The 141,912-nt window shown below is 45.8% G+C and overlaps 3 protein-coding genes across 21 annotated transcripts in view; 2 read left to right on the top strand and 1 right to left on the bottom strand.

Moving 5' to 3' along the window:
• The window catches only part of NRAP (nebulin related anchoring protein), a 71,765-nt gene extending 18,174 nt beyond the window's left edge, over nt 1–53,591 (bottom strand). The window contains exons 1-32 of one of the 13 annotated variants that reach the window (XM_066355224.1): nt 53,323–53,590; nt 52,910–53,004; nt 52,433–52,520; nt 48,792–48,896; nt 45,517–45,621; nt 44,299–44,406; nt 43,016–43,120; nt 42,130–42,237; nt 41,736–41,840; nt 38,603–38,707; nt 37,528–37,644; nt 34,411–34,515; nt 32,532–32,639; nt 31,395–31,499; nt 26,007–26,105; nt 24,224–24,328; nt 22,914–23,021; nt 22,545–22,646; nt 20,645–20,842; nt 19,980–20,084; nt 16,767–16,865; nt 15,503–15,607; nt 14,265–14,372; nt 12,249–12,560; nt 10,988–11,092; nt 8,107–8,205; nt 6,379–6,483; nt 5,557–5,664; nt 4,923–5,036; nt 3,055–3,252; nt 1,597–1,701; nt 210–308 (exon numbers count right to left, since the gene is read on the bottom strand). In XM_066355224.1, the coding sequence (XP_066211321.1) occupies nt 210–308; nt 1,597–1,701; nt 3,055–3,252; nt 4,923–5,036; nt 5,557–5,664; nt 6,379–6,483; nt 8,107–8,205; nt 10,988–11,092; nt 12,249–12,560; nt 14,265–14,372; nt 15,503–15,607; nt 16,767–16,865; nt 19,980–20,084; nt 20,645–20,842; nt 22,545–22,646; nt 22,914–23,021; nt 24,224–24,328; nt 26,007–26,105; nt 31,395–31,499; nt 32,532–32,639; nt 34,411–34,515; nt 37,528–37,644; nt 38,603–38,707; nt 41,736–41,840; nt 42,130–42,237; nt 43,016–43,120; nt 44,299–44,406; nt 45,517–45,621; nt 48,792–48,896; nt 52,433–52,520; nt 52,910–53,004; nt 53,323–53,394 (3,705 nt within the window). In that variant the 5' untranslated portion in view covers nt 53,395–53,590. Of the gene's footprint in view, nt 1–209; nt 309–1,596; nt 1,702–3,054; nt 3,253–4,922; nt 5,037–5,556; nt 5,665–6,378; nt 6,484–8,106; nt 8,206–10,987; nt 11,093–12,248; nt 12,561–14,264; nt 14,373–15,502; nt 15,608–16,766; nt 16,866–19,979; nt 20,085–20,644; nt 20,843–22,544; nt 22,647–22,913; nt 23,022–24,223; nt 24,329–26,006; nt 26,106–31,394; nt 31,500–32,531; nt 32,640–34,410; nt 34,516–37,527; nt 37,645–38,602; nt 38,711–41,735; nt 41,841–42,129; nt 42,238–43,015; nt 43,121–44,298; nt 44,407–45,516; nt 45,622–48,791; nt 48,897–52,432; nt 52,521–52,909; nt 53,005–53,322 lie in introns of all 13 variants that reach the window. The other 12 variants (XM_066355221.1, XM_066355222.1, XM_066355225.1 and 9 more) reach the window with 12 other exon arrangements.
• Nucleotides 53,592–62,747: 9,156 nt separating this feature from the next.
• CASP7 (caspase 7) lies at nt 62,748–99,961 on the top strand. 3 transcript variants are annotated; one of them, XM_066355241.1, is made up of 8 exons: nt 62,748–62,863; nt 68,185–68,291; nt 69,006–69,012; nt 92,566–92,704; nt 93,049–93,177; nt 93,995–94,170; nt 94,903–95,032; nt 98,351–99,961. In XM_066355241.1, the coding sequence occupies exons 2-8, from the start codon at nt 68,185–68,187 to the stop codon at nt 98,596–98,598; spliced, it is 936 nt and encodes a 311-aa protein (XP_066211338.1). In that variant the 5' UTR covers nt 62,748–62,863; the 3' UTR covers nt 98,599–99,961. The 3 variants fall into 3 exon arrangements, 2 of the variants coding, with proteins under 2 accessions (XP_066211338.1, XP_066211337.1); XR_010747648.1 differs by lacking the exons at nt 62,748–62,863; nt 68,185–68,291; nt 69,006–69,012 and having other exon boundaries at nt 92,555–92,704; nt 98,351–99,232; nt 99,270–99,961; XM_066355240.1 differs by lacking the exons at nt 62,748–62,863; nt 68,185–68,291; nt 69,006–69,012 and having other exon boundaries at nt 92,555–92,704.
• Nucleotides 99,962–113,406: 13,445 nt separating this feature from the next.
• On the top strand, nt 113,407–139,191 carry PLEKHS1 (pleckstrin homology domain containing S1). Of its 5 annotated transcripts, none has more exons than XM_066355344.1 (14): nt 113,407–113,695; nt 114,900–114,967; nt 115,164–115,210; nt 123,060–123,148; nt 123,261–123,367; nt 123,853–123,987; nt 126,632–126,707; nt 127,576–127,698; nt 129,480–129,602; nt 132,321–132,433; nt 132,875–133,081; nt 134,402–134,503; nt 135,717–135,852; nt 137,859–139,191. In XM_066355344.1, the coding sequence occupies exons 3-14, from the start codon at nt 115,183–115,185 to the stop codon at nt 138,036–138,038; spliced, it is 1,419 nt and encodes a 472-aa protein (XP_066211441.1). In that variant the 5' UTR covers nt 113,407–113,695; nt 114,900–114,967; nt 115,164–115,182; the 3' UTR covers nt 138,039–139,191. The 5 variants fall into 5 exon arrangements, with proteins under 5 accessions (XP_066211441.1, XP_066211442.1, XP_066211440.1 ...); XM_066355345.1 differs by having other exon boundaries at nt 114,880–114,967; nt 127,579–127,698; XM_066355343.1 differs by having other exon boundaries at nt 114,880–114,967.
• Nucleotides 139,192–141,912: the final 2,721 nt, after the last annotated feature.

Raw genomic sequence — 141,912 nt, 5'->3', positions numbered from 1 at the left:
TCCACCGGGGCCTTCTTTCCTTCTGGAAAATATTTAAGTTTTGTCTAATGACGTTCTTTTCTCCTAAATCTCCAAGCAAATACCCATGAGTCCACCACCTCCCCAAGTCCACATATATTCACACATCATTTTAACAATCAAGCAGGTTTTTTTGTTTGTTTGTTTGTTTGTTTGTTTAAACCATCCCAAAGCTGGCAGGAAGAGTTTACCTCGTTCGTAATCTGGTTGCTGAGTTTTGCGTGCAGGAGGCTGGGCGTATCTGGTACAGCTGTGTACTTGAGCGACTGGGGGTGCTGGCGGTATTTACTCTGAGTTCACACGCAAGAAGGAAGAAGAAGATTCGGTGAGGCATCAGACCAGAAGAAGAACCCACTCTTGAAATACTAGTTATAAAACCTCTTTGTGCAAAGGCTGTTTGTCTGTCACCTGGAATCTAGTCTGTCCCCTGCCCTTATAGCCTCAGAACTCAGTGGGAAGAAGAAGCAGGACAGAGCAGAGGGCTGACTCAGAGGCTGCACAGTGGGAAAGAAAAAGCTAGTTCCTTGCTGTGAATGTGAACATGACTATCGAAATTCAAGTTTTTTGACCCCAACCTTTGCTCGCTACAGATCTGGGGCTCCTCTGCTTTGGAGTGTACCGGAAACATATTTGTGTACATATTTGTGCAGCTCAAATATGTATTCATATGCCGCACCCACCCCGGGAGAGCCGGATTTAGTATCTCATCAGTGAACTCAAGGCTCTGGGTTTTTCTTAAGTTTCCCAGAGGATTCGGATGCACCCCAAGGTTTAGAAATCACCCACTTGATTTAGAGGTTTCACTGGAAAGGCAAACTACAAATTAAAATCCAAACCTTGGCTGATTTCGTTTGCCCGGGGCCCCTAATCAATGTGTAAGAAGCCGTAAGCCCATCTGAGGCACCCAGGCCGGCCCCTGACCACCTTTCACTTCTGGTGCCTTCCATCATGCCTTCCTGTCCTTGATCAACCAGGAATGGAAGTCCCAGGGCCCCTCTCAAGGGTAAGCAAGAGCCCGCAGGGTTCAAAGAGCTTAGATTCTAGACTTCCACATTTTTATCAGGAAAATATTGTATTACAAAGCTTAGAGTGACCATTTCCTATACGGCCACCAGAGAAGCACGGTGTTTAGAGTACTAATTCTCACAAACACAAGAAAACTAAATGAAAGAGTTATGAGTATTGCCATATGACTGATTAAATAGCTGAGGTTCAGAGAGGTTAGGTGACTGGCATGAAGTCACACAGCAAATGAGCACTGGCCTGGAGTTTCAGCCTTCATCTGTTGGTCTCCAAGGCCTACCCTCTTTACACTGAACCACAGGGCCAGTCTCCAAAAGGACACAAGGGAAGTACATCTTATGAGTCAGTGAATATTTATACATATGTTAATAGAGGAAGTGGTGATATCTACAAAGCTGTCTTAGGTGGCATTCGGTCTGAATGGAGAATCCAGTGAGGAGAGAGACCAGGGTTAATCGTGTAACGTGTAACTCACTTTCACAGGGAAAACACAGTTGTGCAGCCACCTCTGCTGCAGAAACACACCGGACACCCGACCCCTCCGGTCCCGGGTACCTCACTGATGAGTTCCGATGCTCTTTTTCTCCCTTCAATCTCCAGCGTGCCTGGGATGACACAGGCAACGCCTCGCATGAAGTTCAGGTCCGACCGGTACGCATTCTGCAAGGAACACCACGAGGAATCAGAAAAGCCAAACTCGCAGAACGAGGACGCAAAGGGACGCCAGAGGACCCACGCGGGCCAGCGTCGCGAGCAGGCGAGGCCAAGCCGATCTGTCCGGACGTCTCGGACTCGGCAAATGGGCTTGGAGAATGCGCATTCGGGAAACAGAAGTGCTCGGTCAGTAGGAAATCCTGCTGTCATGTGTTTCCAGCTGCGAGAGGGACACCAGGCGGACTTTTATTTGAATGTGGGCTATCAAAACAACGGACGCCGGAGCGGATTGTGTTTAGAAGGTCCGTTGTCTCAGGGCAAACATGTAACCGGCCTTCTAAGGCAAAACTCAGCGCAGAGGGTGGCCCTAGTGAATCGCGGGCAAAGAGGGGACCAGTGAATCCAGGGCGTTCTGGCAAAAGCCTGTCGGAGTCTGCACGGGTGGGGGCGTGAGTGGGGACCCGGGTGATGTGGGCTGTCCCCAAGTTCACTCCCCTTCCGCCACCTGGGCGCACTGCCTTCACCTCCCTCCCTCTAACAGAGATGGGGCGAGCGAGCGCTGTGCTCAGATGATGAAGGCCCCCCAAGCTGAGCCTGGCAGCCCGCCCCCAGCTGCTCTCAGGTTCCTGATCCTCTGTGTCATTCAGTAAACGCTGCACATGGGCACAAAATCGGAGCAGACGCCAGATAGCCAAGCCCGAGTGCCGCTCGCCTCGCGGGCACTGCCACACCAGGAGGGAGGGAGGGGTGGCGCCCATTTCCTTTTCTGATGCAGGGCTGTCACCTGCAAATCTCATAGCACGAAAACCTTGCAGGCGAGCGTGTCCGGTGAGTGCCCAACGGCTGCTGCTGCCTGTTGGGATGGGGCATCCTGTATCTCTTTGGGATTGAGGACATCCTCAATGGCCCCGACCCTCCTGGGCTTGCCAGCTTCTAAAAACAGAGATGTAAACTTGGACTGCACCCCCAGAATCAGTACCCCCTTCTCATGTCCAGTGGTGTGATCCTGGACAAGCTTTTTAACCTCTTTGAGCCTCGCCATCATTTCTCTATACAACGAGGACAAGGATTATTGGTAGAGGGTAACATTGAAGTTTCAATGAGATAATGCGTGAAATTCCAATGCTTAGAATTCGGCAGAAATTCCTCAGCAAGTGGTTGCTGGTATTAGACCTGTGCAGTTGAGCTTATGAAAAGGTAGCGGTGCTGTTTCAAAAGAAACTTCAGGTTTAAGATTCCTCTAATCTGGAGTCGTTTCCCCCACACACACACACACTGAGCCAACAGGAGCTAGTGGTCACTGCCTCGTGATGGAACTGGACAAGAAAGGGCCCTGAGAGACAGGCTGGGTCTCCTCACCTCGCTCTGCAACTTGTGAGCTTTCTTGGCACAGCGGAGCCTCAGGTCTTCGGCCAAGGAGGTGTACTGGGGGAGTGGGTGTCTGTAGTCCTGGTCGCTGGCCAGGCTCTGAGCCTTCTTGGCATGTACCAGGGTTACCATGTCCAACGGCAGATGGAACTGCGCCTTTGAGTGTTCAAAGCCTTTCTTGTAATTCACCTAGAGGGACAGACAGATCAACAGTGGCTATTTCAAAGTCACTATTCGCCTCAGGAGCATCAGAGACAGCCATTGCCATGCCACTGTCTCAGGTAAGCTTGGGGACATTCTTGGCAGGGCCAGGGTTCCCTTCTTTGGGGACTGGCTTAATAAGCAGGACTCGTCTCTAGGTCCTAATGCTCACCACCCCTAGCTCCTGGGGGTCACTCATTTGGGAGACACAGATGCATGGTTCCCCTGGTTGGGGAAGATACAGAAGTTGAAGGGACAAGAGAAAATGTCAATGTTTTTCTTGCTCAAGACTGGCTCTACCCTTTTCCCAGAGGCAAGAGGTTTGCATGCATAACCTGAGCCTTCCTACCATGGTTTCTTCCCTTCACCTTCTCAAGTTCACGTTCTGGACACCAGGGAGTTTCCTCTCAAACTAGTTTATGAAGAGCTTCTTCAAAACATCATATGCCCTGCTAGGAAACCCGGGAGCCAGGCGCAGTGGGTAGATGCTTGGAGAGCCAGTTCTGACAGGCGGGTTATTCCCTAAAGTCCAACATTATCCCGAGGCCGAAAGGGAGGGGCTCGTCTGCAGACCTCAAGCTCCACCAGGGTCCTAGGAGGAGCTAGCTGCGGGTCTGAGCTGCTCACTCCAGGCTTCTTGGGAGTCAGACACATAATCGCCACCTCTTCCTCTTCCATCCTTTCTGCGGACTTCCCGAAGCCCCAGCCACTTCTGCCCAACTCCCCAGTCCCACCTCCACTACTCTTCCCCTCACCCCTACCCTAGAGCCAAGGGCAGTTCATGTCCAACCCCACTCTCTTAGGTCATCACCCCAGGATGGAAAGGGGAAAAACCACGTTAGTAATGAGGACACTGAGGCAGAGAACATGTGAAGTTGTGGAAAGAGCGTGAGATGTGGAGCTAACTTCCTGTCCTGGCTCCACCCCTTTCTAGCTGATCTCTAGTCAGGATGAATAAACAGATGACGTTCCTAGAGAAACTGCCTGATGGTTCGACAAGACATCACATGTACAAATGTTTGGTCCTATGTAACCTGTTTTCACATATTAGATTTCACTGCTGCCATTAGCCAATTCACATACACATGTGCAAGGGGACACACGCACACGTCAGCACCCAGAGGGTTGAAATCAAGGGTTGCAATCTGAGATGCCTCCAGGAGCCAGACAGGTAGCAAAAGCGAGTGAAGGAGGAAGTGGGGGAGGAGGGGCCGCATAACTAGGAGGTACGGGCCCCTTCCAAGTGGAGCTCTCCGTAATCAACATCAACTGTCACTTTGAGGACTCCAGGTCCAGCTTCTGGCCAGAAGCCTAAAACTACTTTTATGTAAAATGTCCTGTTTTTAAAGGCTTGCGATTAATGCACTCTGTAGACCAAACAGAACCCTCTGCAGTCCAGATCCAGACTCCAGGCCCCTTTTAGTCGCCAATGGTCAAAATCATAGACTGCCCAGCCTGGAAGAGAATACGGGGTCAGCTAGCCCAAACCTCTCACTCGGCGGAGGAAGAAGCTGAGACCCAGAGGGGTCAACGGATCTGACTTGCCACAGAGACAGTTAGGGACAGAGCCGGGACCCTCAACCACAGGCGACATGAGTGGGCTGTGTGCATGGGGGGGGGGGGCGGGGGGCGGCTCTGTTGCGTTTTCTCCCACTTACTTCACTCTGCAGAGAGCTGGCATGCACTGAATGCGCGAGGCTGATGTCATCTTCCAAGCTCCGGGAGCCGAGCATCTGTCCTTTCATTTTCTCAAATGCCTCTTTGTATTTGTACTAAAGGGAAAGAGAACAGGAGAGAGTAACAGCTCAGGGACAAGGGACACGGAATGGAAGAGGTGGGTATTGGGCGAAAATGTTTTGTTCTTCTGACAGTAACTGGGGGAGTTAAAAGAACCGCGTGGGAGTCGTCAGAAGGCCTCTTCTTTCATATGCAAGACTCCCAATGACTAAAGGGCTGGGATATGAAATGGCAGGACGAGCTAGTGCTTGGGCGGCCCGTGCTGGAAGAAGGTGGGTGCATTGTTAGCCATCTCTTCACGTGGACTCGCTGTAGGGAAACGCATGGCGGAGGGTGCATTTCATCTGCACAGGGTCCTGGCTCTGCCCCGGCAAGGGCATTTTTTGTTGGAAGGGATGCTCTTTCTCACTGGTCACTATCTGATTGCCCTAACACAGTCGATTGGGAAAGAAGGGGATATTATCCACAGGTAAAAGAAGTCAGGGGTTAGGGGCAGAAGGCATAGAAAATTGGTGAGTATGAAACATTGTCACGGTAACGGAGACGGATGCTCACGTCGCTGATGATTTCGCCAGATGCCTTCGCTGTCTGGAATGGGATGGCATCCAACCTCAGTTTATACCCCCCGTCTCGAAGTTTGCTCCAGGATTCCTTATACCGTGTCTGTCGGGAAGATGTGCATGCGTCAAGACCGTCGTGTGACCTGGTGGTTTCCCAAACTCCCACTGCCAAAATGGGAATCTGGTTTGTTGTGGGGTTTTCTCCCAGTTGGGAGTCGGAGATCATTGGGGCTTAGAAAAATCACCAAAGAGCTGGGTCCTGTCTCCTGTCCACCCTTGGAGGGGAGAGACATGGGTGGGGGGTTAAAAAGCAAGAGGTTTGGAGTCAGGCAGCCCCAGACTTCTCTCAGCAGCAGGCTGATTGAAAGGAGGCATGAGGCTATAGGAGCATGGCTTTTTATATAAGATAAAGAGAACTCAGCTGTCTCTATCAAAGACCAGGATGGGGTGGGGGGCTAACAGAGGCTACGGAGGGTGAGGCCCCCATGTCTCTCCTTGCACAGCCACTGGACATAGCCACCTATTCTCATGCCCACATACCAGCCCCACAGTACAAATGCCCTTTGCACTGGGGCATTTTTCCTCGTCTCCTCCTTGTAAGTGACCTTGACTCTTCTGCAGGACCAGCTACATCGTTGGCAGGGCCCAGTGCAAAGAAAAATGCAGGGCCCCCTAGTTCAAAAACGTCACACACTTCAAGATACTGACTGCAGAGCATCAGACCAAGCGGGGCCCTTCTGAGCCCAGTACGCTGTGCGCCTCCGCAGGGCCCCCTGAGGTCCCGCAATGAAAACCCGTGTCCCCACACCGGCCTCACCTCGCTGATGTTCATGGCGTTCAGCTTGGCCAGCAGGACTTCAGGGAGGTCGGCTGTCTGCGTGTAATGATGCTTCATGTTTTCCCCTTGCTCCTTGTATAACCTCTGTGAACGGAGAGAGGTTTTGCATTAGACCCAGCAGCCTTTTCCCCACGCAACCATCAGCCAAGTTAAAACTTCAAGAGACAGGGGGGCTGCAGCTGCCACCGCCCCATGGAAACAGGCTCACGGGCGCCCTGCCTCCATCAAGATTTCACAAGCTAGCGCAGTGACATGCATTTCATTCTCTCCCAAGGTCTACATCCTCGCTCAGAACAGGACGGGCTGAAGCTTTTCCCCTGGGTTAACGCACCGCTTTTCGCGTGCCGCTGAGATGGACGTCAAATGAGAAATGAGGTATAGTTAACACCAGTAATTTTGTTATTAACTCTAAGCTAGGGAAGAGCATCAAAATTCAGGAGGCCTGAGAGATGACAGCTCGTCCACAGGGGAGGTTTTCTCCCCTGGACTTCCTTCAGTCCTCACCCCCTCTGCTATCTCAAGGATTCTTGGGCCAATAATCACTGTCTCCTGCGTGGGTCTGGGGCACTATTCACCCAGAAGTCTGATCTGGGCGTGTGATATTCTAGCAGTGAGCAGGGATACATGCAGTTGGCATCAGCCATCAGAGAAAGTTGCTAAACTGGGCTTTTTTTCCATCCCAAATCTTATTAGAATGTGTCCAAGTTTCTATGTATCACAGCAGTGCCCCCTAGAGTCGGCTCAAGGTAAGGAAGAAGCAGGCATTGTTTTCCTTCATACAAAAGTTCTTGTTTCTCAAAATTCAGTTTGATCCTGGTGGGCTGATTATCAAGGTCGGATAAATTCCTAAACCCATTAGTTTCTAAATCATCTCAGAATATATTTGGACAGGCGCTCAGGGCATTCAGAATGCCTGGCGAATAAGGTATTACCAGTATAATTTGCTCGATCGGGAAACAAAGGAGAGAATCTGGAAAGCCCCTCCCTCCAAGGTTTGTCTATTTTCCTCGTGGCAAGGTGAGTGGTGTAAAGATATTTAAGAGGCATGTCTGCCTTGCACAGAGATCCAGAGGCCTCTCTGAGAAGAATCAGCCGAACAGGGTGATTCATGTCCTAAAGTATCTTTTTATAGGACATCATCATTCAAATTAGTCTCCAATAAACCCCGTGCTGAGAAGATGAAAGGCCAGATCTTGGTTCATAATAAATTGAGAATATAGAAAATGGCTTGAAAGTTCGTCCAATATACATGCATCAGACCCAAATCATGTTCAAAGTCTGCGAAATTCCAAGAGGAATTCCTGCCCTTGGGTCCCACGGGGCCCTGAGCATGGCTTCGGTGTCCCCATGACCGAGAATTGCACCCACAAGTTCCAGTTCTGAAAACAATGCTTTAGAAACAAAAGGAGCTGGGGGGGGGGGGGAGAAGGCCTCACCACAGACAGACCTTCAACACATGCAAATAGGAAAAGAATTAGAGCGTGGGGCAGTGGGGTGGCAGAGCCTCAGTTGGCATCCTAAGAGCAGGAACACCCCATCTGCATCCTAATGAGGAAGCACCCCGCTAAGGTGAGCTTCAGCAAAGGACAAGAAGTGCCTTCATCCTTAGAACAACAGAAGGAGCAAGCAAGAACCCCTCGGCTTCAATCGCAATGTTGAAAGAAGCGCCTACTCTTAGAGTCATAATGTATATACATTATCGCTTACATCCACGGCTTGGGTATAACTAATTCTGGCCTGGACCATCTCCGGAGTGTCTTTAATACTGGTAAACTTCAAAGCATCTGGATGCTGACGGTACTTCTTCTGTTGAGCAGAAAAAGATCAAAGCTGTGAATTTTGTGCCGCGCTTTCATGCCATTTGAAAGAGAAAAAAAATCATAGGTTGCTCGAGATTAGAGTGAATTTGTGAACATAATTATTATTCGGCTCCCTCCATCTTTCTTCTCCTCGGTGACTTCAGGTTAATATTTGTTTCCATTTAAGAATAACCTCGTGTCAATTAACATTAAAGTATTTCTACCTGGTGCAAAGAAAACATCTCAAAATTAGGTGATGCTGGTAAAATACTGTGGGATACACACTTAGGAAAGGATTTTTTTTTTATAGGCTTCAAATACTGTCTTGCAGTTGTTTATATATGTATCTTAGTTTGGGTCTCCCGAGCAAAAAAGAACATTCAGAGTTACATTTATCAACTGAAGCTTTCTATTTTCTCCCCACCAAAGGAGTAGGCGGAGATGATCACAGTCAAAATGCTTACATTTAACAGTGAGTGATTGTATACTAGCTAATTGCTTTTGAACCCGGTTCAGTTAACATATGCAGTAATTCTTTAAAATGTTGCAGTAACATGAAAAAAGAATGATATTATTGAGAGGAATCATCGTCGTATAGTTTGAAAGACACCGAAACAATTTTTAAAATTATTAAAAATTCAAATGCCGGTAAAGACCTACAAACCCAATTTTGATTCTAAAAGTCACACTTAAGTGAATTCCTATTTGTTTTTCAATCAAAGACCATTGCCAGGAGACTGGAACAGTTATCACCTTCATGGAATTATGAAGTGTATCTTTTCTTAAACCAAACAATTATTTTATTAAACATTTCTTCACTCATCGAATTGGGTTTTTGTAGACTGGGTTGTCTTAAGAAGACACGACTCAGTATCCACCACCTGTTTTTATAAATAAAGTTTTATTGGAACACAGCCATGCCCATTCATTTACATACTGTCTATGGCTGCTTTTATGCTACAATGACAAAATTGAGTCATTGTGACAGAAACTGATAATGTGGCCCATAAAATCAAAATATTTACTATCTAGCCCTTGGCAAAAATGGTTTGCTAACTGCTGCTTTAAATCATAGGCATGTGTGCCTTTTGTGGCTCTTTCGATTGAGTCTCACATTCCGTCGGGAAATTAAGAGGTCAACCCAATGCGATGTGACATAGGAGGCGTGCCAAACTAAAATGAGATGGTTGGGAGAAGTTGCTAAAGCATGTCTTGACTTAGGGAAGTTTGAGGCTTTGAGGGAAGCACGGAAAGTATGCGAATCTGTTGAGTAAGTTTGCAAAAATGAGGTGGAAAATTAAGACCACTGTGGGATAAATAGTTCCAGAAAGGTCCCTTGACTGCCAGACCTAGGTGCATGAAAGCATCATCTTGAAGTGTAAATGATGTGTACAAGGAAGGGTCTTTATTCTTTGTGTCTTCTTATGAGCGGGCCCCCTAATTGAGAGTTCAGGACCATGAATTCTCAAACCTACCAGTTTGTTCCTGGAAGTTTCACACATGCCTACTCCTTAGGATGGCCTTTTCTTAATTAGACTGAACTACTAGAGCGGTGCAGTCTCCAGTGAGCTTCCAGGGTCTTCTGAGCCTCGAACATTGACTAACATTCTTAAAAATTAGGCTAATCAGACTGAGCTCACTTTTGAAATCAGCTCTGTGACATGTCAGATAACTAGAAGGCTCTCCTATTGGAAAATATCAATGCTGGGTGGGTGTGTTTGAAAATCCTAACATAAGTGTCTTTCTGTTTTAAGTATATATTCAGTCTCCTCCTAGGACCCAAACAGGGTCCTAGAAGTCTCACTGCCAAGGTGGAAGTCTTCTGGGGCTATGGCCATTATGGTCCCCACCCAGAAAAGTCCAGAAGGATCAGGCTACTCTGAAGGCAACTAAAAAAATGCTCTCTTGCTTTCTGAGCAAGTCCCTCTCCGACAGACACCAACAGGAGTGGATGTGGGTTGTCTGAGAGTGTGCAGCCTCTCTGTGCACATGAGCCAAGGACAGCTGCCCGGTGTGTCTAGTCTCATGGATCTCCACCTTTCTCCAGTTTCTCTAGTTTTTTAGTTGCCAAAACTGGGCAGAGGGTGCTACTGGCATCTATCTAGTAGGTAGAGGCCAAAGATGCTGCCAAACATCCCACAAGGCCAAAAGAGTCCCTGCAACAAAGATTATCAAAATGTCAATAGTGCAGAGATTGATTAACCCCAATCTGCTCAATGAGGCTGTCCTAAAATGTGAAGAAATGCCCCTTTTTACAAAGCCAGAATGCCTTAGGGTCCAGCCAGGGTGGCTACAAGTCGAGAGGAGTCAGTTTTAAATAGAAATAAGACCCTCACACACAACTAACAAGAGAGAACTATGCCACGGGTTTGACACAGGTGAATATTCAAATATTGTTTACCTTGGGGGGGGGGACAAGGTGGAAATGAGCATGAAGTCACAAAGGGGCTTTCCGGGAGCAATCCTTGTGTCTTTTCATCATCTCTCCCACGTTGCTTCATTAAAAAGGTAAGTTAGTGGGGAGCAATTGAGCTCCCGTTTGATTGTCATTATTATTCATAATGTCATTTGTCACCCACTTTGTTTTTGCCGGGGCTGTATGGGCCCCTACTGGCGCGTGTTTGGTATGTGGTCCCTCTCTAATTACCAGCCCTAGTCTGGCGTTTGAGGTCTTTCATGTAGCTTTGCCTTTTTCTTTGCCTTTTGAGTGGAAATTATTTTAATTTTAGACAGCCATGCCACACGCCTAATGCAGCCAAGCCCTGTTGCACGCTGTCAGGAAATCTCACCTCGCTAATGAGTTCTCCTGCCTTCTTCGCCTGCTCCACATTTAATGACCCGGTGGCGACCCAGCCCGTGCCTTTCATCCACTTCACATCTGCCCTGTATTGGTTCTGACAAAGGAGAAAGGAAAAAGCAAGAAAAAAAATAAAGCAGGCCATTGTTGGTGTGCCGACATTTAAAGGGCTATTAACAGCCCCCGATGTAGCCGTTGTGGCAGCTGAGTCAAACGAGATGCCACTTTTGTCTTAGCCGGTTCTGCACAGTCACAGGTAAGGCTCCAAAAGGTAAATTAATTTCCCCTTTAATTGGAGCCGGCCTGCTGATGGCGACTTGAGGCCCCACCCAGCGCCACTGGGGGTGGAGAGGGAGGGGCCGGATCGACCTCGTCCCTCATTAGGGACTCCTGTCTACCTCGGAGAAAGGAGTGTCCTCATTGTCTGCTTTCCCTGTTTTCTTGTTTAAAATGACATGCAGGGGAGAAGAAAATGAGAATTCACAACAGAACCCAGGTGGGAAGCCATTGGAGGGAGTTTCACAAGACATCCAAGGCTTCCCACGTTGCCAATTCCTTCCTAGGCATCTGCATCTCCCCTCCATGCGGGGAAGGAGAGGGGGGATTTCTCACTGCTTTACTTGCCATTGAAGGAGTAGTTTTCATGGAAAGCCATTACACAGATTCTTTTCTAAAAGTAGCATCGCCCCTCTCTCTCTCCTGAAACAGCTCTACCTCTAAGGGTGTGTCTCCATGGCATCCAGCCCCCCGTGTGTAACCATCTGGCTACCGCTGACCTGCCTTTTCAGTTCACGTTCAGTGCAAGAGTCAACCAAAGACAAAAGAAGATGGAACCAGGCAGGAAACGTCAGGAAAAAGGGGCAAGGGTTGTTGACTAGTGAGCTGGTTATTCTAAAAGTGGGAACGACAAAAGTTGGACTGAACATCAGAGATGCTGTCCCCGGGGAAGCCACAGGTAAGAAAATCACAAATGCATGTCCCCCTGGCAATAAAAAGAAACAATGGAAAATGTATGTGGACCATAATTCCAAGAAGAATAAAAAAAGTCATTTTATAACTTTCTGTTTAGTCATATGGAATTTATAGTGCACATAATTGGAATAAAGGTTAAAGCACCAGGAAGCTAAAATGTTTCCACCTAGGGACCCAGAAATAGGTATCCCCTAAGTATAAACTACTGTCTTGATGGCTCGGAGAAACCCTTGCCTCAACCCTAGCTCCCACACAGACACACACACGCGCGCGGAGCTTACGTCACTCTGTAAACCATAAGCCTTCTTGGCCCACTCCACCTTCATGTCAGTGGGCAAAGCTGTAAAGTGATTTGATGCCGTCCTGTAGCCAATGTCTGTGGCCAAGTGCTGGGCCTTGCGGGCGTGCACAAGGTGGGCCATGTCCAGGGAGACGTGGCACTGGGATTTGGTGTCCTCAAACCCCTTTTTGTACTCCAGTTCACTCTGCAGCTTGGACATTTGCAGCGAGTGGCTCATTAGCGAGTCCCCCTGGGCATCCTTTGCCCCAATGAGCTTCCCTCTGGACCTCTCATAATCCTCCTTGTACTTCACCTGGGTGAGAGGGAAAGAGCAGGGGTAGACCAGAATATCCTAAAGCAGTGGTCCCCAACCTTTTTTGGGCCACGGACCAGTTTAATGTCAGAAAATATTTTCAGGGACCGGCCTTTAGGGTGGGACAGATAATTGTATCACGTGACCGAGACAAGCGTCAAGAGTGAGTCTTAGACGGATATAACAGAGGGAATCTGGTCATTTTTAAAAAATAAAACATCGTTCAGACTTAAATATAAATAAAATGAAAATAATGTAAGTTATTTATTTTTTTTCTCTGCGGACCGGTACCAAATGACCCATGAACCAGTAGCGGTCCACGGCCCGGGGGTTGGGGACCACTGTCCTAAAGGAACTGTAGTATTTCCAACCACAGGCATGAAAGTTAAAACAAAGCCAGACAACAGAATCCTAATAGAATTAGTGTCATAAAAAGTTTGCCTCCTTTGAACAACCTTTCATCAAACAGCAAAATAAAATACTACCGCTCGTTATTCCCTTTTCACCTCAGCTGCCAGGTAGCTCAGAGCCACAGAAGGCTCAGCTATTGAACAGTCTTCTTCCAATTTCCCAGTCAAATCCCAACTTTTGTCTGTTTAGATTGCCATTTCTCTTCCTGGATTTAGTTTTTAGGCGGCTTGTTGCTTCCCTAAAATCCACTTTAAAATCCTTCTTGGTGAGACCCTGGCCGGTTGGCTCAATGGTAGAGCGTCGGCCTGGCATGCAGGAGTCCCGGGTTCGATTCCCGGCCAGGGCACACAGGAGAAGCGCCCATCTGCTTCTCCACCCCTCCCCCTCTCCTTCCTCTCTGTCTCTCTCTTCCCCTCCCGCACCAAGGCTCCATTGGAGCAAAGTTGGCCCAGGCACTGAGGATGGCTTTATGGCCTCTGCCTCAGGTGCTAGAATGGCTCTGGTTGCAACAGAGCAACGCCCCAGATGGGCAGAGCATCGCCCCCTGGTGGCCATGCCGGGTGGATCCCAGTCAGGCGCATGCGGGAGTCTGTCTGACTGCCTCCCCGTTTCCAACTTCAGAAAAATACAAAAAAATTTAAAAAAAAATAAAATAAAATCCTTCTTGGTGATAGTGAGAACATTATAAATACAAAGTAGCCATGACGTGAAAAAGACCCAGAGTATCCAAAATACAATTGCTATTTGAGAAGGGGAGCTCGAGTTAAAAAAACAACTGGGACACATAAACATTAAGGAGTCTGGGAAGCCAAAGGGAGCACATTGATCCGGGGCAGGAGTACAAGGCCAAGAGGAACGAGGCTCAAAAGAAAGAACAAATATGGAAATGCTTTAAAAAATGAAACCGGATACTAGTGTGTGGCATGATTTTCAGCACTGTCATAACTGTGGTCACCAGGAGACCTGGGCTCTCCTGCCAGCAACAACAACAGTGTCGACATCTGTCACCGTTTACTGAGCCCTCATCCTGAGCCAGGTGTGGTATAAACCTGTGTCACTCAAAGCGCAGGCGGAGACCAGGGCTGGCTTGTAAAACGTCACCCACTGGTGAGATAAGGAGCTGGTATCAGAGTGCCAGTCAAATGCATCGCCAAGCCACCATTTAGTTCAGCTGATGTCTATGTATCTATTTATGTATGCAAATACATATACAATATAAATATGTGATACATATGTTACATAACATATACTATACATGTACAGCGGAGTCATGTGCAAGTCAGGCTGACTCACCTCGCTGGCCAGGTCCCTCTTGGCTTTGGCTGCCAGGAAGGCCAAGGAGTCAAGACGCAGCTCAAATCCTTTCGCCTTCTGGTTTTCCCAGCTGCTCTTATACAGAGTCTAAGGGGATACAGGAGAGGAGAGATCATCCTCACATGAAAGGGCTCCTCTAGACCCTGCAACTACCTCTCTGGGAGGCAAACCCTGATTATGTCTTTTCCAGCCAACTCCAGGACCTCAGAAACCCAGTGACCTGAGTACAACCAGCCCTTCTTGTCCCCTGCCTTAAAGCCTCTTCAATCAAAAGAAGCAGAAACTGAACTTCAGAAGCTTTGGAAAATGCAAGGAGTCTTCCTAGGAGCCTCAAAGGCATGCCAGAAGTGGAAGAACATGGCACTGCATGCAACATTTCCGAAATGTGTTCTCCGCTCTGTCCACCCCCACCCAGCCCGGCTGCACGGGCTGCACTTTCTCCTCTTCTCTTCCTGTCCCCCCACCCAGCCACAGCCTCCAGCCCTCCTGGGTCTTCTCCTTACTCCACCCATTTCCTGTCCTGCCTCCACCTCCGGAGTTCAAGTTCTTTCTTCCGGGAGGCTTCCCTGCCTCTCTGTGTGTGAGTCAATTTAGCCTCCACTGCTCCCTCTAATTCTTTCCTCTAACCATCGATCAGCTCAAACCCCCCAAAGACCTGGGAGCTGAGTGGAAGAGCAAGGGCCCCTCCTCAGAAGACAGAGATGGGAAAGTTGGGACTCTGCTTACTGTTGTGTCAAGGAATAAAGCCACCTGGTGCACAGCCCTCCGAGTGCTCTCTGTATATAAGCTCACTGAAGCCCCAGGGCAACGCAGTGAGGGAGGGACTAGTATTACCCTCATTATACCAGCTGGACAATGGAGAGCAAAGAAGTTGCCCAAAGTCACACACCCAGTAAGTGGCAGAGCCAAGGATCAAACCCAGGTAGTTTGGAGCAAATATCTAAGCACTTACTCGCCTACGACACTATTCTTATGCTGTTTCCACTCTGACCCGGGGATAACCACCGCCTCCCACCCCGTCACAGAGTCAGTTGCTCAAGTTCCCACCAGCTCACTCCTCCAAAAGGTTGTCCTCCCCATGAAACACTGGGCAGGAACAAGGTCTGCTAGATGAGCTGTTGACAACACGCAGATGTACGTAACCTGAGTCGCCACACCAACGTGGTTGGTTGGGTGGGCGGTCCAAGTGCTCACACAGGGAAGCCCCCAGGCCGTACCTCGCTAAGGTTGGCGGCATTGGCGCGGGCCTGGACGAAGAGAGGCTCGTCCTTGCTGATGCTGTACTGGTGGAGGGACTGCTCATTCCCTGCCTTGTAGGCCACCTGTTGGGAGAGAGGACCGGGTCAGGAGCAGGTGGCGGCATATGGGTAGCGAGGCATCGCTCATGGGTGTCTATGTCCTCTTGGCTCTTCTGTGACCTGCCTGGGAAGCCCACTACAAAACCACCTGGACCAGACAGCGGCCGGCAGGATACAGGCAGTGAGGCTTCAGGCAACAGAGACGGTGGGAGCAAGAGAAGCAGCAGTGAGGAGTGGAGAGGAGAATGTGGCCAGGGAACCAACACAAAACCCCCTCGGAGGTATTGGTTCTCACGCCTTTCCCTTGAGAAGACATTGACCTCCCCAAGCTAGTCTCACCTGCACTGTCCACAGCCTCAAAAAATAACCCACCAGAGTGTTCAAATGAGCACAGACTCCCCAAACAGGAGAAACAGTAAGCAAGCTCTGCCTCCCGCACCCCCGTGATCAATCCTCATGCATTTGTAGGTTCTGACACCTGGGAAGGGAGCAGCGACCAGAACAACAACATGAGTGACACAAACACCTCCACGGGAAACTTCTCTCTCCTGCTCCTTCCAGTTCCCCTTTTCTCCCAGCCCCCAACTTGAGTTTCCAAACAGTGCCTTTCTGCTGACTCATGCTGATTGCATCCTTTCTGGCAGGTGTATCCGGACCTTTTGGAGGGAAAGCTGGCAGGTCTTGACCAGACTGTAGCAACCATGGTGCCTGCTCCGTGCAGGTGCGCAGGAAGTGTTGAACACTGATATGTACATAACATATGTGGAGTTCCATTGCTCAGCCCGCCACGTGTGAGCTCAAGTGGGCATCAAATGCACAGAACCCACAAGCCAATGTTGTCTCCTAAGACAATGCTCTAACTGATTTTAAAATTGTAGAGTCTCGGATGAGAGAGAAAGAGAAAGAAAGAAGAGAGAAGGAACAAGGCAAAGCTGAAAGGAATAAAATCGGTTGGCGTCTATCCCCACTGTCCGGGGACGGGTGTGGTGGGTGAGGCCGAGGGGCCTGGTGTCCCATTCTCAAGGACAGCTGGGGAGCTGCAGAGAGCCGGGGCCAAGCTATTTACAGAGATGGGTCTTTGTTGGTTCCTGGGTCGTGCCTGGGCAGCACCTGCTGTTGTCCCCAGAGGTCCCCAGGCCTGTGACACAGCAGCCTGGTAGAGAAAGGGCAGTCCGGGACTCACCCCGCTCTGCAGCTCCTGGCTCCTCTTGGCGTGCTCTATCTGGGAGCTGTCGGCCACGCTGGTGAACTTCAGCTCGTCCACCCTCTGCCTGTAGCTTTTCTGTCCGTGGAAAGAGAGCCCGTGGCATTAGGAGCAGGCTGTCCCACCACCACCCACACACGCACAGACACACGTGCACACTTTCTGGGGCCCACGCATTTCCTCGGGGGGACGTCCCAGCTGGTCCTACAGCCTAAACAGGACCATGCAGGCCTGAGACTGCCTGCTTTGGTGAGACTGTTTTAGTTGCTACTACTGAATGGGATATGACTCCTTTCTCCTCAGTAAATCCTGTATTGTACCATGTGCCCTGAGATGTGTCCATTTTATAAATCTAGATCTGACCCGGGAGAGTGAGGGGGAGGGAACTTGGACTTCCCAATCAGGAAGACCGAAGAGGTCTAAATCTCGCCTCCACCACCTTCCAGCTTCAGGACCTTGAGCACATCACTGAGTCATCCGAGCCCCTCATGCTTTGACCGTACAGTGCAGAAACCAATAGAAGCTGCCTCGCTCCGGGGAGGGGGGACAAGCAGATGCTTCAATGCCATGCTTTCCACTAGTACAGTCCATCGACACAGTGACTGCTCGTGACATCAGTCACCACCGTTATTCGTGGTGCCATCAGGATCATGGAGGAAGCACCTGCCCTAAGGAAGGGAGCACACCAGGAGCCGTGGACGGAAGACTGGCAGTCAGATGGATTCCCCCTCTGCCCCGTTTCTTAGTGTTCCGGGTCACTGAGGTCTTGTCCTCACAGTGTCCCCATCTCACAGCCACAGTGTAACTGGCAAAATCTCAAATGTGCCCATTCCGCACAACAGGGATTTCTAGTCCTCCCTAGAGGTTAGTTCACTGGCCTTTCCTGCTGCCATTGCCAAAGTTGGCAGGAAAGGTGGCCGCTGAGGATGGCTCATTGGAGCAAAAGTTTCACATTGGGGGGGAGATCAGAGATGAGCAAAACCCCAAGTGCTGCCAGCAAGGGGGTTAGAGAGGCCAACTGAACCCCAAACAGGGGGTGGACTATTGCAAACTCCAAATCTCCTCCCTTCAAAAAAATAAAATAAAATTCTAGAGCAAATTTTCCCAAGACATATGCAGTTTCCTTTCCAGCCCCAGGGTGTGAAATGGAAAACTCCTTCCCCACATAATTGAAGGAAGTTGCATTGTTCTTGCACGATTGGAAATTCCCACCCATCCCAGACTCGGCATTGATCAAAGTACGTACTGGGGAGCCAAGAATCCCCCATGTACAGGGTGCAGCAGGGACCGTAAAAAGCTGAAGGACATGGTATCTATGTGGCCCTCAAGGAGTTTAACAATGAGGAGGCACAGGAAGTGAGACCGAAACGGATATTGCTCAGGCCGAATTCACTCCTGCAGCTGCTGGGGCCCCTTACCGCACCCCCTGTCCCAGACAAGTGGGGCTTTCGTTGCTCCTCTCCCTGTATTTGAGCTGGTCTCAAAGAAGCTAAGTAATAGGACCCCGAAAGGGTTATTCTCTTCTCTCTACCTTCCTTCCTTATACATTTCAGCTGTAAACGTGCCGGTGTCAGAAAGAAGGAAGAGTACAAGAGGAAAATATTTATATTTATAAGAATGAATTACAAAATGTGCTTTGGGTGTGCAAGAGTGCTTAGTGGTCCAGAGCCGGGGCATTGGATCAAACACCTGATACCAATGCCAGCTCTACCGCTTCCTGGAAGTGTGACTGGGAGTCTCACTTTCCTCGTATATAGAATGGGATGTTAAGAGGGTAATAATAGTGTCCGTCACCTGAGGCTGTTGTGAGCAATGAATGAGCCATCCATATGTAACACACTGTCAGTGGTCACTAAATGAGAGCAATGTGTCCATAATCATCAGTCCACTATTGCAGTGGTCCCCAACCCCCGGGCCGCGGACTGGTACCGGTCTGTGGGCCATTTGGTACCGGTCCGCAGAGAAAGAATAAATAACTTACATTACTTCTGTTTTATTTATATTTAAGTCTGAACGATGTTTTCTTTTTTTAAAATGACCAGATTCTCTCTGTTAGATCCGTCTAAGACTCACTCTTGACCAGGGGTCCCCAAACTACGGCCCGCGGGCCGCATGCGGCCCCCTGAGGCCATTTATGCGGCCCCCGCCGCACTTCCAGAAAGAGCACTTCTTTCATTGGTGGTCAGTGAGAGGAGCATAGTTCCCATTGAAATACTGGTCAGTTTGTTGATTTAAATTTACTTGTTCTTTATTTTAAATATTGTATTTGTTCCCATTTTGTTTTTTTACTTTAAAATAAGATATGTGCAGTGTACATAGGGATTTGTTCCTAGTTTTTTTTATAGTCCGGCCCTCCAACGGTCTGAGGGACAGTGAACTGGCCCCCTGTGTAAAAAGTTTGGGGACCCCTGCTCTTGACGCTTGTCTTGGTCACGTGATTCATTTATCCGTCCCACCCTAAATGCCGGTCTGTGAAAATATTATATTTTCTGACATTAAACCGGTCCGTGGCCCAAAAAGGTTGGGGACCACTGCACTATTGGTAGCTGTGACTCACTGTCATCATTACCACTCACAAGAGAGATGCTGGCTCAACCTTCCTGCCCCGACACAAGAATCCCCTCTGAGGACCCCAGACAGAGGTCCTGCAATAGTCACATCTTCCCAGTGAGAGGCCTGTTAAAAGTCCTCCTCTGCCGGCTGCCAAGGCCGGCTTCACTCGGCGCGGAGGGAAGCGGGCTTGGGGCCGCAGGGGCTCTGGAGGGTAGCCTGTCCAGCCTTCTCGTTTTTGTGAGGAAGAGGATGGGAAGGGTTGAATGACTCGCTCAAAGTCTGCAGTGAATTTAAAGCAAGGGCACACTGAGAGTGCTGGCCTCCAAATGTCATACTCTAATTCAGACGTCTCTCCTACACAACAAACACGCCCTTTCCTCGTGCTAACGGATGGTACATTACAACCCTTCTGAACTGTTCTTTGGACGCATCTCTTATTTAAAGTGAATGATGGGGAGGCTTCTTACTCATACCTTCTCCAGGAAGGTCAAGGATAGGGAAGGTTAGTTCAGGTGTGCTACAGGTGCAAAATGAAGAAGTACTGCTGTGAGTCACACCCCCAGACGACCCGGCAGGTTGCGGAGGGGCCCTCAGAGGCACAGATCACCACTACAAGCCAGAGGCTTCAGCTCAGCTTACCTCGCTGACCAGCTGTCCAGCCTTCTTGGCCTGTTCCAAATTGAGACTGCCCTCGGCCAGCCAGCCCACGCCCTTCATCCACGCCAGGTCGGCTTTGTACTGCAGCTGCAAGGGAAAAGCGGGCTCTCACAGATGCATGCACGCAGCCTGGGCAGAGTTGAGGGGAGAGGTTAGGAAAATCCTCGCTCCCGCATTTACCCTCCTAGAAGAACTGCTCCCAATGTGTTCGTAGTCAGGCAGAACCCTGCCTCAGTAGGGAAGCCACTGGGCCCACTTTGTAACCAGAAGAGAATTTTTCACCTTAGCACTGAAATGTCATAACCTAACCAAAGAGTCGGCTTCTCAGACTCTTTTTTTTTAAATCCTCCAACCTGCTGCATTTCCAAGATTCACTTACCGTTTTCAACATTTGATTCCTCTTTGCTCATTCTGACTTTTACCCTGCACGAGCCCCAGTCCTCCCTCCGCTGGTCGCCATGGTCTCAGCTAAATCTACATCTCTACCTTCCCGTCCACCCTCCCCGAGCCGGGTACACCCCAGCAGGTCCTCCTAGTCCTCTCCGCGATGGAACACACTCATCCACAGGCTCAGAATCCCTCTCAGAGTGTCACTGCGCCCCGCTGCAGGAGATGCATGGGAGCGCTGCACGGGGGGCAGGGCTCACCTCACTCTGGAGCCCGTAGGCTTTCTTGGCCCACTGAGTCTTCATGTCTTCGGGCAGAACGGTGTACTCATGCAACTTCCTCCTGTAGTCCAGGTCGCTGGCCAGAGCTTGGGCCTTCTTGGCGTGCCTGATGTTCACCATATCCATGGGCAGGTGAAAGTGGGTCTTACTCTCTTCAAAGCCTTTCTTGTATTCAACCTTGAATGGACCAACACAAGGCCCATTACTCGAAGCTTGTGTTGGCAGGAGTGATGTGAAAACACAAGAGAGAAGCCTACATTGTCAGGAGACACTGGCAGGCACCCTGGGCCATGGCACCCATCTGTCAGAAAGGTGGGACATGGTTTCTGGCTCTGGCAGGTGGCAGTGTCGGAGAGCTGAGGTTCTATGCTACTACTTTGTCTCAGGAGAAACGCCTCCTTCCAATCCTAAATCGTTTTACCTGGCTACCCCGGGAGCAAACACTCTCTCCCTGGTTTCTGTACGAACTTTAAAAGGCAGAATAGCACAGCTTGGGCTCCAGCGCCAGAGTAACCTGAGTTCACACCTTATCTGCCCTCTGCCAGCTGGATGACCTCTGGAAAGTCACATCACCTCTCGAGGTACTCGCTTTCCTTAGGGAGACTATTGTGATATGGAAACAAAATAGTAGGTGACAGCTGCTTGGTACAGGGACTAGCATGTAGAAAATGACTGATCAATGTTAGCAATGAGGATGGCAAGGACAGCTGTGGTAATGGTGATGTTGATAATGGTGATGGGAATGATAGTGATGGTGATGAATGGTAGTGATGCTGATGATAATGACGGTCATGGAGGGGATGGTGTCATGGTGGAGAAAGGTAGTGTGCTATAGTAAAAAGATCATGGTGCCAGTAAGTAAGAGTTCGAGGGTCTATTCTCTACCTCTCCACAATGACCACTGACTACTATGACCTCAGATAAGATACTTTCTTTTGGGCCCTAGATTCTCCAAATGCAAATATGAAACAACAAATTGTTCTTTATCTAAACCAAAGACAAATTATCAGTGTCTCGATGCTTCATGACTATGCACTTCAAAGGGATTGTTGTATAGGCACATCCAAGATGGCAACTCAGATGCCAACCCTCTTATTCTATTCAAGCCATGGATTCCTAATGACTCAGCAGGTAACTATATCTGACTGCACCCTCGGAGCAATATAAGCTGGCCTCACAGCTTGGAGCAGGCAGTTGTAAAGCAGAAACCCGATACTCATGTGTCCTTTTTAACTGCTCAGTAGTGGCAGAGAGGGCCTGACTAGAAGCCATCTGTTCCTTTTAGCATAACTCACCAATCCTGCACCCCAGAAAATTTCAGTAAGTGACATTTACCACAATTAATCTCTAGCCTTTGATTACAGTTGTTTACGGGGAGTGTCATTTTGATTAGTTGGAGCCTGGATGCCCCAGCTGTTTGCAATTTTGAATATCATGTGTGGTTGTGACCACAGAGTTCACCTAGGACATCTCCACAATAAACAGGTGCTGACTGTTTAACCCTTCCAGTAGAATTAAGCTCTGCTAGGAAGGAACCTATTATGTGGTGTTCATTCTTATAGCACCTGTGTGTCTCACACGGAATCCTGCCCATAGCAGTTGCTTGGTAAACACCTGTAGAGCGAAGAAATGTGGCTGAACACCTTTGTACCTTCACCAGGGGGTGCTGCTCACCCTTATGGGACACACTACTCATCTATCTGAAAAGAAGAGAATACTTTGGCAAAATAAAGAAATGGAACAACCTTCTCATGCAAACCTGGAAAGAAATCATTGGTGAAAGTCAACAAAAACATAACAGTCTCCAGTGAAAGAGGCCCAGGAAAAACTTGAAAGTAACAGAACTCTACGAGAAGGGTGGGGGCAGCAAGGTATTTACCTCGCTGCTCATCTTGGCGACCTGCAGGGAGTGCAGAAGCCTGGAGTCCACAGTCCCCATGACTTTGCCTTTGGTTTTTTCATATTCTTCTTTGTATTTAATCTTGAGAGAAAGAAGAAAGTCTACCGTGAGCAAGGGAGAAACTTGGCCGTCTCAGGGGTTCTGGTTTTAACAAGTGCAAGGGGAACCATTCTGCAAAAATACCTCCCAGCCTTTCGTACCCAGAAGATGAAAGGACTGTGATGTTTACAACGTTAACAGTCATTATTTTGTTTTTTGGGTGTTTTTTTTTTTTTTTTTCTGCAGGACCACGTACATTTGATGGGAACCAGTTCTCATGCATGTCTGAGTTAATGACAGAAAACCTACATTGCTAGCAAGCTCCCCGGAGGCTTTGGCGGCCAGCAGGGACATGGCGTCCAGCTTCATGTCAAATCCTCTCCCTTTGGACTTCTCCCAGGTTTCTTTGTACTTAATCTGACAACAAACAAAGACATGGGCGAGTGAAGAGTTGTTACCCATCTTCCTGTCAAAAGTTGAAGGAAAAAAAATACAGCAAAATTGGTGTCATTTGTCTACAGACCAGAATCCTGGTGTTTTTATCAAAATGACCACAGCAATTATTAAGACAGTTAATTGATTCCTTAGCTGTTGAGCCATGCAAGGCACCAATGGCAGACAGGACGAAGAGGAAAGCCTACGTGTTCATTGTAGGTCTGTTGTCTCCCAGGATTGTGTGATCTTGGATGAATTATTTTACCTCCTTGTGCCTTAGTTTACAATTTGAAAAAAATATATACATCCTATTATCTGTTTCAGGAATGGTGTGAGAATACATTGGATGCGCTCTCAAAACAGATCTTAAGCTGGTAAAGTACCACATAGATACAAGGTTTTTGTTGTTGGTTTTTTTTCATTGATAATGATATTACCATGGTAACAGCACATACTGTTTTCTAGCCCTTCCCTAACTCATCAATTCCAAGTCTTCACATTAGGCCTGTGAGGCTCAGAGACATGAAGACCTCACGTAGGGTCATGGTTTTGGTGGTGCCAGCATCTGACCAAGGCCTAGCTGACACCAAAGCCCATGCCATTCTGTTCCTACAATGAACACCTCCTGGGGGTTATGACAGCTGCATAACTCCATACATAAATTGCTTACCCAGTGCCAAATATAGAACAAGAATTCAACAAATACTGGTTCCTTTTTTTCCCTTCCTTTGCCCTAAAAAGCCCATCTAGAATGAGAAGCCTACTCAGACGAATATGGTGACTAACATCAATCTTAAAACCTAGATTTTTTCCACACAGCAAAGCTCCGGCTAGAACTCAGCAGGATGATAATGATGATGATGTGTGTGTTCATGCACATACTGTACACATGTGCATATAATGAGAAAGAAATTGTTATGATCAATTTATCCTCAGAACTCCCAAGTGCCACAAGACAGAAAAATTCAAAACAGTAACACGGTGCATGTGTGGAATGAAGTCCTCTCAGGAGCAGAACAGCCCGGCTCACTAAGACTGGCGTCATGACTTCCAGCTCCGAGCCTAGCCTCCACCCCGATGAAGTCCTCTCAGGAGCAGAACAGCCCGGCTCACTAAGACTGGCATCATGACGTCCAGCTCCGAGCCTAGCCTCCACCCCGCTCTCGCCCATACTGCCTGCTTACCTCACTGCAGAGCTCGGCGTTAGACTTGGCCTTGACCAGCTGCGGCACATCCTGGGGCAACGTGTAATTCAACTTATTTTTCTCATAGTCAGCACGGTAATTCACCTATTGAATTTAAAATAAACCCACAGGTTTTTATATGGGCAGAAGATTTTTGAAGAGAACACACTCTCGCCCTGGCCGGATAGCTCTGTTGGTTAGAGCAGTGGTCCACAACCCCCGGGCCGCGGACCGGTACCGGTCTGTGGGCCATTTGGTACCAGTCCGCAGAGAAAGAATAAATAACTTACATTATTTCTGTTTTATTTATATTTAAGTCTGAACAATGTTTTATTTTTAAAAAATGACCAGATTCCCTCTGTTACGTCCGTCTAAGACTCACTCTTGACACTTGTCTCGGTCACATGATACATTTATCTGTCCCACCCTAAAGGCCGGTCTGTGAAAATATTTTCTGACATTAAACCGGTCCGTGGCCCAAAAAAGGTTGGGGACCACTGGGTTAGAATACTGTACCAAAACACGAAGGTTATGGGTTCAATCCCCGGTCAGGGCACATACAAGAACAGATCGATGTTTCTGTCTCTCTTTCTCTTTCTAAAATCAAGAAATAAATTTTAAAAAAGAGAGAGAGAGAACACACTCTCTTTTTCACTTTCCCCTTTGACTCATAGCAGAGACAGTTTCTGGAAATGAATTTTTACAAGGAAGCCTACAATTTTATGAATGTTTTAAATGAACAGATTGCAGATGCCAAATACGAAGTAAAACAACTCAGAAGCCCTCAAAGGGACGAGTTTGCAGGACTTCTCTGTGGCCACCTCACCAGCTTTCCTTTGAAGCGCCTGAGGGACTGGAACTTAGTTTTTTCTTGCTGCTGTGCTGAACATCTCGCTATGCTCATGGCGGATACTCAAAGAATAATTATTAAATGTCTGCCCACCTTGAAAAAAAGTTATCTTAAATCACAAAGAGCCAACCAGACACTATATGGTTCCTAGTAGAAGAATACAGCATCACCTGAGAAGCAGGGTTGTCCAAGAATTAAACCTGAGCCTGAGCAAGTCTACAGACCTGACTACTATTTTATAGGATGTTTGGAAGCCAGAGAAACATGTAATGTCTACACTGAGATGTACTCAGCAAAGCTCAAATTCCGGGACATGTTGCAGAAACAATCCAGTTTCTTTGACAAACAACTTGTGAGAAAAGAAATTATTTTAAAAAGCCTTAAAGACAGATCAACCAATCACAAAGTGTAGACCTTATTTGGATTCTAATTCAAACTGTAAAAAAATTAAAACCTTATGAGACCACTGGAATGTTGAAGGCACATTGGTGATACTAAGAATCATTGTTCATTTTTGGCGTGATATATTAAAATTGTATAAATATGTTAAACATTTTTTTTAATACTTTAGAGATTCATACTGAAACATTTGTAGATTAAGTTATATGATACCTGGGATGTTATTCAAAATAACATGGGAGGGGAAGGAAATGATTGGGCATGAATATAAAGCAGGATTGGCCATGAGGTGACAGTCAGTGAATGTGGGTGACGGGCACATGAGGGTTCATTACACTATTCTTTTTACTTATGAATGTAATTGGAATTTTCCAGAATGAAACGTTTAAGTCAAGGGAAGGGGGAATCATTTCTTAGTTGTAATGAGACAGATGTCACTACAATGAAAGTCCAGTCCTTGGGGAGCCAGATATCCAGAAGCCACAAAGCAATCACAAGTCACCTACATCCGGCTGAGCACGTAGGGTCACTTACATGACTCAGTTGCTGGGCGTTGATTTTGGCTTGAATAATCTGAGGGGTATTGGTCACAGAGCTGTACTTCAACTTGTCGATGCTTTGCCTGTAGTTGACCTGGGTCAAAAGAGTCACAGGAAGATGTCACTTGCACTTGTCCCTAAGATTTGGTTAGCCCTTTTCCCCCACCTAAGCCCAAGAGAGTCATGATTCTCAAATTACTAGAAAAAGAACCCAAGATTCTAATTGGAGACCAACAGATACTCCCAGCCTACAGAGAGAAAAGCAGTACTTTTTGAAGAGTGAGTAACTTGAACAGGCAGTCATAAAAGAGATTGACTAAATGGCCAGCAAATGTAGGAAGAAGTGCTCATCCCCATTAATAATCAGAGAAATGCATATTTTAGCCGCAATGAGACACCCATCCACATTTACCTCAAGAATGGAAATTGAAATTAAGGACAATACCAAGTGTTGGCAAGGACGCAGAGCTGTGGGAACTCTCAGAGTGCTGTTGACACGCTCACTTTGGGAAACTGGTGTTTTTGCACATACACATACCCTAAGTCATAGCCTATTCCTATTCCTCGGGGCATTTCCACTGAAAACACACACTCAAGGTCACTTTCTAATAATGCAAGCTGCAGAGCAATACACAGTATGCTTCTTTATGACAATGAAATGACTCCCCACCTTGATTTAAACATTTTAATCTGAAAATTTTCAAAAGTGTTCCAATAGTATAATGAATCTCCATGGACCCATCACCCACCTCATGGCCAGAACTGCTTCATGTATACGCCCATCCGCTCCCTTCCCCTCCTGTGTTAGTGCGAGGCAATGAAGCCATGATGACAACGTGTGAGGACGTTCTGCACATGCCACCACACTGTCCACCCAGCCCCAGTCTGACCCTCACTCCCACCTTGCCAGAGTCTCCAAGAAAACTGCCCTCAGCTTGGCACTCTCATAAAAGATATGGGTTCAGAAGAGAAGGAGGGGGAATCCCCAGGGCAGCCAGGCACATTGACTAGTGGGCTTCCCACTCCTTGAAGATAGGAGGCGCTGGTAAGTTTTCTCTTTTGAAAGTGCATCTTGTCCTTCAGAGAGTTGAGGATTACTAGCCATTTGCACGTGAGCACATAGGCATCCAATCACCTTATTTTTCCTCCACATTTGCCTGAGGTCTGGGCAAGGGGAACGGGAACTTGAGCACAGAGGGAAGGGATACGTTTGAAGCTTAAGGACTGGTATGAGCGAGTGAGAGCCCAGGAACCTGGGCGGGTGAGGTAGGAAACAGACAGGAGAAAAAAAAGAGGGGGAGGTGGTGGATGGCAAATGCCTGTCCCACAGCTGAATCAAGTTTGTTCCAAAGTGTCAGTAAAGGAGAAAAAATTAGCTCATCCCTAATCCTGAACTACTTCCTTTATGCCTGCCTGGTCCCCCTTCATTTGCCCATCTGTTCGTGCGTTTGTTCCTTTAACAAGCAGTCACGTGTTTGCTCTGCAGTGAGCAGACGCAGACGCAGCCACGCCTGCGCAGATACCGCAGCTGGGTCCTGGCTCCATGACCCCCAGGATGACCCAGTCCCTCTGGGTACCTGAGCCTCTCCGTGTGCAGACTCTGCGCTGGCTCTGGCCTTGTTCGCAGCAATCAGATTCGATTCCCATTGCCCGCCCACCCCACTCGTAGTCTTCACGCCTCTGTTTTCCTGCCACACGCCCAGGACCCCACCCCGCACCCCACATACTGCCGCAACTTCTTTAGGCCTAGACTCTGCTGAAGAACTCTGTACCCCTTGACTGCATCCCCACTATCTACCGGCATCTCTGCTCTGACCTTCACCGACAGCCTCTGGTCATACTTCCCCAACAGGTGGCTCTGCCCTTCACAGGGGCCCCTGCTTGGACTTTCCAGCCGTTTCCTGTCTGTCTAGAGTCTGATGTCTTTGCCATTCTATCTGCCTGCTGCTACCTCCTATGGCCACCTCCCTGAGTGACAGCGCAAAGGTCACACAGTCTGTGAGAGCCAGAGGACTAGCTGGATGCAAGTGAAACACTAGTCCGAGCTCAGGGTTTGGCCTCGTCGTTGGGGAAGTCGTAGAAAGAGGTGAGGACTGTGCCACGGGCCACAGCTGCTGCTCGTCCCTGAGACAGCAGTGGTGCATTAACGTGGAGCAGAGTGGCCAGACTTGCCGAGTATTCCAAGGAAACCGGAAACCCACAGTATTGCAGAAAATTTGCAATGTTTAAATTCTGGCAACTAGTTCAATATTTTTTAAATCCCAGTGACCCGAGTGAAATAGATCTACAGAGCCAGCTTGAATTCTCCCTTGAACTCTCTCCATTCTTGCCTGTCCAAATATCAGCCAAGGATAATTATGGCTTTTAAAAAAAGCACTTATTATGAGCCTGGCCTTATTTCAAGTACTTTACACATATTAATGTATTGAAGCTTCCCAGCTACCCTTACCTTTCCATGTTGGGAACGGAGGCACAGAGACCTGAAATCACTTGCTCAGGGTCACCCAGCTCGTGTCAGAGTTAGGAGTCAAATCCCAACATTCTGTGTCTCAAAGAGGCACTCAACCTGTACACCGGCAACCTGCTTTGCCAAAGCTAGTGTGCTTAGACTAGTCCTTGTTCTCTTACAGGTGGAAGACAGGCTCCCCACAGCCAGGGCTGACATCGTTTAGACAGGGAAATGTGCTCTGGCTGCAAACAAATGACTTACAGATTAACTTCCAAAATGGGATCTAGGAAAAACAGTGTCCCCGACACTAGGCCATTGAGTATTTTGTTGGATTTGGTGATAAAATACAGTATCACTTTGAGCTTTTTTAGCTAATGAGCCAAGGAGATAAGTTTTTGCATGTTCTGAGTTCTGGGTATGGGGTATGTAAGGAAAACTAAGAAATATAAAGTCATTTCAATGTCGACCATTAATGAGATTAGAATACAGTGGCTTCCTAATGCATTCATTCAGAGGGGAAAATAATTATGTCATAATAAAGTCTATTAGAATTCAGAATTATGCACGATAAAAGGTCCGAAAATCTATATTTTTAAAATGGCACATTCCTTCCCGATAATTCTGCATTTAATATGCGGCTGGGCACAATTACTTTTCTCTGCAGGACATAATTAACAGTCTCTGTGATTAACCACACCTTTGCGACATCACAGATGCCTGGCCATGGCTTCAATCCACTCTCTGAAAGGTCTCTTTGCTGTGCATAGAGTCTTATGGTCATGCTATTCATGTTTATAAAGTCCATCCGAAGGGAATGCTCTCTAATCAAGGACTGTGCTTGTTTATTTAATTTCATAGCTATTTGACCACCTTGAAGACTGCCAGACAGAGAGACCCCAAATGTTCTTGCAATAGATTCCCCAAACTTCCTGAACACCAAAGCCCCCAGAATAGGGGTGGTAAACGCAGAGTCCCAGGGAGCCAGGAAGGTAAGAAGAATATAATGAGAGAGAGCAGCTGCCACTCAGTCCCAAGCAGTAGCTGCCATGTTGGAGCTAGGACCACAGTTCCCAGAGTTTTCCAATTAAAAAAAAAAAAAAAAGAAAGAAAGTGAAAATATAAATTTTTATGTGAACATTTACAATTTCTATATATTGGTCCAACTTTGTATTTTTAAACACTGTACAGCCAAATACAACACCTCTGCAGTCTAGATCAGCCTCATAGGCTGCCAGTGTAGACCCTACCGCTGCTCATTCCTAATCCCATCTAATGTAATTCCTTCCTCCGACTTCCAGAGGTGTACTTAGGTCAGGTGTATATTTTTAGGTGTATTTTAGGTCAGGGGTCCGGAACCTATGGCTCGCGAGCCAGATGTGGCTCTTTCGATGGCTGCATCTGGCTAACAGACAAATCTTTAATAAAAATAATAATAACGTTAAAAATATAAAACAGTCTCATGTATTACAATCCATTCATTTCCTACCACTCATGTTCATGGTTGCAGGTGGCTGGAGTCAATCACAGCTGTCCTCCAGGACAACACCAAATTTTTATTGAATAATGTGTAACATACACAGGTCATTGTATGGTTTTCATGGAATTACATTTTAAAATATGTGGCGTTCATGGCTCTCTCAGCCAAAAAGATTCCCAACCCCTGTTTTAGGTGCATCATTTGAGCCAGTCTTGTGCAGACAAATGCAATAGCAAGTCGTGTTATAATGGGAGTTCAAAGTGGTAGAAATCTACCTCATTTGGTTTGTGCTATTTGGCATGATTTCTACGCTAGAAATTGCAAGAGCACACGCTAGAATTTTAATGAAATGCTCTAGACCCTCACGTTTCCCAGGTAATGTATGCAGCCAAAAAAATGAAAGGAAGTCACTTTGGTAGTCAAATGTTTTCCTTAAGGTGAAATGAATAAGTCAACCCAACCAAACTTCCCTCAGAACAAAAGAAGCAAAGTTTCGACCGTTTATATTCTTCTCCTTCCCATCTCTTGCTTTATTACACATTTGAAAGTCCCTTTCATCCATTAAACTGTCATGTGCCAATGACCGTCCTCCGTTGTCCTGCAAACTGTGTTAGGAACTGGAGATATCCAACTACAGCCAACACTACTCCTACTCTGAGCGAAGACCTACCTACAATTAACACAACCAAAGTCAACCACTGGAGTTATGCTGATCCCAAAGGAATGTGCTGGAAGATAGCACTGGGCAGTTATTAAACATATGTTGAATTATTTGTTCAGTCACTGATTGATTTACGATAAACTTCACTGACAAATAACTATGCTACCAACTCAGTTCTAAACCACCTTTGTACATTTTAAGATAGGACATGACTTTTTACCTTTTTCTTTGTACTTCTGTGTTGTTTCTAAATTTTCTGTCATAAACACATAAAATTCTTATAATTAGAAAACAATAAAGTAACTATTTATGTGTATTTCATCTGGGATAAACCAAACCATAAATGAATAAAACCACTGATTTAATAATTAAGAGTTTCATACTATTACACACATATTTCCCAAGCACTTGGAAGAAAAAACACTGAATCACCATTACCACTTCCTCTCTACTTCTAACTATTTTATTTTATTTCCTTCAGTCCTTAAACATGTCACACTGCAAAACTTTAATAACAAAAAAGATCATTGTTGCTAAGGAACAATTACTCAAATGTGCTCAGCAGTGAGCACAGTCCACCATAATGAAACCACAGTTGTCCCCGCCTTTTATTGAAAACCCAAACATTTCCAAACATGCATAAATGGTCTTTCTAGTGAAAAAGAGTGCCTCTTTCTCAATCCTTCCTTCCATTTCCTACGTATCTTGTTTCTTTCCACCTTGCTGTCTAAGAGTCACACCACAGGAGAGAAATAATCAGGAAAAAAGCAGAAAGAACTATTGGAAGAGGACTTACGTCTTTCAATGGAGCCAGTTTCACCACGGTTTGATAGGAAGGCGTGAGAGTGGCTGGGTAGTTGTAGTCGACAACATCGTGTTTATAATCGGCTTTGTAGGCGATCTGAAACACCAAGAAAAGCACAAGAGAAAAGAAATTAGCCTTCCCTTTCTTTTGACCTTGTCTGAATGTCATAGGAAGTATTTTAGAAAGTAACCAGAAACAAAATTAATTCAGTGTCATCCCGTCCAAGGAAAATTAAATTATGTTCACACTTTTGCCTTTAATTAATTAGAATTTTTCTTAATTAATCCAAAATTAATTAACTCCCATCCATAGCACATTTATTTTATCTTACTAAATATAGAATCCCTTGCAGTTTTTGTTAAAAAGAAGCATCTGCACACATATATACAAGGGAAGAGCTTCTTGGCCAACACCCAGGAAATAAATGAAAAGTCGAGTCTTCAGAGTATTTTAAACTTTTTTTCTAAAAAGCAGGTTTGACATTCTCAAGCAGAGGAAATTTGACATTTGTGTGTTTTAATAATGAAAAAAATTTTTAATAATGTTCTTTATATCCAAGATTCATAATTTAGCATTTGCAAACTTATAAACTGGATTGGCAAAGCCGAAGGCAGATGAATAGATTACAGCCCATGGTGAAGAGAGACCTGGTCTAGTTTAAAGATCCAGTGCCTTCCATAAACAGGAGGTCTTCAGTGACCACAGTGTGGGACTGAATGAACAAACCAATCAACCACCCACCCAACCGACTAACAAATTCCAACTTAATCACACATGCTTAGGAAATTTGAGGAATTTCAAATACGAATTATACCTATTCATTTCTCTTTCTCTCTCAGAAACTGAACATTTTTCTCGAGCTGGATCAACTATGATGGGTTGGCCACTCTTCAAACCAGAGAGAGCTGATATCATCAATACATTGAAGCTATTGAAAAATTTTTAGGGGTTTTGACCGAGCCTTGGTTGTATCGGTTCACACTGAGAAACTCTGATGGGTCAGCGCTCACATAAAAGAAAACTGACTTTTTTAAAAGGGAGGCTGAAAAGAATTGGCTGAATTCCTGATGCCCCACCTCTACACTCAGATAGATCCCAGCACCACAGACCCTTCCCAAAAGGACTCACATTGCTTGCCAGACTTCCAACTCTCACAGCGTGCAAAGTCCGTCTGTCCATCCCAACTCCCTCATAGTGGCCTCTCATGTGGTTCTGGTAGTTTTCTTTATATTTATTCTACATGGGAACACAAGACTTTCAACAAAAGCATTCTCTTCCCAACGTGTTGAAAATTCACTATTCATCTTCACAAACGAAATTGGAAGTGCGAATGATTAAAAAGAACCTCTGTAGGTAGTCTGTGTATCACTGAGTAAAAAATAAGACAAACTTTAAAAAAAAACACTGAAATTTCAAGCAAGCACAGGAGGTAAGAGTGAGGCAAGCACACAGCTCACAAGAAAACACAGGATCTGATGAGCACAGACAGCACAAAACAGACCTGACTTTTTAAAATATCTTCAGTTGTACATATACCAAATTTTTTTCAATGTGAAAGCCTACCGTGAGAGCACGGAGCTCTCCAATGGACATGCACTGGTTGTACTGGCCACACGTGTAAAGCCCATGCTGGGGACTGGGACAAATCGTTGCATGCTATTGCCTCCATTTCTAGATAAATGAAGAATAAAACCTGGACTCTGCCCAATTCTATGAATTTTACATTACAGACTGGTCTTGACCACCACCACGTAAAATAACTGTGATGTCCCAAATGCAGTTTACCAAATAACAAGAACCCAAACGGATGACAAGAAGTGAAAAATAGGAACCTTTGGATAGCTTCTTCTAATGAAACTACATTAAAATGACCTATGCTGGGAAGCCTTCGAGTTATTAGGCACTGAGAGGATTTAAACAGAATATTACTATATTTATCAAGCACAATTCTACTTATCTCAGTTGACCCTCGCAAGCACTCTGTGAGGACAGGAATTATTATCTTCCCCATTTTATAGATGGGCAAAGTGACCCAGAGAGCTAAACAATTTGCCAAAAGTCATCCACTCAGCAAAAGTCCTCCACTCAGCAGCAAAATGAGGTCTGTCAGCTCCAAAGCTGGTGCTCTTAGCCACTAATTTATGCAAAGAAAATTTCTCTTTGAGCTTTACAAAGTCCCAGGTGATTTTACATTTCATTACAATGTGCCCCTAAGCAGAAGTATCGTATTTCCCCATGTGTAAGATGCTCCCATGTATAAGACGCACCTTAATTTAGGGGCCCAAAATTTGAAACAAAATGTTTTAAATAAAGTTATTGAACTCAAGTTTTATTCATCATAAAATTCATACAACTCTTCATCCGCGTGAAAAAGCGGGAAATGCCAGTAAAAAAAAATCTACAACCACTGTATAAGACGCACCCATTTTTAGATCTTGAATTTCTTGAAAAAGGGTATGTCTTATATAAGGGGAAATACGGTAAATTCACAAAATCCAGGATAGGTCCTTGATGGTGTCCAGGATACACCTCCAGATCTTTTTTGAGAATTTTCCAACTAGCAATGCCACTCTGGCATGTACCCGCTTCTCTATGACATGGGAGATAACACCTGGCCCCTCAGGTGATGGCGCAGGTCAAATGAGAGCAAGTAGCAAGTTCAGAAGCACAGAGGCGCACTGGGAAGAGATGCCATGTGCTCTGCCAGTCTCCCTCACCAGCATTCACCGCTTGGTGCCAGATTCTGCCAGACAGGAAGTATGCAAGAGCACAGGCAGGCGCTGCCCCGAGAACTCAAGGTCAAGTGCGTGTCGGGGCATGCAACAGAACTTAACACTCCACAGACCAGTCCCAGCGACGATCTTAATCAAACCTGCTCGGTATTTGAACCTAAAAAGCCATGCTTCTCCGAGCTACGTAAGGCCATTCACACACACTGTCTCTTCAGAAGCCTAGAAAGGAAGGTCATCAAAAAGCCCAAACAAATGCTTTGCCCTTAAAAACTCACATCACTGGTGAATTTTGAGATCTTGCTCACGCTCCTGAATTGAGGTGTGTCACAGTAGTTGATACTATGACCTTTACTACTTTCCAGATCCTTCTTATACTCCACCTTAGAAACCAAAACACCAGTTGCACAGAAGAACCAAACCCGAGGCCATTCTTGAAAGTGTCACCAGGGCTTTACTAGGATATTTTTAGAAACCATTCAACCCAAGATTTAAAAATACCAGGCCTAGCAAACTATGAGTTAATAGTACATGTTCTCCTCTCAAGTAACAAATAAGTGAATACTTAATTTGGCTCTAAAAATTAAAAATATTCAATATATAAGTCTCTTTCAAGAATAAAAACTGTAAGATTTCATGCAACTCCAAAATGGCAAAACTGGTCCAGGTAGCTCAGTTGGTTAGAGCATCATCCTGATATGCCAAGGTTACAGGTTCAATCCCTAGTCAGGGCACATACAAGAATCAACCAATGAATGCCTAAATAATTGGAACAACAAATTTATCTCTCTCTCTAAAAAAAATAAAATAAAATAATTTTTTTTTTTATTTATTAAAAAAAGGCAAAACTGGTTTTAGGAATCAGGACAGTGGTTACTCTTGGGGACAAGTGGTCGAGGGTATAGATAGAGAAGGGGTGTCTGGACTTCTGTCATGCTTTATTTCTTGATCTGGGACAGATGTGTCCCCTAGTGAAAATTCTTTCTCTGACACTTAATGATATATGCACTTCTCTGTATATGTATAATAAAATTTAACCGAACAAGTTACTTTACAAAGATATAATAAATTATAACATTCAGAGATGCATAGAGTGTCTTCTAATTTTAAAGGGGTTGGCTAGCTGAGCTCCCCTGGGGAGCTGGGTGTAGAATGTGAGGCTATAGTTATTAACAGGCTCCAGGTCATCCCAAGTAATTGGAGAAGGAGCTGAAGTCTGGTTACCATTAATAGAGGCATGGCTGGTTTGTCTCACCGGATAAACGAAGGGCAAAAAGAAACCTACAGTTCCCTTGTGACCCCTTACCAAAGAAAATACAATTTGTTATCCTATCTTATAAAATATAGGGTGGGAATATGCCTTCTCAAGTCTGCAAGATGTCAATACTCACAATATGATATAAAATTTAAAAAAAGAGCACAAAACGGTATACACAGTTGAATTCTAATTCTATAACTATACGTCCTTATATTCGTGTTTTTGTTTATAGTATATGCACACAGAAAAAGGCCAAAATGGTCACAGTGTTATGTCTGGATGGAACTACACTGTCAGTGCGCTGGTTCCAGTTCTGTCTCTAAACGTCATTCTGAGCCCGAACAAGACACTTTACCCTTCCAGGCCTGGGACGAAGAAAGGTCCTATCTGGATCTAATGTTCTGCGAGTCAAGAGCAAGGGTCAGCAAATGTTCTCCATCAGCGACCAGAAGGCGAATGTTTCGGTCTCTACATTAGTCCCTTGCCTCTGCCCTTGGAGATTGGAAGCAGCCACAGACGAGACCTCACACACACGCAGTGGCTGTGTTCCTATCAAACATCGTTTACAAACACTGACTTGGCACTTGGGTTGGAGTTTGCTGACCTCTGCCTAGAGCAACAGAATCATCTGGAACATTTATTTCAAATGCAGATTCCGAGGCCGGCACCTTTCAAATACTACAAAGTATAAGAGGCCCCTCCTGAGATCAGAAAATGTCACTCCTGGTGATTCTAAAAAGCCCAAAGTTAGTTAAATATCAGATTTGGGTAAAGAACTGACCTTTGCACATTAGGGAGGGAAAATTCTTTAGGATATTTGCATATCTGTTCCTGAGTTGCAGATAACTTATGTTACTCATAACTTATTATGAGTAAAGCAACTTTTACTTTATTTTGCTAATTGAATGCATTAGGTGACTAGTTAACAGAACCATACAGGTGTTAGGTGTCCAATTCTACAACACATCTCAGTACACTATATTGTGTATTCCCCCTCCTCCCACCCAAGTCAGGTCTTTGTCCATTACCATTTATTCCCCTTATACACTCCTCCGCCTCTATCCCCCACCCCGCAATCACCACACTGTTGTCCATGTCCCTGAGGTTTTTTTGTTCTTTTTTTCGCTCAATCCCCTAAAGCAGGGGTCGGGAACCTATGGCTCACGAGCCAGATGTGGCTCTTTTGATGGCTGCATCTGGCTCGCAGACAGATCTTTAATAAAAATAATAATAACGTTAAAAATATAAAACATTCTCATGTATTATAATCCATTCATTTCCTACTGTTCATGTTCATGGTTGCGGGTGGCTGGAGCCAATCACAGCTGTCCTCCGGGACAACACCAAATTTTTATTGGATAATGCGTAATGTACACGGGTCGTTGTATGGCTCTTACGGAATTTCATTTTAAAATATGTGGCGTTCATGGCTCTCTCAGCCAAAAAGTTTCCCGACCCCTACTTTTAATAGCTTAAATTCTGCCCCTCTGTGAGACAATGACAACTCAAATGCCTTCAGGGTCCAGATAAGTCATGCAAATGAGGCCGTGGAGCATGAAAATGATATTAGGAACTAGAGGGGTTAGTTCCTTGCCCAAGAATCCTAACCATTCTACTAAAGATCATAACCCGCAGGATAGGACAAACAAAACACACCCTCTGCAGCCAGTTCAGCTGCTAAAGCAGAGGTGACTCCTGTGGTGCTAACAGCGTCTCAAAAATCTGACTACAGTCATGAGAGAACAGGAGAGGTTCAAGTCCGACACCCGTTCTGTTCTTTGATCTCCACTCCTTAATAATGACTTACAGTTATAAAGATTGCCTCATGCCGTTTTCTGGCTACTAGGAATCTATTGCCTGGAACTTTTGAGTCATCTCAGCCCTGCCAGAATTCAGGGAGGAACTTTTGAACCATCAGAGAGACATGTCATTTGGTTCAACATAATTGGTTTGATTCTGGGCTTTCTTGTGAATTGCTTTCACTGCACTGTGGCTCCTTGGGAACTGGAAATGCATGCATCGTTTATGTGGTACTACAAGGGATTTTTTTTCTGGGGTTGTCCCATTTGTTGCCTAGAGGAAATTTAAAAAAAAAAAAAGGTGACAGGAAACAGAAGCGACCATCTGCCATACGTACCTCGCTCACAAGCTTGTTCACGCTCTGAGCTCGCTTCAGAACCAAGTTGTCCTGGGCTGGGAGGGAGTGATAATGGGCAGCACCTTTCATCCTATTGAAGTCCTGCCTATATTTTATCTGAAACACACAGAGAATATGTGGAGTTGTCGTCTTCACGCTTCGTGAGGGAAGTTACTCCAAAATTACCCCACACTGAATGTCTCCATTTACTTCACAGGATTTTCTGAAGGAAAATAATCATATGGGTTTCTTCTCCATAAAACCCACAAACCCACTCAGTCCCTTGCGTGTTAACATTTTATTGCCCCTTTCACACTTTACACTCTAATTCTGCACAAAAGAAGGTCTTACAACAATCATGCAGAAAGGTCTAGTCTCAAACCCTGTCTGCCCCTGGTTTCAACCTCAGTTCTCAGCTCGTCTGCTGAGGAGGAGCAAAGAAAGTGATGTGTCTTTTATTGCCCCTCGGGGTACAAGTGCACCATTCTGGGTAAATGGGTTTAATAACTGAATAGTAACAGAGTACAGGAGTAGGGAAAAGGGGGTGTGAAATGAATACGTAGCTTCTGATTATAGACAAAGTTCAAGTTGGCGCATAAGATCCACAGTGTGCGTGTTGCTTTATCGAGTTTAATTATAGGCTATCTTACAACTGCCAGCTGGCCAACATTCTGCAAGTAAAAAATGATTTTATCACCTGGGTGACGCCCTGCTTGATAATCATATGACTTCTTTTAATCAGCTATTCCCGTAAGTGCTCGATTTCTAGATGGGTTACTCTGCAAAGATTGTCCTAACCCCAGCGGATCTGGCTGGGCCAGCATTTGTACTGGCCTCGGCTGACCTAGAGTGAGTTAGGCTATTTGTCCATCCCAACCTCTTTGGGAGGAACTCAACATGACCAGTCTGGACAAAAGAAGTTCATGCCAGAAATCTAGCTAGAAATGGAGGGCTAACATTCTCCTTCGGTTCGAATCTAATTTATCTGTGTGTAGGTTTCAGTAAGCACAGCCTTCAAAGTCTCATTTCTCCTCTGCTTCTGTGGCTCTGTGGGTTGTCCTGACATGGTACTTACATCACTAGCGAGTTCGTTGGCTTTCTTGGCGTTCTGATAAGCTGGGGTGATCATGGCGGGGAAGCTGCCCTTCCCTCTGCGCTCATCATATTCCTCCAAGTAACCCTGCTGAGTTGATCAAAAATTTCAATCAGTAGTGTTTCCCTCCCTGCACGGGTGGGGAACTCACAATGATCTCTCCTGTTACCCAGACCCCTGTCCACATTGGACATTCCAGCGATCTCCCTAGGAGTGGAACCATATGGCGGTTAAGACAGTAGACTCTAGAGTTAGAGTTATTTACTCGTGCCCAGGACACAGTCAGCACTAAGTAAATGATAACTAGTCTCAGTCACTTCATAATCATTTCTACCAGAGCCCTGGCCGGTTGGCTCAGCGGTAGAGCGTCGGCCTAGCGTGCGGAGGACCCGGGTTCGATTCCCGGCCAGGGCACATAGGAGAAGCGCCCATTTGCTTCTCCACCCCTCCGCCGCGCTTTCCTCTCTGTCTCTCTCTTCCCCTCCCGCAGCCAAGGCTCCATTGGAGCAAAGATGGCCCGGGCGCTGGGCATGGCTCTGTGGCCTCTGCCTCAGGCGCTAGAGTGGCTCTGGTCGCAATATGGCGACGCCCAGGATGGGCAGAGCATCGCCCCCTGGGGGGCAGAGCACCGCCCCTGGTGGGCGTGCCGGGTGGATCCCGGTCGGGCGCATGCGGGAGTCTGTCTGACTGTCACTCCCTGTTTCCAGCTTCAGAAAAATGAAAAAGAAAAGAAAAAAAAAAAATCATTTCTACCAGATATATCAGGACACTCTACCAGTCTCCTAGGCTCATGAATCATGGAGGATTCATTTCTGAGCTGACATCAGGAAAGTCCTCTCTCTCCCGGTAGTCCTGAATGCTACCTTCTCCAGATCTACTACTGGCTGATGCAGAAAGATGCACTGACATTCCAAATACTGTGTCCCTCAGTGATGTATGTCATTTACTAAGAAGGACAACATTATAGAACTATTTGAATGTTTATAATTGCTGGAAAAATTTCAAATGGCCATAAGAGGATCTGAAATGGAACTAAATGCATATGTCAGACTAAGTATTATAATCCGAGTCTTAATTTCTTTCTACCTCCTCCCCATACCTCTCACCACTCCCACGAAAGAAAACCTTCCCTCTCACAGAGCTCTCATTGCGTCACTAGTATAAACCCTCCCTGGCAGTCGGATGGACCTCAGGACCTCATCAGTTGCTACCTTGTCTCCGGGAACTCCTCCCTCACTCTCAGCCCTGGCCAAGGTGAGGTCTGCCCTGCTCCAGCACCAGGTTCGAAGTCTGGTACACCCATTTTCTTAAATGAAACAGTTGTGTCAAATTAGAAAGTCCAGCCTCCCTTTTCATCCTTCAATGACAACTGTTTAGCCTGAGTGCTTCTCACGCCAGAATATTCTGGGCCAAAAGTAACAAGTTAAAAAATAATAATAGTAAGTTAAAAAAAAAAATAATGAAGGCACTCAAACTCTTTGGTAATTCCCTTTGCCCCTTCTGCTCTATGGTTTGGGGTTGGTTTGTAGTGAGTTTTAACTTCCCTGCTTATATGTATCTACGTTGTGTGTGCAAATCTGTGATTCACCTAATTCTATCGGGAAGCTGGCTGGTTACAACTAATAAATTGATCACATAGCACAGTCTATGAACCTAAAAGAATAGTTACCCATTAAAAAGAAGAATGCATTGTTTGGCATTTTAGGCACTACAGATATTTATAGTTTGTCTGACTGTCTGCATGCTTCTTTCTCTCTCCCTCCCACTCCTGCCCTGGTGAGTCTCGCGACATCACACAGCGAAATGCCACACAAGACTGAGATCCTCTCAACAGCTGCTGCCAGTACTATCAGACAACACTCACTTTGATTCTTGCATCTGTTATTATCACAACTAGAAATGTCATCCAAAATGTCCTAATAAACAAGAACCAACTATGCTCCTATGAAATTGCATTTTATCTAGACATGTCTAGACACGTCTAAACACATATGAAATTATATGTGGGCATTACAACTTTTGGCAGAAAATATTGCCCACATTTAGGACAAAATTATTTTTGCCAAATATAGAAACTAAATATTTTTAATAAACTGTTTTCTTAAGTTGTCTTGAGCCTTCTAAACAACATATTTAAAACATGAAACCAATAAAAATATATTTTCACTGAGTTTAAAGCACTTAAAGACCATTTACCTAACTAATTGTGGAATTTCATAAAATGACCTTTTTAATTCAAATCCAAATATTTTTGCTCAGCTAGACATTTGCAGTTAAGTCACAAACTATCTTCACGTGACACATAGGCAACTTGTCTTTTTGAAGAAGAGAAATGTTATTTGTTTTCTTTTATAAATTATGTAGGTTGAATAAGTCACTTGTGTTGTAGTATCTAATTACTGCCAAAAATTCAAACAACTGCACAATTAAGGGGGAAAAAATATCAATTAAGTATGTTTTTCCAGTCTACGCAATTAATCTTCCAATAATCTTTACTTAAAACAGTGAATAAAATATAATGTTCCCTTTCTCCACTACATACCTGTCTAGTGCCAAAAATGTGCATATAAAAATTAGCCAGTAATTATCATCTCAACCTTTTGATGCCCTGTTAAAGTATACTTTATTTAAGAAGTGAAATTGGGGAGGAAGTTTACATTTCCTGGAATATTGCTTTATCTAACAACCTAGATAAGAAACTCTACTTTCTAAGAAAATAATCATTGCTCCTCAGGGAATTGCTCAATATATTTCAAGACATATATTTTGATCCCTTGGGGGGCTAAACAAAGCCAGTCTTAGTCCTTTAGACCACTCTTCAGGGACTAGGTGAGAATGCTGTATTCTTGGCACACCCAGCATCTTAACATAGCTCCTGTACTTCAAAAAAAAGAAAAAAGAAAAAGTGCTTGGAACTTGTTTTCCTAAGCGATTCAAGTTGAGCCCTGTGTAATTGATTGCCTGCCACTTTTTAGCTTAGAAAATCCACCTTTCATAAATAGGGCAAAGATAAGCCACAACCCAACCTCTGATGAAATGATCATAGGCTGTGTCACAGGCTAGAGAACTGACCATCTCAAAAGGCCGCCTCTCAGGAAGCTATTTTATCATATACCTGGCCACACTGATCCACACAGTCCTTCGTCAAGGTGCCCTCGGCTCCAGGGGCTGAACCAGCCATTCCCTTCATTTCTCTTTGATACTGTTGATGGTACCGCACCTGTTTTGAAGGGCAAGGGCAAACCCAGTGAATTTAGCCCCTCATACACAGAGGTCAGAAGTGTAAAACTAAATAAATGGCTGGTGGAATGTTCTTTTTATACTTGGGTCCAGGAAGAGTGTTTTGACATAAAAGGGCCAGATCGTGGTAAAATGGATTGAAAACTATGAAGAAAAACTACTTCCTGGATCCACAGTGCATGCAGAAGGAGACAGGAAGTTGGACTTGTCAGGCACAGGTAACTTCCTGCTTTCTCCTCTCAGAGGACAACATTGCAGGGGACACTTACATCACTTGCCAGCTCATTGGCTCTTTTGGCTATCTGATAAGCAGGTGTGATCATAGCAGGAAAACTGCCTTTCCCTCTCTGCTGTTCAGAGTCCTCTGTGTACGTCACCTGGAAAATGAAAACAAACTTTAAATTCCATGTCACCGTCCCACTAAGTCCCAGGCAATCTGAGTGAGAAGTCTTGCTAGGGACTCCCATAACACCCTGCAATCCCCTGTCACAGCTCTTATGGCAATGTCATGCGCTTAGAGTTGGATGGGTCGGTCCTGTGCAGCCTGTTTACCTTTTTCTTCCCAATACTCAGCACAGTGCACGACACAAGGAGAAACTCAGTGCAGAATTCAGTATGTCCGCGTGCGGCACCTGGTGCGGGCCCACGGAAGGGCCTGGGCCGAGGAACAAGGCCTCTGCCTTGGACGAGCTGCCAATCAAGTCTGGGAGACAAAAGGGGCTTCTCGACCCAAAGCAAATGGAAGCTCCTTGTTCAGCTGAGCCTGAACTTGTGCTTAAACTTCCACTGCGAACAATAATAAGCTCTTGGTCTTACACTATGACTATGAAAAGGCAAGTGCTAGAGATTCTTTCAAAGTTATGTTCTATACTTTGCAGTGACAAGGAGAGAATTAGTCTGGAATGAATTCTTTCACATGAATCGGATACATCTGGTTTGTCACTAATACTCGTCGAAAGTCTGCAGATGAGTTTTCTCAGGGTCTGTGTGAGCTGGCTTATCCAATCTGACCATACCTGACCTCTAAAAGTTCTTCCTGTTCCCTGTGTAGCACTGAGACGCCTCCTGCTTTGCCCCTCCCTCCTTCTCCAAGAGAGGAAAGAATGAGGGATCTTAAATGAGAATCGCCGGGTCTCGGCCTTCACCGTTGCTTACATGGCTTTGAAGCTGTCCCCCAGCCTTGGCCCGCAGCAGCTCAGGAGTGTCCGCCACTGTGGTGAACCTGGAGACACGCTCATCGTGACCCCTCTTGTATTCCACCTGATGAGGAGACGGCACAGTCACAGTCACACTCGCCAGGCTTTGTGAGAACCTCCCCTGGGAGCTCTCCTGGAGCTCCACCCTTGCGCTACCCTCTCGCACACCCGTGGCAAGGCCGTCTGGCTTGCTTTATGGGCTCCACCGCTGAAAGCGTTGATGCTAACATGGAAAGTCCGGGAGAGTGCCAGGCACCGCTACACACTGACAAAAAACAACTCGCTTCATCTCCATAACAATTGCACGAGGCAGGACTGTTTTTTTCACTATTTTACATAAAAGTGGCTGAGGAATGAGGTTAGTAATTTGCTCATCATCACACAGCCAGTAAGAGAGTCCAAAATCTGAGGACTTAACCAACAAGCTGTGCTATTTATTCATCAGGAGAGTCTGCCACCCACTTCATAAGAATCAGAGTCCTCCGTGCTAAAGTGCTCTCTGGCGCTAATTTGATCCAGCCTTTGGGGGGACTATGTGGTCTTCTCTCTGATGGATGGGGTCCAATCAAGGCATAGAAGATAACTGATAGGGGAAATATAAGAATAGTTTTCTCATTTCATTTCATTTTATTTTTGTTTTTATTTTTCTAATGGTAATTGCTGAACCCAATGCTATGACCATAACAAGAAGTAGGTTTTTGAAGCTTATCTGATTATTTCAGATTTTTTATCCACAGTAACTCCATGCTGCCCAGTATTGGTGCATAATGGGCAAAGAAATATTCAGTTGCCTTTTAAACTCTTCTAATATATTAGTGAATATATAGGCGCCCATCTGCTTCTCCACCCCTCCCCTCTCCTTCCTCTCTGTCTCTCTCTTCCCCTTCCGCAGCCAAGGCTCCAATGGAGCAAAGTTGGCCCGGGTGCTGAGGATGGCTCTTTGGCTTCTGCCTCAGGCACTAGAATGGCTCTGTTTGCAACAGAGCAACGCCCCAGATGGGCAGAGCATCACCCCCTGGTGGGCGTGCCAGGTGGATCCCAGTCAGGCACATGCGGGAGTCTGTCTGACTGCCTCCCCGTTTCCAACTTCAGAAAAATACAAAAAAAAAAAAAAAAAAGAACAGTTTTCTCCGTAATACCACACTCAAAAGCACCATGTCATTGGATTTTATCTGAATCCCAGGGGTGCACTAATAAAATAAATTAGCCTAATTAATGGTGAATAAGCACTAAGACACTCACCTGGCTGGCCAGCTGGTTGGCTCTCTTGGCCCTTTGATAAGCAGGCGTGATCATGGCTGGGAAGCTCCCCTTGCCCCTCTGTTGTTCATAGTCTTCCGTGTACTCCTGCTGGTCAGAACCAATGTCAGCATGAGAACCAATATGATTTTGGATGAGAACTAATAATACTGTAATAACAAGCATCATCAGAACCAATGCAACTGGATGTACAAGATACCGGGAAACTAATTCAGTCACCTGTAATGAATCCAAAAATATAAACCACATTTTGGAAAGCTATTGTTCACAAACAAATCATACCTTCAAATATGGTAATACTCCCCAGGTAAAAAAACTTTCCCCTTCAATGTTACAACAAATTATGTGGAACCCCGTACCCCAATGAGTGTTCCTTTGACTCAAAGGCATGTATGATTAATGTAGCAACTAATATGCAGACTTATCTGTAACTCATTCACTAGAGATATAGTTCGGCAGCATTGGGAGTAAAATGTGTGTTACTTTTTCCTCCTTGCTTTTTGAGTCTCTCTAGTGATTAGTGTTCCTAATGAGACATAGAAACGTAGCGTTTGTGTTCATTGTTTTCTTTCCATTTGTTAAAAGAAAAGTCACTGGAGACTAACAATGATTTCCAAAGTGATTTCTTCAAAGGGCAGGTGCCCTGGGTGTAAGAAGAAGACAAGAAGGTATTCTGGGTAAATGGTTAAGGATGTCCACAGTCTGGGCTATAAGTGACCTTTTTATATAAACACCTACTAAAGTAAGGTCTCTCTTACAGTGCTGGTGGTCAGAGATCTCACATGGGCCATCGGGGCTGGATCTTTCTAGAGGCTGTAGGGGAGAACCTGTTCTTTGCCTTTTCTAGCTTCTAGAAGCTACTAGAACTCCTTGGCTTCTGGCTCTATACAGTTTTGACTCCTGCTTCTGTTGTCATATCGCCTCTTCTCTGACTCTGATCCTCCTGCCTCTCTCTTTATTAGAACTCAAGTGATTACACTGCACCCACTCTAATAATCCAGGATAATCTTCCTTCCTATCTTAAAATCCTTAATTTACTCATACTTACAAAATCCCTTTGGACATGTAAGTAACATGTACACAGGTTCCAGGAATTAGGACATGGGACTCTTTGGGGGAAGAGCCAGTATTCTGTCGACTACAATCTTAAAATAAAGGAACATTCAAACTAATGGCTAAAGTAATTTCTAGGGCCCTTACCTCGCCAAGAGACTTACGATCCTCAACCATCCTTACGATTTCGGGGTCTGGCAGAGCTCCTGGGCACCAAGCATTCCCGTCCCCATATCCAGTCCAGTAGGCTCTCTGTAAAGGAAACGCATAAGTGCATACACACATACACCCCACACATCTGGTAGGTGAGATCCCACCCTCCCAGCAAAGCTCATACACATCTCCGTTCTCAGAAAGAAGGTCTCTAAAAACTATAATCTCCTATTGGTATATGGCAGGTCTCAGCTAAAAAAAATAACCTCACTATCTTAAGCAATCCTCAGATTCACTAATATATTAGAAGAGTTTAAAAGGCAACTGAATATTTCTTTGCCCATTATGCACCAATACTGGGCAGCATGGAGTTACTGTGGATAAAAAATCTGAAATAATCAGATAAGCTTCAAAAACCTACTTCTTGTTATGTGCATAGCATTGGGTTCAGCAATTACCATTTGAAAAAGAAAAACAAAAATAAAATGAAATGAAATGAAAGATAAAGTTTCTCTTCTCAGATACTTATCTAGAGAAATAAAACTAACCTATGAAACAATTTGATTAGTGATTAGAAAATGTTTGTATGCTTAAATATAGTGGATGGAAAGTAAAATACAATGAGAGTTTTAAAAAAGCAATGTGTATGGCCCTGGCCGATTGGCTCAGCGATAGAGCGTCGGCCTGGCGTGCAGAAGTCCCAGGTTCGATTCCCGGCCAGAGCACACAGGAGAAGCGCCCATCTGCTTCTCCACCCCTCCCCCTCTCCTTCCTCTCTGTCTCTCTCTTCCCCTCCCGCAGCCGAGGCTCCATTGGAGCAAAGATGGCCCGGGAGCCGGGGATGGCTCCTTGGCCTCTGCCCCAGGCGCTAGAGTGGCTCTGGTCGCGGCAGAGCGATGCCCCGGAGGGGCAGAGCATCGCCCCGTGGTGGGCAGAGCATTGCCCCCTGGTGGGCGTGCCGGGTGGATCCCGGGCGCATGCGGGAGTCTGTCTGACTGTTTCTCCCCGTTTCTAGCTTAGGAAAAATACAAAAAAAAAAAAAGAAAAAAAAAGCAATGTGTATGTGATAGGGCTATTTTTTACTCTGAGCTGGACTGCCAGGGTTGAGATCGACTAACAGATGCAAAAGGAGAAAGAAAGACATCTACTCTAGAACAGTGGTCCCCAACCTTTTTTGGGCCACGGACCAGTTTAATGTCAGAAAATATTTTCACAGACCGGCCTTTAGGGTGGGACGGATAAATGTATCACGTGACCGAGACAAGCGTCAAGAGTGAGTCTTAGACGGATCTAACAGAGAGAATCTGGTCATTTTTTTAAAATAAAACATCGTTCAGACTTAAATATAAATAAAACAGAAATAATGTAAGTTATTTATTCTTTCTTTGCAGACCGGTACCAAATGGCCCACGGACCGGTACCGGTCCACGGCCCGGGGGTTGGGGACCACTGCTCTAGAAGGTCAGTTCCACGAAGGTAAGGGCTTTCATCTGTTTGGTTTATAAATGTATTCCAACAGCCTGGCACAGTGCTGACACATAATAGACTCAATAAATATCTGTTGAATAAAGTCCAGGAGTGGGTACCACCAATAGTACACAAGCTTAAAGGCATTGATGGGCTCTGTGTGAAAGACCAAGAGTAGACGTGTTTGATTGGAATGGGAGGGGACTGAGGGTGGGCACATGGGCTGGAGGTGGGACAAGTTGGAAGGTTGGGTAGAGACAGCCTTTGAAGATCTAGAAAGGCAAATAATTCATATGTGAAAATATGCTCACTCACACTAGCAATCAGGGAAGGTTAAACTAAAACAAGCTAGAGATTGTAAAACTTATCGGTAGTATTAAGTATTGGTGGGAGTAGGAGAAATAGCTCTTCTCATATTCTACTGGTGCAATAGAAAATATACATCCATTTCAGAGAACAACTTGACAATGTCCACTAATATAAAAAAGACACACACTTTTTGACCTAGAAACTTCATTTTTCACTATTCCAGAGAAACGCTCATTTGTGTTCAAAAGAAGTCATGCAAAGGATGTTTATTGCAATTTCATAATAGAAAAGAGAAAATTGGAAATAATTCTGCCCATCAATGAGAGAGCATGCTACATTCATTCTTAACAATTGCACCCATGTTATATTCACCTGTAACAGCTTAAAAGAATGAGGCATAGACATATCTCTAAGATGTTTGTTGAGTGAAAAATACAAGTTGCAAAACAATGCATATGATTTCATGAAAACCAAAATTATACATTTCAATAAAGATATGCATGTATAATTTTCAATGAAAAGTCATAGTTTATATTTATTTTGCCTGCCAATGTTCTAAGAGTTTTACATTTATATACTCTTCACAATAGGTCTATGAGTCAAGAACTGTTTGAGGTTCTCTTTACAGATGAGGAAACCAAAGAAAAGAATGGTTAAATAATTCATTAAAGGTCCCTCAATAAGTGAAAATAGGCATGTCCAAAAGTCCTAAAAAATATAGATGATAGATAGATAGATAGATAGATAGATAGATAGATAGATAGATAATTGGTTTGTAAAGGAATAGAATGGTGGATACACACCAGATTTAAACAATGGAAACCTCTACAGAGAAAACTAGGGTTGGAAATGTTAGACAAGGGGTTAGCTTTGCACTGTTTGGATTTTTTTTACAATAATAAAAATACAAGTACTATGCATATAATTAGAACTAAATTTCTGAGGAATTTTGAAATGATGCTATTCATAGAGAATGACCATTAATTCTCAGACACTGAGAAGCATAAGCCAGGGACATCCAAGAAGCTGCATGTGACCTACATCATATGACAAGTAGAGGGAAGCAAACCCAGTAGAGGGAAGGCCATCTTGGAAAGCCCTCCAAGGTCCATGCGGCAGATAATGTAAATCAGAGCTGGGACAGTGAAATGAAAGGAAAAGGGCGGAACTGAGAAAAGTGTCAAAAAATAGAAAAGAAAAGAAATGGTAGCCTTGGTTTCCAGCCTGGTGCCTGTCCCCAGTGACACATAGTGGTCGGAAGGGAGAAGTCAATGAGCTTGGACTACAGCAGATATGGTTAAGGTGAAGCTAAGACCTGTTGAAGAAGGTCTTCTGTAGACAGTTGGGATCACAAACCAGGTAAAAAAAAATTTACAAATTAGGTATAAAAAAAAAAAGCCTAATTGATTTTGTCTAGAAGTGATGATGAGACTACAATTCATATCCATAGGATACCATTCCTTTCTCTGTTTTCAAACCCACTCGAAACTCACCTCATTCAGCGATGGTTGCCCACTGGGTGCAGTCATCCCATCCTTGGATTCCATGTCCCACTGAAAAACCGATTTAAACCGTTGACCATCCTCTTGCTCATCAATCTACACAATGAAGATGTTGTCAGTAATGTTTCCATCAGAACAGAGGAAGAAAATAATCTATAGCTAAATTGGGAGGATTTCCCCAAGTCTCAACTGCAAAGCATCTTAACTGCACTACAACACACACAGTGAACTCTCCATCTCTCCATGGTTCCAGCTGTTCCAGCAGATGAGCAGCATGTATAAAGCACCTGCTGTGTACAAAGCTCTATTCTGCAGCGCAGTTAAAAAGACCCAGTCTCCATGAGCTTACCACACAACATCAAGAATTCAGGTTAACCTCAGCAAACACTAGATATTACATTAATGATTTTTAACTTTAGTCTGTGTGCAATTACCCAGGGAGCTTATTAAAATGCTGGCTTCCTAAATTCAAAGAAAGGTTCTCTCATGTTTTATTTTACCTTTAACATCTTGATCTGTGGTATACCTTCAGTTAATATTTGTGTGTAAATGGGAGGTAGGAATCAAAGTCCATTTTCTTTCCATGCAAATATTCTATCCTTCCTGCACCATTTATTTAAAGATTGTTCTTGCTCCATTGAATTGCAGTGGTGCCTCTGTTGTCATTCAAGTGGTCACATATGAGCAGCTCTATTCCTGGACTTTGTATTATATTTCACTGGTCTATTTGCCTGTGTTTATGCCAAAACTACACTGTGTTGATTACCACTACTTTTGTAGTAAGTCTTGAAATCTGCTAACCTAAGACCTTCACTTTGCTCTTCGCTATTTCTTGGCCATTCTTGAATTTTTTGTATGTTTATATCAATTTGAATATTAGTTTTTCAATTTCTTTGAAAACCCTAGGATTTTTACTGGGATTGCATTGAATGTGTAGACCAATTTGGGGACATCTGACATCTCAGCAATACCTTTGTGACCCTAAGATAGGTGAAGATTTCTTAAAGAGAACATAAAAAGGACTAGCCCAAAAAGAAAAACCAGAAGGTCTTAGGTCTAAGCCCAGCTGCCGTGATTTATGAGGTCTACAATGGAGCCTCAAAACCTGCAATTTTAACAAGTTGAAATTTAAGTCAAGCATTTTATAGATAAAAAAGGAAGTTCAGGAGTCTGACCAGGCGGTGGCACAATGGATACAGCGTCGGACTGGGACATGGAGGATACAGGTTTGAGACCCCGAGGTCGCCAGCTTGAGCACGGGCTCATCTGGTTTGAGCAAAGTTCACCAGCTTGGACCCAAGGTCGCTGGCTTGAGCACGGGATTACTCGGTCTGCTGAAGGCCCTCAGTCAAGGCACATATGGGAAAGCAATCAATGAACAACTAAGGTGTCGCAACAAAAAACTAATGATTGATGCTTCTCATCTCTCCATTCCTGTCTGTCTGTCCCTATCTATCCCTCTCTCTGACTCTGTCTCTGTCTCTGTTAAAAAAGAATGGAAAAAGGAAGTTCAGGAAAAAGTGAGCTCATTAAGATTTTTCATTGGGTTGTCAGAGCCAGATTCAAAACCCAGGAATTCTATGAGTTTCTGAGCTTGATATTGCAGCTTCAATATGCATATTTTTAAAGTTATAAATTGAAAGAGGTTTGTACACTCTTTCCCTTGGATTTTGAGAAGCTACCACGAACATCATGTAACAGAGGCAGTGTTTCCTGTTGGCAACCCTGCAGACATTGAGACTTTCTTTGTTGTGTGAGGATGTCTTGTACATTGAAAGGGTATTTAGTAGCTAAGCTGGTTTCTATCCACCAGATGCCAATAGTACCTAATACCCCATTCCCAGTTGTGACAATCAAAAAAGACACCATCAAATGTCTCCTGCAAGGTAAAATTGCCTTCCTTGAGAGCCATTGACTTAAGGAATCAGACCCACGTGACCAAAACAGAGTGGAAGCGATGTTTGAGGTCCCCCTCCCGCAGCACAAATCCAACACTGAGGAGTGTCTGTCTCCCCAGAGATCTTTCACGAGATTTGTGATTGTTCTCGTGTAGGAAGAAGGGGAGAAAAAGCCCTCAATGCTACTAGTAGGGTAAGAATCTTTGTATAGAGAGTGTAATATATACAAATGGCAGTCTGATGTATAAGCACATCTCCTGCGTTTCATCGTCAAGCTCTGCCTACCTACACAACTATAGAAACATCTGGATGTTCGTAAACATAAAAAGCACTTTCCTTCTGGGGAGCTTGTCACCCTCTGGATACATGAAAGTAAGCCAGTGGGGCAGGTTAGGATGTGCATTCCACATAGATCTGGATTTGTACCCACTCAACCAGCTGGGGAAAACTGGGCAAGTTGCTTAACCTCTCTGAGCCCCAACCTCCCCAAATTTAATACGATACTCCCACAGAGGGCTCTTGTGAAAAGTAAATGAAATAATGCAGATAAATAACCTAGCAGCATGTTTGGCCCTTGGTTTAAGCCTGAGCTAATCCAGTACTGATTGTCATTTCGTGGAGCTGCCCTCAGTAATCTAAGATTGCTGTGAATTCTCAAGGCTCGTGGATCCTCAGAAATCAACGATATATGAGCAACCATCTGAACGTCCATTTCCTCCAGTAGAGTGGGATACTGATAGCATTCACTTTATCGGACTACAATGTGTATGAAACAAATTAAGCAAAAAAAAATGTGCAGTAAATGTTATCTAAGCTGTTAAAAAGTAATACACCTCAGCTAATAAATGCAAAGTACTTAGCAAAATAAGCAATCTTGACAGCATATGTAGAAAGCCACCTGATAAAGTTAAGCTTGACCTAATAATGCACATTTTCTTGAGGAGAACTATGGCCAACACACGCAGGAGAGGCCGTGTGAAATGAGGTAACATTAGGAAGGCAGGTTACTAGAGAGCCTTCTATTCCACGTACAATTTTCTAATTTTAGAAAGCCAATGACTCCATCCCACAAAACTTCTTGTGGGGCATGGGGGAGAAAAGTTAAATGATTCATCATTTTTATAAACGCAGCACTCAATCGATAGCTAGTTCTCTGACGAAACTCCACTGCTGGTTTTTCAAAAGTGGTTGGTTTATCAACGTGGCTTCCTTTTCTACCCCAATATCACCTCTAAATCAATATATCTTTGACCTACCGCTACCCCAAGGGGAAAGAGAGGCTGTAAATAATCTTAAATGCTACTGAATTTGGAGAGACTTCAAAGTGTTGAAAGAGTGGTTTTCAATTTACTTATACCGAAATAATTATGGAGGAAAGAAAGGAAAGGCTCTTGTGATATTTCCTCGCCATAGAAACTTTGTTTCATGTATCAGGCACCTAGTACGTACAGGGCCCTATTGTATAAACTGTCATCAATGTGTCCAGAGCTAACGAACCCAGAGAGATTACTCTGGATACAAGGACTTCAGATATTCAAGCTAGGTTATCCTGAGTATTGGCCCCTATACTATTATAGGACCAATAGCAGTATTTGTTACTTCAATGCACTTTGATATGCATGTAGAAAAAATGGGCAGGTTTAGATCTAGACACACACTTAAAAACTGAATAGGTGCCTCAGCTAAGAAACTTTATTGAAAAGCTATTTTGAAATTCAAAATTAAGTGACTTACCCCATAGATGTCTCCTGAAGTCTTCCTTGCATTTGGATTTAATGGAGTATGATAGACACTTGTGAAAGTGTTGTTCTTGGGGTTATGGCTACAAAAAATTGATAGAAACCAAAATTAGAAATGTACTTTAGCCAAGGTGATTTAATGACTTATCTTAAAAATACAGTCATTTTTTAAAATTCAGTAATTTATAGTCATTTTTTTAAATTTAGTGATTTATACAATCATTTTTAAAATTTAGTAAGCTGATATGGGGTTATAGTAGATAAATTTGATCTTTTGCTTATTTGAAACTTTCATCTTTTTGTTCATTGCATACAATTCTGCTTCAGGTCTTATTGGTGATTGTAAGTAAAAAACTTTTGAGAAGACATTTCCTGTATTTACCCTAGAGTGTGTGATTTGAATCTCTGGTTGGCTACTTTTAAAAAAATAAACAAAACCCAAGAGGTAGCGGGAGGGTGATCCAACACTTACGCATGACAGTATGGCTTTTTCTGGTGACTCACAAAGTTATTAACCGATAGCATCATCTTGCAAACTTCACAGTGAAAACACGCTTTATGCCATATCTAGAAATCACATAGAAAAGATTTATCAAAATATGCCTTTTTTTCAGACTCAGGATTCTTATATATTGCAGAGTAAAAAAAAAAAATGAGTGTTAGGGAAAAAATGGTGATTTAAAAACAAACAGCTACAATGTTAAATAAATGAGTGACTTTTGAGACACTTCCAAAGACTTAGCTAGAAATGAGTAGAACTGAAAAAGGGTAAGAAATACATCTTTTTTTTTTCTGGTAGTTCAAGGCAACCCACTTTTCCATACAGGAGAAGATCAACTTCCCACGTTTGTTACTATTCTAAAAGGCCAAGATATGTCTACTGACCTGGTCTAGACAGCTGATCTTCTCAGCGGGATACACTCCATACCCACACCTCGAGCAAGCCTGCACGTTCATCCTGACCTCCGATGAGAGAACAAGATAGGTAACAGGCAAGGAATCCAAGGAGAAGCCCCTGCTTAGTTGTTCAAGCCTCCAAAATCCCGACCACTATTAAATTCTGGTCAGGGGCGTGCCTTAATTGCTCAGAATCCAACTTGCACTTTCCTTTGCTGACCTTCTAGTTTGAAGTCAGCAGCTGGATGGTTTTAAAAGCTGCCACTTACTCAAGGGGCTATTTTGGCGACTCGCTCAGCACGCATGCGTCTGGGAAATGAGGTGGAGGTATTTCTAGCTGACATGCTTCTCGAAATAGAAAAGTGAACTCACAACAGCACCGTGTTTATGGGGATGACCAAATCCTGGTGTGTGATCGGGCAGCACGAAGTAGTTTCACACTAAGCTGTGATCATCGCCCAAGAAAAGAACCCCAGGACAACAGCACACCCCCATCCGGCGATCAAATTAGAAAAGCTTGTTCTGTGACAAAGATGACTCAAGCAGAAAGGCCAGCTCCCAAAAATATAGGGAATAAAACAGGACTGATTCACTCTATGGGAAGGGTAAACACCATACTGGAATCTTAGCTTTACGGATGAAAAATATTGCCAACTGAAAACTGACTAAGGTATTGATTTGTGTTTGGCTTCAGCTAGAATACAAAAGTAAGAACAGGTAGGAAGCCTCAGTGTTTTGGCTTCTGCATGTTATTATTCCAAAAGAGCCTGTTATTTCCTCACCTCCCAGACCTGAAGGAGGGCGGCCTGAAGACAGACCTTCTCCTCCTGGCTCTCTGAAGCCAGCCCTCCTTCCCTCAGTGTGCTCCTAAACGTCACCTGAAAACGGACCTCCTAGAGACAGTCTAGGAAAGATGGCTCCTCACCTGTCCCCACACCTCGGCTCCCAACCTGCTATAGCCCTTACCCTGTTTTATGTTCTTCATAGCAGTGACCACCACCTGACTTCTTAAATATTGTGCCTGTACCTTTTAAAATTATCTACCTCCTTAAAAACAGGATTCTTGGTCCTTATTGTCACTTCCTATCCCCAGTGCCTAGAACAAGAACTGACACGAAAATAGTACCCAAGACGTATTCGTGGAATCAAAAAGTAAATTTAATACTCTCACCAAAATGCCTATGGGGCCAGAGGTGAAGTCATAGGTTATAGTAGAGACTTGCCCAAATGGGACGGCACACACCCCAGGCAACTTGTCATGAGTACCCAGCGAGGCCAATATTCTGGTTTTTCCAGAGAAGCCAGATATCTGCATCCATACACGAAATTTCCTGTTCTGTGAAACACTGGGAACAAAACAATAAAGCCAGGCCATGGGCGGTATTTGGTTGGCAGTCTACTAATTAGCAACCTTTGGGCTGAACGCTCTGAGGAGATTGTTATCTTGGGGGTCTTCAGGTGGAGAGAAGTCAGTAGTACGTTTGTGTCATGTTAGGACAGCCAGGTGCTGGGGGAGGAGGCTGCAAAGCAGGTGAAGAGGAGTCATGGTGCCATGCAGTGAGGGGGGTCGCAGTGCCATGCAGTGAGGGGGGTCACTGTGCCACGCAGTGAGGGGGGTCGTGGTGCCATGCAGTGAGGGGGGTCGTGGTGCCATGGAGTGAGGGGGGTCGCTTTGCCATGCAGTGAGGGGGGTTGCGGTGCCATGCAGTGAGGAGGGTCGCGGTGCCATGCAGTGAGGGGGGTCGCGGTACCATGCAGTGAGGGGGGTCGCGGTGCCATGCAGTGAGGGGGGTCGCGGTGCCATGCAGTGAGGGGGGTCGCTGTGCCATGCAGTGAGGGGGGTCGCGGTGCCATGCAGTGAGGAGGGTCGCAGTGCCATGCAGTGAGGGGGGTCGCGGTGCCATGCAGTGAGGGGGGTCGCGGTGCCATGCAGTGAGGGGGGTCGCGGTGCCATGGAGTGAGGGGGGTCGCTTTGCCATGCAGTGAGGGGGGTCGCTGTGCCATGCAGTGAGGAAGGTCACGGTGCCACGCAGTGAGGGGGGGTCGCGGTGCCATGCAGTGAGGGGGGTCGCGGTGCCACGCAGTGAGGGGGGTCGCTGTGCATGCAGTGAGGGGGGTCGCGGTGCCACGCAGTGAGGGGGGTCGCGGTGCCATGCAGTGAGGAGAGGGTGCAGCGGAGGCTCCTCACAGTGGACAGTGGGGCTCAGCACCTGGAAGGAAGGGGACTCTCAGTAGGGACTCCAGGCTCAGGAAGACTCCCACGCTGACATGCAACACATAGGAGACAGCCTGGGTGAAAGGGAACAGCAAAGACAAAGAACAAGTGACCAGAGGGGTCCCAGAACTTTCTGCTACAGGCGGAATTTCTCAGGCCTTCTCCTGAGAAGTGGGCTGGAAGCCCCAACAATCCAAGGAAGAACTCTGTCCCAATCCAGGTGGGGATGAGGCACCACCGTCACCATTCCCTGAAGGAAAAGCTACTTCTCTGTGGGAGATGGCACTCCACAGCTGCTCCAAGGCCTCCGTCACCCTTGTGAAAACGAGACTTGTCAAAAGGAGAGATGTTAAATTTGGCTTATGCCACCTCTTAGGTTTTTACAAGGTACTTATTAGATATCAGACTTTGTGAGCAGCAGTGACCCTTACGAACTGGAAATGGGACAGTTTAAGGAACTTAAGTGAACATTCATCACTGGGGTAAGATACACACACACTGGGGTAAGATAGCCCTCACCTGCTTGACAGACAAGGCTCAGGGTCTCCCCTGGGTTCATCCCACCCCTCATATTCCCACTAGCCCCTCCCCCCATTCCAGTGATTACATCCATCACGGAGCCTTGGCCACAGAGCACAGAGCTCATCTGGCTGTCAGGACTGGTTCAGACACATCTGTCTTAGCCTGGGTTCCCCAGAAAACAGAACTAGAGCCAAAGGCTTATGCACAAGGGCTTTATTCAGAAGTGTCCCAGGGAACAGGAGCAAGGGACAGGTAACGGAGGAGGAAGAGTCACTATGAGGGATCCTTCTCAAAGTAGTCACCACCTGATATGAAGTGCATTGATTGCTTGATCTCCAGCTTCCAAGAGGCCATCTAAACAACCACTACGCAGGAACAGAGGAGGGAAGGCTGTATTGGTCAGCCTCTGTTTCCCGTTAGCGAAAGTTTTGCCCCACTGGGTGTTAGCTGCCCTACACATCCATGCTGTGTATGTGCCCAGAGTCCCAAAGCATCTCACGCCTCAATAGCAACAGGAAGAAAGCAAGGGCAGCAGAGGCCAAGGACACTATTGGCTGTACCAACATCAACATGACCATATGACCAACGTAAACAGAGCCCACGTGGAGCTCGTTGCCACGGCCAAGGCTGGATCACTACAAGCAGGCAAAGGCCCTAAGACAGATCCGAGTGGATCTGAAGTGACTCTGGTGAAGTGTCTGATATGCTGTCCAATCAGCAAAGAGTCCAAGAATCGGGCTCGGTGGCGATGAGCCAGAGCCTGGTCATGTAGAGCCTTGATCCTTGATCTGGAAGCTTCTACCCATACCACAGCCCAATGCTTTGGCTTTTTTTAAGTCTTGACTCATGGGGAGCTTGGGATCAATGAAAAATCTCCACAGCCTTTTGTCTCATGTTAATGACTCTCGTGTTTGGTATGTGGGCAATTGATCTCCTTTCTGAACTTAAATGTAGCCCTGGTTTCTCTCTTTTACATGTCATCCTGTTGGTGGTGGCCCCATTACTTCAGCCGGTCAAGATCAGTTTGTATCTTGGTTCTGTCATCCAGAGGATGAGGTAATTCGACGTAGCTCTGAATCACTTCCAGAGCCCTCCCGTGGGTGTGACATAGTATTGAAGTTACAGAGAGATGACAAGTGTGAAGAGAGGAGAAAGCTACTGACCCTTCACTCTGTCACTGTCCCTCCGGTTAGATGGGGGCTGTTCCTCTCATGCTGGGGTGCGTGTGTGTGTGTGTGTGTGTGTGTGTGTGTATGTGTGTGTGTGCCTACCTTAGTTTAGTTTCTTCCAAAAGCAAAGCTAGAGGCAAGACCTTGGGTACAAGTAGTTTATTTGGGAGGTGGTATCACAAGGCAAGAGGGTGGGTTTTAGGTGAGTGAGCGGAGAAAGGAGAAGAGTTAATAAAGGCATTTTCTGAGCTAATTACCACTATAGACAAGTGGAGCTCAGTATTACTGGGAACACTCTGAAGAATCATGTAAAATGTGCCCAAGAACTGTCCCACTGAAGGACGGGACACTTACCCACCCAACTCACTCTCATCTCCCATTGGTTGCTAGTTACTCTCAGGGACATTAACTCCTGTGCATTTCTAGGGTACAGCTGTCTGCACAAGCAGAACACACTTCTGCAGCCTTGGGAGAAAGCTCAGGGCAGGGAAGCAGAGGGACACAGCTACAAGAACTTAAAGAGGTCCTGGTGACATGCATCAGGGAGCCAAGGGAAGGTGGCATTGGATACCCCAAGAGTCAGTCACCCAAGGAAACTGACTGTAGACAGAGTAAAGTGTTTATTTGAGATGCCATGAGCTCCCACTGCCCTGCTCCTCAGGCTAATGGTATCAGTTCTGTTCTGTCTTTACACTCCAGCGCACTGCGCAATGCTGTCTCCAGACAGTTGGTGTGGAAATTCATGGGGCGGGCCCTGTCTGGAGCTCTAACACTTTCCCAGGTCAGAACTGCCACTCCATCCTCACCCCCATCCTTTGGGGCTTACAAGTGCCTATGGGGAGGTGGTTAGGGGTGTGGGACAGAGTTCCACGCTCAACCACTGATGGGGAATTAATGGCTTCCAGGCCAAGTTTCTACGTGTAGTCATGAGGCCAATGCACTAGATGGCATGACCAAGTTAGGCGAGTACCTCTCCTTGCCCTGGGGAAGCCTGAAGGTTGGTGAGGTTGTCTAATTGGTTAGGCTTTACCCTGCGTTTACTTGTTTCAGCAAGCAATCTGTTTGTGTAAATTAGGTCCACACCAAATCCTGTGGCCAGGTAAGTCAGAAAAATATTTTGCTTCCCCTCAAACCTAAATCTGGTTTGCAATCACTCTCAAGTTGAATTTACCATTTGCGTTGGAGATGGGATTATATCTTTTGGTCCAAGACCGAATCTACAAATTTCTTCTCTAAAGAGTCAGATTATAACTATTTTAAGCTTTGCGGGCCACATCTCTGTTGCATCTCAATTTTCTTCTTTTATTTTTACAACCCTTAAAAATGTAAAAACCATACTTAAGGCCCTGGCTGGTTGGCTCAGTGGTAGAGTGTCGGCCTGGCGTGCGGGGGACCCGGGTTCGATTCCCGGCCAGGGCACATAGGAGAAACGCCCATTTGCTTCTCCACCCCACTCCCTCCTTCCTTCCTCTCTCTCTCTTCCCCTCCCGCAGCCGAGGCTCCATTGGAGCAAAGATGGCCCGGGCGCTGGGGATGGCTCCTTGGCCGCTGCCCCAGGCGCTAGAGCGGCTCTGGTCGCGGCAGAGCGACGCCCTGGAGGGGCAGAGCATCGCCCCCTGGTGGGCAGAGCGTGGCCCCTGGTGGGCGTGCCGGGTGGATCCCGGTCGGGCGCATGCGGGAGTCTGTCTGACTGTCTCTCCCCGTTTCCAGCTTCAGAAAAATACAAAAAAAAAAAAAAAGAAAAAAAAACCATACTTAATTTGTATGCCATATAAAAACATAGCCCACAGGCCGTACTGCACCAAGCCCTGGTCTGAGAGGTTGGTCTAGGACACCAGGAACAAAGAGCCAGTTCTCTTGGGAAGACTGGTTGGGAGCAGGGAGGCAGAGGACAGGATCAGAATCGGCCCAGTCCTGTCTGCAGACTGTCGGTAGACAGTCTTATTCAGGTGTGAATAATACTATCCAACTGCTGTGGGTGTCTTTTCCCGCACCAGGGACTGATGACATACTGTGGGTGGCATGAATCATTTCTATAGAATCGAGAAATGGGCATTCCCCCCGCTGAAAACCACAGAATCAGCAATGAGGCAGCCTTGGAATGGCGATAGACTGGGTCCAGTCGAGAGAGAAAAACCACACAGTGATCTGAACAAGAGATTGGCTAGTAAGAAATAAAGAGAACTCTAAAAAATATAGCAATTGCTGGTATACTTGCAGATAGCAAATGTATTAGTCTGCTAGGGGTGTCACAACAAAGTACCACAGACTAGAATACTAGAAATCACAGTTCTGGATGCGAGAAGTCCAAGATCAAGGTGTCAGCATGGTTGATTTCTTCTAAGGTCTCGTCCATGGCTTGTAGATGGCTATCTTCTTCCTGGGTATTTACATAGTCTTCCCTCTGTACATACTGTGTCCAAATCTCTAATCTCATTTTTACCTCTTTAAAAATTCTGTCTCTAAATATAGTCATAGTATGAGGAACTGGTGGATAGGACTTCAGCATATGAATTTCAGGGGTGGTGCACAATCCAACCCATAATAGCATTACATAACATAACATAACATAACATAACATCATAATATAACATAACATCATAACATAACATAATATAACATAACATTATAACATAACATAATATAAACATAACATAACATAAATAACATAACATAACATAACATAATAACAGGCCACCATTCCTAGAGCTAGTATAGAGGGTCTAGGGAAGAGCCTCCCACCTTCTCCTTATCTCCAGGCTGAGATGCAAACCTTGTTGGAGAGGGTGTAGACTAGACAGCAAAGAAGTCACAGTTGTGCCAACCCGTGGAACTTGCTAGAAATCTATTCTTTAGAACTTTCTGATTTCTTTTCATTGTGGAATATCCTTCAGGGGAGTCCTTTGTACAGTCAAGACCTGGCCTCCCTGTGTTAGAAGAATCAGAGAAACAATCCCTGGTGGACGGCTGAGGTGTGAAGGAAGGTGGGGCTGGGGCTCACCAGGATTAGCAGCAATAGCCTGGTGACCAAAATGAGCTGGCTGGAGGCAAGGTCCCGGGGGATCGGACCAGCAGTACCCATGAGGCCAGCCCTGGGGAAACCATCCAAATAGCGAATTTGGATTTTTTTTTCCGGGGTGAGGAGGAAGACTCACACTCTGATCATGTGTTTATGGAAAGAAAGCATAAAACAATGACATGGGCCAAGACTAGAGAGACATAAGGAAATACTGTTAGAAAAGAATATCATTTAGACCCTAAGTGTCGCTACAGTTATTAGACAGGGAAAAGATCAAGTTGTTTCTTCCCTTCCGTGTACCCACAATTTTATTTGTCAATACTAAATTTATATGTTGATAATCCATCCTTACAATGACACCTGTGGGGTCCCCACACCAGCCCGCAATAAAGGACTAGAAAAAAAGAGTTATCCTTCAAATCATTTTTCTCTGAGCCAGCAATTAATTCATGTATTCAACACATTTTAACATTTGCATGTTATAATTTATGATAAAGTCTTGTGGATGGAAAATTCATTATTTTTCCAGGCAATATGGCTCTGGTTCTGCCACTAGCAAGCTTGTGATGTGGGCAACTTCTCTGGGCCTCGGATGTGCTATATAAAATTAGCAGAGAGGTTCTCTGTTAAGGCCCCTTCCTGATCTATTGACTAGCATTGTTTCATAGAAATAACCTGCAAAGATTAAATGGATAAATTACATATATTAGAGAGGAACTTATTTGCTTTACTATTGGGATATTTCATTCCTCAAAGGAGTCATATTGAATTCCTTAAAAAGCAAATTCAGAAAATCCTGAATTTCTGAGTATTTTTAACAGGCTGTTACACTATTTCCAATATGGCTGTCCTATAGGTCGAATAATTATATCTACCCAATTCATACTTGAAACCTATTACCCAATACGATGGTGTTAGGAGGTGGGGCCTTTGGAAGGTGGTTATATTATGAGGGTTGAGCCCCAGGAAATGGGATTAGCACCCTTACAAAAGAGGCTAGACAGAACTCCCTAGCCCCTCCACCATGTGAGGACACAGCAGTTGTCCTCTGCAGCCTGGAAGAGAGCTTTCACTGGAACTTGACTGTGTTGGCACCCTGATCTTGGACTTCTAGCCTCCAGGGCGATGAGAATTTCTGTTGTTTATAAACTGCCCAGTCTGTGGTCTTTTGTTAAAGCAGCCGAAACAGACTAAGGCTGTAGGACTCTTTAACACCCCTGTTTCTGAAATGTGTGTGTGTGTGTGTGTGTGTGTGTGTGTGTGTGTGTTGGGGTAGGAGGGAAGCGGCATCTGTGCAAGGGCACTATCTCACATTAGACTAACTCACGCTACAAATCCAGTGGCTGACACCTGGGGGCGCTGAATAATATTCCACGATGACTCCGGCTACATCCATGCCCGCTGCGTGTTTGAAGACGGAAATTTCCTCTGAGAAGCTGAGTTAGCGGACCGCCCCCTGCGAAGACCGGCGCTCATAAGACAGGGAGCAAGTCCCTGAGGCTGGCAGAGCACAGCGCATCGCACGGCGGCCTGACGCACTCCGCCTTGGAGAAGGTAATTTCTGCAGATGCCGCGCCGAGCCCCCGCGGGGGCGCACACCGCACTTACGGGGCTCAAGGGGCCGTTTGGGAAGAGCTTTAAGGCTATGGGAGCTGGGTCCTCGAGCTGGTGCGGAGGCCCAAGCCAAGGTGTAGACTAGGGACAGCAGCAGAAGTGAGGTGGGTCTCTGAGGGGCGCCCCATCTTTGAGCGCTGGGGTGTCTGCAGGGCTCGCTGTTCCGTTTGCGGGGCTCGGGACGCCGCGTGCGGCTGGTTGCGGGGCGCGCTCTCGGGGTGACCTTGGGCAAAAGTACCAGTTTTGCAGGCTGTACCTTCCTGGGGGCTGTAAACGCGGCGGCGTGGCCTCATAGATCGCCACAAACTGTACCCCGGGGTAGCTTTGCAGACGGAGCTCTGAGCGGACGATGCGCGCCACGCTCCGCCGGGCCACTTTGCGCGGCAAGTTTGAGTGCGGCCAACTTTGCAAGACCGGCGCCCACGGCCAACTTTGCAAAAACGCTCAGCCATTTCTGCCACGGGCGCCCCGCCCCAAGCCAGTGCGAGTGACTGTGGCGCGGTCAGAGGCGGATTAAGGTCTGTTAGGCCCCAGGCCCAGAAGAAAATATTGGGCCCCTTAAAAAAAAAGAAAGGGAAAATCAAAATACATGTTAACCATATTTTAAAGTAAATAAGAAATGTACTATGTACTATTAATGTTAAAATTGCACATATGTAACCAAACTTGCTGTCATAAAAAAGTGTGAAGTTGGGGTTTTGCGGGCCTTTAGAAGTCGGGGCCCAGGGCGCGTGCCCAGGGCGCGTGCCCGGTGCGCCCGCGGGAAGTCGGCCTCTGCGCACAATTGCAGGGCGCGCTTTCCCGCCGAGCTGCGCCCCGCCCTGGGGGCGGGCATTGGCCGAGCTGGGGCGGTGCAGACAGCCCCGCCTGTCCCCTCCCGGGCGCTCGGTTTTGTACTTCCGTTTTGGTCGTAGTAGTAGTGGCCTCAGACGCCAGCTGCGCAGGGACAGGAGCGGTCGCAAGCTCTAGCCTCCAGGCCACCGAGGAACGGTAACTTCGCCCCCGCCTCCGCCTCCGCCTCCGCTCTCGTCTTTCCCGCCCCTTCGGCGGTCGCGCGCCCTGCCCGCCTCCGGGAGCCCTGTGCCGTGGCACCGGGCGGCCGGCCGCTTGCGCTGAAACTTGGGCGAGAGCGGTCTCCGCGCCCCCAGCATCGTTCGCTTTAATCCGCTTGACCTCCCTTTCCTCCTAGCCAGCGGGCTTGCGTCAGCCGGTACTATTCGAGATTTGGGAAAGGAGAGGAGGCTTTAGAAGGAAAGGGTGGTTCCTTATCTCGCAGGGCTGGCAGCGAGGGCTCCCATGTCAGACAGCCAGAGAGGTTCCAGTCCCCGCGTCCCTGCTGGCTAACTGTGGGGCCTTGGTCCGCTCTGTTATAGGGGAATACGTAGTGGTGGACTCGGGTTAACGGGAACAGCACCGATGGAAGGAGCTGATGGTGATGCATAGCACTTCGCTCAAGGCTTAGTCATCATTGTTGGGATAGCCTGTGCTGGGCCCTTGGAGATCCCTTGGGGAAGTGAAAAAAAGAGAGAAAAGTCAGTGCCGCCAAGTCTGCCAGTTACCTTGTAACCTTTCATCGTTGTAATCAAGTTTACCATTTATGGGGCAGTAAAATTATTTGTAGGTGATTGTGTGTGTTTCGTTCCCAGGCTGACAACTTGTCCCTCACTTTCGTTTACTTAAGGCTGTTTCCTTCTTAGGGGTATATAGCCGGACCTTCATCCTCAATAGGCAGGTACTGCCTAGGTTCACAGTCCACTTCTGCCTCCTGGCTGTGTGGCTTTGGGCAGGTGACTTAACTTCTCTGAATAAACCAAAGTTCCCTCTGCAGTACAGGGTAAAGGCTCCAGTCTCCTGGCAGTGCTGTGAGCATCAGGTGACTTGAGTGCCCAGCAGAGCCCCTGGTTCTCCAAGTGCTAGAGGTAAGAGGTGAAGGTCCTCAGGGCTGCTTCTCCGTCAGCCTTTCAGAAAGATTGTCTTCAGTGGGCCAAGTTGGGGTGCAAGTTGTATTATGTTACTTTTTGGAGGAAGCATCTGCTTCCCCCCCCATTAAAAATATTTTACAGACAGTAGCTGGGAAGTGATTTCCTATCCAATGTGTACCAGTCACTTGTGAAGTGTGCCTAGAAAGAATCAGTAGAGGGTTTTCGTTTTCAGTCTCCATAAAAGCTGCTTAAAATGTGGGTATAATTTAAAAATACTGGTGAAGATTGACAGTTGACTGTTTTCTTAGTCTTGATAATAGGTAACATTTATTGAGCATCTAGAATGTGCTACACTGTGCTTAGATTTTACGTGCCTTGCTCCATGCAGCCTCACAGCCACCTGTGACTGAGGCATTGTCATCTGCCCAATTTACAGATGAGGAAACTGAGGCTGGGAGAAGTTGAGTGCTTTGTTCAAGGCCCTACGGCTAACAAGTAGAGGAGCCAGTTTAACCCTTGATCTGCTGTTCTCCATGACCTGGCTCTCCACGGCCCTCTCTGGGTCCCTTTGGTTCTGTTGTGTGTCCTACCTATATCAACAATTTATTTGGGGCACTTAAGAATTTAAACATTTTATGTACATTTCAGTTATGACATAAAGAAATATTTATTGAATGCCTGCTATATGCGCTTGGCACTTGTCTGTGTCCCTGCCAGGTTGTTAGAAGGGACACTTGCTGCCCCTTCTGGACAGTGTTCAGCATTAACCCAGAAAGATGCTGTAGGTTCCACACAGAAGAAACTTCTGGCCTAGTGTTTGGAGGGAAAGATCTGAAAAGCCTCCTACCGCTGAGCCGTAGAAATCAGCCTGACGTCACCTCTCTGTAGCTAAGCCCGAAGCCCCCACACCCACCCACCCCTGCCTGGCAAGGTGGCTGGGAAGGAGAATGAGCTGCGTAGCTCAGCTCCCTTGATAGAGCATGTCACATGTTTTATGAGTGTGCATTTCCCTCGGCCTGTGGAGCCCCCTCACTCTCTCCCTTCTCAGATGTGATATCAGACATTTCCTCCCCTGGGAAGCTTCCCCAGTGCCTCTGAGGCTGAGACAGGTCCCCTGGTACTCTCACACACCATAACGGCAGCCCCACATTTGTGGCATCCTTTTGTGGGGAACAACGCCTCTTCCCCAACAAGTCAAGACAAGGTCAGTTTGCTCCGAAGTGTATTCCCACACCGTAGCACTAGCCTGCTGCATTAGACATCCAATAAAGAGTCATCGAATGAATCATCATCCCAGCAGTCCCAACAGTATGAAAACAAGGGGTTGCCTTTCTCAGGAGCCATTTTGCTAAGGGTCTTCCTTTTTTTTTTTTTTTTTTTTTTGCATTTTTCTGAAGCTGGAAACAGGGAGAGACAGTCAGACAGACTCCTGCATGCGCCCGACTGGGATCCACCCGGCACACCCACCAGGGGGCGATGCTCTGCCCACCAGTGGGCGATGCTCTGCCCATCCTGGGCGTCGACATGTTGCGACCAGAGCCACTCTAGCGCCTGAGGCAGAGGCCACAGAGCCACCCCCAGCGCCTGGGCCATCTTTGCTCCAATGGAGCCTTGGCTGCAGGAGGGGAAGAGAGAGACAGAGAGGAAGGTGCGGCGGAGGGGTGGAGAAGCAAATGGGCGCTTCTCCTGTGTACCCTGGCCGGGAATCAAACCCGGGTCCTCCGCACGCTAGGCCGACGATCTACCGCTGAGCCAACCAGCCAGGGCGGTCTTCCTTTTTTTATACCTAATGGTCCCATCATTTTATCATCAGCCTAGATTCAGCCTCTAAGATTAGTGACACAAAACAGCTCCAGGCTTACACAGCGCTTGTTGAAGTTAGTGTCTTTTCCTGGTGGATCTTCTATAACTTGAACTTACTGGTTCTGAAAAGATTTCTGTGCTTTGCTAAATACCAATCCACATTGAAAGGTAATTAAGTCTCCATAAAAGAGATGAAATAGAAACTATTGAATATTTCTACACCTCTGGATTTACCCTTATCTCTGATGAGGTTAGTTCTGTTTTTGAGAAACACTTTGAGTCTTAATCTGAAAGATCTAACTGTCTCCAAACTGGAAATATGTTGGTGGCGATAGTGGGGACATTCATGATGCGTTCAGATTAACAGGATGGCCACCTGATTTCTCGCGGTCACTGTAGAGATCTGGTGTGGGACTTGCCCTCCCTCTCAGCTCTCTCCTCACTGCCCTGCTCCGCTCTAAGGTAAGCTGGAAGGTGACATAAGGCCATTTGGAGCTCAAGGCCACTAGGTGGATGCTTTGCCATCTTGGACAGCTCCTGCTGAGCTGGACTCCTTCTCCTCCCCACCTTCCAAGTGTCATTACCTGTGCTCTGGGACACAATATAGTCTGTCCAACCAGTGCCATCTTGTTTTCCAACCAAGTGCGAACAGCCCCGAGGGAGCCCACCAGGACTGCGGGCTGCACCTGCCACCTGTGATGTGCTCTGTGCCGCGGCTCGGAGGCTGAGGCCGGGAGAGAGCAGAGCCTGGAGAGCTGCCCCTCCATTCTGGAGAGCCGATCCCTTCACGGGGAAGGAAACAGGAACTTGATTTAGGGGAAATGACTCTGGCACAGGCTCTGCGTCTGACCAGCTGCACCAGTTGGAGCTAATTCTCTTCCCAGCTGTTCACGCAATTAATATTTGTTTAGTAAGCACCTCTGTGTGCCGGGCACCTGTGCCGTGATGAACTTATATTGCCATGTTTGAGCCGAGCAATAAGCAGAATGCAAATAAGTAAGACAGATACCAGGGCTGTAAAGGGAATGGGAGTGGGGGGAAGGGCGTGTTGCTAGGATAAGAGTAATCAAGGAGGACCTCTCTGCAGAGGTGCCCCTTTACACCAAGTTCCAAAGGTTGAGAATGAGCCAGCTGGGCAAAGATGGCATGACCAGCAAACGTGTAGGTGATAACTTCTAGGAAGAGAGGTGGTAACTTCTAGGAATAGAGGAGTAAGCATGAGCCCAGACAGAACCGGGGAAATGGGAACACTAGGGAGCTGGCAGGTAAAGGGTGTAATGGTGAGGAGCGGCCTCTGGGGTGCTTGTTGCTGGCGTTAGACCTGAGCCTGACTATTGACTGGTTATGTGGCCTGGGACAAGTCGCTCATCTTTCTCAGGGTCCGTCAAAATGCAGTTATCAAGGGGCTGACCTAACAGCATTATTGGGAGTATTAAAAAGGTAACACTGATAAAACAGTAATTAATGTGAGTTTCTATTCTTTTATTGTTATTTTTTACTTCTTGGAGTAGAGGCAGTGGTGAGTGAGTACGGGACCCTGTTGGCTGCTAGTTTTCTTAGCTCAGGGGTCAGTACGCCTATTTTGTAAAAGGCCAGGTAGGTAGTAAATATTTTTTTTAGGCTCTACAGGCCATAGTGTCTTTTGTCACAATTACTCAACTCTGATTGTGGTGGGAAAAGCAGCCACAGACAGTTCATAAATGAATGGATGTGTCTGTGTTCCAATAAAACTTTATTTACAAAAACAGGGCCATAGTTGGAAGGGCCCTAAGAATCCCAAGGAGATGGGGCGCTAGATTTGAACTTTTAGATCATAGGGATCTCTCGAAGACAAGGGAGCATCAAATAGAGTTGAGGAAATCTGTTTTGGTAAAACCCTGAAACATCACGTGATGCAGGAAGAGCGCCTTGTATTGCAGGTCGCTTTTTTTTTTTTTTTTTTTTTGTCTTTTAATAATTTTATTTTTTTAATGGGCTAACATCAAATAAATCAGGATACATATATTCAAAGATAACATGTCCAGGTTATCTTGTTGTTCAATTATGTTGCATACCCATCACCCAAAGTCAGATTGTCCTCTGTCACCTTCTATCTAGTTTTCTTTGTGCCCCTCCCCCTCCCCCTTTCCCTCTCCCTCTCCCCCCTCCCCCCGTAACCACCACACTCTTATCAATGTCTCTTAGTCTCACTTTTATGTCAGGTCGCTTCTTTTTTGAACTGGGTTTGAGTGATGCCTAGCAATGAATGAACACCTCGTGACCTGTTAGGAATGTAGGGAAACCCGATGCACCCTCCACAGCTTCTCATACAGGAGGAACATGTAACAAGATTGTGGATCTTATCTTAGACACTGCCTGAGTGCAAGGGCTGGGTTTCTGTCCCCACCCCACCTGTCTCTGGAACAATGCCAGAGATAGAGTTGGCATTCAGGTATTTGAATGAATTGATGGGGCAGGAGCCCAGCCCTGGGGCCTCAGTGTTCAAGACATCTCTAAGCTTAAGTAAAAACCATGTTACCACCTACTGAGTAGTATTTAAAAGTATCGTGCTGGATACCAATTTTCTGTTTTGCTTTTCTCCTCCAGATGGCAGACGATCAGGGCTCCGTTGGGCAGCAGGAAGCCAGGGACTCAGCAAGCGAAGATGAGGTCGATGCCAGGCCCGACCGGTCCTCGTTTATCTCATTCCTCCAGTAAGGTTCCTTCCTGGCTGGGTTATTCAGGGGCCCTGGGCACTTGGCCCGGCCACAGCTCCACTCCTTCCTGGGGAGGGGGTATCTAGGGAAGGGGTTCTGCTGTGCATGGGAGGTTTGCACAGGATCCTGCTGCTCTGTGTGACAACAATAGGGTCCCCTGTGTGTACGCCTCTGTTTCTGAGACAAGCCCAGGTGTGGCGGAAAACCAAGCCCTGGGTGTCCGCTGCTCAGCGGTTATGTGTCTGAGTGGCAGCTGCCTGGGAGTGAGGGACTGTTCTGGCCAGAGGCGACTTAACAGCCACAGTCCTCCAGAGCAGAGCCCTGCTCACTCCCACCCTGTGCCTTCAGAGGGCGGCCTCCTCTCTCCGTGGAAGCGGGGAGCATCCTGTCAACTGAGTCCCACTTTTTCCTTTACTGAGTTCACTTTCAAATTCTAAATCTTACATTTAATAATAGTCATCATCGCTTTATTTATTAAACTCTTGTCTGCCAGCTCAGTATAGCATGTAGTCCTTGTTAACCCAGGAGATGGTTTCATTGTTGTCACCGTTTACTAGGTAGGGAAACTGAGGTGCTGAGAGGTTTAGTAGCTTGCCTTTCTGGTGACAGTTAATAAATGGTGGAACTGAGATTAGAACCCAGGTGGTGCCAGCTCCGCTCACTGGCTCTGCTGTGCTGTCCATCTAGAAGTGGGGCCGCAGGGACGTGCAGGAGCCTCGTGCCTCCCCTTAACCTCGGTCACAGAGGGGCGAGTGAGTGGGACTTCCAAGAGGCAGGAGCAGTCTGTGCGTGAGAGTCATCAGACTCGCTGGCGTCTGAGCCGAGCCCCAGCTGGGAAGGACAGCCACGGGGATTAAGGTTAAGGTCAGGGGGTGCTCCCAAGCCGTTCTCAGGAGGGGAAGGGCTGGGGATGAGGGGCAGCCTGGCCCCTGGCAGCATCCCAGGGAGGGTCTTGGGTCAAACCGTCCCAGACAAAACTCAGAAAAGTGGGAAGAGCCCAGCATCCTGGACCCAAATTCCATGGGCATAGGCTGCCATTTAGGCTCAAGGATACCCGATGGGATGACCAGAAAAGACAGTTCCAACTCCTGAAAACTCTTCAAAGCCACTAGGTCCGTTGGTCCAGGCTAAACCACACCCCCACTGCAAGCCCTTTAGAGCAGTGGCCTCCAAATAGTTATGCTCACAGATACCCCCCCCCCCATAATGTAAAACTGCACACTCTCCTCATACATTTTTAAGGTTATGCATAAATTTCTTGTCAAAATTGTTGCAAAAAAAAATGTAGTAGTATTTCAGTTTCCCAACTCTTTTGAATATTTGGGTTAAGCAGGTTGCCTTTAAGTGAAAGAGATAGGAATTGTGTTATAATCATTTCATAAGTCTCAGTAGAGTCTTTTGATGTGCTTTCCAGAAAGTATGAAAATGAATGATGTGTTGTAAATACTGATGTTTAAAATCATTCCTTTAAATATATACAATGGAATCTAAATCCATACTATGAATTCCTCCTCTCCTAGATTAAGTTACTGTTTGAGCTATTAATTCACAGTTGATCTAAACAAATAAATGTTGATAAGTCATTAGTATTAAGAAACATCCAAACCTGTAGAGAATTTTTTTTTTATTTCATTTTATGTTTGTATTAAGAAACATCCAAACCTGTAGAGAATTTTTTTTTATTTTATTTCATTTTACGTTTTTATACAAAAGGAAAGAAGGCGGGGGGGGGGGGGGAGGCAGGAAGCATCAACTCGTAGTAATTGCGTCTTGTATGTGCCTTGACTGAGCAAGCCCAGGGTTTCTAACCAGCAACCTCAGTATTCCACAGGCCAGGCGAACTTTTTATAATTTTATTTGAGGCAGACTGAAACCAGCCAAGGAGCAAGATCTCAGATACCCTGAAGAATAACAGTTTCGCAGCTTCTTTTATGCATTTGAAGTTAAAGAAGGAAATACGTGGAGGTGGGCGAAAAGGCAAGGATCAGATTACAGGACAGAGGACAAGATTTCATGCTCTCTTGATGGGGCATTATTTCTGGCATTTCAGAGGTGTGTTAACCTAGATGCACAAGAGCAACACAGGGCTGGCTTAGAACCTTTCACTGAAGAAGTTATAGGCTTGGAGACTTCTGGTCAAGATGGCGAAACAGGTAAACACAGTACTCGGAGACTCCCTTGACCACATCACAATTACAACTGAACTACGGAACGGTCATCATTCAGAACCACCTGAAATCAAGCTGAACAGAAGTCTTATAAACTAAGGATATAAAGAAGAAGCCATGTTGAGACCGGTAGGAGGGGCAGAGACACAGAACGGGCTGATCCCACATCCGCCTGTGGTGGTTGAGTCAGAATGGACATCTTGGCCGCAAGGTCCCCACTGAGGGGAAGGGGTCCCCACCCGACCCAGGGCTCCCCAGCCTGGAACATCAATGCAGGGAGAGGAGTCCCCACACATCTGGTTGTGAAAATCAGCGGGGACTCTATTTGGGTGAGACAGAGAGCTTCTGGAGTCCAGAGTGTCCTTGTAAAGGGCCCACATATAGACTCATTCGCACACAAATACTCACTCTGAGCTCCAGAGTAGGGGCAGAAGCTCGAAAAGCCCCACAGATATATGGGGAGGAAGTGACTTGTCTGGTTTCAGAATGAGGGCTGGAGGGGCAGCGCTCTGGGGGCGCCGGCACCCACATTCCTTTGTTGAGACCTCCCCAACCCAGCCGGCACGTCTGAGTCTCCGTTAAGCAGGCTGACTCTCCGCCTACCCTGGGGATTCCCAGAGACCCCACCCCATCCAGATCACTCACAGGCCAGAACTTCTTTCAGCAGGTTTTCCTCCCAAGCAGCTGGCCTGAGCCTGGGCTGAGGACTTCCTTAAAAGCCTCTGAGAAGGCCCTGGCCGGTTGGCTCAGCAGTAGAGCGTCGGCCTGGCGTGCGGGGGACCCGTGTTCGATTCCCGGCCAGGGCACATAGGAGAAGCGCCCATTTGCTTCTCCATCCCCCCCTTCCTCTCTGTCTCTCTCTTCCCCTCCTGCATCCAAGGCTCCATTGGAGCAAAGATGGCCCGGGCGCTGGGGATGGCTCCTTGGCCTCTGCCCCAGGCGCTAGAGTGGCTCTGGTGGCCGCAGAGCGACGTCCCGGAGGGGCAGAGCATCGCCCCCTGGTGGGCAGAGCGTCGCCCCTGGTGGGCGTGCCGGGTGGATCCCGGTCGGGCGCATGCGGGAGTCTGTCTGACTGTCTCTCCCCGTTTCCAGCTTCAGAAAAATACAAAAAAAAAAAAGCCTCTGAGAAGTCCACCAACCCCAAAGAAGCAGTATCTGGCTTCGGTGTGCCCTGTACCTCTTGCCAAGTGGCCCCAAATTCAGCACGAGTGGCAGCTAGCCTCAGTGAGTAGCAGAGCCTCTCTCAGGTGCCTACAAACCCAGCACAGGCAGCTACCAACCACAGATAACTTTGTAGCTCCTACTAGGTGGCTCCAGGCTGGGCACGGACTTCAGCTGACCTTGGCCTGCACCAGAGCACCTCCAAAAAGGCCCCAGAGCCAGTACACCCAGTAGTTGGCTTCAACCCCACCAAAGCATCACCCAGTTAGCCCCCCATACAGCACACCCAAAGGGTAGACTCAGCAGGCACCAGAGCTTTGCTGGAGCAAATCTGCGCTGTGGTCAGGCCCCCGCACAACAGCTCACCTGCTGTGGCCACAGCCAGTCAGCCTGAGGGGTGGTCCTGTCCACAACAGGAGGACATGCACAACCCACACAAGGGACACCCCTGGAGTAGCTGGCTCAGGTGACCAGGGAGACTCGGATCCTCTGGGCCCCACAGGACACCTACTATGTAAGGTCACTCTAGCAAGACTGAAGGACGTAGCGAACTCTACCTGATGGATAGAAAGAAACACAAAGAAGCAGCAAAAATGTGGAGACACACATCTCAAATGAAACAACAACAAAGGTCCAGAAAAAGCTAAACAAAATAGAGACAAGCAATCAACCCAATGTGGAGTTCAAAACACTGGTTAGCAGGATGCTCAGTGAACTTAGGGAAAGAACTGATGAACTTGGTGAGAAATTTAAGGAAGAGATAGGCAACATAAAAATGGAAATAGAAAACATAAAAAAGGACCAGTCAGAAATGAAGAATACATGAACTGAAATGAAGAATACAGTAACTGAAAGGAAGACTACATTAGAGGGAACCAACAGTAGATCAGATGAAGCAGAGGATTGACTTGGAAGACAAGGTAGCAGAAAACACCCAATCAGAACAGCAAACACACACAAAAGAATCCCAAAAAAATGAGGATCATTTAAGGAGCTTCTGGGACAACATGCAGTGTACCAATATTTGCCTCTTAGGGGTAACAGAAGGAGAAGAGAGAGAGCAAGGAATTGAAAACCTATCTGAAGAAATATGATGTAAAAGTTCCCTAACCTGGCCAAGGAAATAGAAATACAAGTCCAGGAAGCACAGAGAGCCTCAGACAAGATGAACCCAAAGAGGCCCTCACCAAGACACATTATAATTAAAACACCAAAGGTTAAAGACAAAGAGGGAATCTTAAAAGCTGCAAGAGAAAAAGCCAGTTACCCACAACAGAGTACCCATAAGACTGTCAGCTGATATCTCAGCAGAAACCTTGCAGGCCAGATGGGATTAGCACGAAATACAGTGTGTCCGTAAAGTCATGGTACACTTTTGACCGGTCACAGGAAATCAACAAAAGACGATAGAAATGTGAAATCTGCACCAAATAAGAGGAAAACTCTCCCAGTTTCATTCTTATGCAGTGCAGTTCAATGTGGGCTCACACACAGATTTTTTAGGGCTCCTTAGGTAGCTATCCCGTATAGCCTCTACAGACTCCTCACTGACTGATGGCCTACCAGAACGGGGTTTCTCCACCAAACTGCCGGTTTCCTTCAACTGCTTATCCCACCCAGTAATGTTATTCCTATGTGGTGGCACTTCGTTATTAACGCGCCGATATTCACGTTGCACTTTGGTCACAGATTCGAATTTAGCGAGCCACAGAACACACTGAACTTTCCTCTGTACCGTCCACATCTCGACTGGCATGGCTGTGGGCTGCTCCACTGTCTACACGGTGTTATGTCATCATCTGCGCATGCGCACATGCTGCCACATCATCCTACAGAAACTGGGAGGGTTTTCCTTTTATTTGGTGCAGATTTCACATTTTTATCGTCTTTTGTTGCTTTCCTGTGACCAGTCAAAAGTGCACCATGACTTTACTGACACACTGTATTTAAAGAGATGAAAAGCAAGGACCTACAACCAAGATTACTCTACTCAGCACAGCTATCACTTTAGAATCAAAGGACATATAAAAGAGCTTCCCAGACAAGAAAAAGCTAAGAGTTCATCACTACCAAACCAGTATTACAAGAAATATGGAAGGGTCTTTTTTAAGAGGAAGAAAATATGAATAATAAGATGGCAATAGGCCTGACCTGTGGTGGCGCAGTGGATAAAGCATCGACCTGGAAATGCTGAGGTCACCAGTTCGAATCCCTGGGCTTGCCTGGTCAAGGCACATATGGGAGTTGATGCTTCCAACTCCTCCCCCCTTCTCTCTCTCTGTCTCCTCTGTCTCTCTCTTTCTCTGTCTCTCCCTCTCCTCTCTAAAAAAAAAAAAAAGAATAAGTAAAAATATATAAATAAATAAAAAAGATGGCAATAAGTACATACTCATCAATAATTACTTTAAATGTAGATAGATTAGATGCTGCAATCAAAAGATAGTATGGCTGCATGGATAAAGAAGCCCCACCCCTGCGTTGTCTGCAGGAGACTCACTTCATAGTGAAAAGACACACAGATGGAAAGTAAAGTGATGGGCAAAGACATTTCATACAAACGGAAGTGAAAAAAGTTGAGGTCGCAATACTGACACCAGATGAAATAGACTTTAAAACAATGACCCAGCAATTCCACTGCTGGGATACGAAGAAACCCAAAACATTAATTCAAAAAGACATATGCGGGCCCTGGCCGGTTGGCTCAGCGGTAGAGCGTCGGCCTAGCGTGCGGAGGACCCGGGTTCGATTCCTGGCCAGGGCACATAGGAGAAGCGCCCATTTGCTTCTCCACCCCTCTGCCGCGCTTTCCTCTCTGTCTCTCTCTTCCCCTCCCGCAGCCAAGGCTCCATTGGAGCAAAGATGGCCCGAGCGCTGGGGATGGCTCTGTGGCCTCTGCCTCAGGCGCTAGAGTGGCTCTGGTCGCAACATGGCGACGCCCAGGATGGGCAGAGCATCGCCCCCTGGTGGGCAGAGCGTCACCCCATGGTGGGCGTGCCGGGTGGATCCCGGTCGGGCGCATGCGGGAGTCTGTCTGACTGTCTCTCCCCGTTTCCAGCTTCAGAAAAATACAAAAAAAAAAAAAAAAAAGACATATGCATTCCACGTTCATTTGCAGCTTTATTTACAATAGCCAAGATAAGGAAGCAACGCAAGTGTCCGTGGGTAGACAAATGGATGAAGAAGATGTGGTACATAGATACAGTGGAGTCTTTCTTAGCCATAGAAAAGAATGAAAGCTTGCCATCTGCAATAACCTGGATGGACCCAGAGGGTGCTGTGTTGAGTGAAGTAAGTCAGACAAAGACAAATACCATATGATATCACTTACATGTGGAATCTAAAAAAACAAAACAAAAAACCGCTTGAAACAAACTCCACAGGTACGGAGAACATTTTGATGGTTGCCATATGCGAGAGGTGTTGGGGGAATGAGTGAAAAAGGGGAGAGGGGTTAAAATGTGCAAACTGCCAGTTCCAAAAAAGGTCATGGGGGTGGAAGGACAGCGTGCAGTGTTTTTCACCCTCAGGGTCGCGGGCCAGTCCGCAGGAAGTTTTCGTGCTGGTCTGCCAGTTCACCACCCTGACGTTGTATGAAGATTATAGACCCAATGATCTTAGTCAAATTCGCTTATGCTCAGGGTCATTTCTGCCTTGGCAGTCCCCAGAATAATTCTGCTATTTTCACCGGTCCCCAAGTATAAAAAGGGTGAAAATCACTGGTCGACTCTAGGGGATATAGGATATAATCAATATTATTGTAATAACTGTGCATGGTGCCAGGTGGGTTCTAGCCTTATCAGGGTGATCTCTTCATGAGTTATATGAATGTCTAATAACTATGTTATACACTTGAAAGTAAATATAATATGGTATAGCAATTATAATTAAAAAATTAAAAATTATTAAAAACAAAAAAGAAGTTATAGGCCAGGGGCATGACTACCCACCATAACCTGCCGAGTTTGGAATCCATGATCAGGTCACCCTGTGAGGCTACTTTCTGTAGAACCCATATTATTCATCAACATTTTTAAATCAGTAATCAGCGAAGTAATTATTAAATGGAAACTGACTTATCATGGGATGGCTTGGCCTTTAAAATTAGCTAATGAAAAAAAAAGTTAGCTAATGAATAGTGGACAAATAATACATACTTATTGCTAGAAAGAGTTTAGTATCACCTCTTTTTCCTATTTTTTTATTTTATTTTTAGAGATAAAAGCTCTGAGAAACCATGATTAAATACATGGGCTAGCAAGAGTTCTGGTATAATAATATCACTTAATTCTTTGAATTCCTTCCCAGATCAGTGCCTAAAATAGACAACCCAAGAAGTCCTTCTCAATTGTATTGAAAATTAAAAATTGGAAATTACCTGACTTTCAAAGAATTGTTATTCAGTCCTTAGAGACATCTTCATTTCCAGTTTCTGGGACCCACACCATAGAGGCCTTCTCAAACTTCTCCAATAGCAGTTAATGAAACCTGTTCTTTTTTACCGAGAGGCAACTTGTTTAACCCAAATACTCTAACAGAGGTAAGATAATTAAAATAGCATTAACAGACATTTGTTAGTATCCTTTGGGAGGGGGTATGCTTTTAAACTACACTGCTCACAAAAATTAGGGGATATTTTATCGCTTCATCTTCATTTTAAAATATCCCCTAATTCTTGTGAGCATTATGTATGCTTTTAAAAGTATTTTTTGTTAAGACCTTGGTGCTACAAATGTAGCCCATACATGTATGGAAAATGTCTGCTGTGGAATCTAGGTGACAAAGCCAGTTCTCATCAAACCAGCCAGCCATGCCAGACTTGCTTTCAATCAGTAAAGGGCTGATATTTTTTTCCATTCAATAAATGTGTTATTGGGAATCCCTGTGACAACCATCTTGTTTCTGAATTCTAAATCCCGGATCAATGGGTGGGTGGGTGGATGGATGGGTGGATGGAATGAATTCTAATTCTTGGATGGATGGATGGACGGATAGATGGATGTGTGGGTGGGTGAGTGGATGGATGGATGGATGGATGTTGGGGAGGAAAAGTGGGAGGAAAGGGCAGAAAACCCAGTGTGGTGTTTACCTCCTTGAATCAGTGTTTACTCTTGCAGGACTTGAGCTCAACAATGATACTGTCTTTGGGAATAATCAAGGGTTGAAAGAGACAAAGCTATGATACAAGAGTCGTATCACTCCCATTCCATTCTACTGTCTATATATTTTTTAATATATGACTGAATTTGGGTCAGCCCAGTGTGCCCCCAAAGAGCCCATTTCTAATGCCATCCTACACCCTCATCAGACTCCTGTGTAAGTAGGGAGCTCACCACAGTGCCTGATCAAGGAGACGTGCTGATATTTGAATTGTCCCTTTGTTAGATGACGTGGGGATTTTGACATCATCTAAGGTTCAGGGTGGGAGAGAAGGCTGCTGCTTTTTTTTTCTTTTTTTTTTTTCTGAAGCTGGAAACGGGGAGAGACAGTCAGACAGACTCCCGCATGCGCCCGACCAGGATTCACCCGGCACGCCCACCAGGGGCGACGCTCTGCCACGACCAGAGCCACTCTAGCGCCTGGGGCAGAGGCCAAGGAGCCATCCCCAGCGCCCGGGCCATCTTTCTCCAATGGTGCCCTGGCTGCAGGAGGGGAAGAGAGAGACAGAGAGGAAGGAGGGGGGGGGGTGGAGAAGCAAATGGGCGCTTCTCCTATGTGCCCTGGCCGGGAATCGAACCCGGGTCCCCCGCACGCCAGGCCGATGCTTTACCGCTGAGCCAACCGGCCAGGGCCAAGGCTGCTGCTTTTATGCAATAGGGGATGAGAGACTGGGAAGGGGATGGTGGTATCTGACCCAGACAGTTTTAGAAAAAAATACAAACAGAAGTTGAGGTTTTGGTAATTAATTGCCTCAAAACTGTCTGTGTCTGGCCCCTTGGCAAGTCTTCGAGCACCCTGTTTGAAGACCTCTGCCTTAAAAGCCCATCGTTTTGTGAAAATAGATGTGGTCTGTGGTATGGGTGTCTCTCCCTCTTAAGTCCTTTGGAAAGGTAAATAATTCTGGATAAGTTTTATATTCTGGTCCACTATACCTTTTTCATAGCGTGGTTGATGTTGACATCAAACTTTATATTGTCAAAATAAGCAGTAAGCATCCTTGCAAAATACTTAAGTTAAATTCCCTTTTCTGAACTGCTTATTTCATTTGCATGAACTGGTAGGCATGGTTTGAATTATTAAACAATCCTGAGCGACACCCTTCCTGATAGTGAAATGCTATTTTCTCTGCCTTCACCAGGCTGACTCGTTCATTACCCGTGCTACACTGGCTGTCTACAAAGGAGGCAGTCAATTGGAATAAAATGCAATCGGGATTTGTTAAGTACCTTTAATATTTTTAGCTTTTTCCTTCTGTGTTCTACTTCAGTAAGGTGAAAGTTTCTTTCATCTAGGAAAGTATTACTGGCTTTAAAAATTAGCCACATGAGATGCCATTTTTGGTCATAAAGTTATTGTTTCATTCATTCATTAAATATTTAACTCTTTGAGTAGTGAGTTTTTTTCATGCTTGCTGACCTCTGGGAGTGAGTTTTTTGTTTTGTTTTTTCAAAAAATGAAATTAGTTCCAGTTTTATTAACTTAAAATCATGTTTGTTTGATAACCAATTTATGGAAATAAGAACATACATTTGCCTCTTTTTAATGTTGCCTTACACATTTTTAAAATAAAAATTTTTGTTACGATCATACTCTGGATGGTCAGGAGGCACGAGGACGTACATGAACTTTCGTACTACTCAGAGGATTAAAGAGTGACAGTGAGGTTAAGCCCCTTGCCCCCGGTCCCACAGTTGGTTAGTGGCATAGCCAGGATTTGAACCTGCGTACACCTACCTCTCAGATTGAGCTTTCAATCAGCCTTCTCTCCTGCTGCCCTTACATGCCAGGCTCTGTGTTGGGCTCTGGGCTACAGCTGTGAATAAGGTCCACAGGCCCCCTGCCTTCGGATGCTCGCGTTCTTGTAGGGAAGGCAGACATAGAGCAGGTGGTTGAGCTGTGAGGGTCTAGGAAGAGGCCGGGCAGGGTGCTGGAGAAGTCCAGTTCAGACAGGTACCCGGCCTGGGCTTGCGGGTCACAGAAGGCCCCCTGGACGTGTGGTCTGTGTGCTGAGACTTGATGGGGAGGGGCTGGTGGGTGGAGGGGAAGGGGTCCTGAGATCTGGGACCGTTCTAGCTGGCAGGAATGTGGGTGTGGAGGAAGGCAGAGCGGAGATGGGGAAATGGGCAGAGGCCACATTTCGGAAGGGCTTGTCTGCAGGTCCCGTTGAGGACTTGGGATCAATCCTAAAGTTGGAGAAGTCACTGAGGGGTCTTAGTGACTCGGTCCATTACACACGTGCGCACACACAGACGGGAACATGCACGCTGTAACGGGGAGAATGCAGAGCTTGTCACAGTTCTGCAGATGGGAGCGGGTCCCGGCAGGTGGATGGGGACAGGCAGACTTGGGAGGTGCCCGGGGGCAGAGACCACAGGGTGTTAACCAAGTAGGAGAAGCTGAAGGGGGGTCGATGAGGAAAGGGGCATGGGACCACAGGGGTGGTTGAAGTCATCTAGGAACTGCTAAGCTCTCTTGCTAGAAAATAGGGGTGCAAAGATGTGCCCACATTGGCCACCTTCCCTTCTCTGCGTTGCTGACAGAGACCTCGTGAGAGACGCGGGTGGTGTCAGAGACGTCATCTGTAAAGGGGTGAGACCGTGGGTCAGAACGGTGTGATTCGCCGCAGAGAGCGCATGTCCATTCTCACACCTGTCCCATCGACACCGCACTGGAACCCTTGTGCCTTAAGGCCTCTAACCGGGACTGTTTATCCTCTTGAATTGAACTCATTGAGGTGACCTGAATATGGTGTCAGAGTGGGTTGTTTCCTGCAAATCTGGAAGGTGCGGCAGCCCCTCCCGTTGTCCTGTGTGCTGCGTGCGGGGCACTTTGTATCGCGCGTGGCACACGTGGATGCAGCTCGTGGCAGCATCGCTGGTTACTCCCCGCGCTCTCTGCAGCTGGTGGCACGCCCCACCCCCAGCCCATCCCAGGATCCTCCTTTCTCAAGAATTCCCTACAGGACTTACTGTAAGGCAGTGGAGGGGACAGTAACACCCCACTTAACTCTAATTGAGGACAGACTGCCCACCCACCCTGCCCCGCAAACCTCAAGGATTCTGGGAAACAGAAAGAAGCCGCCTTTTCTCCCCAAAGCCTGACGGGTGTTGCACTCGCTGGCCCTACTCCCAAGCCCTCACTCCTGTCGGCGTTTTTCGTCTCGCCGCCACTAGATGGCACCACAGCACCGTTTCATTCCATTCCTTGTGGGGTAATCCACCCTGACTGTTCTTTACTTCCATTTAAAAACAAAAATTTATTAACCTTGTTTTCTAATTTTCTGATTATGGAGGAAATTTGGAAAACTCATAAAACCACAGAGGAAAGCGATCCAAGGTATTAATTTAAAATTAGTCAAGTGTTGGACTTTTATTTTTAATGACTTAGAAGAAATACATTCTGTGCACAGTCTACCTTCATTATGAGCCCTGGTTTGTGGAACAAAGCCTACGTCATCTGTGAACTTGAGGAGGGCTCCCTCTGATGTAAAGGTGACCCGAGCACCCAGCACAGGTTACCTGCCACCCAAATTGACGATATGGCCCCTGCCTCTGATATAAACTCAAGGTCTCATTGAGTGTCTAAGAGTTAATCCCCCAAAATAGCTAATTGCTGGATTGTAGGGTACAGAGTGGGGGGCTCGGGACAGGAAGGAGCAGTGTGACTTGAGTTGTCAGGGAGAAGCAGTGGGTTATCAGGGCGCCAGCAGGGCCTGCTGGAGCTGGGAGCACATGGCATAGGTTCTGGGAAAGTGGCGGAGGCCCCTGGGATGGGGTGAGTTTGGTCCTACCGCCAGCAGTGGGAGCCTTTGCAGGCAAAAACGCAGGCCCTGGCTGTGCTGCCCCGCATGCTGGAAGATGGCCTCGCTCAGGAACCTGTCGGCTGTGAAATCAGATTCCCCTCTGAGCTCTGCTCAAGGTCAGTATTAAAGGGAACTTAAAAGAAGAAAAAAAAAGTAGCAAACATTTCAGTCTCCTGTTTCCCCAGGGGTGTGGCTCTGCCCCGGGGTTTGTTTATGCTGCTGGCTCCTGAGTGAAGACGGCAGGAGGAAAGGCTCGTTCTCAGGACTTGAGAAACTCCCCGTTTTGTCTGTTTTCCAAGCCCTGGCTCAGATCACGTGAGCTTTCCCCTGCATGTCATCCTGGAAGTCTGACCTCTGTTCTCCCGGAGTGTGTTTAATAAATGCCTCTAGGTCTTAACTCTTCTCTCTTGGGATGGCAACTTGGGTCTCTCCCCCAGTGAGTGTTACAATGTAAACAGATCCCTATTAAGAAAATTTATTTATTTATTTGTAATTATTAGAAAGACTCAGGTGGCCTGGTTTTTCATTTTGCAGAGGGAAGAATAAAGTGTTTTAGAAGAAGCAGTGCTTTGGAATTGGAGGGGGAAGAGAAAAAAACAAAACAAAGAAAGCAGACCTTTGCTTGTTCCAAAAAATGTGTTCCAAGTTAAGTGAAAACCATTCAATCACACGCGTTGATTGAAAAAGGCCAGGTCTGGACCCCTAAGGGGAAAAGAACGTTAGAACAAAGCCAGGGGATTACTTTCTAGTAAAGGAAGCCTTCATATCCGGCTCCAGAGTACTGGGTGCCTGTCTCCCAAATTTGTATGTACTGGGTGATAAAGCTTTTAGTGCTGTGTTTGCAGCAGTGACGAAGCCACTTCCATGACGGCAGTGGTGGCGTGGAGCTGGGCATGCAGGTTCGGATCCTGCCCTGCCTCCCACGCACCTGCTGAGGGGCGATAGCAAGTCCTTCGACCTTTCTGAGCGTTGTTTCCTTATCTGCGGAGTAGGGGTGGGAACACCCAGCCACTGGATTGTGGTATCTGCCTGCTGAACTACCCGCTAAGGAAGACATCCTAGCATCCTAAATGTTAAAATCGGAAAACTCCTTAAAAGGTGATTTACTCTCTTTCCTTCTGCAACGATGAAGGAAAGTTAAGACCAGAGAGGTGGAGCACGCTACCCAGAGTCACCCAGCAGGACTAGGACAGGGACCCAGGCCTACCTACCTTAGAGTCCAGTGTCCCCACCACCACCCACAACTTCAGGGGCATCGAACTGTTCCACCAGCAGAGCGGTTTTTTCTTCTACCCGAGTGGGTCAGCGCATTTAATTCTTCACTGAAACTGCTCCCTTTCTGCTTCACACCAGTGGAGGGAGGGTTTACGGACAGCGGTCCCCACAGAGCCCGTAGCAGTGGGCTTTCTCATAAAGAAGGCCGAGGGCACGTTTCCGGACCAGCCCGCCACGCCTCTGAAACAGTCACCGACCAGGTCGAGAACTGAGGCTGGATAAATGTACAAAATGTATAGCATACCACCAGCTATTTTAGGTCCTGGCTCTTCTAGAGCAGGAAAAACTAAGCTCTAAGGTTAAAAGACAAAGGGAGGAAGGGGGTAAATGAGAAGGTTTTTGTAGTAATAGAAATTGTAAAGCACTCAGGATAGAATTAAATCTAGGAATAGAAAAAGCACCTCGAAAGTGAGGCTTGTTGCTTCTCAAGGGAACACGTGGTCACAGTGTGCACAGTGGCCCTTGCACGTTCAGGAGCTTGTTGCTGGACCTTGACGGCCCTCTGCCCGGCAGGCCTCTGCTACGGTGGGTGTGCACACTGCTCAGATGGCAGACAAGGATGGGGAGGTGTTTGTGTAAGAAGGACGGCTGTGTGCTGTTCTGCGTTCTGGGGCCTGGGCAGTCATACAGACCTCACTGCGTCTTCCACTCTGTTTTAGGCTATTTAAAGAGAATGGAGTCTTTTAGTTCCCCTGGATGATTTATTTTAAGTCCTTTGTCGATTTTTATTGTCTGGGGTCTCTGTTCCTTTTTGGGGGTTGAGGAGGGAAATGTGGAAGGGTAAGTTTAGGGGAGAGACTCTGTTTTCCCCCCTAGTCTATTTTATTCTATTTCTTATTTACTAATTTTAGAGAAAGAAGAAAAGAAAGAGAAAGATAAGAACATTGGTCTGTTCCTGTAGGTGCCCTGACCGGGGATCGAACCGGCAACCTGTGTGCTTCAGGGCGACACTGAAGCCAATCGAGCCATCCGCCCAGGGCCCCCCAGCCTGTTTTAAACTGACTGTTTCCCAGAGTATTTAGGCCAGTGGAGTTTCAGAGAGGAAAGTGCAGAGCCAGTTCTCTGCCTTAGCCGCAGACCCGAGGCTGGAAAGGATGAGGAGGTTGGCCCGGGGCAGCAGGTGCTATAAATCTACTTCATCCGCTTCACACCTTTCTCTGCCTGTGTCCCCAGCACCAGGAAATTGAGCAAAGCTTTGCTGAGTCGTGTGCTTACTGAGTGTGTGGTGTTTGTGCGTTCACGTTTTCCGCTGTGCATGGGGAGGGGTGAGATGGGAAACTGTAGGAACTCCCGGGGCCTCTACTCTATTCAGGACCATTGAACAGCATTGATGTGTCTCATTTGGAAACTGAAAGTATACCTCTCCAGTCTTTTGTTTGTAGGACCACCTTGAGTACCTTCAGAAAGAAAAAAATTACCGAGTGGGTCTCAACTGGTTCACCACAAACGCACTTCCTGTTTCTGTTCATTTGCTTACATATCATTTCACGGATTTTGTGATATTCCGGCCTGGGCTGCTTTGCCCCCTTTTGTGGATGGGGCCCTTCGATGGGCGGCCAGCGTGGTCATCACTTTCAGTGGCTGTGCAGAATTTCATTCTCCTAATTCTCGGCCCCTGGCCCAGCCGTTCCCCTTACTGCTTCCAGCTTTTTCTCTAAGTCTAACAGATGGTGCTGCTGGCTGCGTCTTGGTGGCAACGTGGGTCTTTTTTCCTCTGGACTTCATGCACTCAGGAAGTCTCTTTGTCGCTGGGTGGGAGGATGCCGCCCTGTGGAGCTGGGCATTTCTGCCGGTCAGCAGAGCAGCGGGAGGCCAGTGTGACCTGCCCAGCCCCGCTGTGAATGGTCCTGTGGAAAGCTCCAGCGAGCGGCTCAGTGCTGATTCAGTCCCAGGCCTTTAGGGCCCGCGCCGCGCCAGCCTTCTGTCTCCTGCTGCGCTCCAAGCATGCTGAGCTTTTATTATTACAGAGAAGAGGGCAACTCGCTGCCTGTCATCGCCGGGCAACACCTCGTTCTGATGCCAAGCGGGGTGCCTTCGGACGGAGACACGAGGTACGGCCTTACCCCCTTCCCTTCCTCCCGGCCTTGCTCTGTGCGAGGTATGTCAGGACGGTTGGGGATGCCCTCTGTTGAAGTGCTGAAACCATGAATGAATCATCCCAGAAATATTTAGACAAAGCAGCTACGAAAACCAGAACCCCGTTCCGAATGAAACGGCCCGGAGGGGTAGTGTGTGCCGGCGGGTGTGTTTACTTTCATGCTGATGAATGTCTGTGCTCAGCTACAGCCTCTGGGAACCCTGTTCGGGGAGAAAACAAATCAGCAGCCGCTCTGCATGCTTACAGTTAGTCCCTTCCAAATATAGAAAGGTATAATTCACGGTTCCAGCCCGCCGGGGATGTGAAGAGGATAAAATCTGTGCTTATCCACTCCGGCGGTGGGGAAAATTGCACTGGGTCCCAGAGTGACTCACGAAAGTTCATCGTGTACTTTCTGTGATTTTTCGCTCTCTGTAACATAACGCCGACTGTTTATATCCGCTCATGTTTTCTGGTAGGAGGTCTTTTTTATATAAATAACCATCTGAGTTTGGGTTGTAATTATTTGCCTCTTGACTCTGTCAAAATGACCTCACACTATGTAATTTGAGGCTTGAAAAAAGAAAAAAAAATGGCTGTCTACTAAGAAGTTAAAATAATCCCGTTCTTTCCTGATCATCGATGTAGGCATTATCTGTGCTTCTAGCAGAGATTTGAACCTATTTGAACGCATCTGGGAAATGAAGGTTATGGTCCTCGCCCACTTGGGTGAGGAAATACAACACCAAGAGCCAGAGAGGGGCTTTAGGAAGCATCGTGGTGAACCAGCGGCGCTTCTGCGCACGACCTGGCCATTGCGTGTTCGCACGCCCTGAACGGAATGCACTCCACCATTCTACCAGGCTCTCGGAGCTGTTGCAGGCTTGCTGACCTGGCCCTAAACACAGTGGTTTCCTGGCCAGGTTTACTTCTTAAAATCTGTAGCCAATTGTGGAACACGGGAGCCTTTAAGAGGATTTGGAACTTTTAATTCACGGGTCTGGTTTATTGTCAGTGTTGCGCTTAACAGCAGGTTTCAGAACAAGGGCCCCGTGTTTCTTCTCCACGTGATAATCTTCAGGGTCTTCACGATGTTAAAAAAAGACAAGGTCAAGAGCAGGTTTATCAGCAGAGAATTAGCAAAAGGATGATGGGGGGGGGGGGCAGGAGGAGGTAGAAGGGACAGCACCTGGCTTAAAAACACCTGGCCAGCTTTCATTTGCTGTGTCTTTCCAGTGTCTCCTCTAGAGTCTGCGGAATAAACGGGATGGTGATCGCCGACAGACTTGGCAAAGCGTAGAGCACGGCACCAACATTAGTGATACTTGTGCCTAGTGACTTAGGGAACGCCGAAGCGCTTCCCCCGCCATTTGTAGCATTTGTCACGTTTGTCAGATCTAGGGGAAAGGCTGGTTGTCCATTGATCCGGACTCGAAAGGCACTCAGCACGCGCACCTGTTGGGGTCTGTGTTCTCACGGGGTCCAGCCTCTTCTGCAGGAAGGCCTTAGAGGAAAGTGGGGCGACAGCCGCTTTTAGAAAACCTTATCTGTGGGGGATGATGCCAGCTGAAGACGTTTCTAATCTGGATTTTCGAAAGCTTCTTACTACCCCCTTCTCGTTCCCCCTCCCCCTGGGAGAACCCGTCCCACGGATCTGTGGACTGTTGCCGCCTTTCTGCCGTTGGCTGATTAATTAGCACAGTCTCTTTGGAGCTTGGGAGTCCGTTGCTTCTGTCGGTAGCAGGTGTTTATCCGATGATCTGCTTGGCTCTGCCAGTTGATTTCCAGACAGACGGTAACTCTTTCTGAGCCGCTGCCATGGGGATCACACTGCTTTCCTCCCCTGACTGTTCTGATAGTGAGTTACGGCTCCACCGCGGCCATGCAGGGCACTCACCCGCTTTGTATAAACCAAGGAGAATGAGGCTGGCCTTGCAGGCGGAGTGGCGTTTCCTGGAAGCATGTTGGTTGTGTGGGCAACTTCAGTTTAATGTTCATCTCCACGGGAGACCTTGTAGGTTTCATGGGGAGTCATAAATCTCACACATGGCCTGAAATACACCTGGCTGCTACCCAGGGGCGCCTTCCACAGTGCGTGCCTTCCAGGGCACATCTTGTTTGACCTTCTGGCCGAGAACCAGGGGCCCAAAGGCGGCACCCACGTGGAGAGTGGTGCTTGATAGGGTAGGGCGAGCTGGTGCCCTCTGCCCTGCCTGGGAGTGGGAATGGCAGGCAGGACCTCTGCTTTCTTGGGCTGTAGAAGTAGCGGGGGGACGTGAAATGAGAGTAGAGACAGCAATGCCAGGTTAGAGCCAGGACGCCCATGCCAGCAGGCAGACGGGTTAGTGCGGAGCCTCTCAGACTTCAGAGGGTGTGAGCCTCTCTAGGAAAACACCCAGGCCTGCCCCGACATGCTGATTCTATGGGTCTAAGACAAGGCCAGAGGCTCTGAGACCAGGGGGCTTGGTGTTCAGCCACGGAATAAACCTGGCCTCTACCCCTGTCTAGCTCTGTGATCGTGGACAAGCTAATTTAATATTCTATGAAATGGGGCTCAGAGGCGTGGATTCCATGAGCTACATGTAAAGTGGTAAGTCATCTCAAGAAGGTGCTTAATATAAATGTATTACTATTGTTGTTATGATCGATACAGAGAAGACAAAGAAATTTAAAAGGCCAGGGAGGTGGGTAAAACCACTGTGGGAAGGAAGAAAATGAAGTGTCTAGGGACCCCTTCCAATAACTAGCACAAAAGCCCAGTAATCTTCAAAATAGGTCCTATCTTGAAATCCACTTGCAGCAAGTGACTTTTAACTAGTAATAGTCATTTCATTTCCGTCTTTTGAATAATTATTCACATATACTAACAGGCATACATTGCAAATTATTATTCCCATTCTTTCCTGCTCTCCTGCTCCTTTCCCCCGTAACACAGACACACCCATTCTTAATGATGTACAATAATAACCCCAGTAATAATAATAACATTTACTTACCACGCAGTCCATGCTACACACGATCTAAGTACTCTGTGCATATTAGCTTGTTTACAGGCTCTGTAACAGACACTGTACTTTTGTCCTCTGGACGAATGAGGAATCTAAGGCTCAGAGAGGTTAAGTAACTTGCCCGCCATCGCTCAGCTTTGTGGTGGGGCAGGGTTTTCAACCTCAACAGTCCAGCCTTGGAATACACGGATTTATCCATCATATCATCCTTCAAGAGATTCTGTATGAAAATGAAAACTTATAAAAATATTTAATTCCCCTTCGTTTTTTTTCCCCCCAAAAGGTAGCATCTTGTTCTCGTTCTGCCCTTTTGTTATTCCATGCTTAACAGTACTTCCTGGAAATCGTCCCACACCAGGACAGAGAGCTTCCTCCTTCTTGTCAACGATACTCTGCGGCTTTGATTAAAGACCCTGCCCTCTCTGGTCCAAGCAGGAAGTAGGGACTGAACCGCATCGTCGTCCCTGTGCCGCTGGTCATGATGGGAGTGAGGGGCTAACAGAATAAACGTGTGTCTGCCAGCAGGCCTTTTAATGAAGGGCTGCTATTAAGGTTCAGAACCGGACACGAGAGAGGCAAGGGGAAGAGGAAGGAAGAAAACTGGTCAGTCCAGAAGCATTTCCAAATCGTGTTAGATGTCACACCCAAAAGAAACGCTTAAGCGACAAGAAACCATTGTCTGGTCGGTGTTCCTGCGGAATCAGCAGCCAGAGGCTGCCCTGAAAGAGCTGCGTCCCAGAGATCCGCCCCTTCCTGAACGTGAGGCCGTGTTAATGCACACCTCTGCTGCTGTCTGGCAACAAGAGTCGGCCCGATGGAAGGGATAGCACAGTTCTCAGAACAGGAGTGTTGAAGGAAAGAGAGGGTGAGAGAGGGATGATCCCCAGCAGGGTGCCCCAACGCCTCGCATTCTGGACTCTGTTACAGAGTGAGGGTGCAGGCACTGGACTTCAGTCCACTTGTTTTTCCCCTCTTGCTTTCTTCCTGTTGCCTTTTCTTGACAATTATTTCCTCCTCTTATTTGTCTCTACAGGTACATGCTTTAATCTGATTGACTGGCCGTCAGGGCCTGGTCCCCCCAAGTTTAGCTACAGATGGAGTTTTCCCAGGGCCAGTGCCTCTTAGGGTGAGGGCGTCAATGGGAGTGAATTGATCATCACTCTCTAATACACACCATGGTCTGGGAAAACCTGAGTTTAAAAAAAAAATAAAGCTATTTTGGTTAGAAGGAAAAATTAATATTGACTGACTCAGATCCAAAAAGAGGAAGCAGAAATTACCAGTTAGTTCATTTTACCAAATCAGAGTTCAGGGCAGGGACAGGATAAAAGTAAAAGTAAGGCAACTTTTCCTTCCTTCCCTTTCGAGATATTCACCAAGAATCACATTTCATATTCAACTTCAAGGTACTTTTTATAACCATGGAAAGTAGTTTCTGTAAACTGTTTAATCTTTATTGCCCTAATGTGTTCCTTAAAAAAAGAAAGAAAAAAGTTAATTTTCCAAATTCTATTCTGATAGAAGCGGAGTCCCTTTTGTTTAATTTTTCCCATGTAACTTACTGTATTTCCCCATATATATATAACATGCATCCATTTTTCAGAAATTTGGAGTCTAAAAACTGGGTGCATCTTATACAGCGGTTGTAGAATTTTTACTTACATTTCCCACTTTTTCGCACTTGTTTTTGCGTTCGTTGTTGAAGACAGTGGTTCGTCATCAGACACAGATGAAGACAAGCTAATGGATGGGAGTTCTGACAGTGATGAGGAGTTGTGTGGATTTTATGATGAATGAGACTTGAGTTTAATAACTATATATAACATTTTTTTTCAAATTTTGGGCCCCAAATTAAGGTGTGTCTTATACATGGGAGCATCTTATACATGGGGAAATATGGTATATCCAAGCCTGTTTTTCTTATAAAAGGTGCTCACTGGCTTGTTTTGTTCACCACTGAGGATGCACTAAGGGGCTGCTTCAAAGAAATCACATCTTGTTTATTACTCGGATATCGTGGCACAATTTGTCTTAAATTAACCCATGTTGACGAAGATGAACAGTAGAATTTTATCTCTGAAAGGGCTTTAGTGCATACACTGTGCCATCCAGCCTGCCTGACTCGGTGTCACTCTTCTTAGGGTCTGTAAACGACCTTCCCGACCTGTCAGGCGTCAGTGAGAAAACGCAGGGGAGTGTTTAATAAGATCCCAGCCCCTAGTGCGCACCGGCTAACGTGGCCTGCTGCTATTACAGCCCCTAGTGCGCACCGGCGAACGTGGCCTGTGGCTATTACAGCCCATAGTGCGCACCGGCTAACGTGGCCTGTGGCTATTACAGCCTCTACCTGGGTGTGACCCCGCCCTCTCCTCCTGCCTCAGAGTGTGCCCTGAAAGGCTGTGCACAGATACTTGATTGTGCGCAAAGGACACTGTTGCTAGCTGGGTCATTGACAGGGCAGCAATAAGGACGTCCTTCCTACCCCTTCCCACATGGCGTGGACTCGAATAGTCCGGAAACTTGATTTGCTGATCCGTGACTTCTCTGAGAAGTTTTTTTGGAGGCCTGGGGGGCGGGGAGGGCTCTACAGCAGGGGTCCCCAAACTAAGGCCCGCGGGCCAAATGTGGCCCTCTTGAGGCCATTTATCTGGCCCCTGCTGCACTTCGGAAGGAACACCTCTTTCATTGGTCGTCAATGAAAGGAGCACATTGACCATCTCATTAGCCAAAAGCAGGCCCATAGTTCCCATTGAAATACTGGTCAGTTTCTTGACTTAAATTTATTTGTTTTTTATTTTAAATATTGTATTTGTTCCCGTTTTGTTTTTTACTTTAAAATAAGATATGTGCAGTGTGCATAGGGATTTGTTCATAGTTATTTTTTTTATAGTCTGGCCCTCCTACGGTCTAAGGGACAGTGAACTGGCCCCCTGTGTAAAATGTTTGGGGACCCCTGCTCTACAGAGTGCCTACTCCAACAGAGTCCCCTTTCTAATTTTGTGAGTCACAGAAGGCTTCATCCTCCAGGAGAGGGCACTGGTGCTCTGTGAAGGGCAGGGACTCACTGGCCCCGTCACACGGGTGGAGGGACACAGAGCTCTGTCTGACCCCACGCCCAGAAGAAGTGTGAAGAGAACCAAGCATCACCTGCAGACAGACAACAGACAGAGGGAGGGGTAGGTTAGAACAGGGCTCGGGAGACTTCTTTAAAAATAAAAGGATGTGGAAGAAATTTGTCCTCAGAGAAGTGGAAGATCAAGTCATGTTGAAGCTGAAAACTCTTTCAAGGAGTCTGAAGTTTCGACCTACAAGCTAATCCATAATCTGGACCAGGGTCGGCAGGGGGCACGGGAGAAGGCCACGTCCGTTCAGACGTTCTGAGAGACCCAGCAGATGCGGTGTGGTGACCACGCAGAGCGCAGTACCTTGGACCCGCAATTGCAGGGTGACAAGCTTAGCTTTCCCTTTCGTGTTGCTGCTTCCCGCTTTTGAGCGGCACTGGGGCGGAATGGTGGACAGATCATTCTAACAGACCTTCAAGGGCTTCGGACTCTAGGACGCTGGCGTGGAAGCCTGATGGTCCCCCTTTGCCCATCACGAGCTGGTGACCTTGGCCAACCCTGGGTCACTCTCTGGGCTTCCGATTTCATATCCGAGAAATGAGGGAATGAGACTCAAGTCTTTCATTCTTACAACACATTCTTTTTTTAAATCCGGGCTCCCCTGACTAGAAGCTCTTGTGCTTATTGTACAACATTTAATAAAACGGGCAAGAGCAGGGCTATGGGATGTGTCCAGGATCTCGGGCAGAAGCGCCAGCCTTTCATTGTTAAGTTTGATGCAGTGGTTTTTCACAGGTACCCTTCTCAGGTTGAGTTAGTTCCGTTGTCGTCCTTGTTGACTCAGCATGTTCATTGTAACAGGGTGATGAAATTTTTTTTCAAACACTTCTTCTGTATCGGTTGAGTTGATCATATGGTGTTTGTCCTTTGTTGATCTGATGGACAACATTAACTGATTTTTGGAGCTTACACCAAATCACAGTAGGTCACGGTGTAGAATGCCGTTTATAGGTTGCTGGATTTGACTTGGTAATATTTTGTTAGGGATTTTTTGCGCCTATATTCATAAGGGATATTGGCCTATAGATTAAAAACAAATATGTATTGACCAACTTAGGCATTGTTTTAGGTGTTAGGGATTCCGCAGTTTTTCAGAACAGATTACAAGATAAAATCTCTTCTTTCACGGAACTTAAATTCAAGTGGATGACTAGCAAGACTGCTTTGTCCTCACGCTGGACTTTTGTTTCCCCTCTGTCCTCGGTGGCAGCCCCTGTTCAGACCTCAGTGCTTACTTGTTAGACTTTTGGCAAACTGGAGATTGGAAGGGGCCTGCTGTCTTTTTAAAATTGCTGTTCCATCTCTCCTCCTCGTATAATGTATAGCAGTGGTCCCTAACCTTTTTTGGGCCACGGACCGGTTTAATGTCAGAAAATATTTTCACGGTCCTGCCTTTAGGGTGGGACGGATAAATGTATCATGTGACCGAGACAAGCGTCAAGAGTGAGTCTTAGACAGATGTAACAGAGGGAATCTTGTCATTTTTTAAAAATAAAACATCGTTCAGACTTAAATATAAATAAAAAGGAAATAATGTAAGTTATTTATTCTTTCTCTGTGGACCGGTACCAAATGGCCCAAGGACCGGTACTGGTCCGCGGCCCGGGGCTGGGGACCACTGATATAAAGGATAATTCAGTTATAACCTCCACACAGAAAAGGGCACACACTAATGGATTTGCACTATCTGGCACAACCATGGAAAACCAGCACTCATGTCAAGAACAAAATGTGACCAACATCTGAGAAAGTCCCTAATGTCCCTTCCAGTCCCTAACCCTCCCACCTTTGGGAAAACGACCTCCCCACTTCTAGTAATACCAGGTAGGAGTTTTTGGAATGTTATAAAAAAATAGAGCACACTGTGACAGGTGCCCTTCTGCATCTTGGTTCTCCCACTCGGGATCATTCCTGGGAGGTTCGTTCACGGGGCTTCACACTGTCACGGTCTGTTCATTCTCTCTGTTGTCTGGGATTGCCCTCTACGAATATTCAACAGTTTCTCCATGCTGCTGTCAGTGGACATTTGGGTTATTTCCTGTTTGAGGCTATCGCTACAGATGCCGTGGCTCTGAGAACGTGTTTGCTCCCTTGGGGATACATAGGCAGGAGCGGAACTGCGCTGGGATAGCATAGGTTGAAGTTCAGGGTTCGTAGACTTCTGCCAGCCCTCTGCAACGGATGTATCAATACCAAGGAGGCGCTCCCCTGCCGTGTGTGAGGATTCCGGCTGCTGCATGTGGTCACCAACACGTGGCAGTCGTTCCGGTGTCACACTGAGATTTTAATTTGCATTTCTCTAATATCTAATGAAGTTAAGTCCCATGTTCCTTTTCGATGAGATCATTAAAGAGAGGCACCTGTCGGCCCAGGTCTTTTTGTCACGGATATTGCCGCTTCCTTGGGCACCCTTTTCCTGCCGACAGGAAAAGCGTGAGGCCATATCTCTCCAGCCCTCTTCCGCAGCCCCTGACTGGCTTCGTATATATTTCCCCAGGAAGAAGAAGAAGAATGACTCTGGGAAATCAGCCCCACTCGGGCGCACCCGGGACCGAGAGCCTGATTATGAATATAACATGGCTTTTGAGAAGGTGGGCGAATGCATCATAATAAACAACAAGAACTTCCACGAATCAACAGGTAGGTGCTGTGGGCGTGGGCTGATCCCTCCGGTTCCCCTTGGTTTCTTCCGCTTGCGTTAAGACTGTGTCAGACAGACATTCAGCGGAGACTCTGCCCGCCCACTGTGACAGACTGCCCCTTCGTAGATGGGGTTCGCATGTCCAGGAGAAAGGGATGCAGAGACCTTGGGGACATTCAGTCTAACCCGCCATGGGCATGAGCTGAGACTCGAGGGGAACTGCTTGGCCTTGACTGCAGCTCAGAGTTACCACTTCACTGCACCTGGCACCTGGCCGGATGGTGCCGGCACGCGGTACTGGGCCAGGGATTGTCCGTCGTGAACTGGTGCTTGATTCCCACAGAAATGAGCGTCCGGACAGGAACGGACAAAGATGCTGAGAACCTTCGCAAATGCTTCCTAGACCTGGGTTTCAACGTGGTCGTCCATAATGACTGCTCCTGTGCCAAGATGCTAGAAGTGCTGAAAAAAGGTGCGTGCCACCCCCGCCTCTCCCATCCTCTTCCTGCTCGGAGAGGCGGGGCCCCAGCTGGTCTCCGGAGGGTGCTCCCTGGGACACAATTGCAGGCTGGGAAGACCTTCCTTCCTCTGTTCCACCTCGTACTTCTCAGGGCAGGCAGGTCTCTTACAGGAAACTTAGATCTCTCCCTAAAAAGATGAGATCAGCTTGTATGACAGCAAAAGATACAGAAGAGGGAGCCCCACAAACCTCAGAGTGGCTTTACCCCTCCCCCACCCCTGGCCACCACCGTTCTGCTGTCTGCCTCTGTGACCTTGACTCCTAGGTACCTCATTAGTGGAATCATCACCTATTGGCCTGCTAGTGACTGGCTTATTTCACTTAGCACGATGTTTTCTTTTCTTTAGCAAATATAATACTTGCCTGACACTCACTATGTGGCCTGCCTTGCAAATATTAACTCATTTAATAGTTACTATCCTATCCATGTTACAGATGAGGAAACAGAAGCACAGAATGGCAAAGGAACTTACCCTGTGTCACAGACCTACCAAACACGTAGGGTCACCCCCGTGAGCATCCCAAATGCTGCCTCTTAGCAGCTGCCCGAACCCTCCCCAACGTGGGGCTCACTTCCCCATGGGACAGCTCCATTCTGATTTCAGACTCAGTGGGAATTCTAGAGTTTTCTCTCTCACTTCTCTCCCCTGGCCCCCCTTCTCTGCAGAGGGCTGTTCCTCCCCCTGACTAGGCTGGAAGGGAACCCTACCTCTGAGGCCCCTCAAGGCTGGTGCTTTAGCTTTTCAGCATTCAAATTGCTTGCTTGCAGCTTCCGAGGAGGACCACGGAAAGTCAGCCTGCTTCGCCTGCGTCTTACTAAGCCATGGAGAAGAAGACTTTATTTATGGAACAGATGGCAAGATAGCAATCAAGGACTTGACGATCCACTTTCGCGGGGACAGATGCAAATCCCTCTTAGGGAAACCCAAACTCTTTTTCATTCAGGTAATCCCTTTTCAAAGCCCACCCCACGGAAAATGGGGACTGATTACGGGGTGGCTTGGATTGTATTATCTTTACAAATCTGGACTTTTTCGATCGGGGTCTGCAAATTTGGATTTTGTTTTTCTACCTCCCAACGCTTGGCTGCTATGTTTCCTTCAGATCACAGGTGATGAGAGTTTCTTTGAGACATCGCGATGCTTTGCTTTTTTGCCTTGCCGACTAATTCAATTTGATGTTCATTTTGTCCAGTGGTAGTCAACCTGGTCCCTACTGCCCACGAGTGGGCCTTCCAGCTTTCATGGTGGGTGGTAGCAGAGCAACCAAAGTATAAATAAAAAGATAAATTTAACTATAGTAAGTTGTTTTATAAAGATTTATTCTGCCAAACTTAGCAAAAATCCGACATAAAGTACTTGGTAAGTAATTATTATTATATGCTTTAACTTGCTGTAACTCTGCTTTATAAATTTTATAAAGTAAAGTTACTTCCCTACCTTATAAATCATCATTATTGTGGAACCGGTGGGCGGTTAGAAAATTTTACTACTAACAGAGATACAAAAGTGGGCAGTAGGTATAAAAAGGTTGACTACCCCCGATCTAGTCGTTGATCAGATTTTCCTGAGCCCCTCATGCATGCCAAGTGCAGTTCCAGGCACTGGGACACAGCTCTGGGCACCACATGCATTTCTGTTCCCTGCTCCATGGAGTGATCTCTGCTTTGCCCGTTAGGCATGCCAGGGGACAGAGCTCGATGACGGGATCCAGGCTGACTCGGGGCCCATCAACGACTCAGACGCCAGTGCCCGGTCCAAGATCCCAGTGGAGGCTGACTTTCTCTTCGCCCATTCCACGGTTCCAGGTACCCAGTCCGTTGTCTGCTAGCTGGAACATGCCGTTCCACAGCCAAGTGCGGGCTCGGGGCTCTAGTACATTTCCCATTGCCACCGTGATCAATTACCACAAACACACACAAATGGATGACCTTCCGGTTCTGGAGGTCAGAATTCCAAAGTGGGTTGGCAGGGCTGCATCCCCGCTGGAGCCTGTCGGGGTGAAACCCCTGTCCTTGCTTTTTCCAGCATGTTAGAACCTCCCACATTCCTTGGCTTGGGGCCCCTTCCTCCAGCTTCAAAGTCAGCAACCTCACATCTCTCCGACCCTTCCTCAGTCCTCATTTCCTCTGACCACAGCTGGGAAAGGGCCTCTTCTTTTAAGGACGCCTGTGATTAGATCTGGCCCACTAGGACAAGTCAGGCTAATCCCTCCCTTCATTTCCTTAACCTTAATCACACTTGCAAAGTCCTTTCGCCAGTCAGGTAACGGCGTCACAGGTTTCCAGGTGAGAGCACGGACATCCCTGGGGGCCATTCTGCTTACCATAGGGATCTATTCACATTTCTCTCCAAGAAAGCAGAATTCTCTCGTTTATTACCACAGTTATTGTTGGTATAAGAACAGTTGTAAAGCATTTTAAATGCACATAGAGTGACTGTCATCCTACACAGAATGTTTAGGAAAGGCATTATGGCTGTCCTGATTTTATAGATGAAAAAAAAATTGAGCTTGGGTAAGCCTTAGTGATGTGCTCAAGGTCACATTGAGATTTCAGGACATAATAGAGAATGATAACCTCACAAGTTTTTAGGGTTAAGGAAAGAATTTGGTCTTCCTGCTCTTGAGAAGGAGGTAGTGTAATGGGGGCATCTGTCTGTGAACAATTCAGTGGTTGGGGTATAGGGGGTCTGAGCAGGTCTGGGGGAAGGTAGGGAAGACGAGATGGGGGAGCCCTCAGGAGACAGGGAAGAGGGGCTTTCCTGAGTTTTAAAAAATCAAACAGGCTTACCAGAGACAGTGCTGAGAGGTCAGTGGTGAAACTCATAAGACAGCACCACAGGATGAATCAGTCGGCTCAGGCTGCTGTAACAAAACCCCACAGACTGGGGCGGGGGGTGGGGTGTAAACAACAGAAACTTCTCATAGTTCTGGAGGCAGGAAGGTTCAAAGTCAAGGTACCGGCCCGTTTGGTTTCTCATGAGGGCTGTCTTTTGGCTTGTAGGTGGCAGCCCCCTCACAGTGTCCTCACATGGAAGAGAGATTACCGCCCCGGGTGCAGGGTGTTGGCAAGGTTTAAACCTGGACAGGTGGACAGGGAGCCCCATGTGGCGGAGCCTGTGTGCTGCGCTAAGCAGCGGCACTTCTCGGTGATGGAGGTGTGCTAGTAGGAGGGCCACAGGGTGAGATCTGTGTATTCCAGTGGTTACCTCCAAGACCACCCAGGACAGGGGTGAGAGGCCACCAACCTGGGGGCAGTCATGAAGTGGAGATGGTAGCACAGGTCCTGTATGGAATGAGGTGACTCAGGTGACACCGACACAAATGAAATGCGTTGTCCTGCTGAACCATAGAGCTCAGTCCCCATGCTTATAGAGTGCACCCCAACCGCATCACACAGGGAGCTTATTTCTGTTTAGTGTATCGTTATTCAATAACTGATTATTATAAATGATAATGCCGATGACCCAGTTCTCATCAGATTGGTGTGACCAATTGGCGAGAAGCACAGCTCATCACATAAACCAAATACAACTTTGGTGTCACAGTCTCCTTTTAAACCGGGGTCTGGGTGCGGTGGCATCCTCCCTTGCCCCTAGATGGAAACTCCAGCAGGTCCACAGCTTTGCTCCTCACGCTAAGATGTTAGACAATATTGTAGTCATTGGCAGTTGCAATTTTATAACTAGTGTGTCCAGTCTGAGAAAATAATTAAAATCCTGAACCTGACTTGGCCTTAAATTTCTCCCAGTTCCAGATCCGCCCTGCCATCCGGCTCAGGTGCTAAGGGACGTTGGTCCTCCTCCTCCGCTTGTCCGATCCCCCCCCTTTTTTTTTTCCTTTTTTTTTTTTTTTTTTTTTTTTTTCCTGAAGCTGGAAACGGGGAGAGACAGTCAGACAGACTCCCGCATGCACCCGACCGGGATCCACCCGGCACGCCCACCAGCGGGCAACGCTCTGCCCACCAGGGGGCGATGCTCTGCCCCTCCGGGGCGTCGCTCTGCCGCGACCAGAGCCACTCTAGTGCCTGGGGCAGAGGCCAAGGAGCCACCCCCAGCGCCCGGGCCATCTTTGCTCCAATGGAGCCTTGGCTGCGGGAGGGGAAGAGAGAGACAGAGAGGAAGGAGGGGGTGGGGGTGGAGAAGCAGATGGGCGCTTCTCCTATGTGCCCTGGCCGGAATCGAACCCGGGTCCCCCACACACCAGGCCGACGCTCTACCGCTGAGCCAACCGGCCAGGGCCCCGATCCCCTTTTAGAGTCTCCTGTGGTCAGAGATGGGGGGGAGGGTGGTGAGTGAAGGGGAAGACCCCGGTCCCATGGTCACCTGGCTGCTTGTGCTCTGAGCCAGTGGATGATGAAAGCAAGTACTTTCCTCGTGGGCATTTTCATGAGGCCCCGAGTTCCCTGGACCCTGCTCCACCGTGGCCCTTGGATTTGCTTCTCTGTTCTTGGTTCTGCATCCCGACTCCTTCTTCAGCTCCTGGCCATCCTCCAGGGTACGCACCCAGCCTCTTTCTACAGAGGTCTCCTTGCCCCTTCAAGAAACCTGTCGGACAGGACCCGGGCCAACTAACAGGAGCTTCCTCTGCCCTGGGCCACGTGTGGTGTATCCGAAACACACCCCATGCCCTGTGGTCTCCCCGGGGCAGCAGGGTTTCCTGGCTGTGCCCCTAAGCAGGTGGTCATTCAGCCACCTGTCACTTCCAGATTTCTTCAGCAGGAACCAGCCTCTAGTGCTCCCTCGTGGGTAGGAACACATCCCAGCGTTCTGTGAGGTGCCCTGACTTAGATTAGAAAGCAGCCCTCCCTCCGGAGGGTGGGGAGGCGGTCCAGTGACGGAGCGGGTCTCCAGCATTGCTTCGGAAAGCTCCGTGTGTGGCTTGCGTCATGCTCACTTAGGTGTCTGCCACGTCTCCATGCTGGAGCACCCAGCCGATTGAGCATCTTCCCGCAGCCCTCTTCATCTCAGATGTTTGCTCTCGGGGCAGCCTAATCCTCATTAGGGACTTGCATACTGAGCAGGGTAAATAATGTCATGGCCCCAAACACTGAGAGCTCCTTCTCAGGGGCGAGCAGGGCTGCGGCGGGGTCCGCTGATCCGATCTTCTTGCTCTCCTGTTAAAGGCTATTACGCGTGGCGGTGCTCAGAGAAAGGCTCGTGGTTCATTCAGGCCCTCTGCTCCAACCTGAACAAGCACGGGAAGAGGCTGGAGATCTTGCAGATCCTCACCCGAGTGAACTACACCGTGGCCAGGGACTTCCAGTCTCAGTCCAAGGACCCACACTTCAACGAGAAGAAGCAGATCCCCTGCATGGTCTCCATGCTCACCAAGGAGCTGTACTTCTCCTCGGCACAGCAGGGGTGCCATTGAGTTGAAAAGCAATGGATCTCTTCTTGATGAATCAGGTTTCTTCTGGATGCTCTTGAAATCTCTGTAAATTCTGAAGGATTGTTATTTCAGGAAAATGTGTTGATTCAACGGGAAAGAAACTTCCTGGTGCTGTCTTAAGTTCTGTGAATGTTCAGACTTTTTTACAATGTTATCTATGTGATGATCTGTTTGTCATTTCCTCTGAATATGATTTTTTGTTTGTATTTTTCCTCAGTTGTCACATGTAGTACATGCAATGAAAATGACCTTGCAGATGACTCTTGGCTGCATCCACTGTGACTGGGGATGCCATTGGTGGATGGTCAGAGTCATATTTGTACCTGGCAAAGAGAGTCCGTATGCTTGACAGAGCACAGCCGAGGGGTATTTATTCCCCCATATCACAGAAGATGAGTCGAGAGTGTGGTTTGAGTGATTTTTCAGTGCAGAAATTTCCAGATCAGTTAGAGGGTGAAAATAACATAATGATTCTATCACGCAGCAGTCAGGGTCCAGTCGGGAAAACAGGAACCGTTCCAGGTATTCAGCGGAGGAATTGAACAGAAAATTGACTCGCCTAGGTGATAAAAGAGAAGCCAGATACGAGGAAGCTGTTAGCACCCGGGGCTGTGAGGTGGCGTGGCTCCCTGAGTCCAAACTGGGGCTGTGAGGTGGCGTGGTTCCCTGAGTCCAAACTGGGATCCCCCATAGCAGTGAGAGCCATGCTGGGGGGCTGCCTCATGGGAGCTGGGACCACCATGGACAGGAGTTGTGGAAAATGGAGCCATAGGAGGGGCCAAGCCACGCCAGAGATGGAGCAACACCAGATGAGTCAGACATGGAGAAGTGTCCTCAAGTCTCCCACCAGCACCTTACCCTTCCAGCCCCACTTGGAAGTCAGCTGACAGGCACCCTGGGAAGTATATTTCCCTGTAACAGCAGAGCAAGGGACAGTGAAGGGGGCGGGGGTGGGGGGGTGGGGAGGAGGAACCGGAAGTGGATACAAGCCTTCCTACACTGTGAACGGCAGTAATTACATTCCCTCCTGTTCAGAGATTCTTTCGTTCATTCATTTACTCTTTCTATTGTCAGATAATCAATACATTGCCCACTATGTGCAAAATAATCTGTTTTAGTTTTCATAGGTACTTGAAAGTTTCTAGATTATTCCACACCTTATTCTAAATACATTTTCTTGTTACCTCTGATTCTCTACAGTGGAGGATATTGTATGAAAAGATTTCTTGCACTTTGTTTTCAAGGTGGGGCAGTTATCTAAATTCTTGATAAATCACTACTTTATTCTGTTAATAACTGATTGACAGGCGTTCATATTTATTGATTAAAATATGGTTACTTAATTTCTGACTCGTCGTTTCCTTTCCTTTTGAAGTGTTTTATGGCAGTGGGGACATGTGAAAACAGGAAAAGAACAGACCCTTCTGACCTGACCTCAACACAAAATGTAACTCATGTTTCTTCTGAAGCTAAAACATGGATAAAATAAGGAGTAATCACTGAAACTCTTCACATAAAGGGTTAATCAACTTACAAAACTGTGATGGGCTGCTGTTTATTAACTTGACAACAAATCAGATGGTGTAAAACTATCTTTCAGTAACAAGACTAATTTAGGGTCAGTTTATTTTACTTGCCCCTGGTTTCCTGCCATCTAAATTATACCGAATGTTCAAAATTTAAGTGGAGATCATAAGTCAAGAACCCACAAGCATCTAGCCTCCTTTCCCCAGAATCATAAGCTGTTCTTTGGAAAATAGACTATCCTGTTGGGTGTCCCTATTATGGAAATAAATGTGTGGCTACATACTCTTTTCTTTTTTTATATAAATTTTTTTTTTTTTTTGTATTTTTCTGAAGCTGGAAACGGGGAGAGACAGTCAGACAAACTCCCGCATGCGCCCTACCGGGATCCACCCGGCATGCCCACCAGGGGCGATGCTCTGCCCACCAGGGGGCGATGCTCTGCCCCTCCGGGGCATCGCTCTGCCGCGACAAGAGCCACTCCAGCGCCTGGGGCAGAGGCCAAGGAGCCATCCCCAGCGCCCGGGCCATCTCTGCTCCAATGGAGCCTCGGCTGTGGGAGGGGAAGAGAGAGACAGAGAGGAAGGAGGGGGTGGGGGTGGAGAAGCAAATGGGCGCTTCTCCTATGTGCCCTGGCCGGGAATCGAACCCGGGTCCCCTGCTGAGCCAACCGGCCAGGGCCTACATACTCTTTTAATTTGTAATTTGAAGTAAAACAAAAAGAAATCATAGAGCTCTAGTTATTTGTCTTGAAAGCTTTATTAAAGAGAAAGAAATGACCTCATGTTAAAAAGCTGTTAATTTTTAAATTCTTTTCTGTGCAGTTACAGTTACTTAGTTCATCAATAACACTGGGGAACAAAATTTTTGTTGCATCCACAAAAACACTTGTTCTTACCTAATTCGAGTGTGTTGATCTCAAATCTGACTTTAGTTTTTCTCTGTAAGCTACAGTTAGTTTGCAATTCAAGATTTTAGGTTTTCATCCTACTGTAAAATTTTCAACATTTAGTTTAACATAATGAAGTAGAATGTCTTCTTGGGCATCATCTTTGTGAAAATATAATAATTTATATAATGCAGTAAATACACTAATACACTAAAAGATATGATTGCATCAGAATTTGTCTACAATTTTGAAATAGAACATATTAAAACACTTATTTTAATCATAAAATTTGCGCAAAACTTATTTAAATTCTATTCAGGCAAAAATTTGCGTTTGTAGCTCTTGTGTTTGTGTACTTGTTGAGGACAATGTTGTTTGATGCTCCAGCAGTAGTCTGCTCATCACTAACAGCTCCAAGATTTTCGGGAAACTTATCAAGATGGCTGTTCAGGAAGTGAATCTTAACGCTCATGTTACATCCAATGTCGCGGAAAGCCAACAGCATCCTTTGAACTAGAAGTTCATAGTTTTCTGCTTTTTTGTTGCCAAGGAAGTTCTTTGTAACCGCCACAAAAGACTACCATGCTGCTTTCTCCTCCTTATTCATCTTTCTGGCAAATTCTTCATCATGTATGAGGGTTCGAATTTGAGGTCCATCAAATACACCTTCTACTCGAAAGACAAGTCAGGAAAAGCAGAAATAATCTGTTGAAAACATTCACTTTCTCTATTCAAAGCCTGAACAAACTGCTTCATTAAGCCAAGTTTGATGTGAAGTGGGGGGAAAATGATCCTGTCTCGATTAACTACAGGTTCATTCACAATATTTTGCATCCCTACTTCCAGAGCTTCACGTTTTGGCCACTCTTCGGTCCAGTGTTTCTCCCGAGCTCAGCTGTCTCACAGACACAGAAAGCAAGGATACTTCATGAAACCTCTGTTGTCCTAGCAGGAAATTTAAGATCCATACAAATGATCCAGTTATGTTCCTCATACTTCAGAAAGTCGAGGACAATTTTTATGTCATTATAATCTTCTCACAGATGAGTTGAATAACCAATTGGAACCGCTGCATAAACATTACCGTTTTGTAGGAAAACACATTTCAGATTCCATTTAGAGCTGTCAAGAAATAGCCACCATTCTATTGGACTGTAAGTGGTAACACCTAGCTGGCTGAGAAGACTACTGATATCATGACAGTAAACAAAGTGTTTGTCTTTGGAAAAAAAGTCCACAAAAATTTGTTCACACTTCCTGAAATGGGATACTTTAGCTGACCGGTAAAGTACATTCTTTTCTTGAAGCCTGGAGACTAATAACTCAGCTGCTTTCTTTGATAGGCCCAAATCTCTTACTAAGTCATTCAATTTGGGTTGGCTAAACTGCTGAGGGGTTAATGACTGCTTGGCATCAGAAGAAGACCCTTCAGATTCTACAACCATTTCCTCATGCATCTTATCAAAATACACTTGATCACCATGTTCACTTTCTTCATCCTTAGAAGAAATAAAACTGGAACCGGGAATGTCTCAGAGTGTGGGATAGGTCGTATTGCTGAAGGAATATTAAGATATGTGATCATATGCTGTAATTTCTTGCCAATGCCCTTTGTATGGATCGGACAGAAATAACAGTCACTGCTGTAGTCCATAGGTTCACGCCAAACCATGGGAATACCAAAAGGCATTCCTTTGTGTTTTTCTTTTGTCCAGTCATGAAGCATTTCCTCACAATTATGACACACAATATGAGGAGCCCAATTCTTGTCTTGATCGCCAAGGAGAACTTGAAAATAGGCAATATATGCATATGTTACAAATGATGAAATATTGTGCCTTTGACGTTGAAGTGTGTAACAGCCACATATATAACAGAAGGTGTCAGGACTATTCTTACATTTACGCCTACTCGAAGAAGCCATGATTCAACCTTAAAACAAAATAAGAGGGTGTTTTTATCAGATAATAATTTTTTACATTTAAAAACAACTACAAGTATGTAAAAGTGATATTTGTAAAACATTAATTGCCTTGTGGTTATATTCAATCCAAGAGTCGTTGCCCTTTAACTCCAATTTAAAAACCAATGCATGCCGTAAACTGTAACAAAAAGAAATTAAAATTGCATAAAAACTAGAGCATGCACCAAAAAACGATTTCAGATTTGGAATCAGCAATGAAGAAATATATATAGAAACAGTTCTAAAACCTCATGCAACAGAAAATGAAAAAAAAATTGTTCCCCAGTGTAATGAATATTATTACCTCATGCCCCTTAGATGTAAGTCATTGTTAAGAAAGAGCCTTTGTCCTTGACAACTTCACTGAGCAGACAGACACTTGTTTATCAAGAGTACAAATTCTGTTCAGTGATGGGTATGTGTTCAGTCATCTCCATTTTTAAATTTTTCAATCTTTTTATTACCTGAAATTCTGATAACAAGTTACCATCAAAGGGAACTCCATCCTGGGGAATATACATTTGTAGTTTTCATTCTTCCTTAGGACTTAAGCTCCTCCTTCCAAAAGTAGCAGGCTGTTTCACATAAAGAAGACAAGGTAGGTCCTCAGTGACATAATCTGCTCAAATCTGGGTTCTTTATTTTTTCTCAAAGTGACACTTCAGTCTCTATCCTGGGCTTTTTCTCTGAGCAAGATTCCATAAACCATCATAAGCCTATTATGTTTGTAAATTACCCACCCTACGTCTCAAAATAAAGGGCTAGGATTCAGGGTTTTCTCATGATTTACAACCTCAAAAATAAAAAAAGCCAAGGCCTGACCAGTTAGCTCAGTGGTAGAGCATTGGCCTGGTGTGTAGGAGTCCTGGATTCGATTCCTGGCCAGAGCACACAGGAGAAGCGCCCATCTGCTTCTCCACCCCTCCCCCTCTCCTTCCTCTCTGTCTCTCTCTTCCCCTCCCGCAGCCAAGGCTCAATTAGAGCAAAGATGGCCCGGGCGCTGGGGATGGCTCTGTGGCCTCTGCCTCAGGCGCTAGACTGGCTCTGGTTGCAACAGAGCGATGCCCCAGATGGGCAGAGCATCGCCCCCTGGTGGGCTTGCCAGGTGGATCCCAGTCGGGCACATGCAGGAGTCTGTCTGACTGCCTCCTTGTTTCCAACTTCAGACAAAAAAAAAAAAACAAGGCCTCACTGTGAAAGAGAAAATGATGTCCACTGACAGGGCACAGACATCGGTTGACAAATCCTTTATTTCGTTCAGCCTGGGAGTGTGTCACCTGAAATCTCGTGTGCAGCAGCTCTGGCTGCTGAGGCTGGCCTGTGGACTTGGTAGGAGCACACCCTTCGGCCTAGCTCTTCCTCTTTCGGGCCCCTTTCCAGCAGACAGACATCAGGTGAGAAGCAGTGGTGGTCACCAGTCCAAAGCAGCAAGTCCTCTGTGTCATTAGGCAGGGAGACACAAGACAGTAGCCCGGGTGTCAGTCACTTCTGAGGGAATGTGATCCTTATCGGTTCTTCAAAGACATGCAGATCAAAGGGAGTTTTTTGCTTGTTTGTTTTTTACCCTGTTCGCCTTATAAATATTTTAGTGTCTTCCACACCAAGGATGTACACAGTGACATCAGCATCCCCTGGGAGCTCGGCAGAAATGCAGACTCTCCGGCCCCGCCCCAGCTCTCCTCACCAACAATCTGCACCTCAGCCAGACCCCCCTACTCCAGTGGTCCCCAACCTTTTTTGGGCCACGGACCGGTTTAATGTAGAAAATATTTTCACGGACCAGCCTTTAGGGTGGGACAGATAAATGTATCACGTGACCGAGACAAGCATCAAGAGTGAGTCTTAGACGGATGTAACAGAGGGAATCTGGTCATTTTTTAAAAATAAAACATCATTCAGACTTAAATATAAATAAAACAGAAATAATGTAAGTTATTTATTCTTTCTCTGCGGACTGGTACCAAATGGCCCATGGACCGGGACCGGTCCACAGCCTGGGGGTTGGGGACCACTGCCCAAGGGGACCCATGTGCACACTGCAGTTTGAGAAGCTCCGTTTTGAGGGCAAGGATCACTGTTTACACATTTTCAGTTCCCCACACTGGCTGATCAAGTAGGTCCCTGAAAAGAATGAGTGAAGGAGCAAACATATTTTGGAACCTTCGCAGAAGATAGGTTTTCAAGCATCTCTGAACCTTCAGCACGTCCTCTTGTAAAACTACACGATGGCCTTAATTTACATGGTGCACATTCTACACCCTTCTCCATTTTAAATGAGCCTTCTGCTGAGCGATGTAATTGGATTGTTTATTTGTTCTTACAGTGTCTACAAATGTGAATTGCAGCCTTTAAAATGCCTTCGTAAGCAGACCAGGAGTAAGGGACTGCTCCTTGCATGCTTCCGTTGGCGGATGGAGCTGTTAAACATTGAAGCCACCAAGTCGGTCTCTTCCCACCTGTCCTTGGATCCCTGTGGACCAAGAGAATTATCCTGTCCCCTGCCAGCATGCCCCAGGCTATCGATCACCCTTTTGATAGACCCTCAGGGCTGTGGTTTGGATCAGATGGCAGATGATTCTTTTTGGTTTATGAATCATTACCACACACACACCAAGAACACACTTGGAAAGCCCCGGTCCCTGTCTATAGTACTGACCTGGCCATGGAAACTCCATCAGCTTGCTGGTTCACGCGTGAATAGCCCTCTAAAATGTATATCGTCAACATCTGAAAACACAAAAGCCAAAAATGACGAGTTGGCTTTGGTGTGACTTTTGTTTTACGTGCCACTATAAATATTTATGGTACTACAGTTTTCTGATAAATTTGTTTTAAGTATAGAAAGACAATCTACGCCAAAGGATTTGCATTTGGAAGGCGCACAGGGTTATGGCTGCAGACATACACAGCTTGAGCGCTTGACCCCTGATGGTCTGACCCAGATGGAGGCATGAGGTTCAGGAAGGATTTGGAAAAGAGAAGTATAAACAGTCTGATAGGTTTGGTCTGTATTGCTAGTTCCAACTTAAGTTGTTTAAGTCATAACTCCAATCAGCACAGCATCAAACTTATCTCAGGATCTAGAGTTAGCAGAGGTGTTTTAACCATTAATACTTGGAAATTTGGCCGTGAGTCCCGTCTGAGTTCCAATCCTAGCCCTGTCATCTGACCATACCATGTACCCTTAGGTAATCCTTCAGTTTCCCTATCAACACATGACTTTAGTAACGTGAAGATTAACCGAGGTCACATATGGGAAGGGCTTAGCACAATGCCTAGCACAAAACACTCAGAATGTCAGTATCATAGATGGTGATGATCATAAACATGACCTGAAGCTTACAGAAAGGGCAAGAATAGAAGATACTCCACTGGACCCTCCACTCATTCTTTCTGCTTCAAAGACTGTTTTCTTGATCATGTCTTCTAGTCTATGCTTTTCAAAGTGAGACCTCTCAGGAGTACAGGTTTTATACCAAAGATCGGTATTTACAGCAAACCTTCAAAGAGTCCTACTAAATACTAGGTGTTGTATGACTGGAGGGGCTAAAAAGGTGACACGAAATGATGCTTGCCCCAGAGGAGGTAAACACTCTCCACTCTGCTACAATAGCGAATGTAACAGAGTTGTGTGAGCATCACTCTAGAACAGTGGTCCCCAACCCCCGGGCCGCGGACCAGTACCAGTCCACAGAGAAAGAATAAATAACTTACATTATTTCCATTTTATTTATATTTAAGTCTGAACGATGTTTTATTTTTGAAAAATGACCAGATTCCCTCTGTTACATCCGTCTAAGACTCACCCTTGACTCTTCTCTCTGTCACATGATACATTATCCGTCCTACCCTAAAGGTCAGTCTGTGAAAATATTTTCTGACATTAAACCGGTCCATGGCCCAAAAAAGGTTGGGACCACTGCTCTAGAATACAGATGAGGGGGGTATCCCTCTGCTTGGGGATTCAGCGAGGGGTTCCCAGAGGAAATTTCTAATTGTCGTCTATTTCAGCCTCCCAACTGGCTAAGAAGAGGCAACAGAGAAGGGACAGGACGGTCACATGGCTCCTTTACTCTAGTGGTTCTCAAGCTTGTCTGAGAATTCCAGAGGACCTGTTTAGGAAGCCGATTCCTGCACCCTGTCTCACCCCCATTGTAATTCAGTATTTCTGGAGTAGAAACTAGGAATCTGCACATTTAACGCACTTGCCTGGAGCTTCTGACGTAGATGGTCCTCGGACAACATGCTTCGTACTGATAACCAGAGACATGAGTGGCAGCAAAGCCTGAATCAAACATCTGGAAGAGACCATTAAAGGGCCAGCAACTCACTGGCTACTCACAGGCCCTGTATCTTAATCAGTTTGGGCTGCTATGTAGCAAATAACCTGGACTGGTTGACTTTAACAACAAACATTTATTTCTCGCCATTCTGAAGACTGGGAAGCCCAAGGTCAATGGGTTGACAGACTCAGTGTCTGGTGAGAGTCTGTTTTCTGGCTCATAGACTTCGCCTCTTTGCTGTATCTTCACACGGCAGAAACAACCAAGGAGCTCTCTGGGGTCCCTTTCATAAGGGCACTAATCCCATTCATGAAGGTTGCACCCTCATGACCTGATCATCACCTCCCAAAGGCCCCGCTCCCAAATACCATCACTTTGGGGGTTAGGTTTTAACATATGAATTTTAGGGGGATATAAACATTCAGTCCATAATCAGTTAACCATCCTACCTCCATCCAGTTTGAATGGCCAAGGATCCGAGGCACATATGTGCTCAGAACTAGAGAACTCTTTCCAAGGGACTTTCACAAGCTGAACAGTGACTTCAAGCCAAGGGCAACTTTTGAGGACGCCTGTGCAGAGTGAGGGAGAAGCTGACCGGCAGACAGTCTGCCACGGACGGGTGCAGGTGCACTGGCTTCTCCAGCTGGTGTCAGCAGACGCACCTCTTTCCTTCCTCTCAGATCATTTAGGCCAGTGTTTTCAACTGCTGGTCCACCAGAAATGTCACGCCAGTCCACGAAAGTTTACCGCCCTGATGTCGTATGAAGATTACAGAACCAATGATCTTAGTCGAATTCACTTATGCTCAGGATGATTTCTGCCTTAGGAGCTGTCCCTGAAATAATTCTCCTATTTTCACCGGTCCCCGAGCGTAAAAGGGTTGAAAACCACTGATGTGGGCAATCATTTCTAGACAAGGAGGGCCACCCATTCTTTTCCTCCCCTCCTTTCCCTCGTAGGCACCACACTGCAACATGCTCCCTTTAACATGACCAACATTTCTGAAAAGAATTTTCCTCTACAAATACCTTTTATAATTAATACTAACTAGGTTGCTGTTAAGTAGGGAAGGAAAAAAGGAATTCTCAAGTGAGGTTTTTTTATACTAGAGTATATATAGGACCAACTCTTAAAGTCTTAGGAGCATCAGCTTGTGCAAATTATCTTTTCTAACTTATGAAGTTTCCAGCTGTCTTAAGGGCTGAAGGTGTTTAAGCCCTGAGATAAAAGAAACAAAGTATCTTTCTTATGTGTTCCTAATTGCAATTTTGACTGGCATTAGAAGTCTGCTTGCCTCTTGAGACTTTTGCCAGCATACCTTAATTGCACAAATATTTACAGACTGCTGAAGCCAGGGGATGCTTATACCATAAAAGATATGGAACACTTGAGAAAAAGAGGAAAAAAGCCTCTTTGACACATTATATCTGTGGCCAGTTACCCAGAATCAGCATAAACTAATTTGCCCCTTAGCCTCAGCGAAAGTGTTTAAAGAACGTTGTCCCGGGGTTGATTTAGTATTTACTTGGCTGGCTGTGGATGCTGAAGTCTTTTTTTAAAAGCCTGTGGGTGACACTATTTTTTTTTTCAGGGTAAAAAATAAGGTTTCCAAAAATACATATGCATCTTATGGATTGTTATATTGTCAACACTTTTCATCTTCCCAGCCACCCACGTGGCAGGGAAGAGGTTTCTCCAGGGGTTGTTCCAAATCTGAGAGGCTTCAGAAAGCTAACTTGGACAAGCTGGAACACATGACCAGCCAAGCCCTGAGGCTGTTCACGCCATCTTGTTGTCCTAGCATGTGGGTTACAAACAAAGCCTTTTCAAGCCAGCTTTGACCTGTTCACGTTGTATGATCTTGGGGAATCACTCAAGCTCTCGAGATCATTTTTTCCCCATCTTAACATAGAAAGAGTCCTAGGTGGGTAGGGAGGCAGTGGCACCTCCCTCCAAGGATCTGGTGAAAAGTAAATGAGAATAACAAGCGCCAAGCACTTAGCACAATGCCCAGCACGCAGAAAGTGCTGAGTAAGGGTTTGCCTGTGTTTTTAAAACCAGCCTGACCTGGTAAATAACTCAGGCCCCAGAAAGGACATTAGGAAAAGTGGGAGAAGGGAAAGGAGAGATTCTAACACAAAGAAGAGGCTCTGTGGGAGGATAATGGCTACTCGTAGAGGAGAGGAAGATCGTGGGCAGACGCTGAAGACGCCAGGGCGGTCATGGGAAGGCGCGGGAATGGCAGAACCAGGGCCTAAGCTTCTGAAGAGGAGTGGGCACTCCGTGTAGGTATGGCCCATGAGGAAAGGGGGCCCAGTTAGTTACACTGGAATTTCAGCACAACAATTTTCTAACATAAGTATGTTCTCCCGATATTGCTCAGTTAAACTGAGCATTCAGTTTGGGGTGGGTTATTTTTTTTTTTTATTGTTTTGCTCTGTTATTCCTTTTTGTTTGTTTGTTTGTTGTTTGTTTGTTTTGCTCCATCCGACCAGCCCTGACTCTGCAGACCACTGTTCTAGCTGCTGCCACCTCCTTTTGGCCCTGAATGCCCACTTCCCAGGGATGTTAGGAGGAGCCAAAAATAGCGTTGGAAACGGCTTTGCAAACTCTATAAAGAACTATGAAATCAAGTCAAGTTTTCCCCGGGTGTGTGTTGTTAGGGAATCTGAGTCATCGAGCAAAAGCCGGGTCTTTGTGAATTTAAGGAGATGTATGGAAAATCCCAAGGAGTCCGGGAGTTAATGCAGAAGGAGGGTTCTAGAAACCCTAATGACAGGGACTAGATGGGATGGTTCCCCATTGTGGCTACATCCGACAATCACACGGAGATCTGTTCCAGTCCCAATACCAGCAATACCCCAGACCAACTGAGTCAGGACCTGCGAGGGTGGGGCCCGGAAGCAGTGTTGTTAAACCTCTCCGTGTTATTCCAGATTGTAGCCAAGCTCGGAGTCCAGCAGTCGAAACTACCTGAGAAAGGGTGGGTTGAACAGCTTAGAAGCTTTGGACCCTGGGGAAGACCCTAAGGATGGGCACACTCGTTAATGAGACTGCGCGTAAGAAGGAGAGGAGGCGGAAAAGCCAAACACAAGAGAGGGGGGTATTTGTAAAGCTAGATCAATTATATCTGCTTTAAAAAGTTAAATTGTAAAACATTTTAAAATGACGTAAAGACTGAGGGCAAGTGAGTATGGCTGTTTTTAAAACCAGGAGATTTGGATGTGAGCTGGAAGCAGTGGGTTAGGTAAGGATACCCGGCAAAAAAATCTCTGTAATTAAGCAACCAGCACTGAATAAGCCACATGCCCAAGGAAACAGTGGTCCCTTTCAGTCAAAAGGGTAAAAGATCCATTTGTGATTGAAAAGGGCTGTGTTGGAGGATCTGTACTTTCAGTGAAATCACAGTTGGTTCACAATTTCCCTTCTAAGTTATGACAGGACATGTGGGAGCTGAAGACCAATTTCTTTTGGGCATAAAGGTATAGAAGGAGTGGGTGGTTATGTAAAAATGCACTAACTAGTGTTCTGAGTAAACTACACCTACCTGAGAAGCTACCACTAGTCTTGGACTAACCATGATAGAGACCTAAAAGAAAATAACCGTACATATGAATAGAGCGGGGAATAAAACAGTCTCAGTCCTCACAGAAGTGATAGTTTAGTGGGGAAGACAAATAGTTACTATAATTTCTTATAGTGAGAAGTGGTATGAAGAAAGAAAAAGCAGGGTGGTAAGTAGCCCAGGAACAGTGGGGAAGGGCAGGTTAAGTTAGGTAAGGGAAAAGCCTCTCTAAGGCTCACATATGAGTGAAGTGAGGGAGTGGGCCATGTGGATGTGTGAAGAAGGAGGGTTCTATGCAAAGCAAGTAGCAGGTGCAAAGGCCCTGAGGCAGCCACCACCAGGACATATTTGAGAAACTTCAAGAAACCCAATGCTATAGAGCAGAATGATAAAAAATAAGGATAGAAGGCAGACATGGCCAGAGCATGTAGGGCTTTCCACATGGTGAGCAGCACCTTGGATTTTATTCTCATACAATGGGAACACATTAGAGGGATTTGAGCAGAAAAGTGATAGTTCAGTCAACTATTGTCAAAGGGACTGTGGAGAATGGATTCAAGAAAGAAAGAGTAGATATAGGGAGCCCAGTGAGAAGCCGTTGCAGTGGTGCAAGGTTGTGAGAAGCAGTCAGATATGGGCTTTATCTTGAAGGCAGAACCAGCAGGTTTGCTGATTGATTGGAAGTGGGAACATGGGAAAGGCCTAGAAATCTGAGGATGACTTCTAGGCTTACGGCCTGAACAGATTGATGAAATGCTTCTGCTTCCGGAGACTGGAAAGAGGTTTAGGGGATGGGGTGAAAATGTTGAAAATTGAGACTTTTGTTTCGCACAAGTTGTCTGAGTTCCCCACTAGACATCCACTGTAGACCCTTATGTTAACACATCCAACATGCATATCTCTGTCTTCGTTGCCTGTTGCTACTGTAACAAATTTGCCACACACTTAGTGGTTTAATATTAATTTATTCTCTTTGACTTCTGAAGGTCATAAATACAAAGTCAAGGCACTTCAAGGGCTGTGTTCCTTCTGGTGGCTGCAGGGGAAAATCTATTTCCTTGCTTTTTCCAGAGCAGGGGTCCCCAAACTTTTTACACAGGGGGCCAGTTCATTGTCCCTCAGACCATTAAAGGGCCGCCACATACAGCGCTTCTCTCACTGACCACTAATGAAAGAGGTGCCCCTTCTGGAAGTGCGGGGGGTGGGGTGGATAAATGGCCTCAGGGGGCCGCATATGGCCCGTGGGCCGTAGTTTGGGGACACCTGCTCTAGAGGTTGCCCACATTCCGTGGCCTTTGGCCCCTTCCTCCACTTCAAAGCCAACAGCCTAGCATCTTCTCTGTTCGCCAACCTCCTGCCTCCCTCTTGAAAGGACCCTTGAGGTTACAGCAGCCCCACCTGGATAAACCAGGATAATCTCCCCATCTCAATATCCTTAATTTACTCCTCTGCAGTGTCCCCTTTGCCACGTGGGTAACATATTCACAGGTTCCAGGGATTGGGATATGGCCATCTTGGGGTGGAGGGAAGCATGATTTAGTTTACATTTTTCTCTACTTCTTTATCCTCAAAACTTTGAGCTGAAAATAGCAATGTGTCCAACAACAACAAAAAAAACACCTGCATTTCACAGACCTATTAGCAGGTAAAAGTGACAAGAGCATTTTCCCAAAGGAGACTGTGTAGCAGATGCTGGTGGCGGCCACCTGTCCCTACCTCGGGCTAACCTCTTCAGTGCAGGGGTCTACTCCCAAGTTCCAATACCTAGCTAGGTTTTCTACATAATGGGACCAATGATACCTGTACCCTGCGTAGGATACACAAGGGAAAAACAGAAAAAAACACCTTTGTTGAATGCTGACTGTGCTACATGCTTTTTATATGTATAATCTTATCTTGTGAGGTCAACACGATCCCACCCATTCTGAAGATGAGAAAACTGAAACTAGCCAGCGTCTCTCAATGGCCGCCTCGCAGAGCTGGTTCAAACCCAGCTACACCATGAAAGAAAAAGATTAAAATGTTGTATGGTCATTTCTAAAGGTGATCAAAGAAGATAAAATTTATTAGCCACTTCCTCTTTCCCCCTAAAAATCTTTAATATAAATGAAAATACACCGAAGGCCCCATGGAGGCCGGGGGCCACCAAGCAGGTCTAAGAGCGGCCATCACGTGAGCTTGCTTATCTCTAAGGATTGTTGGGCGGCCATGCAGGACTACGTTCCTGGCGTCACCCTGTTGACGACAGCTTCATTGCGGATAAATAAGTACATCTTCCTGGAGCTTGTTGGCATGTACAAATATGCTAGGGAAGCCAGGCTTCTGTTTCCTTACCGAGCACAAAGGACTCCTTTCTACCACCCTCAGGAGGACGTTGGGACGATATGAATGTGTGTCAAGCAAGGGAATTGCTTCAATGGTAGTCACTGCAGGAGACCAAGATTGGGCTGACACTGTTCTCAATACATCATTGTGACTATGGTCCAAAGTCTGGTAGGAATTTTTTAAAAATATATTTCCTTGTGTGTGTGTGTGTGTGTGTGTGTGTGTGTGTGTGTGTGTGTGTTTTGCTAGACAGCTGGAAGGCCACAGGCATTTCTGTGCCAAGCCACAAGATGACTGGAAGCCCCGGGACTTCCCCTGGGCTCCCAGCTTCCATTTCAACTTGGGGCGAGAGTAAAATTTGCCCTAAGCTTAGAAGTTGGGGAACTTCCTGTTGGTTGACATGTCAAGCAGAGCTTGTACTTTCATTCTCACCTGGTATATGCAGCAGAGAGTGAGCAGCGGTGCCTTCAGGAAACCCAGGGAGAGGGTACTCTGCTGAGAATGAACCAGTGACCTCCCGGCTTCCAGTAAGTACCGTTGATGTGATTGGTGTGGGTTCTCAGGGCCATGGTGATCTGGCAGTGTAATTGAGTGCAATTGCTGGCATGGGCTCTTTCCTCAAAACCTTCGTGGGCTGTACAGTCAAAGGGAAACTCTTGATAACACACTCTTCAGATCCCAAGGGACATTCCAATGACCAGGTTAGGCAACAGCGAAAGTGGGTAGATCCTCCTGGTTGAGATCGAAGAGCCAAATCCGAAAGGCTGTTTTGTCCAGAGGGAATGACAGGCAATACAAGCAGAGCTCTGAAATAATTTTTCTTTCTTAGATAGGAGGAACAGAAAATGGTTCAGACACCAGCTCTCCAGTTAGAATTCTGACTCTCTTCTTAGTTATGTGATCAAAGACAAATGCTTAATCTCTCTGGGAAGTGCCATTATCTATAAAATGGTTATTGTATCACTGTAAAAATAGTGTAAGCTTTATAATATTGTTAAGTGATATATATAAAAATTATATATATAACATATATATATATATAAATCTAAGGAAATTTCAGATAGATGAGTTTGCTTATATCAGCATTTATATATAATATATATATAAAAATATATAAATGTGTATGATTAAGAAATTGCTATGAGTCATTCATGCCTTAGGAAGAAAGAATGAGTTTATCCAGAAGAAAAAGGGAAACAGGGAAGGAGAAATGACAGCATGCCCATGGATGGTAGAAGTCCCTGGGCCACCTCCTATTTTCCTGGGACTGTCCTGGCACTGTCCTCTTCCGTGTGCTTCCTTCTACTGTGAGAGTTTTCTTAATTCAAGGTCAATTGGTCTCCGATACACCCCTGTTCGAAAGACCTCACCTGCCCCGAGGCCCTTTACCCTTTGGGATTCCCCTTCTCTTGGGCCCCGTAAGGATATGGCATTGTGAACGGGAAGACTCAGGGCCAGTTCCACCCTGTCTGCCTCCGTCCCCAGAGTCAGGCAGCCTTGGGAACGAGCCACTCAGGCGGCTGAAGCAATGTAGAATGCCTTGGTCTGGCTCTTCGGTTCCCTCTGGACAAAGTGAGTTCCTGGCCCAAACTAGGGCTTGTCTTGGGCTGGGCTTGCTCTTAACCAGAAATGCTTTCTCAGCAGTGCTTGCTCCATGGCACCCAGCCTTTGCCCTGGTCTTATCTGTCCTGCCCTGTGTCACTTCCTTCAGGGGTTTTCTTGTTAGAGCAGGAGCTGACAAAGTCCAGGGAAGCTGCTCCTTCAGCCATCTTAGCAACACCTCCACAGAACTGCCACAGGTGAGCCCTGCTAGGACATATCCTTGTTGCCATGACTACCACCAGCCCTGGGGGGGGGGGGGGTTGGGGGTGAAGGCAGATCACTCATCTCATCCACATGCCTGAGCACCATCCTAATACTTGCTGGTCAAGGGGCTAACGAAAGAGGCACACTATTGTTTGGGGACTAACCACTCTTAATCCTTCCTTTTGCCAGGTGAGAACAGACAGCCACAATGGAATTCAAACCTCAGAAGAGCCCAGGTACCCAAGGGGCATACTCTCAGAAGGAAAAATCTTTTTCTTGAAAATAGTGACTTAAGTCCCATCAACCTAACCAGGATACAGAATATGGGTTTAGTAGGAATAGCAGGTGGCATTCTGGGACAAGGATTCTTGGTTGGGAGAATGTAGTAGCAGAAGCTATTGGATTCAGTTAATTCTTTTTTAAGAGCTCACCTGTCTAGAAACTTGGCACTTTCTAGTTTTTATGGGCTGATCTGTTCCATTTGTTTCATGTTCCTTTGTTGCTCAGAAATGATACTAAAAACAAACTATAGCCCAGAGAGAAGACTGGGGAAAATTTCCTTAAGATTTATATGAAATTTCTCACTTGGAAGAACTGCCTAAATTGTTATCAGGGCTTATTGTGGGGGTAACATACAGTGTATTGTTCTAACACTCATATTTACATAGATTATTTATTGCAGGTGCATGGTTTAGGAGAGCTGAATTTAGAACAAAGTAACGTAGAAATCAAATGCTCTGAAAAATTAAATTCAAAATATTTTAAAGTATCTACTCAGAGGACCTATCATTCATAAATCACCATGCTTCCTGCTGCAGAGCACATAGAGATTAACCAGTTAGAGTCACGGTTCTCAGGGAGTTTGTAACTGGTTGGGACGTTACAATAAACACGTGCACATCGCTGTGTTGGGACTCATGATAGTGCTATGTGAGTCTGGAAGAGAACAAGCATTCACGTAGCTGTGGGCATCGAGAGAAGATTGAGGGAGGAGGCATTTTAGCTGGGCACTAAAGATGTGTAGGCATTTAAAATAGATGGGAACAGAGAGCACATCCCAGCAGGAAGGATAGAATGAGCCAAGACCATGGACGGGTTAGGGGCAGGATGCTTTGGGAGCGGACTGCAGCTGTAAGGCAGGCCAGGAGAGAGCAGAGGGTGAGGCTACAGAAATGTTGCACTGTATTGGGCCAGACCTTGACCTCATACAGCCATTGAGCAGAGTGGTGTGATAAGGTTTGCATTTTACATTGGTCATATTTCTGAAGCGGCTTTATTGGAGGTGTAATTCACATACAATAAACTGCACACATTTCAAGTGAACAGTTTGATAAGTTTTTCCATGAGTATATGAAAAAAAGCACCACAGCCACGACAGGGAACACAGGCAGCACTCCGGAAAGTTTTCTCGTGCCTGCGTGTGGCCGTTCCCTCCAGCACCCAAGACTTGTCGCTCTGCTTTCTGTCGCTCTAAGTTCATTTATATTTCCTAGAGTTTTATACAGATGGAATCACACTCAATGCACTCTTTATTTTTTTCTGGCTACTTGCACTCAGCATAGTTCTTCTGCGATTCATCCGTGTGGTTGCCTGTGTCAATAATTTGTCCCTTTTTGGATGGGAGAGTATTTTGCCGAATAGTTGTATATGGACATGCCTCAATTTGTTGCCTTATTCACTTGCTGCTACCAATCTTTGCCTATTACAAAGGAAGCTGGTATAAACTTGTGTGTATAATTTTTTTTCTAAAATTATACATCCTTTTAACTAGGCATAGAATGACTAGGTGTGATAAGAAGATATTTAACTTTCTTTTCCAGATTTGTTTGTTTAATTTAAGAAAAAAACCATTATCGAGGTATAATTGGTATACGGTAAGCTGACATGCTTATAGTCTACCATTTGATAAATTGACATATGTGGGCACCTGTAAAACCACCAACAAAATCACTATGAGAGGCTACTTCATGTCCATTAGGATGGCTACAGGTCAAAAAAATGGAAAATAATAAGTATTGATGAGGACATGAAGAAATTAAAACCCTCATATACTTCTGGTAAAATGTGAAAAAAAATTTGGTGGTTCTTCAAAGTCAAACATAGAATTACGATAGGATCCCTCAATTCCAATCCTAGATATAGACGATATAGACCTCAAAGAACTGAAAAGAGAACCTACCCATCGGCCCCACAAGTTTTCTTTCACTTCCCTTCCCCCCTTTCATGTGCCCACACCTCCCCAGACAACCACCAATCTTGCTTCTTGTCTATAAATTGCTTCGCCTTTTATATAATTTTATATAAATAGAATCACACATTATGCACACTTTTTGTCTAGCTTCTTTCACTCAGTATAATTCTTTTGAGATTCATCTATGTATTTGCATGTGTCAAGAGTTCATTCCTTCTTATCTCTGAGTAGGAGTCCATGTTATGAATGTGACTTGTGAATTCATTTACCTGTTGATGAACACCTGGGTGGCTTCTAGTCTTTGGCTTTTTCAAATAAAGCTGCTATGAATATTCATGGAAAGTTTTGTATGGTCATATATTCTTTTACATAAGAGTATAGTAGTTCTTAAGCTTTTTTTAGGGGGGAAAAAACTAAGGAAAAATAAGATTAAGCATTTTAAAGTGAACAATTTAGGGCAGGCGTGGCCAACAGTTTTTGTCCCAGGGCCAAATTAGAAAGAAAATTTTTTTCACGGACTGGACAAAATATTAAAATAAAAAAATGTTAAATACAAAAAACGATTCGTTTAAGTAAACAAAATTCTATTATGTAGACCTGGCCGGTTGGCTCAGTGGTAGAACGTCGGCCTGGCATGCAGAAGTCCCGGGTTTGATTCCCGGCCAGGGCACACAGGAGAAGCGCCTATCTGCTTCTCCACCCCTCCCCCTCTCCTTCCTCTCTGTCTCTCTCTTCCCCTCCCGCAGCCGAGGTTCCATTGGAGCAAAGATGGCCTGGGCGCTGGGGATGGCTCCTTGGCCTCTGCCCCAGGCGCTAGAGTGGCTCTGGTCGCAACAGAGCGACGCCCCGGAGGGGCAGAGTATCGCCCCTGGTGGGCGTGCCGGGTGGATCCCGGTGGGGCATATGCGGGAGTCTGTCTGACTGTCTCTCCCCGTTTCCAGCTTCAGAAAAATACAAAAAAAAAAAGAAATTTATTATGTAAGTTGTTTATGAATAAATGTAAATGAGTGAAAAAAATTTAATATACAATATTATTTTAATAAAAATATATTTTAATAAAAATATAATTATATACCATATAAATATCCAAACTGTATCACAATCAATTGAAACAATATTTAATTAATAGAATGAGCTTGAAAGGGTTATATTGCAAATAAAACAATTATTTCGTTTTACAAACAGCCTGGACATGTTTTCAGTTATCAACTGCAGCTATTGTCTATGCTACAATGCCACTTGATTCAGCACACTTGACCACAAAAATAACGAATTGTTTGACCTTGGGTGCGCACTGGCAAACTCCGCCTAAAAGAATGTGGGTTTCACATCGCCACTAAACGTCAAACAGTTCATACTGAGTACAGACGAGTACAAAAGTTGTAAATCTTTATAATGGAATTTTTTTTTTAAATAAAGAAGTATCGCAAATCCATTCGACCAATTATTGGAAGTTAACCCTAGATTAGTCACATGTGGAATTCTTTTTCATGTATCACTATCTTCTTAAATATCTCGATTTCCAGTAATCAAAAATGCTTCTGCTTCTGAGTAGCTGAGATTTTAAAGTAGTGGAGAATATTAATCATGGGCCACATAAACTCATCCTGCCCGTGGGCCGTATGTTGGCCATGCCTGATTTAGGGGCTTATAATATTATACATTCACAGTGTTGTGTAATTATCATCTCTAACCAACTCCAAACACTACCATCACTCCAGAGTAAAAGCCCTTACCCAATAAGCAGTTTCCCCCTTCCACATTCCCTGCCCCCAGCCTCCGTCAACCAACAATCTATATTCTATCTGTATGGATTGATCTATTCTAGGTATTTTATATAAATGAAACCATACAATATGTGATTGGTTCTTTTACTAAGCATAGTATTTTTGAAGTTCATCCATGTTGTAGCATGTATCACTACTTCATTCCTTTTTGATGACTGAATAATATTCCATTGTATGTATAGACCACAATTTGTTTATCTATTCACCTGCTAATGGACATTTGAGATGTTTCTACCTTTTGGCTATTGTGAACAGTGTTACTGTGAACCTGTGTGTACATATACTTGTTTGAATATATGTTTTCAGTTCTTTGAGGTCTATATCTAGGATTGGAATTGAGGGATCCTATCGTAATTCTATGTTTGACTTTGAAGAACCACCAAAATTTTTTTCACATTCTACCAGAAGTATATGAGGGTTTTAATTTCTTAACATCTTCATCAATACTTGTTATTTTCCATTTTTTTTGACCTGTAGCCATCCTAATGGACATGAAGTAGCCTCTCACAGTGATTTTTTTTTTTTTTTTTTTATGTATTTTTCTGAAGCTGGAAACGGGGAGAGACAGTCAGACTCCCGCATGCGCCCGACCGGGATCCACCCGGCACGCTCACCAGGGGCGATGCTCTGCCCACCAGGGGGCAATGCTCTGCCCCTCCGGGGCGTCGCTCTGCCGCAACCAGAGCCACTCTAGCGCCTGGGGCAGAGGCCAAGGAGCTATCCCCAGCGCCCGGGCCATCTTTGCTCCAATGGAGCCTTGGCTGTGGGAGGGGAAGAGAGAGACAGAGAGGAAGGATGGGGAGGGTGGAGAAGCAAATGGGTGCTTCTCCTGTGTGCCCTGGCCGGGAATCGAACCCGGGTCCCCTGCACGCCAGGCCGACACTCTACCACTGAGCCAACCAGCCAGGGCCTCTCACAGTGATTTTGATCAGCATTTCCCTAATGACTACTGCTGTTGCTCAACTTTTCATATGCTTATTGACCTTTGATATAACTTCTTTGGAAAAAGATCTACTCAAGCCCTTTGCCCATTTTTCAATTGGGTTGTTTGTTTTTCTGTTATTGCATTGTAAGAGTTCTTTATATATTCTGAGTACTAAAATCTTATTCTTATTAGATATATAATTTGTAAATATTTTCTCCCATTATATAGGTTGTGTTTTCACTTTCTTAATATTGGTGCACAAAAGTTTTAAAATTTGGTGAAGTCCAATTTACACATTGTTTCTTTTAGTATCCATGTTTGATGTCATATCTAAGAATCCATTGACAAGTCCAGAGTCATCAAAATTTACCCCTCTGTTTTCTACAAGTTTTATGGTTTTAGCTCTTTTATTAAGGGCATTGATTCACTTTTAAGTTAATTTTTTTCTATAGTGTTATACAGGGCTCCAACTTTATTCTTTTGCACATGGATACTCAGTTGTCCAAGCGCTATTTGTTGAAGGGACTGGTCTTTCCTCAATGAATGACCTTGGTGTCCTTATTGAAAGTCAGCCACTGATATATGGGTTTATTTCTGGGCTCTCGATTCTATGTCATAAGGCTGTGTACTAGTACCATATTCTTCTGATTACTGTAGTTTTGTACTACAGTGTGAGTATTCTAATTTTGTGCTTTTTCTAGATTGTTTTGGCTTTTCAGAGCCCCTTGCAATTCAATGTGAACTTGAGGTTAGGCTTGTCCATTTCTGCAAAACTGTCCTTGAGATTTCAGCAGGGATGTCATTGAATCTATAGCTGTAGATCCATGTTTATTTTTTGCACATGGATATTCAGTTGTTCAAGCGCCATTTATTGAAATGGCTATCCTTTCTCCATTGCATGGCCTATGTATCTTTGTCAAAAATCAGTTGTCTGTCGTCTGACCTGTGGTGGCGCAGTGGATTAAACGTTGACCTGGAAATGCTGAGGTCGCTGGTTCAAAACCCTGGGCTTGCCTGGTCAAGGCACATATGGGAGTTGATGCTTCCAGCTCCTCCCCCCCCCCTTCTCTGTCTCTCTCTCTCTGTCTCTCCCTCTCCTCTCTAAAAAAAAAAATGAATAAAAAAAAAAAAATCAATTGTCTGTCTATGCATGGGCTTATTCCCATAATATCTATTTTGTTCCACTGATATATTTGTCAGTCTTTATGCCATGTTGTTTAGATTGTCTATATAGCCTTATAATAGTTCTTGAAATCAGGTACTGTTAGTGTTCTAACTGACTTTTTTCAGAGTTATTTTGGCTATTCTAAATACTTAGCATTTTCATATAACTTTTATAATCAGCTTTGTCAATTTTAAAAATCTGCTAAGTCTATAGAATGTCATTAGAGATTTCTAAGACCAAATTTTCCAAAATATCAGTATTTATTCCACCCTCTAAGTTTAACAGCACCAAAGAGTACCTCTATCACAGGCAGATTGAAGACTGGCTTATTCTGCAAATGATAAAGGTTAAAGTTTCCTCTGTTTTTAATAATAGCTACTCTTTAGTGTGCCCTGAGGCATGCCAAGCCCCATATAGAGCAGTTTCCATGCATGAACTTCTTCAATCCTCATCACAAATTTATCAGGTCAAGGCTACAGATGAGGAAACTGAGGCAAATGTAGAGAGTCAAGGTGCTCTATAAACATCTGTTCAGTAACTAAATCTATGAATTTTTCCAAGGTCACACAACTATGAAAGGAGCTGAAACCTGTTATATTGTTTCCTTCTGTTTTTTTTCTTTTTTCTTTTTTCTTTGCTTGGGGGGCTTTGGGGCGAGCAGATAGAATTCCTGCAGACGGAAGGGAGAGCAGACAGATGAGGACATTTGCCCGAGAATTAACTGAACCCTAGCAGGATGGCCACACAGCTATGTCACCTAACCCTGTTTTTGTGGATAAAGAGGTCTAACTCTTTAATCAAGGCCGCCTTTTGCAAAACCAAGAATAAACACCTATCCTCTGGATGGGAAAGCAAAACCAAACTCGTTTGCAAATGTTGTTTTTAATAGTTTATTTTAACAACACTTGTGTGTTCTAAATAATGAAAGTAGTTTATATTTCTTGCAGCTGTTTTGGAAAATGTAAAAAGATCAAAACTGCGATTATTTCCACACTTACAAAGAAGCATTATTTTGGAAATCCCTGCAACCACTTCAATCACCACCTTGTTTTTTCATAGCAAGCGGTTTGGCTTTTTGTTTGCTAAGCCAGAGGGCCAGGCAGAATTATCATGTTCCTGTGGCTGGTGATGAACTTTTCTAACACCTAGAGAGCCAGCAAAGTGCTTCCGAAACAGAGAACACAACACGTGTGAGCTAGAATAAGGTGTTTCTACACGCTGTCTGGATGAAGGTCCCCACTGTGGGTGACACATATGTACTTCGTCTTTAGCTCTTTTGTTTTCCTGGCCGATTATAGATGTTTGGTTTGTTTGTTTGTTTTTTATATAAATTTTTATTAATTTTAATGGGGTGACATCAATAAATCAGGGTACATATGTTCAAAAAAAACATGTCCAGGTTATCTTGTCATTCAATTATGTTGCATACCCATCACCCAAAATCAGATTGTCCTCCATCACCTTCTATCTAGTTTTCTTTGTGCCCCTCCCCCTCCCTTTCCCCTCTCCCTCCCTCTCCTCCCCCCCCCCTCCCCCCGCCCCGTAACCACCACACTCTTGTCCATGTCTTAGTCTCATCTTTATGTCCAACCTATGTATGGAATCATGCAGTTCTTGGTTTTTTCTGATTTACTTATTTCACTCCATATAATGTTATCAAGATCCCACCATTTTGCTGTAAATGATCCGATGTCATCATTTCTTATGGCTGAGTAGTATTCCATAGTGTATATGTGCCACATCTTCTTTATCCAGTCATCTATTGAAGGGCTTTTTGGTTGTTTCCATGTCTTGGCCACTGTGAACAATGCTGCAATGAACACGGGGCTACATGTGTCTTTACGTATCAATGTTTCTGAGTTTTGGGGGTATATACCCAGTAGAGGGATTGCTGGGTCATACATCACTGAATAACCTGAAGACTTTTCCAGAAGTAAACAGTGTTTTCCAACTGAGGCAGTTCTTTTCAGAAATTTACAGGGAACAAACTGAGTTCTGTTCACCTTTCTCTTATTAGGTAAACAATTTACATCTAATTATGAAAATAAAGTCTGCAAACAAGATTACTTTATTAAATCACCACCTCCTCAGCTTTTCTCCTCAGCAGTAAGTATTCAGTAGGATTTTAACAGGCCTCCCACCAGCCTCCTGAGCAGTTTTTAAATCCTTTCTCTTTCTCTGAGATTTAACTGAGATGCCAAATGGTTTCCTTTTGCAGACCTCTTGGAAAAAGCGGTTTTTTGTTCTATCCAGGAGTGAGGAAAAGGCCTTTCGGCTTTCCTATTACAAAGACCATCACCCCCGAGGTTTCATTAAAATTGATCAGTATGTATCCAATTGAGAAAGAGTTTATACCAACCACCACAAATGTGTTGCGTGCAAATTGAAATGTAAATCATTAGTGAAAGAAGCCAGGGCTCCATGCTTATAATATCTGTTGCTGAAAAGAAGCTAAAATGGGGAACATTTGAATACAAGAGCATTAAATAATTATTTCATATTGTATATTCTAGTTGGTAAATGATTAATAAGAATTTAGTTACAAAAGACTTTGATTCACTTAATTTATAGACGAGAGAGCAAAGGATCATTTCATAAAGCCAAGATAGATTTTATAAATATTTAGACTTTTTTTTGCCTTGAAGGAATTATGTACAAAACATTAGAAAACAGAATTTGTAGAATCAAGCATCCAACTGAAATAGCGATTTTTGAATTGAGTTTTGTGCTAAACAAAGTATTTGATGGACCAGTTTTCTTCCTCATTTTGTGTTTGCAACTGTTTCGTACCTTATGGCTCTTTCTAACAGAAGTGCCAGTGTAGAAGTTGGCATAAGCAGCCACGAAAAAATGCAGTCTGTACAGAAGATGTTTAAATGCCGCCCAGAGGAGGTGATGTCCATCAGAACCACTGCCAGAGACTACTACCTCATTGGCGATGACAGGTGAGTGCTAAGATAATGCAGTGTCTTGAGTGCAAAACAAACAGAAACATTTTGAAACAATAAACATGCTTAGAACAGAAACCTCAGGTCACACTCTTAAACCCCATCTTGGCCGTCTTCATTATTTGTTAAAATACCTTGAATAGTCACTGTTCATTTCCTAGGGCAGCCATAACAAGGCACCACATCCTGCATGGCTTAGAACAGGGGTCCCCAAACTACGGCCTGCGCACTTCCGGAAGGGGCACCTCTTTCATTGGTGGTCAGTGAGAGGATGCATCCTGTGCTCCTGGAGTACTGTATGTGGTGGCGCTGCAAAGCGTGGCGTCGCTCACGTACAGTACTACTTCCGGTGACATGGGTCACACACATCACGGCTCGGGAAGCGTGTCATATCACTTGTTACGACTAGCAGTGACAAATATGGAACCGGACGTTGACCATCTCATTAGCCAAAAGCAGGCCCATAGTTCCCATTGAAATACTGGTCAGTTTGTTGATTTAAATCTACTTGTTCTTTATTTTAAATATTGTATTTGTTCCCGTTTTGTTTTCTTACTTTAAAATAAGATATGTGCAGTGTGCATAGGGATTTGTTCATAGGTTTTTTTTATAGTCCGGCCCTCCAACGGTCTGAGGGACAGTGAACTGGCCCCCCGTGTAAAAAGTTTGGGGACTCCTGGCTTAGAACAACACAGAAGTATCATTTCACTGTTCTGGAGTCTGAGTCTGAAATCAAGCAGCCGCAGGACCATGCTCACTCTGAAAACCCTAGGGAAGGCCTGGTCTGGCCTCTCTCCTAACTGCTGGTAGCTCCTTGGCTTATAGCAGCATAAACTTCAGTCCTCACGTGGCATTCTCCCTGTGAGCATGCCTCAGTGTTCAGTTTCCCTTTATTTTGTCATTTTATTATTATTATTATTATTATTATTATTATTGAGAGGCAGACAGGAAAGAAGAGAGAGGGTGAGAAGCTTCAACTTGTAGTTGCTTTCACTTTAGTTTTTACATTGTTTCTCGTATGTGCCTTGACCCTAGCAAGCCAGCGTCCCCTTGCTCAAGCCAGCGACCTTGGGTTTTTCATGCCAGTGACCTTTACGCTCAAGCTAGTGAGAATTGGGATCATGTGGACGATCCCCCACCCCCACCCCCAGTTCAAGCCGGCAACCCCATGCTGACAAGCCCACACTCAGAGCCAGAGACCTTGGGGCTTTGAACCTACGACCTCAGTGTTCTGCGTCAATGCTATATCCACTGTGCCACCACCGGTCAGGCTCAATTTCCCCTTTTTTATAAGGACACTAGTCATTTTGGATACCAAATGGTTAGGATACCACCATACTTCAGATGTTCTCTTCTTAAATAATTACATCTGTGACAACCTGACCCAATTTCCAAATAAGGTGACAATCTGAGGTCCTAGGAATTGGAACTTCAAATTATGAATTCTGTGCAGGGTGCGGGGTGGGGGGGACACAATAACCTATAACAGTCACCATCTGTCACACCAGATATGTACCAGTAAAAGAAACCAATAGGCAAACATCAGTATGAGCTACCTGTGTGAGGAGTGGGGGGGCTGTGCTCATCCCTGAAGGAGTCCTCAGTTCTAAGAAGGTGCCTAGTGGATTCTCCATAGATGATTATCTGTTTGACAGAGCAGCTGCCCAAGTCAGGGGAGGAAGCTGCACAGAGGAGGCAGCGAGTGCTAAAGCCAAAGTATGAAGAACCTTGATCTCTTTCAGGTGGACCCAGAGGCTTTAAAAAGCTTTCTTTTAAATTCTCATGAGCATCGGCCCTGGCCGGTTGGCTCAGCGGTAGAGCGTCGGCCTGGCGTGCGGGGGACCCGGGTTCGATTCCCGACCAGGGCACACAGGAGAAGCGCCCATTTGCTTCTCCACCCCCACCCCCTCCTTCCTCTCTGTCTCTCTCTTCCCCTCCCGTAGCCAAGGCTCCATTGGAGCAAAGATGGCCCGGGCGCTGGGGATGGCTCCTTGGCCTCTGCCCCAGGCGCTAGAGTGGCTCTGGAGATGGCCCGGGCGCTGGGGATGGCTCCTTGGCCTCTGCCCCAGGCGCTAGAGTGGCTCTGGTCACGGCAGAGCGTCGCCCCTGGTGGGCGTGCCGGGTGGATCCCGGTCGGGCGCATGCGGGAGTCTGTCTGACTGTCTCTCTCCGTTTACAGCTTCAGGAAAAAAAAATTCTCATGAGCATCAACAGAAAAGAACAGGTGATTGCTGTAAACTTTCCCCAGCCCATCTCCATAAACACACATTCCCGGAAGGGAGGCACACCTGGATAGCAACACATAAATGGTGTCTACAGGTTACAGGGCTGGCTCAGCAACACAAAAGAAATCAGTGCCAAAGCCCCTGAACCCTGCGAGCAGCGCTGTTGTTTTCTACTTTTCTTCCCATGTCTCTGCGCTCTCCTCACTGAGGTGGCAGGAGGGTTCATTCTAGCGTGGGAGTGTGGGAGAGGCAAGGAGCCAGGAGGTCATTGAAGCTACTTAGAAAAAAATCCTCATTTCCCCGCTCCCTGCTCCCACTCCTGTCCCAACCTGAATAAAAGAACCCTTCTCTGGTTCAAAAGGAGCGAAGGCGCTATTGTTGCCACATGCCAGCTGAAAGTTTATTCCTATCCACAGGGAGAAGATTAAAGACTGGGTCTCACTCATGTCATCATTTTGCCGGGACGTTGAAGCAGCACGCCGGAATACAGAGGTGACTGTCACTCACACAATACCAGGGCACCCGAACACAGCCGCCTTTCCCCAGGAAACAATGGCAGATTTTTTTTTTCCTCCTTAGCAACTGACATTAATACAAGAAAAAAAAATAATAAGTGAGAAAATGTACATCCTTATAATTTTTATGATTAACAACGGGGAAAAAATACTTTTGTGTTTTGCAAGAGAGCTAAAAAAGAGACACTTCAGGTTTTCATTATGGAGGTGGGAGGAGTGAAAATTAACTGTGGCTTTTTTTTTTTTTTTAATGGCAGCTGAAGCTGCAGTATTTTTCTTCATTGTTATTCAAGGTACATAACAGCTACCTTTGGAATGACTAAGTCTAGAGCAGTTCCTATAAAAATGCTTTTCATTTATTTTGCATTTTTAATAGCATGGCTCTCTGATGGAAAGGCTAGTGACTTTAAGTTTTTCGTATACTTCCTAAGAACCTTTGCTAATTCACACAAGTGCTTTTGGAGGAAAAGACTTTTATAAATGAAACTTTCGCCTCCAGGTGTTGTTTTCACATGTTTTCTCAGTTGTTCTCTGCTTCCAACAAGAGCAGAAGCCAAGGAGGAAAGGAAAACAAGCTGACTCTAATTATTAGAACAAAGGGGTGGGTGCAGGGAGCCACAGGGTTGGACAGCTCAGTGGAAGGCATTTCTGAAGGCCATGCTGAGAGTCCTCAGGGGTTTGGAAATGGGGGAGACAGGATCTCCTCGTGTCTCAGAGAGAACTCTGGCCAGCAGCATTCATGTCAGTGGTGAAAGGCCAGAGGCAGGGAGCCCGGGGAAGAGGCTGTTGCTTCATTCCGACAGGAGTTCATTCATGTCCTGATGCCAGCGTTGCTTTCTCGTAAGCAGGAGAAATTCTCATGGGACGATATAAGCTTCCTTTCAGACTCAAGCTCTCGCCTCGGTTCTTCCAGCTCGTGGGAGACTGTCAGCCCCACCTCACCAAGAAGTACTACTCTCCCCGACATGGTAATCAGACTCGCCTCGTCTCTCTCAGGATGCCTGCCTGGGAGTCAACTGATGCTTCAAATGTCCCTCCAATGTATTTGACACCTTCCTCAAACCCAGCCCACCCTAAGAATGATTCTTAGCCCCAGTGTTTATCCTATACCTAGCCTAGTGGCCGTACCACATGTGAGCCTACTGCTTGCACTACCCACCTCTAAATGGATTCATTCATTCTGGATGCTCCTCCATATCCACCTGGGCATGTCAGGAGGATCCACCCCACCCCCTCAGCTAAACAGAAGGCTGGCTGGTAAACTTTTCCTCCTTTCACACACGGAACAGATTATCTCTGTAAAAAAAAATTGCCAAAACACCAGTTTATTTCCTGCCATATCATCTGTACTCCTCAAGCAAAATCAGAATTTTTACTAATTTCCCTCATTTATGCAGATCAGCCTTGCTTCTCATGTGTGTGTGTGTAATTTCATCTTCATTTCTAATGAAATGAATTTGAAGAAAAAAAATACATCTGCCCCTTGAAAGTGATTTGTAACTGTAGTCTCAGTTCTCTTGGATTTGTAATCTTTCCACCTTTGTCTCTTATTACCAAATGGATTATCTTTTTCTTCTGCCATAAATACTATTTTGTCCCTTAGAGATGTAACCATGGACATTCCCTTCTCCCTGGGTACCAGGCACTTCTTACGATGGCATAGCTTCCTGGTTTTATCTAGTTGGAAGTTCTCCAACTATTTTAAAAGCTTTTTATAGCTTGTCAAACTCACCAAGCCAAGCCCTGACAGGGTGTGTGTGGGAAAGGTGACGGGAAACAGGGCTGGGGAGACTCACCCTTTTCAGTAATTGCCTCTTGCTCGTCACTCATCAGACCCCCTCCTCCCCAAAGATGTCATTGGTTGTCTTGCCTTTTACACTAGGGACTCCAATCCAGAGACTTTTCCGTCAGCTCCAGCTAGCAATGCTTCCGTCTTGTTGGGATTTGTTGTTGTTGTTGAAAATAAATTAGATCCCTTCTTCATCCCCAACTCAGCCTGATCCAGCTCCATAAAAAACTTGGAGCTGGAGAAATGGACACAACTTAAATGTATCTGTGTTTTTTAAATCACTTTCTTTCTAGGACTTCCTACCTAGAGAACATTCAGGTCCTTTCAAAACCCACTGTTCTAAGGCATTGTTCTTAGAAGAATGAAATTGTACTATTTTCGTGCCACGCAAAGCAGCTACTTTAATAGAGTATCTTGTATCGTGGGGAGGACAGACAGTAATTGGTTGAACCTAGGTCACCCTGAAGCCTATAATTCATACTGTCACATGATCAACGCTACAAAGTCGCATTGCTATGAAAACAATAGAACTTGTGAGCAGAGCACAAAGGAAAAATATTGAGCAGGAAGAGAAAAGTTGTGATACTTTAACTCTGGGCTAATAATTACCTTCTCAGATGGACTTGGCAAAAACTAGAAAAAAAAATGGGGGTGGGGGACTTTGGTGGAGCTTAGTGACTTGGATACCACCCACTGGAGAGAACTACTTGTTCTGACTTACAGGTCCCAGTGGTAGAGGAAAGCCTGAGAGATGAGCTTATATTTTCACATTATCAGGGGTGACTCAGACTCAAGAGGCAACTTCATGTTGTGTGGGATTTTGGTTGTAACCTTGAAAGACCCTCTGATCTTCCCCACCCAATTAATCTATTATGGCTTTCCCGGAGAACATATGGTTTAATTCTGTCTCTTGCAAAGAAAATGAAAAAGCATTAATTCTGTCTTCATCTCTTTATTCAGCATTTAATGGAAAAAAGTTCTCCAGGACTCAGACAAAGTCATCTACCACGTCTTTTGCCAGAAACCGCTCAAGGCACAGAAGAAGAGAGTCATTATCTTAGTCCTCAAAGTATTCTTTTAGAGGTAACCCCTTCCACTTGTTAATCATCTATTCCTTCTACAAATACTTGCTGAGCCCCTGCCATGAACTGTTTCTGAGGCATTGGGCCGGTTCATTGGAACACTGAATCGGTGATCAGACACAGGTGATGTGCTCAGTGGTGACATTTGAATAGGAACCAACCATGATACAAGACTGAAAGGGCTCCACACTGAAGAAAGATGTTCACAAAATGCCCAGAGTGCACACGGGTGGGAGTCAGGGGAGCTGGCTTCCAGCCAGAAGATCGGGGAAGTTCCAGGGCGATGACTTATGATTTTACTTGATAGGCAAAACTGGGACTTGGGGAATTAACTTGGGGAGTCTTTCTGCATTCTGGGAAGAAACAATCATATGAACACAGGTCCTTGGGTGATAAATTGTGTAGTGTGTATCAACCAGTCTATTGATCCATTGGAAGCCCCTATGGAGTGCCCTCTGGGTGCTAGAATGGTACTACTTACTATACTAGGCATGGAACTGTATCTTCTGCCCTCAGAGCTCACAGCCGTACCAGTTATCACATGATAATGCTACCCAAGAGGTATGGGCAAAGAGCTCTGGAACCAACAGAAAAAAAACAGAGATTTTTCTCTCTCCACTGGAGTCAGGGAAGGCTTTAGAGACAAAATACCCTTTGATAAGCATATAGCGAATAGCTCAGGTGGGCTGTACCCTAGAGCGAGTGAATGGTGTCGTGGGCAATATGACACACACAAAAAACCCCAGACCATGATGGGTCTTAATGCCAAGTTGACTTCATTCTGTATGAAGTCAGCACAGGCAGTGGTGGCCTCTGAGATGGGAAGTTGCAAAACCCAAATTAATTTCCTATGAACCCAGAGCTTATATTTGCGGTGGATGATCGCAGAGAATGAAAATGGAAGGTGGGAGACAAAATTAGAGAAAGGGGAGCATTCAGCATTTACCAGACTGAGAATTTTCTACAAGATGGTGACAGGTGTTCACATAAAACAAGCATTTTGGGATCAAATTAGTTCCAGAAACACCAAGTTCAAGTTAGTTAAACAAGCTGCTTAACTGCAGAATTCTTGGAGCCTTTAGTATGCAGTGATGCATTATAAATATCCAAATAGGATACAACACACAGCATCTCCCAAGTTCGGGGGACCACAGGATCCTTCTCTCACCACAATATTTTTATGGGAGGGTTCCCTAGGACATGGTGATGGCAACTAATTTTTTATGACAGTCCAGTCCAACCAACTAGTCAGTGGTACTGAGCATTAGTTATGTGCCCTGCACAGGCTAGGTATTTTGTGGGATGCAAAATATAGTAAAGCAGATAAAAACAGAGCTAAAAGACCCTTTTTTTCAATTACAGTTTGCATTCAACTTAACAGACTATTTTGTATTAGTTTCAGGTGTATAACATACTGACTAGAAACCCACATGCCTTACAAGGTGGTCTCCCCAATATTCCAAGCACCACATACAATCACCACATTAGTGACCGTATTCCTCATGCTGCATCCCTGTGACTGTTCTGTAACTACTAATTTGTACTTCTTGACCTTCACCTTTCACACCCAGCCTTCTTATATCCCCCCTCCCCTCTGGCAACCATCAGTCTGTTCTCTGTATCTATGAGTCTTTTCTATTTTGTTTGTTCATTTCATTCTTTAGATTCCACATATACGTGAAATCATATGGTACTTGTTTTTCTCTGGCTGATTTATTTCACTGAGCATAATACCCTCTAGGCCCTTCCATGCTGTCACAAATGGTAAGATTTCATTCTTTTATGGTCAAATAGTATTCCACTGTGTGTATGTATACAACCTTTTAGCTACTCGTCTACTGATGGACTTCTCTATATTGGCTATTGTAATTAATGCTGCAATGAACATAGAGAGTGAGTGTATTCTTTCAAACTAGTATTTTGGGTTTCTTCACATATTTACCCAGAGGTGGAAGCTAAAAGACCACTTAAAAATTAAGTACAAAACTGCGCAGTGGAAGGCCAGAGAAGGGAGAGATTGACACTGGCCAAGGCGATCGGGAGGGGCTACAGCATCTTAGCTGGGCCTGAGCGCAGCTTCATTGGGCAGAAGAGAAAAGCAGCATTCGTGGTAAAGGAAACTGCGTGAAACCGGGCACTAGAAGAGCACCAGTTTGTAGGGGTATAATGGGAAGACTGGCTTGACTGGGTTGAACTGTTCCAATTACGAGTTGATGCTTAATGTGTAAGGTAGGCAATGGAAAGCCCTTAGGGTATTGAGCAACCATTGCCCCAAAGGACTGTCTTAGTCCTAAGGGACTTACTGAGAACCTGTCCAGGGCAGTATTTTCTAAAACCCTTTGCTGCCTTCTGAAATAACTGGGGTCTCTGTGGACTTAGCAGCCTGAGGCCAGCTCTGCATTGTATCTGAATCTTTGACCCAGCCAGGGGACACGTCTTCACAGTAGCACTGGTTGGGAAAAAGAATTCACGTCCCTAAGTGCCTACTAATAAAAGAGAAAAATAAATAGCAATTTAGCTCAATAAAACACTGGCATCAGGAGCGTGAGGATCCAGGAGAAGGAAACTGACTCTGAGTCTGCCAGAAGCTTTGCTAGACTAGCCCTTCTGTTCATCCGGGGGTGGGTGCACTTGCTGTTCCAGGGCCCAGGGCCATCATGTAAGGATACCTGGCTCATCGGTAGACTTGCAACCTTACATTTATTCCTCTTGTCTGTAGTTGGATAATATTATTGCTGCCAATGACTCTGAATCTGGTGAATCCATTGAACCTGGTCATCCAGACCAGGCCTCCAAGAGACTTGAGCGTCATTACATGTCAATGAAATCCTGGTGAGTAAAACTGCCATATTTGAAAAATTACTTTTAACGCATGTCCTGTTCCAGAAAACTATTCTTGAAATATTAACACAAAAACATTGACGTAGACCAAATTCTACATATTGTTCGGTAATCTCAACACAAGAAAGGGTGCAATTGGTGTCTCTCCCCACAGAAAGCCATTAATGACACCCTCGGCCATTTTTCTGTCTCCTGAGGGTGTTATTTTCTGTTTTGCATTTATGTCTCCCACATTTTCATGTCCATCTCCCAGCCTTCCCAGTGCAAAACTTGGTTTTGACTTCATGTTCACCTGTCGGTGGGAAGTTTGTTGGGTTGTAGTCCACCTGTGACTGTGATTGTAATGGTTGGACATGCCTATTCGGTGTCTAAATCAGAGAGTTGTAAGTAGACATGCTTAAAAAGGGCTTGTGTTCACTTTTTCTACTCTAGTGTTTTCCAAGAGACAACCGATGAGTCTACTGATAGCAAAGAGGAACCCCAGACCCTTCCAGAGACCCAGGACGGGGGGCTCCCCCTACAAGAACCAGGCTCCGGAAGCAGTTCTTGCCTGTCACCTGCCAAAACGGAAGCCCGGACCCCAAATGACAAAAGGGCGTCATCCTCACTAACTGTTGTGCAGTTGTCTATATTAATCAAGTAACGTTCCAATTTCTCAAACTCTGTGGGCCCTTTCAGCAAGGCAGGTGTTCTTTGTTACTCAGAATTCAAATTTTAAAGTGGTTCCTAAAAGAAATCTCAAAGTCAGCCAAGAATCTGAGCAGCTTCCCTACTCACTGGTGTGGTGGCCAAGCACAGTGAGTAACAAAGCTGGAAGCAAAGCAGTCCCCTGGGCAGTGGGGGACATTTTCAAATGTTTTGTTTTCTTTTTTTAATCTGCCTTGGCTAGTATTTCAGTTCCTGGAACATACTGATCTGGGGAGCATGTCACCCAGTTTTTACTGTTAAAATTATGGGCAATCAAATCACAAGAGGTTTGTTCTAGACTGGGAGGAGGAGGACATATAGGAGTTAAGTGGTCCCAAGAGCATTTGACAAGATTGTTCTCAATTTTAACTCTTTCCAGTGCCTTCTTCTAGGGCCCTGGTCGGCAAACTATGGCTCGCGAGCCACTTGCGGCTCTTTGGCCCCTTGAATGTGGCTCTTCCACAAAATACCACACGCGGGCGCTACCTCGATAAGAAATGTACCTACCTATATAGTTTAAGTTTAAAAAATTTGGCTCCCAAAAGAAATTTCAATCATTGTACTGTTGATGTTTGGCTCTGTTGACTAACGAGTTTGCCGACCCCTGTCTAGGGCAGTGGTAGTCAACCTGATCCCTACCGCCCACTAGTGGGCATTCCAGCTTTGATGGTGGGCTGTAGCGGAGCAACCAAAATATAAATAAAAAGATAGATTTAACTATATTAAGTTGTTTTATAAAGATTTATTCTGCCAAACTTAGCAAAAATCCGACATAAAGTACTTGGTAATTATTATTATTATATGCTTTAACTTGCTGTAACTCTGCTTTATAAATTTTATAAAGTAAAGTTACTTCCCTACTTTATAAATCACCATTACTGTGGAACCTGTGAGTGGTTAGAAAATCTTACTACTAACAGAGATACAAAAGTGGGCGGTCGGTATAAAAAGGCTGACTACCCCTGGTCTAGGGGATCATGTCCAGCAGAGAAATGAGGAAACTGCCCTGCTATGGACAATGACATGACCAATTTAGTCCATTTTTTTTCTCCCTTCTCATGGTCTCCCATCCATTGCCACATCCTTGGAGGGGTGCGGGAGGGCATCAGTGGATTCTTTTCAGTCACTTCAATTCATTTTCTTCTCCAAATGTTTTGGATGATCTTTAACTGTAAAAATGTCATCTCACATGTAAGAGGCCAGAGTTGACCCAGAAAGTCCAGTGGAGAGCCAGAGACAGTTGCCTGATTTGACAAATGTTTTATCTCACAGTAACATTCCCGATGAAAGCCACGTGGAGAAACTGAATGTGTTCCTTTCTCCTTATGACATCACCAATTATTTGGCACTCATAGAAGCTGCAGGACGAATATGGTAGGTCAGAGACCTGAGGGTTATTGATTATAAACTGGGTTGGAACATATAAAGACAACAATTATACCCTGAAACATTGTAGGTGGCAAAGCTAACCGGAGCGCGTGGACTGTTCTTCTGCTCCTGTAGCAAGTCTTTGAGGCAGAAATAGAGTATCATTGTGTGGGAGAGTCAGCCAGGAGGAGGGTGGCTACAGGAGGACCCAAAAGTCCAGGAAGGAGACAATTTCTGGTTTCTTCAGGGTGAGAAAAAGGGGAATGGAATATGTGTAATCCAAAGGAATTGTCTCAATCAATGAGCAATGAGTATTTGTGAATGAATCAAGTTAGTGGAGCCAACAAGAATCTAAGATCTAAAAGGAAAAGACATACCAGGGACTAGACTTCCAGATACCAGCTAAAAACCTGCTGGTCAGGGGCAAACACAACAGACTCTATGACTGAGAATGTTCTCGGAAGCAATCTCTGTTTACTTGATGCTAATTCTCTTAAAGACTTTGTAATTCATCTCGATGATTACATTTTTACAAGGGAAGAAAGCCCTTTGATGTATAATAGATGTTTCATACCAGTTGCCTTAGTTCTATAAGGAGGCAGGAACCACAGCCTGGCGTTGTTTTCCACATGTCCCACAAGCTCAAGCTCAATAATTAGCTTGTCTAAACCCATGGACTTTTCTGTACCCAGGCTTTCTCATTAATTTGTTTATTTGTTCATTAGCTAGTTATTGTATAATTGTTATGTGTTCACTTTCAGTAAATACTTATTGAGCACCTTCTGTTTACTTGGGAGTTATGGGGTTATAAACATTTTTCATAAAGACAGCCCCATACTTCTGGTAAAATAAAGACAGCCACATAAGCAAGGATGTATTAGACGCATTTTATTTAAATGCCAATGGGTGCAGCGTTCGCACACAGTGCCATAGGAGCCGGAGTGGGGGAGGAGTGATTCATTAAAGCCAGGCAAGTGAAAAGGAGGAGGGCTTTTTAGATGCGTTGAAGGGTCAGGCTCCCACGGTGGTGAAGAAGAAAGAATATTCCAGACAGATTAAGGAGTTCAACTACTGCAGATGTGGTACAGCAACAGCTAAAGAACCAGTGGTGGGAACAACAGCATAGAGCGAGGAGCCCCATCCGCGTCCCCATCCGTTACCCTGAACCACCAGGGAGCGTGGTCTCACGCTTGTGCCGGACACTGTGTTCCCCCTGCAGTGTGGCTCAGTGGGAAGGCCCCCCGCGCCTGGGATGCTTATTTTTTCACGGAGATCACGTTTTGGCCGTGAATGACCTGAAGCCCCACAACCTGGAAGAGGTCTCCTTGTTTCTCAGCCGGTCTATCCAGAAGGAGGTAAGCCCTGTTGACCTTGGCGGCCCCGCCTTTGGCCCCACCCCCCTTCTTCCAACATGCTTCCTCCTTCCGGAGGCCGCATCTTTGAATTTTTAAGAAAGGACTTAAGCCCTGGCCGGTTGGCTCAGCGGTAGAGCGTCGGCCTAGTGTGCGGAGGACCCGGGTTCGATTCCCGGCCAGGGCACACAGGAGAAGCGCCCATTTGCTTCTCCACCCCTCCGCCGCGCCTTCCTCTCTGTCTCTCTCTTCCCCTCCCGCAGCCAAGGCTCCATTGGAGCAAAGATGGCCCGGGCGCTGGGGATGGCTCTGTGGCCTCTGCCTCAGGCGCTAGAGTGGCTCTGGTCGCAACATGGCAACACCCAGGATGGGCAGAGCATCACCCCCTGGTGGGCAGAGCGTTGCCCCTGGTGGGCGTGCCGGGTGGATCCCGGTCGGGCGCATGCGGGAGTCTGTCTGACTGTCTCTCCCTGTTTCCAGCTTCAGAAAAATGCAAAAAAAAAAAAAAAAAGAAAGGACTTAATATCCATTTTAACATAAAGAATAAGTCAGGAATGGTGGGGGTGGGAGTGCAGAAGGATTGTTTTCATCACCCAGATAATCATGTTAGTGAACAACCCAGGCTTCTCAAAAGCCTCCTGATCCGCAGGAGAAAAGGGGCAGGCGGACTGAGCACAGGGGAGAGGCTGCCGTCCCCTCCCATGCAGGTGACTCAGCGGTAACTGCGGTCAGCGACGCCCAGGCTAAAAGCCTTTCCTTGGAGCTGCTCCCAGGCCAGAACCCGCCTCTTTGCTTCAGGGCCGAGGCCCAGATCTTTGGGTCAGAGCATTGTTTGGTAACTTCTCAAAAGGTTCAGAAGAGGTTATGGACTACCTGGCCCCAGGGTGGGTCTTTGGCAGAGGAAAGACAGTTCCGGATTGTTGGGCTGGGCCCCTGAAAGCTCTTTGCCACCGCACAAACGCCTACCCTATTCTTCTGAACCCCAGTCCAGTGTCCCCTTCTGTGGGGCACCTTTTCTGGCCTCCCTCAGATAGTTTACCCATTCTTCCCGTATGCTGCCGCGCCCTCTGTCCATATCTCAGGGCACACGCTGTGCAGTAACTAGCACCTCAGATGCCTGATCTTGAGCTCATTAAATCCAGGCTGAGGCCATTTTTGTAGCCCTAGGACCTAGTACAGCATCCAGAATACAGCATAGAGATTGTCAGTGCGTGAATGAATAAAAGAATGAGTCCTTGTTCACCCACTGATTAGTAATGAATCTTTGATAACTCACTCGTCCTTACTGGTTTTCCATTTAGATAATAGGGGTCGTACCGTTTGGCTAACCAACAAGGTTATTGTGTGAGGTGGAAGAGATAAGTTTATGACATATAATCATAAACTCTCAGAGCTGGAAGAAATTTGAGAGATAGTCCTGTGCAGTGGTTTGCAGAAATTTTAAGCCAATGAGTTGTTTCTTCAAAAAGAGCTAAGAGGGAAGACCTTGTTCTTTCCAGTGTGGACCTGCCCTTGTTTTCAGCGCCTGAACCAAGCAGATTTATTCTATGTCCTCGAGTGGACTCAAGGGGGGTGGGGGTCGGGATGGGCAAAGACACGAGAGGAGAAAATGTGAGGTTTTAAATGGAGGGGACGAGAAGCTAGATTTTGCAGAAGATACACGATTTTCTCCCTATCTTGCCAGGATCTGTTTCTGTCTGGTGGTCTCATTTCAGTTCTCTAGTATCCAGAGGCTTTGTAGTTCTTGGTTCAAATGGGCCCACTGGACACCATGGATGCCATTTGGAATCTGCCCTAAAACCTCCGGCCACTGGATGCCAGAGAATAAAATGCCACCTTCCACCTGACTATGCAAGCCGTCCTGGCTTCCTCTGCCCAGAGGGTAGAGTTCATCTCAGGACTTTCTTCAAAACCACCCTCCAAGGGTAGCCATGAGGACAGACTGAGAACAAACAACCCGAAGGAGAATCTTTAGTCATCGAAGTTTTTCTTTCTTTCTTGTGTTTTAGAAAGTGAAACTCACCATTGGCCGGATCCTGAATTCAGAGAAATTCCATGCTATCGGCTGTATGTGCCCCTTAAAATACCAAGGTGTTGTACCTGTCCAACTGGATAAGTCTGAACTGGGGAGGATACTGAAGAGGAGTCCAGCCATTAAAAAGAGTCAGCAGAAAAGAACTGGAGAGTAACATGCTGGGACCCAGTGAAGGGCTGAGGATGGGACCCGGGCCCTGTAGGGGGTCTGCCACTTAATGCTGTGGCATTGACACGAGGCGAGCCAGCACACCTCTCTGAATTTCCACACCTGCATCTTAACAATGGGGATAATTATTCCCTGACTGGCTGCTGCATCAGGGACGTGAAGACGGCCAAGTGGGATAATGACTATGGAACACAGTGGAAATATAAGGCCTGATCTCAGACTTTGTTCCAAACACCACGGACAGAGGTTGGGTAATTCCCTCATCAAAGATGCGCTGTGTGTCCTGTGAGGTCATGAGCCACACAGTCCCTTCTTTGTTCGGGAACGGACGGTTGGAAATACTCATTCCAGGAAGGCAGGAGTCCCGAGAGAGATGTGATACCAAATCAGCCTTCCCAGACATCTTCCTGCTACTTGTCATGCCCATGGTCCAGAATGCTGGGACAAAGGACAACACACGTATACAAAGAACAAAACAATCAAGAAGAAAAGAAAAATAAATAAATAAAAGTAAACAGAACACTGAGACAGAGTGGCCCTTAGATTCAGTAATCATCTGGCCCCTTTAAAGACCCTGTAACTATTCTAGGAGTTAAAGCTTTGTTAGGTCATAGCCAGCAAAGATTTGCTTGCTCTCTAAGTGATACAGAACTGCTTAGCACTTCTATGTTTGGAAAGTCTTAGCTAATTAATGCATTAACTAATTAACCCTGGAAGACCAGAAGAGTCCAATCCTTTTTCCTACATAGGAAAAGAAAGGCAAGGGAGCTCAGGACTAGCCCGATCCAGGAATGTTAGAGCAAAAAGGGGCTTCAGAAAATACAGGGGTGGGCAAATGCAGTTTATAGTTGTTCAGATGGAAAATAATGTGATAATTAATAAATAACAATACAAGAATAAACTGTCACAAACCTACTTTGGCACACCTTGTGTATTTCACTGCGCTGTGATTTTGTGTGGGAAGAAATCAAGGCTTCAAATGTGGAACGATATACTTCCTCCGTGGCTCCCAGTTTCTTAACTGTTTAGTGGCGGAACCAAGAATCCAAAACCAGCTCCGAGAAATGGCTGCCCTGATCCTCACTTTGGATTTAGGTTTGCAAAGACCTTCAGCACATAGAGGAGACATTCAAATACAGTTTCATGTTCTGTTACCCGGATAGTGCAGAAAGTATTAATGTTTTTCATTTATATGCTCTATTAGACCTACTGTTTTTTTTCTTTTTTAAACTAGATTGGAATTAAGACACCCCCCCCCAGTTTTATTGAGATGGAATTGACATTTAACATTGTATTACTTTAAGTCATACAACATACTGATTTGATATATGTACATTGAACTTCTCTTTCTACTTCTAGAAATGGATCTTACTGAAATACAGCAGCACACAAATATACCTGTAAAAAAAAATGTTCCCTGTAGCACCATGGCGTTATTTGTAATTTAAAAACACCTTTCAGGAATTGCTTAATTGTGATTACTTTATGTAATAGAACACAGAAGATGTTAAAAGTTTTGCATGTGCGGAGAGATGTCCGCGCTCTATGAAGAATGGAAAAAGCCAATTACAGTACCGTAGGTATAGCATTGTCCCATTTTTGCAAAAGTAAATTATTGGTGTTTGTGTACGTACAATTTTCCCAGCCCTAATTAGGGAGAGAAATCCCTACCTCAGGGGGTTGTTGTGAGGTTTAAAGGGATAATGTATGTACAGCAACTAACACGCCTGGTGCGTAGGAAGCGCTCAGTATGGGTTGGTTACACCGCTGCTGCTTCAGGCCGGACGTTGGGAGGCGCCACCTCTCCAGCCACGCCCTCTTCCTCGCGGTTGCCTGGTGCCACTAGAACAGCCCCCAGAGGGAATCTGCGTGCTTCCACTTTGTTCTCTCTGCCAAGGTGCAAACTAAAGGCCTGCTGGTTAAGGTCTTCCATGAGTGTGCAGGGCCAAATACCTCGATCCGCACTGGAAGCTGCTGACACGTGAGCGTGGATTCCAGAAAGGCGTTCGTCTTTACGTACAGAGAGAACCCCTGCACACTTACATTCATGTACATGGCGGGGGGGGGAGGATGAGAGAGAGGGAGACGACAGATGAGCAACAACAATAAGTCTTTAATAAGCTGAGAAGGAAAAGTACCACAATACCCCCTCCTCCCCTTTTTCTTCAAGCCATGTGCCGAGTGACTCTCCCTGCGGATGATAAGGACAGTTTAAAGCAGGGGTCCCCAAACTACGGCCCACGGGCCGCATGCGGCCCCCTGAGGCCATTTATCCGGCCCCCGCCGCACTTCTGGAAGGGGCACCTCTTTCATTGGTGGTCAGTGAGAGGAGCATAGTTCCCATTGAAATACTGGTCAGTTTGTTGATTTAAATTTACTTGTTCTTTATTTTAAATATTGTATTTGTTCCCGTTTTGTTTTTTTACTTTAAAATAAGATATGTGCAGTGTGCATAGGGATTTGTTCATAGTTTTTTTTTATAGTCCGGCCCTCCAACGGTCTGAGGGACAGTAAACTGGCCCCCTGTGTAAAAAGTTTGGGTACCCCTGGTTTAAAGTATCCTAAACAGGTCCAAAGGGACAGGCCTTTGGGATTCAGAACCTGGATTAACTCAGCATTCTTCAGTGAAGTTGGGCGTTTGGATGTGCCAGACAGGTGTTTTATCGAAAAACTCGTTAAGCGGCCTGAGTTAACAAAATCTTTGTCTAATGGTCAAGAATCTGGCAGGATCGCGGGAGCCATTCTCAGTGCAGTGTCTGGCTGGCTGGTTCTGGAAAAGGAAAGATTTCAATGAACTTTGCAGTCACAGTACTGAACTCTGGAGCTGGACATCCTAATCTGACAGCCACCAGCTGTGTGTGGCTTTTTCAATTTAAGCTAATTCAAAGTAAATAGAATTTAAATTTTGGTTTCTCCATTGCACCAGGCACATTTGAAGTGTTCAGTAGCCCTATGTGGCAAGTGGCTACAGCATTATGTAGAATATTTTTATCATCTCAGAAAGTTCTAGGGAGCAGCCCTGCTCTAGAGTATTAAACACCCAAGAGGAGGACAGTTTACATTTGCCTTGTTCATAAGCATCATTCTGTTTTGATCATGTTTTCAAATAAAATAGCCACATCAATGATTCTGGTAACAATTTTTTTTAAAATGGGGTCAGATCCAATTAACTTAAAAACTAAACTGTAGGCCTTTTGAATATAAGCTGTTTTCCCAACAACTAATGGATTTCTGAGGAGAGTCAGTACTGACTTATGAGTTGTTATGAGGACATAAAATACAAGATCTGAAATCCTTTCACAAGGGCTTCTGACATGTGATGAAGAGAAAAATGAGCCTGCCATGGTCTCCTATTTATCTGCTGTCATTTGAGATGGCACCAATCCAGAAGTTTAATTTTAAATTATATTCATTATAATCTTCCTGAAATTTGTTAACTCTTTCTTGCCTTCCTGCTCAGTGTTTTGGCAATGGGCATTGTTTCACCCCACTCTAAGTATTTTGTATGGAGGACTATTTCCCCCTTTACCGATGACCCTGGAGTGCTTTTGTGTATTATGTGGGCCAGGAAGGCAGACGATGTATCTCGTTGTAACTATACATACGCTATGGGTGTGAGTATAAGGGGTTTTATGAGTACAGCTCATTCATGTTTAGTACAGGCTTTCTGTGGCATTGATTTGGGTGCTCAATTATCATGATGGTGGTGTTGGTGGTATTGTCATTTATCTGCGTGTCCCTTGGTTCTCAAGAGTGCTCTGTATAGGTGAGGCCGCTAGAAATATGATTGGGGGCCAAGTAACATTAGTCTATTAAAAATAAATTAGAGGATATGAACTCACCATCCAGTGTGATTATAG

This window comes from Saccopteryx leptura, chromosome 13 (assembly GCF_036850995.1).
Source record: "Saccopteryx leptura isolate mSacLep1 chromosome 13, mSacLep1_pri_phased_curated, whole genome shotgun sequence".
NCBI classification, from domain to species: domain Eukaryota; kingdom Metazoa; phylum Chordata; class Mammalia; order Chiroptera; family Emballonuridae; genus Saccopteryx; species Saccopteryx leptura.
This window is presented reverse-complemented; position numbering and strand designations above follow the sequence as displayed.

What these genes read in the sequence shown, in the direction of transcription:
- PLEKHS1 (XM_066355344.1), top strand. Translation starts at nt 115,183, where the DNA reads ATGGAATTCAAACCTCAGAAGAGCCCAG. An exon ending in CAAACCTCAGAAGAGCCCAG is followed by an intron (nt 115,211 to 123,059) that starts GTACCCAAGGGG and finishes TTCTCTTATTAG; the next exon opens with GTAAACAATTTACATCTAAT. An exon ending in GAAGCTGCAGGACGAATATG is followed by an intron (nt 134,504 to 135,716) that starts GTAGGTCAGAGA and finishes TTCCCCCTGCAG; the next exon opens with TGTGGCTCAGTGGGAAGGCC.
- CASP7 (XM_066355241.1), top strand. Translation starts at nt 68,185, where the DNA reads ATGGCAGACGATCAGGGCTCCGTTGGGCAGCAGGAAGCCAGGGACTCA. An exon ending in GAACTTCCACGAATCAACAG is followed by an intron (nt 92,705 to 93,048) that starts GTAGGTGCTGTG and finishes TGATTCCCACAG; the next exon opens with AAATGAGCGTCCGGACAGGA. An exon ending in CCAAACTCTTTTTCATTCAG is followed by an intron (nt 94,171 to 94,902) that starts GTAATCCCTTTT and finishes TTTGCCCGTTAG; the next exon opens with GCATGCCAGGGGACAGAGCT.